Raw genomic sequence first — 136,553 nt, 5'->3', positions numbered from 1 at the left:
AATCAATTACACCACGGGTCTTGAAAATTTCAGTTAGTATTAACATAACCTTCTGACATATGAATGTAGTATATTTTAAGATTTGTCTCATGTTTTTGGAATTTATTGTCACACACTAGACCTCTTTTTCTGTCTTTCAAGACTTTTCTTGGCACATTCGCTATCTGGAGGGCTTGTATTAAAGCAATCTTTCCCCATTTTTCATTTCAGCAAGAGTTCATCTGTGCAACACAGTTGAAGCCGCAAGGCCTTGGGCAGGTTAATCTGGAGTTTTGGGTTTCGCTGAGCTCCATTTTGGCTCTGAATGCGCTCCTCTTGCAATGAACACAAAGCAAGACTGTGTTCAACACTGTACTTTCAAGGACCTTAATGAGCCACTTATGAAAAGGACAGAGGCATATTCTTATGGCCTATCATTTTTCACCCATTGTCACGTAATTTTATTATTTTGGCATCAAAAACGGTGATTTATCTGAATCATGCTTTAAACATATTTGGACCTTTTTCAGGCTTGAACAGGACAAGAAAATATGCCTTGCAGCAAAATACCCTACCATTATATGACTGTTTCTGTAGCACTGAGCCCTTCCATAGGAATAAGCCTGAAAGAAAGTTGATACGGAAAGACAAAGACAGGTGTGGTGGGGGTCGAGGAGAATGGGGGTTTCTGAAGGCATACATATGGTGTTTTTTCCTAAATGGATAAGAAAAGTTTTGTTTGTTAAAGTATGTATGAATACAAAGCGTATTAAATTTCTGTAAACAACAGCATTTGGAGCTGTGAAGAAAAAGGTTATGTAAAAAGAGCATAGAAAGAAGACAATGGGACTGAAGTGGGGATCACTATTTAACGTAAGCAGAATTTGCATATTTCTTTAATAAAATTGTCAAATTGAGATGATACCACGATATCTGGGTACAGTTCTCTGGTGAAGGTGCCCTTTTAGTACATCGCAGACGTGCATGGGTTAGCAGAGTCATTTGCACCAGCATGGTAACAGGAAATTAAGTACAAGAGAATACCAAGCACCTTACTTTAGGGGACAGCTGGTAGAGTAGTGGTTAGAACAGCTGCTTTTGGACCCAAAAGTTGCAGGTTTGAGTCTCACCCACAGCTATAGTACCCTTGAGCAAGGTGCTTACCCTAAAAATTGCTCTAGTAAAAATTACCCAACTGAATGAATGGGTAAATAATTGTAAGTAGCTTGACACTGTCGTAACCCTAAGTCTCTTTGGAGAAAAACTTTAGCTAAATGAAGAAATGTAACATAAATGTAAATTCTGAGATATGAAAGAATGTTACGATCTGATATGTAAGAGCGCAGGCAGCAACAAGCGCTTGTCGGCTGTGCGAATCTTTGAGTCCTGCTCACTTTTTGGGTGTCTGTCAATATACTGTAACATGCAAAATACATTTTGTCTATGTATAAAGTTACAGATTTTATGTTTTAAGCACAACATTTAGTTAAGCACTCTTGATAAGTAATACAGTAGGACCCTTCATGGAAATACAGCTTCCAGTCCAGTTCTTTGGGGCAATATACTGCTTTCAGGCCTCAGCAAAACAAAAAAAAATTGTGAATATATGACAGTAGGTGTGCTGCAGTAAGACAGCGTCTCACTGATGAGATCCAGTCAACAAGGCTATCTTCCTGGTAGCCAACAGTGCTTTTTAGGGTCTAGCAGATCCATGGGTGCATCGGTTAGTCCGAAAGGGATTCTAGGAGACAAAGATATTCTATATGTTTTGATCTGAAAAAAACTGTCTTTTTATCCACATATTCAAAACACACATTGCTTACAATAAGGTGCTCCCCAAAAAGGATTCAGCATTTTTTGATGATGCCATGTTCCCCCACCTGGCCTCTTCTGAAGTTTGGTGCATATGCTGTTTCACAAATCCATACCACAGAGACTAAGATAAGCAATCGGTGGGTTGATGTTTCAGAATTCTTTTGTTTATTTGTCTTGTTGCCGTAGTTTTTTCAGACGTGTAGTCTGTGGAAAGAGATGTCTTTCTATAGTTCTTCACAAATGGAGAGATTAGATCAGTAACTCAAAAAACACCCTCCTCACAATCCCTGCTGTCCCAGTACATTGGTATTCCCTACCTGCACTTGGAATCAGACATATGTTTTAACATGTTGGATATATATCTATGGCCTGAGTTATCACCTCCTGAAAAAGAAGGATCTCTGCATACAGGTACTGTAGTGATAGTGCGGGTCAGGGTAAGTAGTAAGGAGAGGAAGTGAAAAAAGATAATCAGTGTGTGTTTTTTTTTTGCTTAAAAATGAGTGAAGGGATCAAGATGTCTTTACATAAATAAAGCAAGGCAATACACATGTACTCCACAACATGTGCTTCAGTTGTTCCTAGTAAGATCAGCAGGGTGAAATGGATTCACTGGCAGCAGAAGACCAGTGGGGTGGGGGCAGTGGGGGAGCTCTTGACATGATTCAGAGCACAAGCCTCCATCCTTCCAGGGGCCTCATCCTGGGAACAGTGGCTCACTAATTAGCGGACTTAGAGGTCGGGACAAAGCCTGTAGGTGAGGCAGAGAGAGGACCGAGCTAGGGTCTCATTTCTTTATGCATATGCAGGGCACCCGGACAGAAGAAGCTGGTTGAACCTCCGGGGCAGTTGAGGATGAGGGGGTGACGGGAGGAAAGGGGGATTCGTGCTTCACAAGGGAGTGGGTTTCTAGGCAGCCAGGAAAGTTTCAAAGTGGAGCGATGGGGCCCCGTCATGTTTGCTGAGGTCCGAAGCCTGTCCCAGAAGTCCTGTATGCCTTTCACTCACTGCGGCTCCCCAAAGGTACACAGACAGTTTTGTTCTCCTTCTCTCCTCCCCTTTCTTCTCTTTTCCCTCTATGACCTTGTTTTTCTTTTCTTTACTTTTTTCCCTTTCTCCCCTGGCATTTGTTTGAGGAATGTGCAGCGAAGGAAATTATCTGCCTAATTGGATTATTAGCCGTTCTGTCAAGTTTGGCTCCGGTTCTGCGTACGGGTGCCGAGTTACCCTGAGGTTACACTATCTGCTTTCCACAGTTGATGGGCAAAGATTTGCCCCCGTGAGTGTTCCTGCTGATGGTGCTCGCTTGTTGGAGAAACAGCTTCTCAGGGTAGATGTCCATTTGCTTGGATTTTGTTTCTGAGATAGCACGTGACCAAACCATTTCCAGTGGCTTCAAACAGAAGCACTGAATGTGTCTACCATGCACCCTGAAAGACCTTCAGTTATGATTCCTACATTTGATTCTGCACGTTTATTCACAAAATGGTTTTAAAGCTTAATTATTACATTCTTGTTTTGCCATTTAAAGCTTACCCAAAGGTATCTTTTGAGCTGCTGTGTATGGTGCTGTTAGGCTTTGTATTCCTCTTTACTTCACTTGATGTCATTCAAAGTTAACTGTCCGTCGGAGCAGACATTGCAATGGTGTTCATGTTGGCATTTCAGGTACACTGGTGCCTCACAGCACCTAAGCTCTGCATTCAGACATGTGTTTCAATACAGCTGTCAGTGAGGAGTTTACACACACACACACATTTTCAGAACCGCTTCTCCCATACGGGGTCGCGGGGAACTGGAGCCTACCCGGCAACACAGGGCATAAGGCCAGAGGGGGAGGGGACACACCCAGGACTGGACGCCAGTCCGTCGCAAGGCACCCCGAGCGGGGCTCAAACCCCAGACCCATTGGAGAGTAGGACCCGGTCCATGAGGAGTTTACATATTACATTTATTTATTTAGCAGACACTTTTCTCCAAAACAGCTTCTAACAAACTCTGTGTAGTGTCATCAGCCCACACACCTTATTCACCAAGGTGACTTACACTGCTAGATACACTACTTACACTGGGTCACTCATCCATACATCAGTGGACACACACTCTCTCTGTGTCACTCACACACTGTGGGGAAACCTGAACAGCATGTCTTTGGACTGTGGGAGGAAACCAGAACACCCAGAGGAAACCCATGCAGACAACATGCAAACTCCACACAGACTGAGCGGCATCAAACCCATGTCCTCTCACACCACCCAGGCACTGTGAGACAGCAGCGTTACTCGCTCTGCCACCGTACCACACATACAACTCTTTGTCTCAACTACATTCTCCTTGCATTCATGTGGGTTTCCTCCCATGGTCCAAAAACATGTTTTTCAGGCAAACTGGAGGATCTGAACTGCCCATAATGTGTGTATGTCTGTGACTGAGTGCGTGTGAGTGTGTTACAGTACTTTGCTGTATAAATGGAACAACTGGTAGCGCAGTGATTGCAGGGAGGTTAGCTTAGTCTATCTAGCATTGTAAGCAGCCTTAGAAAAGGCATCAGCTAAAATGCTAGTTGATAATTATTTTACATCACTTTGAAGAGAAGCATGTACTAAGTTATCAGACAGAAAGGTATTCAGTAGCTATTGCTTGAGAAGAGTTTACTTGCCACATGAGTCAATACTGTTCTGTAGCATTAATGATTTTTTAATGTCACCTCTAGAGACATGGGAATGATTTCCTAGTATCCTCCTTACTGGCTCTTGGGGTCCTCTTGTCCAAAATATCTTACTGGGCCAGAAGAGAACTGATGGGTCAAGGACTGGCTGGTTTCAGCTTTGCACCCTAAGATGGGTGGGTTGTCTGTGGGTCATGTAGTCCCTGGTATTCCCACACACTCATCATACTGGTGAGGGGGCTCTCCTGCTGTCTTACTATTATACTCTTCCAAGGCTATAGGCATAATTACTTTGAATATGATGGGTTAGAACATGTCTAGTTTCTTCAGTGGAAAAAAAGGCTGAGAGACAATCAAAATGGATTTGGATCGTATGAAAAATAAAGTCATAGCATCTCCATCCAGCATTTAAACGGTGGGTTTGCCTGCCATCAAGGCACTGCCAGACCACGTTCCCAGTGCAAAAGTATTACTGGAATTTGCACCTGCTAAAATCCATGCAGTGTGTGATCTGCCCTCCCTCAGAACTCTCTGCTACGCTCAATATCAGTGCAATTTGCATTCCTTAATAAATCTGCCTCGAGGAAGCCAAACGTAGAGGCACATCTTAGTCAGCTGAAACATGAGAGCTCTCTATATTAATAGCATTCATCTTTACGTCTTTATTATTGTTTAATCACAATAATTAATGTGGTTAAATATTGTATGCACTTTGACAGGGATTATACAATAATCATTAAAAATTCTTAATAATGTCATATACATACTGTGTGTTACTCTTATGCTTAAAGGTTTTTAATCATTCTACAGTTACACTAAAATTCTCCCAAGGAAATCAGTGCAGATCACATTCTCCCACCTTTCAATAATAAACTTGCATCGTCAATTTTCTATTTGCACCGGACACAACAGTTAAGGGGCACCTTACTAAATTTGCTCATGCCAGAAAGTATTTGTTGACATCTAGTGGTTTCAGTCTAATCTGTTTGTTCACATGAGGACAAAATATGACTTAAAAACACCATGTGGTGTCATACACCATGTGTGCGAAAGTCTCTATATGCCCAAATGTGGCAAAGTCTAACCCTTTTGGCTAAATATGAGTGTAGCATGATTGTGTAGTAAGAAAATTTGAACAAAGCCTGGCCCACAGTTGCTTAATTGTTCAGCATATGTGAGCAGAATGTGACAGCAGTTGCAGGGTACAACAGCTGCACCTTTCCTATACTTGACCTGCAATACTTCAGTAAATACCACTCAGTGTATGTAGAATTCATGATAGGCCGGTGTCCAGTCCAGAGAGTACCCTGTCTTACACCCTATGTTATTTGGATTGTCTCCAGGCCACTGTGGTTCTACACTGGACAAAAGGTCACTAACATGATCTCCAGGTGACTTTAAGTGAATTTTGTGAGATAATTTATGTTATCTTAAGGGTTTTGTGATTTATGGCTGTTTGCCCCTTCATGTTCTCAACTGTACAGATGACTACTGTTTGAACTGAAGACTAGCTATCATAGGCAGCACTTTAATACCACCCAAACATCCCTATTTGTGTGGGATAATAAAATGTTTGCAAGATGTGTGAGGTGGCATTATTCAGACTTTGTACGTTTACTTGGTAGCCATTGATGCTGATCTTGTAACCTCACCTGAACTCACTTAAACACTGAAAAAAAATTACCACTGAAGTAGAGAATAGTTACTCAAAAGTTGAAATGAGCCAAAGCCAAATTAGCTTGATACTATTACTGACACTGCACTTTTACTGTACCACAAAGCCACACAATTATCTTTAGTGTTTTATATACAGTACATTAAGTTTAGCTCCCTTAAAATGCTGAACATCCTATGATACCTCACATCTGTACAGAACTACCAATACCTAAGCAATATTTAAATAGAAATAATTAAAACAAGAGTTCTCAAATATTTTTTTCACTGATCAAGGTGCTTCAATGAAACTTCAGTGGAGATAACCTTTGTATAAATGTTTAAGGCTACACACTTTGTAGTGTGTACAGTCACATGATGGATGGATGGATGGATGGATGGATGGATGGATGGATATTTTGTAAGCCACTTTGTTCAATATCAACAAAATTACTCAGCAAAATTATGAGATCACCTCCTGTTACCATGAGGGTGTGTGTCAAGGGGTGCAGCCCGGGTCATGCCCTGTTCTGCAGCTAAGTTAACGGTCACTGTTCACTGTGTGGTTGCTGGAGGCCAAGAGGAAACTTCTGCCAAGTCAGAGCCATAATGTGCTGTTTCAGCTGCTCCCCCCTCATCCCCCACCACCCTAATACACACATACTCATGCTCCCTCTTTGGCTCAGAATAAATGAGCAGTAATGCAGATTCCTGCACCTAGAGCAACAGTTTTTTAACTGTTTCACTGCAGGCCAGTATAAATCTGAGCCTTTCACAAATAAATTTCTTTAAAATACTGTAGAATCATGTCCTCCAGTGCTTCCAGCTTAAGATACAGTTTGTTAATGTACATTATGATGTAATGCTTCACGATAATGATCATTTTGTTCTGTGTTTTTATTATGTATTTTATGTTTCTACAATGTGATGTAAAAAAATATATATTTGCAATTCACCAACCCCATGTTGTCATCACCATAGTAGAGCAGTACTCCGAGTCAACAATGTCTAGAAGTTACATTACTACTGAGGGCAGCATGGAGGCGCAGTGATGTTCTCTCTCAGTTTGTGAGGGTTTCCTCCACAGTACAAGGTGCCAGTGCTCTATGCTACCTGCTATACCTAAGTCTCCCAGCTCTTTTCAATGCAAATGGAAAGCACCTTGTTGCATTTTGGATTCATGGTTGTGTCTTGCAGATCATTTGGACTCTGCAACATTGGGTGGTTTGTGATATGTTCCACTTTCATATGATGCTATCTCGAGAAACATCCCACCTGGTTTCAATACCTATGTTTAACAGTAACTGAATAAGGTAGAAATGCAACGCACCTCATATTTATCGTATCCACCCAGGTGCATACAATGCCTTTCAGGTTTACCCAGTGGGCAGCCTTACCCCACAACATCCTAATTGTTCCTGTCCTGAATGACTGGCAATGGCCCACCTTTGGAGATTATAATTCAACAAGACACTTTAGAAGGGATCCTTAAGATGACCCCCCAACCTGCTCTTGCCAACTGGCTTTCTGTCCAGCCCTTTTCTTACTCTTCTTCCGTGTGAATTATAATCCATTTCCCAACTGCAAAACGTTTTTCTCGTTGAGGACAGATGACGAGCCTCAGAGGCAGGAGGAATGCCGGGCGTTGCGCAGGCACGGTCAGCAAGACGCTGTTTACATTTCCCAAGCACCTTGAAAAAAACACACACACACTCACTGACAACCTGCATAAACTTCTTGGGTATGGTTCACCTCGCTACCTGAGCAGGCTTCCTAAAAGCCATGACGGAAAAAGTAAAATATTCTCTATTCCCAAAGCACCCTTGTCTGCAGATACGTGCGGACTGCATAAACCCTGTGTTCGGAGCTTCTAGGTAAGCTGGCAGCCACAGACTTTAAACTGTCACACGGTTCAGATTTATTACACCTTCAATAATGGCCCTTTTCATCCACACTTGAGGCAGTGTATTTTTTTGATATGGCTCAGAAATGTCCTCCTAAATTGGGTGGCCCTGAAATGAGTGGCTTGATGTTGCACTGAGTGGTCTGGCTGCTGTTTGAAGCCTCTCTAATTCCTAATGATGGAGGTTTTCTCTCGGAAAGCTGAAGCTTAAGTTATTTATGGCCCGTGATTGCCTTTCTAAACCGGGTACGGACCATTTACTGTCCTGATTTACATAACAATAGCAACAATGAAGAGGTCTGAGGTTATGAGCGTGATTGCAAGCACTGTAGCAGATTTTTAATACCTGGCCCAGGTCCCATTGTTTGGCTCCTTTTTCTGCATACGCTTTGGCCCATGGGTTGAATCCCGCTCTGTATGTCGAGGGAGGTAAGGCCACACAGTAATGAAGATGTTGACATGGAGATCCACAGTAGAAGCAGGGATTAATATGAGGCATAGCTCCCCTGCCTTCAGGGCCCCAGTGCTCCTGTCCAGGGGGCCGGTTCAAAGGGGCCATAGAGCTGGGGGGATCCAGAAAGGGACAGAGGTGAGCTATTGTACGGCTCTTCCTCTTCCGCCCGGGGGATTAAAGAGAGTTATACTGCTTTGGCCTTCTACAAGTTTGAAGGGCACGAAGAGAAAGGACGGGCGGGGGAGCATTTGGGGGGCACGAGTGTCAACTCCTCCCCTGCACCACCGCAAATCACAATTAATGGGACCAGACAGAAGGGGAGGAAAGAAGGGAAATACTGGCAAATTTTTTCCATAGTCCCTTGTCCAAGACATGCCGTAAATTATCGACAATGCCAAGTCAGGCTATAGAGACAATAAATTTGCTGTTGAGACAATAAAAACAGTAACTTTATATTGGGTTTGTAAGTTCATATGGCCTTCTTGCTTGTGTCCTTTGTTTTTGTGCCTTTAAGATCAGCAATGATTTACGCAACGATGCCCTAGATTAGCGCCTTGACAGTGCCCTTATTCTGACAAGATGTACTCTGTGCTGCATTGTGTGTGGGGGCCAGGAGTGAGATAATGACCCGCGGGGCGGCCTTGTCATCTACATTTGTTTTCCATGGGCTGCAATTCACGCTGCACTAAAACCTGAGGCCAGAGGTCACAGAGTCCAGTGCTGCGCGGACATGACAGCGTGGAGGGGCTTGACAATAAAGAGGAAGTCTGTGTCTCTCAAGTCCAAAATGACTTAATGAAATGTTTAACGAAGATGACGGAAAACGCTGGAAGTTCGATGGAGCCACACCAAATGTTTGCCCTGTACATCTGCTGTGCGATTCTACCTCTGCATTTGAATTAGTTTGGCGTCCTGCTAATGGAGTCCTCTTGCTCCCACATTTTAATTTTAGCCTTTGAGAAGAACCAGAGCTCCCCAGGAAGACCAGGAGGGGTAAGAAAGGGGGTGCAAAGGATATAATGTAACTTTAAACTTGTCATTATTGATTTGTCTTTTTCTGCATGTGTGTTTATTTCCGCACAAAAAGAAACGTTCCTATTTCGCTCTGTGGTTTCCATGCTGTACTCAACTGCCACATGCATAAATCATTCTAAAAAACAATTTACAATCTATCAGCCATCAAGTGCCGTATTTTCTTCAAAAAAAATGCAACATCATTTTGCATTCAGGTTTCAAATGTTTGCAAATGCACATACACGCTGTTGCTGGGCTGATCCGTTGTTGCCAAGTTGGCCATTTACTGAGTATGTGAAAAAGGCTGCGTGTGCCAGGTTTCTGAATGTCTTTCATTATATTGCTTTGGGCCGCCACTACAGATGTATTTTAATGAGTCTGCATGCTGTGCTGAGGTGTTGCGTTCCTGGAGATCTCGGCTTCGTGCCATCCTCGAAGGGAAACCTCTCTTCAGACAAGTTGCCCTATTTCCACCTCTGGGCCACAGTGAGCATCCCTTTGTAACCTGGGGCCGCCCTCTTTGCTGGCATTTACCTGGTGTCACACAGTCCTCTGGCACAGCGATACCAAAGGCCATGTTTTTCGAACTGTAGAGAGTGTGTAGAAGTAATAGCTTATCAATAACACCCATCAGGCTACCCAGAATAGGAAAACTTTACACATGGGGGGTATTTCTTGGTGTTTATAGACAAGTTTAGCAGCATTGATGACAATATCACAGGACAATATAGATTTTAATAAAGGTGCAGTGCAGCAATATATATAGTCTGCCATTTTCCCTTTGCACAAGAAGAGCCACCTTGATCCCACCTTTGCATCTGTTCCCCCCAATGGTCCCTTTGCTTGGCATTGACAAAAAAAGAAGGACTTCCAATAACCTTAGATATGCATTCCTCATTTGAATCTTACATGTCACATCTGCTAAAGGAAAAAATGTAAATGTATGATGAATCCCTCCAGAGGTGCTGATTCGGGAACTTCCTTGAATGCTGTGCAATACTTCCACTGGACTGTCCAGCTAAAACTGGAAGCAAATTATCAAGACAGCAGTTATGCTGTTCAACTGATGTTTTTATCCAAAGTGGCTTCTGGCACTTGTACTTGAGTGGATAATGGAGTAGTGGTTAGTAGCTATGTACTCTGATGGTCCCTGGTTCAAATACTGCTCCTGCATTAGTGGCCTTGAGCAAGTGCTCTGGTAAAAATATCCGGCCGTATAAATGGGTACATAAATATAAAAAGTTTGGCATTTTAAGGCATACTGGAAAATGGCGACAGCTAAACAAAGAAAAACATTAATTATTGCATTTGAATCTACTCAGTGTGCTGCAGCAAAGAATGAAACTGTTTAAGTCACTGGAAATGTATTGCCTTTTATCTGAATTTCTTGCAGTGCAATTTCATAAGATTGGGGTGAAAATATGGAAAGTCTAAAAAAATGTGCAAAGTTTGTATAATGCACTATTAATTTATTATTCAACAGCACAGGAGTTTATTTCATATCTACTTCAGCAGCATAGAGCACCTCTCTTTCGTGTCCTGCAAGAATAAAGTTTCGCTTAAGTATCATTTGACTGATCTACACCCCAGTATTATTTAACACAACTTTTAAAAGGTGAATTTGAAAGCGCTGCATTTAAAAATCCAGATAATCATCTCATATAAACAGTGTAAATGAAAAGATTAATATGCAACAGACGGATAGTGTATACGCGCTGTTAATTCCTTTAAAGCTTCGAAACCTTTTAATAAGTTTTTTTTTTTTTTTAAATTAGCCATCAACATATCTTTTATCAGTTTTTGCATCAATACAGAAGCAATTCAAGTGCCTCTACCAGAGCTGCTGCTACAAAGCCCTTTCTGGGAGTTGAGCCAGCAAACTCCAGAACTCCAGGTTAAATGAGTGCGTCCTTCACCGCTACTCAACCTGCTGTGCCTGCTGCAGCTTATTTGAGGTTGATTCAAGGGACGAGTTTTCGTGACCCAGAGAGCCTGGGGTGCCCAACTCTGATGGATCTCGAACGCCGATCCCATACAGCTGCAGAGATGATGACCGTGATAAACGCACCCTGCAGCTCAGATGGTGTCAGGCACTGAGGAAATAAATCCCAGCCTGTTCCACGTCATGCTCTCTGTCCACCGCTTGAAGGCCTTGTCCATCAGCGGACAGGCACCTACCCCGAGTGACAGCCAGACTCTGCGCTCGTTTGCGCGGCAACGGCAGCCGTAGCTGAGGTGGAAAACAACAGTTTGGAAATCTGGATGCATTTATGGACACATTTATGCGTGCGAATGCTCGACAAATACACACATTGTTCCGGGCCCAGTGGGTCTCTCCGTGACTGGCTTCCCTTTCGTCATGTGTCTACAATTAAGCTACATCAACTGTGTTATGAAATGAAATGTGTAATGTTTTTATGGTTAATAGAAATATTGCCTTTACAAATATAAGCAGTTTACTGACAATTGGATGCAACTATGAATCAAAAATGTTGCTATGCATTTTATAACTAATATACACACTTGCATCATCTGGTCATTTGAAGTACAGTACATCTTTGTCCTTTGCAAATCACGAATGTAGTGGTGAGGTTTCTAGTTTTAATTCTTGTATGGTCATGGAGTATGTAGCGCTCTGCAGACATATGCTTTGGTATGGGGCTACCATGGGTTTTCCCACAGTCACTGCAGCCTTTCAGTCAGAAAATACAGCTGTGCTTTAATTTTCACTATACTGATTATACCTGTGCTTCTGTTATAGTCAAAACCAGGTAACAGAAACATTCAAGCGTTTTCTTGATATTTAAGACAACATGTAAAAATATCTTTCCATCAAGCATTCAGGATAGTTTTTATATGTATGCAGTTGTAAGCAAAGTAAGGAATTAATTAAATGCATTTTATATCATTCAGTTTTATGATATTAAATGACAAAAAAATTACTTGGCACTGGACCTGTTGAACACAGGCTTCCATGTATTATTCATGTGGATGGAGCTTGGTCATTTCTCCTATACTGAGATAAACACAATCTGGACTGGTGTTTTTTACCACACAGCAAACAGACAGTTCATTTACATTTACATTTATTCATTCAGCAGACGCTTTTGTCCAAAGCGACGTACATCTCAGAAAAAGTACAATTTATGCATTACATTGAGAGAAGGAGACATAGCTGCTGGCATGAAAGTCTCAAGCAAACCTAGTTTGTTCCCCACCACTTGCTGCAACGAGGTTCATCGTTCGAGCAGGTGCATAAGACACAGACAAATCCCGATACCCACACCAATTTTTTTTTAATTCTTTTTTATTAAATATTATAAGATACACAAATGAGCAGTACAATACCAGAGTAATGGCTGAATAAAGGTTGTATCTGGGGGATGCTTCTGGACTTATGATGCGTGAACAGTTACACCATAGATGATCTGAAGAGATCTTGGGCGAAGTGGATCTGGAAAAGGTGGGTTTTCAGACCCTTCTTGAAAATAGACAGTTTCCGCAGTTCTGAGTGACAGGGGAAGGTCATTGCACTACAACGGAGCCAGAACCGAGAACCTCCGAGCTTTGCCTTTCGTGCGCGGGACCACCAAGCTAGCAGAAGTAGATGAGCGAAGGGGGCTGGCTGGGGTGTACCGGTTGATCAAGTCCTGTAAATAGCCGGGAGCAGTTCTATTGATGCGTTTGTACACAGTAACCAGGGTTTTGAATTTGATACGGGCAGCTATAGGAAGCCAGTACAGAGAGATGAGTAGAGGAGATACATGGGAGCACTTTGGCAAATCAAACACAACTCGTGCAGCAGCATTCTGTAGAAGCTGCAGAGGTTTGATGGCATTAGCAGCAAGGCCACATTTAAGAGAGTTGCAGTAGTCCAGAGGGGAAGTCACCATGGCCTGGACAAGTAGTTGGGCGGAGTCGGTAGTGAGGTAGGGACGGATCCTATGAATATTATGCAGGATGTATCTGCGGGATCGGGTTGTGGCTTCAATATGTTGAGAGAATGACGGACTCGCATCGATTGTTACTCCCAGACTCTTAGCGAAGGAGTTAGGTGAAAGGAGTGAGTTGTCCAGTTTGATCGATAGAGCATGACAGGAAGGCAGGCCAGCTGGGAGGTGAAGAATTTCTGTTTTGGAGAGGTTGAGTTGGAGGTGGTGATCATACATCCATGAAGAGATGTCCAACAGGCAGGCAGCAATGTATACGGAGACGTCTGACGCACCAGGTGGAAAGGAGAGGAAGAGCTGGGCATCATCAGCATAGCAGTGGTATTTGAATCCATGGGAGGCTATGACCAAACCGAGGGAGGAGGTGTAGATGGAGAAAAGAAGAGGACCCAATACCAAGCCCTGCGGAACACCAGTTGAGAGAGGCAGAGGAGAAGAATGAGAGCTCCACCAGACCACTTGATAGGATCTGTCAGAGAGGTAGGATTCAAGCCACCTGAGTGCCATACCTTTCAAGCTTTAGATTTTGACATTTTTGAAGTTCAAACACGTCATAAAATATGCTGTTGTACTTATTTATTTTGTAATTTAACAGCAATCACAAGAAACTGAGAAAGCTCTCTTCACAACACAGGAATGTTAAGGCAACCCGATCCAATACACTGCTTCTCTGTAGATAATGTATTTAAATTGCTTTGCATTTTTTTGGGCATTGGTTTACAGGGTAGAATACTAGGTGTACAGCATGGAATCACAGCAGCAAACACTCTGACCCACATGATTAGAGGAGCAGGGTAAGAGGAACACACACACACACACACACACACACACACACACACACTATCCCAAGCAGGGCCACGGTGAACCGGAGCCCAACCCAGCAACACAGGGCGCAGGGCCGGAGGGGGAGGGGACACACCCAGGACGGGACAGCAGTCCGCCACAAGGCACCCCAAGCAGGGCTTGAACCCCAGACCCACCAGAGAGCAGGACCCAGCCAAACCCACCATGCCACCGCACCCCACTTAAGAGGAACACAGCGATACTAATTATAAATTAGGTGGCACGGTAGCACAGCGAGTAGCGCTGCTGTCTCACAGCACCTGGGTGGTGCGAGAGAATATGGGTTTGATCCCCACTCAGTCTGTGTGGAGTTTGCATGTTCTCCCTGTGTCTGTGTGGGTTTCCTCTGGGTGCTCTTGTTTCCTCCCACAGTCCAAAGACATGCTGTTCAGGTTCCCCCATAGTGTGTGAGTGTGTTTCACTGATGCATGGATGAGTAACCCCTTGTAAGTAGTGTATCTAGCAGTGTAGTCACCTTGGTGAATAAGTTGTGTGGGCTAGTACCACTACATAGTATTCATTGTAAGTTGCTTTGGACAAAAGCATCTGCTAAGTGAATAAATGTAAATAAATATTGAGATTAACAGGTTATGGGTATTGTTTACATCTCTGACAAGGCAACTCCTGAGGGGCAGGTAGCTGAGCTGTCATTAGTGCTGTGATCGCAGCTGTTGCCTTGAACTCCAAGGACCTTAGCTCAAATCCCAGTTCTGCTCTTGATAAAGGTAGTGGCCCTGAATTGCTATGGTAAAAAGTGCCCAGCTTTACAAAGGGTTAAATCACCGTAAGCAGTGAAAAAATGTAACGGTCTAAGTTACTTTGGAAAAAAAAGTGTAAGATATCTAAGAATATGTAATCAGTATAAATGTCCTGCTGCTGAAACCATTCTTACTCCCAATGTATGGATCCTTTTGTGCTAATGAAACTGTTCTTATATACAACATTCCTAAAGGTTTTTTTTTGTATTTTCTCTGAGATGTACATTGCTTTGAATAAAAGCATCTGCTAAATGAATAAATGTAAATGTAAATGTCGGTACCATGGTGAACGTGATTTCAGTGAACTTTATAAATTATGTGCCCCTTTCAAATAGCAATTTAAAGAGAAAGACATCCAAGACTCTCAAAGGAAAATGTTAACATAATAATTCACACACTCAGTTTCAAAAATCACTTGTCCTTGTCAAGGATGCAGTGGTGCAGAGCATATCCTGGGACCACTGCATGGTAGGCTAGAAGGGGTACACCCTGGATGGGATGCCAATCCATTGCAGGGAAATCACACACACATTCAGTCAAACAATCCCTCTGTATTGGCTATTTAGAGTCACTAATTCATCTGAACTAATTCATTTGCACTGCATGTCTTTGGACTGTGTAAGGAAACCAGAGCACCCAGACGAAATCCACACAGACATGGGGAAAACGTGCAAACTCCACACAGACTGAGCTGGACTCAAGCCTACACCCAAACAGCCTAGGCGCTGTGGGACGACAGCACTACATAGTGACACTACCAATTAAATAGATTATACGGGGTTTACCAAGAAAAAAATGAGGAGAAACTGTCCTTGTCATGTGCTATCATTTAGACAGGATATATTTTACATGTCATGAACAAGAGATTTAAAGTTTGTTTTAGGTGCAGGTATTCACACTGAAGATGGAGAAAAGCTAAAAGTCCTAGCAGTCACCGTAATGCACAAAAGGGCAGAAACCATTGTTTGCCTCCGGCCTTCCTCAAAGGCCTATAGAAATTCTTTGCCAGGAGAGCAGGGTGGGGGTTGTTATTGGAGGTGTGGGTCGAGTGGGTGTGGAATAGGAATGGGGGTGGGGTACCTCGCTGTGAATTCAGCCAGTGTGATTGGATGCCTTTTTTACCCCGCAAGCCATCCACTTCCTTACAATGCACATTAACTGAGTTAATGCTAAAACTAAGTTTTATTTCTAGCAAAATGTTTAATGTGAAGACAAAAATAGGAAGGAAGTCTAATGAATGGGTCGCGGGTTTGTCCGTTTTAGCTTTTGGGATTCTGTAGAAAGCGTTCATAAAAGCGAATTCCCGCTCTTAGGCTAAAGTGAAAACATGCAGGAATTTTGTTTCCATGGGGTTTATGTTCTGATTTTTTGCTTAAACTTTAGTTGTGTACATTTAAGTTTTTAAAGTATTTTGGAGCTTTAGTCAACGTGTATGCCTTCTATTAAACTAATCCAATAGTAAAAACACTTTGATTACGATTGTATACAAAAATTGACATTATACACATACTTTTATTGATTATTTCAGGCCTTGAAATCCTGTACCAACCAGTCTGGTGGGCCATCCATTTCCTTTTTATGTAGGCTACTGATAATTGCGTTTTTGCCATTTTGCCAAGTGGCCAGAAATAAATTATGATTTTCAAAATGTTTCCAAATTATTGATTATAAATGAATACTTATTCATGTTGCTGGTGGAAAACAGTTCAGTTCTGCAAGTATTATCTTGCTGAGCCCTCCAAAAGTGCTTTAAAGAGTACTTCAGACATGCTCAAATCTTTCTGTTAAATATTCTTAATAGATATTAGTTGCCTTTATGATACAATCAAATTTGTAATTTTTGATTTGAGAAATGCATACAGCTGTAGATGAAATAGCTAAAACTGGTTGTTGCTCAGTCTACATTCAGCAGCGTGATGTGCTGAGAAACATGCTTATCCCTGCAGAACAGGACCCAGCATAAAAAAAATCTGTTATAGCCGTATATGAGCCGTAAATATTTGTCCCACATAACAGCCCTTTGGCTTGACATAGTTTGATTTTTATCCTATGTATGGGCAAGTTTTACCCTTGGGTTAGAATCGATACTCTTTGGGATTAACATCTCGGTAAAATGTAGTCCATTTAAAACTCATTTCACACTGTTTGTCTCCCAAACACCACGTACATGGAGTAACTCCCCAACTAACAGGGTAATTTCACAGAATGAATTATTCCCATTAAGCGGAGAAACCTGTGCACGTTGTCCGAGCCACTGCCAGCATTCATTTACATGAGTTTCTGCTGAAAAGTTAAAAAAAAAAAAAAAAAAAAAAACAACAACAAAGTAGGTAACTAATATATTCAATATATTCTCTTCATTTTCATTTTAAGATCAGCCAATAAGGACCAGGTCAAATGCATTTTGGTACTTTAGCCAAAACCCTGACGTCATGGCGAAACACTCCTTGGCAGACCCTGTTTGCCCAACAGGGTAAAAGATGTTGTTGATGGAAGTTTAACAGACGAGACGCACGTTGATAAAGATCACAGCTATCTTTGTTGTTGTTGAGTGCAAGAATTCTGGAAGAAGGAAGACTGGCTAAAAGGAAAAGGACACTGTCAAAATGATGAATATAATAACACTGTTATTATTAATTATTATTATTATTATTATTATTATTGCTAATTTACACTTAACTGCAATAACACTGCAGTGATCTGAAAAAATATCAATATACAATACTTAGCACAAGGGAAACCCTACTTCAGGATTCTCAAAGCAGACCATAGTAGTGTAACTGAATACTATTAAATGTGCCCACCAAGTATCGTCATCATGCAAAAATCCTACATGAAATACTGCGGATAGAGAATATTATATTTCAGTTTTTATAGATATGGGATACTATATTTCAGTTCATATACACACTGTCTGAACCGCTTATCCCCTCCGGGGTCGCGGGGAGCCGGAGCCTAACCCGGCAACATAGAGCGTGGGGCCGGAGGGGGAGGGGACACACCCAGGACAGGACGCCAGTCTGCCGCAGGGCATCTCAAGCGGGACTCGAACCCCAGACCTACTGGAGAGCAGGACCCGGTCCAACCCACTGCGCCCCCCATTTCAGGTTATATATGCAGTGTGTTCGTTTTCTGAGCTGTGGTGAGCACCTAAGACACCACGCGCCAAAGTGTTGAGACCGGCGCGAGCTGCCCGGGAGCGGGAAACAGCAGCCCGCGCGGTGGCACGCGCGCGTTAACAGGCAAATTCGATCGACGCCTCAGTTTGCTCTCTCCATCAGCAAATGCTTGCTTCATTATTGTTTTAATTCATTTCTTAAGGACGTAGTAGTTATTCTTTTACATGTATTCGCTAAGTTGACCCCTTTTGACCGAAGCGGCTCGCACTGTTGAGGTTCTCTGCTGATTTACTTATTTTATCCACAGTAATTTTAGTGATTAACTCGTTACTGTTGGCTGTTTTATAGGGAAAAGGCACCATTACGTTAAATTGTGTGTTAACATGCCACTAATTATGTTATCTGCTGAAACGATCGTTATCTATTGATACCATTACCTAGCTATTATTGTGTTAATTGATAATTAACGTAACACAAAGTCGTACATTTAGTCAGGTCGCCCATTTTCTCCGAAGCGACTCACGGTGTTAAGATACATACAATGATTTATCCATTTATTCAGCTGGGTAATTCTGACTGTATCAGTTCAGGGTTAGTACCTTCATCAAGGGTACTGCAGTACAAGGTCAGATTTGAACCTGAGTCCTTGCAGTTGGGGGGTGAGGGGCTTTAGCCACCACACCACCTGCTGCCCCTCTAATAATAATAATAATAATAATAATAATAATAATAATCATCATCGCTGTAGTTTCATTCAGTTTCCTTCTGCATGCCCTGCATGGCGGTTTATGATAATGATAAGTATAATAATAGTGATTCTTGAAGGGTTTTTTTTTTTTTTTTTTTTCCTTCAGGCGTTTCTCACTTCCACCGCACCTTTTTCTGCGTGTTTCGGGTGTGTTTGCAGGCCTCCGCCGATGATGCGGTGGTTTTGTTTGCGGGGGGGAGGAGCTAACTGTGTGAGCAGGTGTGACATCTGCCAAGGGATCGCAAATGGCTCACTTAATGCCGGCTTTTTTTCTTTTGTTTTCTTACCGATGATAAACTCTGACCTTGGCCGATATGTGAGAAACCTGGGCGGAACCCCGGGTGTTTTCAGCCGAACTCACACCTAAGCAGACGACAGCGCATAATGTAGGAAAAAAAGCTCGAGTCCAACTTTAGTTCTGTAACTGTTATCAAAAACTCGGTACAGCGGCTCGGTTTTCTTTTTTTTTTTGAAAAAAATCTATTTCACGTAAGAGGCGCATAGTGGTTTCTGGTCCCGATCCGTTGATCGATAGCGAAACCATTTTCCCGTCCCATAGGCTATGGGGTGTAAATGGTAAATGTGGAAGGAATGCCGGGAGGGGGGATCCGCGGTCTGTAACTCCGAGATCCGAGTGGGTCACTCCACAGACACGAACACGTGAGACTTTGCGATCGCGCAGGGCTCTGCCTGCCGCGCACTTCCCAGCATTCGGTAGATCAGTGGGGCGGGTGGGCTCGAGCATGCGTGCGTGTGCGTGCGTGTCGTCCGGCTGGGCCGGGGTCTGCGGGTTCATGCGGGGTTCGAGGTTGTTGGTCAGCGGGTCTAATCCGGCCCATCTCTGCTCCACACGGACATCCCTCCCCCAAAGTTTTCACCCCTCCTTCTTCTTCTGACTCTCTCTCCAAATCTCAGGTTACCACCACGGCCGGTCTTCTCAAACGTCTGGTAGCCCTTATCCCTCGCGTGCTCTTCTCTGCCTCCAGCCTCCGCGATCGGATTGGGCGGCGCGGTCTGAGCGCTCGGGGACGTGTTTCAACAGATGGTTGCGCTTCACGCGTGTGTCATCACACTAGAGAAAGGACCGGAGCGGGAAGGTTGTTCTGCAGGAGCTCGGCGCTGCTGTGTGGTCCAAAAAGGCTGGTGGAGAAGGTCAGCAAGCCCACTCTGGAGCCTGAAACGAGCTCCCACTCTTCAGGTACGACTTAAAATCTTACTGATCGCCCTCTTCCCCGTTGTTTTCACCTCTTTTCTTAGTGTTTTCCCTGCTTTTCTGAACTTTTTCTTGGCTGACCAGTGGTAGTGAGGGTTTCCTGCAGGCATCATCAGCTGCAAGACAAGACTCAAGAGAAAATTAAATTAATCAAGAGCAGCAGATAAACTACTAGATTTATGTGTAACTATTATGATAATAGTTAATAATCATAGCTGTTATAAAGACGTTAAGAGTGAAAGTTGTGGAGTTAGGTGATGAGATTGGAAATCTACTAACTCATTTGAATACTCATTACATGTTTAGTCTTACATATAGTGTTTTAATTGGATTTTATTTTAAAATAATTTCCAGAAATTATTGAATATTTTGAAATTTTTCAGACACATATAGATTTTCCCCACAGTCATCTCCTTTTCAAGTGATATGTAATTAGGACAGGTAAGCAAAACAGAAATTTATCAAGAGCATCTCAGTGGCATTCTGTCAAAATCAGTAATTTCTAAAACTGTTGTATAACTGTCTTTTAAATAATTGGGTGCTTATTCTGCATTGGTGCAGCAAAAATATCCTGCTGTTTAAGTGGGCAAATCATTGTACAGTGAGATTATCCATATTATATAAAGTTTATTATGTAACATTGCTTACCTCATGAACATGGCTGTCTGCTAAATAAAGGTTATTAATAACAAGCTGTATATTTTTTATCAACATCATAAATGTTCATTATGTTTGCAGTCACCAGCATTATTGGTGTTTCATATAAAAAGCAGCCTTACACTAACTGACTACTGACTAATTTTGTACTGAGTAGTCTGTATTGCAAGGCTGCTGTATTATTTTCAGTTAACTTTTTTCAGGTATATAGATGCTTGTATAATTTCTTATTTTAAGTAGGAGCTGGTCAAAATATTCTGCTCTCTAAATAAATGTTCTGTTCAAAAATGTATAGTGGATAAGCTATCAGGCAGACATACCATTGGGGAAAGCAAGAGTTAATGTCTCATTCTAACTTTTTCAGTTCAGAACATGGATCATTGTTGGGTATCTGCAAAGTAGTCTCTGCTGTTATAGTGGAAGAAATTACAATTTCATAAGAAAGTTGCATAAAAGTTGCATAATGTATTTTTCACAACCTATAATGCAATGTTTCCTCACCTATATGCCAACATGTAAGTTTCTATAGGTATAATTTTTAAGTTACATGTGATGGCTTTTCATGTAAACAATGAGGAAGAGACACCTCACATTGAGGGGGCTTGGTGTACTGTCTACCCCGAAGGACCAGCTATAGTTTTTATGATGGAGCAATGATAATGTCTCACCTCCAGTCTTCATGGATGAAGGGGCTGCCTAGTTACTCTGTGCCAGGTGAGCTTTCTGTAGGTTTAGGAGACTAGGAACATATTAAATTCCTCAGAAAGCAAGGCTGTTATCCAGCAGAACAATGGAATTTCCACCTCTCCACTTTTATTTTCCATATTCATGAAGAGCACATCCTGGAAAATGTACAGTAGTCTGAAGTAGGCTTATGTTAAGGGAATTCTTCTGTCAAGCCACATTTTTTTGTTGTAGAATAAAGGTAATGTTTCTAAATGTAAGGCCTTCCTACAGATCTCTTTGGAGTCCAGAAATTTAAGTGGAAAATACTAATTTTAAAAATCTTGTCCGTTAAAGGCACCATTCACTTAATTTGATTAATGCAACCTTACTCCGGGCTGTTAAGTTTATAGCTGACTCTGCCCAAGGTATTCCTGCATCCACTCTGGCGGACCGCTTTTTCCTCAATGGTAAGTCTTAGCTGCTGTCCTTCTCAAAGTCAGTCACACTGGGGCAAATTCAGTGGGCAGCTGTAACCATAGATAAACACACTCCCACATGTGTAGCTCCACGACCCCGTAAACTAGTACATACCACAGCAAGGAAAACGGCAGAATCAAGGCTGCACTTGCCAGCCGCACAGGGTAAACCAAACACTAAACAGTTTGGCATCACTGTACATAAACAATAACAACAGCTGCCAAAAAAATGGAATTCCAGTCCAGTCTGTGCCAACACAAATGTTATTCCAGTAGTTCTTTTGTCGTCATTAGATGTGGAGTTGAGACTCGATGGGCTGGGAGAGTGTCCGAAATCACTGGAGCTTGTAATAATAAAGCGAAAATATTATTCATGTGAGAAAAGGCCTGTGAGTCGTTGCAGGGATGTGAGTACGCATCGCTGAAGCTTTGCTCGACAGCTGTGGGACAGAGCAGAACCAGGGCAGCATGGGAAGGTGTTTGGGATATCCACAGTCTATTTTTTTATCTGTTTTCTTTTGTCTGGCTTTTAATAGTTCTAATGCGGAGGACTAAGAATGTGTGTAGCACTTCTTTAGTCTATGCCAATTATGTCTCATAAACTAGTAAAAATGTGTTTTCCATTTATCTAGATAGTGAGGAAGGGCTACCTATGATCTTGGGTTTTTTTTTTTTTTTTTTTTTTTTTTTTTCTTTTGTATCCATGCAGAAACACCAAGGACAGTATTCAGAGGTGTTTATGAAATTCTCCTTTCCTTCAAACCAACCCTGAGTTACTGAAGCCAGTATGTCAAACAAATCTCTTCTTTCCATGTCAGACATTTGGCAGTAAACATGGAGACATGGGCATTGTCACATGTTGTTGAAAGGCTACTGTGCTGACTTGTGTCTCTGTCTTCGGCAGTCAACCAAGTTTGTATACGTTACTTATGGTATGGTAAGATATGGTACAATTTTTCAGGGTTTGGGGGAAGCTTCATGCTTTTGTTGGTGCCTCAGTAATGGGGAGTTCAACAAAGGTCACTTCTTGCTCCTTCTGAACAAGTTGTCAAATTGGTTGAAATTTGATACAGTCTTTACCAGCTTAAACGTATTAGTTATGGTGAGACTTAATTTTTTATCATTTGTGTTTTGTCATTGCATGCCAAGACACAGATGGTTTTAAAAAAAAAAAAAAAAAAAAAAAAAAAAACAGGAGCCAGAGCTATTCCTTTGTGTTTTAGAGGAAGTTTCTGGGATGACAGTTATCCACTGCTCCCAGTTTTTCTTTCTCCAAAGCCCATGCAGAAGCACACCCCAGTGCTTCTACACTTACTCAAAAAAAAGTGTTGAAGAGAAAGCCTGTTGACCTTGACATATGCGAGGTGAAATCTGCATTTGTCATGAGTTTCATAAATACGGGACACCTCGGTTTTGGGACCAAGTTCTACAGCAAAACCTTTCTCCTCCTCTTCCTGCTTTTAACACGTCCACAGTTCATGTGAAACGTGCCCCCCTGGTGCTTCTATGTAAAGTGTTTCCAGATCAGCAAGTTCACTTTCCCTGATTTGATTTTTTTTTTTTTTGCTTCCATTGTTATATTTCAAAGTTGCAAGGAATAAAGTAAAATGATATGAATAGGTAATACGATACAAACAGAGCATGATTGCTTGTGGAGTGGCACGAACTGGTGAATAAGCCTTTGGAGAAACATCTGTCATCAGCCCTGCAGGAGGACATAAGGTGTCTCCTCCCTGAGAGACACACTGCACAGGGCCACAGGGAGCAGATCAGGATACACTCAGGAAGCAAGCTACTCTGAAGCTCCCTTCGTTGTGTCATTGTGGTCTGTGAATGAGGCTCCCCCTGCAACATCCCCCCACACTCTAAGAACTGCACTGTCTTTGCCTCGCCAACTCTCTCATACAATAATGCACTCCCTGGAGAGAGCCAATCTGTTTTTGATTTGAAAAGTGAAAGGGCCTCCCCCGTATCACGTACAATTAAACCCGTGTTGGAACGTGCGTATAGGGTGGTGGTGGTGGTTCCATCGAATGTAAGGGGCTGCTACTTTCATCTCCAGCACTATAGAAAGGAGATAATAGAGAGGGGTCTTGGGGAGATCACCAGCTTGCCGCGCGACCTGACAACTCACCTGATGAAAGCCAACAGATGGGGGGCTTCATGTAACCTCTCTACCTACTCTGGTTTTACCTTTATCAGTGGCTTCTCTCAGTCATCAACAAGAATACGGGGGCCACACGCAAGGATCACCACCTCAGCTGGGCTTGACTCCACAGCACTGGAACTCACATCACCACTATGATACAGACCTTTGACCTCGGTCATGGTCTGCAGGGTAGCAGAATGCTCTTTGAGAAATCATTTCCTGACCCTGCCAGCATTCCCCACATGTTTTGCCTCACACATGTAATTTTTTAACTCTGTAACGTGTTATTTTCCAATTATGCTGCTGTGGCATGATCAGCATGCAAAATGATGTGAGCTATTCATCGTACAGATTGTTTCATACATCCATCACTTGTCAGGGGTTGATTTTGAGGAGTGAGTGCAGAAGGAGTTCACTGCAAAGCCTGAAAGGGGCTCCATGCACTGGCTTCTGCAGGGGCCTTTATGAATGGGTTGCTTGTATGTCACAAATTACATGCTGGCAGGTGAAAACAACAGTCAGTTCTCAGCTCCTTAATTGTCTAAGCTTAGTCCTTAGCACTGTACTGCAAATATTATCTTCTGATGATGGTTTGGGCTAAGAAATACAGTGTGTTTAGTACAGCAGTTGTCTTTGTTGACTGTATCACTATGTGGCTGGATTTTTTTCCCCTCCAAATTGAGTTATTATCTGTATCGTTTGTGCTTGTGTTCGGAATGCAGGGAACCCCACAAGATGAGTCCAGAATACTGTTGTATGTTTTGCTATTGAAAAGACATCATTCTTTCCTGAGGCGTTGCCCATAAAAGTGGCTCCCTTTGAGCAGGTGTTGAAACACAGGCGTGATGAGAGGTGAAGCTCAGTAAGGTGTGACGTCACGTCTTTCCCAGGAGCAGCCAACGCACAGTTCTGCTGGAGGCACCACAAGCGGAGGCAGAGGATGCACTGGGTTTCAATTAGAGTCTGCGCTGAGATTCAGGCAACGGCTGAGAACTAGGCGCCAGTGAGCGTCAGCTGTCAGTGCATTTTATGAGCGATGTTGCCCAAGCTCGTTTGTAACGTGTCGTCAGTAGGCTCCTGTCACCGGTTGGCTGATGTTTGTTCATTACTGCTGTTGTTCTCAGTGTCACTTCTGAATGTAGCTCCAAAGTACTAAAGTTTTGGATGATGTATGTTGGGAGGTATGTTGCTGCAGTATTTGCCCTCTTTGGTTCCATGCCATGTGTCTTCATTTCTCCTCTCCAGCAGAGGGGAGGTGCATTTACTCAATTTTGCGTCGAAACACCTCTGTTCTCAGGGTGATCAAGGAAGGCCAAACAATATCACCAATGAGTCAAGGATGCTGGCCTCTGTGCGGTCTATGGGACCAGATATTCTAGTGGTTCTGCTGTGGGGTTTTCCTCCTACAGTAAATGCAGCTGTTGTTTGTATTCCAGGTCAGTAACTCGGTCCAGTTTGGCCAGGTCTGATACTGTTGCCTGAGAGCTTGATAGAATCAGCCATGCCACAGCTTTTTAATCCGTAAGTAAAAGTTGATGAATGAATGGACTTATATGAATTGGGCTTATGTGCTCCTTTCATAGTTTTTATGAATTTTAAAGTAACGATTTTGTGTCATATTTCAGTTTCATAGCAAAGCTGCCATCCACACCAGTACATTACTCAGGATGTAGTAATGCAACCTGCCACTCTAGACATTGTACTGAGCCACCTACCGAAGTCCTTACAAATTGTCATATTGTGTCAAAACAGATTTTGAAGCAAATCTGATCAACAAGTGGCCTTTCAAAAGCACACATTAATCATTTCTGAATCTGCACGGGTCATTAATTCTCCTTGCCTGTGTCCATGAATATGCCGCTTTAGAAAAAAGCTGAAAGCTTTGTCCGATGGCGGCGGGGGCATGACTAAACTTTGGTTTCGCCTCAGCCCAACAAGACGGCTTTTCTTCAGACGAAAGCTGGTGTACATAAAGGGGATTTATGTCTTAAGACGCACCACTGTGCCACACTTCTCACATCGCTGCCCTTCGAATGCTAGGTTTGCTGAAGTAGCTCAAATGCAGAGCAGGAACGCAAATCCACTTGGCACCCACTGTGCAACGTGTTGGACCGGCTCGCTGATTTCATGGAAACCAGGGCAATTTATTTATTCTGAACAATTACCTCAGTGGAAACTTACTGAAGCAATTTAAATATTTTTTTTCTTTCTTTTGTGGTACTGTATCATTTAAATGTTTTTCCTTTGGATGAATGAAGGTGAAATACTGGCTTAGCACACATTCTTGCTCTTATTTAAATCCTTTTCACCTTTACAACTGAGAAAAAGGTAAAATGTTCTTTGAGATAAAGTAATGTTTTAGCACAGAAAGAAATTTAATCAGTTTTACATTCAACCCAAATATGCGGTGTATTAGATAATTACATAGCTATTAAATTTTGGTTATTATGCAATATACAGGTTCTTGATATAGACAAGGGGCAATCGTGAGGTAATTTTTACCGGAACTCAAGAGACAGTGGGAATAGCATGCTACTTTCAGAGGTATATACTAGTGCAAAGAAGATAAATTGCACCTCTTTGTTTCGGTTAAAAAGTTCATTGTTTTTCATTCCGTTGTGAATTTTCCATTGTTTTCCTTTTCCTGTAAATGTATTTTTAGGGTTACCATTCTCTTATTCTTTATCATCTGTTGTTGGGAGGGGAACCCAGGGCTTTCTGCATTTATTAGTTTCTCGCTCCCTCTTCCCTCAGATCTGCTTTTCTGCTTCCCTCATTAATCGAGCACTTACGCAGGGAACCAACCTCCTGAAAGACCTCCCAGCTGCTTCGACCTACAAGTGGGGATGGTGGTGGGGGTCAGTTGTCTTCAGCAGTGAATGGATGGTGGTGAAAAGGGGTAGGTGGTGAAGGGGGGTTGCTGTACCTGCCATCGCTTCTTACTCCTCCAAGACCTTACCACTCGTCTGGATGTGTTGGCCAAGCTAGTGGTGTCACCTCTTTGTATGATGGTCTCATAAATAAAACAAATACAGTGGTAGATGAAGAGTGGGCAAGGCCTGATGACAGCTGGATAGTAAAATTAACTGCCACGAACTTAAATTAACATAAATTTGGGATCATGAGCTATATCTGCCATCTCTAGAGCCAGGAGTGAGGAGAAGATTTATGAAGAGGCTGGGAGCCAAATTCCCAGCTCCATGTGCTGCAGGATGCTTCTGGTGGTGAGATGCTTTGTACGGGCTCCCAGATCTACAACTTCCTGAACCTCCTGAGCGGTCAAAAGCCAGCGAATGAGCGCCAGTATGCTCATCCATTTTCTCCTGTATTAAAAATCAACCCACTGAATGCAATTCAGCTTTAGAACTTGTTGTTCTTCCACTTCTGCACATCTGAAATATGAATACAGTTCTAGTGATATCAGAAAGTGGTTGGGGAACTCTGAAGTGCTTCTTACCTACATAACATTGGTGTGGCCATGCTTTTTATTGGCATAGTTCACATTAAAGTGGGAATGCACGAACAGCACTAATTGTGAGCCAATTCATACGAGAAAAGTGCCCTAGAGATGTCTGTCTAGAGGGGAAGAAAGTGGGGGCTACCTGAGGACCCCCACACCTGCCTTAGGGCACCTGGCAAAATGGACTAGTCTGGCAGGAACCTCCCCAAAAAGTGCCTGTGCCTCTCCAGTACGCAATCTTGCTGTCCCTGCTCTCGCTACGACTTCCCTTCTGTCGCCTGCATGCAAAGAATGGATGACCCCCCCCAAACCCCTACTCCACCACCACATCTCTCAGGCAGCCCACCTCTCCCCTCGATTTTAATCATTTCCCTCTTAGTGCTCCAGGAGCACTGCCTGTGCGTTTTCAGTGGACCACCTGGTGGCTACTTTGAAGTCACCCGAGCAGGATTAATTTAATTACATATTCACATGTATTCATAATTAACGGCTGCACTCCGGCAGGATAGACACTACAAAGGCAACCTTTCCATTTCAAGGGCTTTGAGATTAATTCAATGGTGGTTATAATTGTATGTATGAAGCCTTTGCCATTCTTCTTAAATTACAGAATGGATGTATTAAAATTGTTAGCTGTAATCAAACTCTCCTTCCTTGTCATCACTCCCCAGTTGGAACATCTAAATACTTGCAGCTTTTTGGAGGGAAGGAAAAAGTCCATTGCATGTATGTAATTTTAAAATAGTTTATTGTACTTTTACTGGCAGCGCTTGTCCTGATTTAGAGTGTGACATACTATGTATATATAGTTGTATTCCATTAGGTAAGCGCAGTATCAATAACTGTTTATCCAAGTGAGGGTTGTGGTGGTCTGGAGCCTATTCTGGAAGCTTGGGTCACAAGGCTGAGGAGGGTGTACCCTGGACAGCATACCAGTCAGACACACGAACATCTATAAATCTTGATATTGGACGTACATTTTACAAGCTGTTGAGAGTACAGAAAAGTCAACACCTTTTAAATTCTGTTTATGTGATTAATGGTTAATATCCTCAGAAATTATTTATTATATAAGTGGTCCACACAGGCAGAGCAAGAACTGAACCCACGTTCAAGCTCATAGTCTAGGCAATAGCACTTCTGTTGGCTTTCAGTGCTCTATTACTTTAATCCAAAAGTTGAATGATTATCATAAACTTTGACTAAAGGGAAGGTATTTTTGAGATTAAAACACCCTCTGAATGCGTTGTATGTTTTGAAATTATGATTTCTGAATAGTATATTGTTTTTTAACTGTCAGGAAGTACTATTTCCAATTTGTAGTCCAAGGAAGATCATGTTGGTCTTTGGAGCAATTTTCCAAACGGTTCTGAAATCCTTAAAAGTTGATTACTCCCTACCCTTCTTTTTGAAAATCACATAGTAGTCAGTGACAAGCCCTTAAGAAATTGTTCTGTTTTAAAACCAAAGCTATGCAACTGAATTTAATTTTCATGGGCCTTCTCTTGGAGTTAGGTGCATTTGGAAGTGTATGGTGTCCAGGCTAGGGCCTTTATGGGGTCCTTTTTGCTGGTAGAGGTTCAGCATGTATGCCAGCTCAGCATGCTCGGCATGAGGGCCTTGACTTCCATTCAAAGGCTTTGCAGCTGTACAGGCATGGATGTCCCACAGTCTGCTATCCCTCCAGGAGTCCAGCCAGGAAGCTGAAAACCAGAGATCGGGACAAGGGGGAGCTGAAAATGTTTCATGCTGTGAACAGTTTCCTGACAGTCTTCTGTGGCTGTGCTTTGAATCCTGACAGTTGTTGTTGATGAATATGTTTTCATAAAATTTTGAGAATGAGAGACACTTGGTCCTCAATTACTCACATTGCTAAATTAACCGCACAGCTTTTTTTCTTAAACAGGCCATACATTTATTTCCTTCTCATTGATTAGAAAGCATCTGCATATTCTTGACCACACAAAGACCATTCTGACTATCCCAAGTGAATTAGAGCAGAAAGTGATGCCACGACTAAGGGCATTTCACCTCAGTTACTGTTAACTCAACAGCTTTGCAGCGTTTCAGAAGGTGGAAGACACCAAGTGAAATAAATGGATGGAAATCCCATGGTTGGCTTTGAAGTTATTGACCCTGCGATTCGTTTTACGATAAATGCCTGAGTGTTATCGAACATGTTATTAACTGCGCAAGGGAAAATTCTGGTTTTCTCAATGAGAAGACTCGTTTTGGCAAAGAAAGCCGCTGGAATAATTTCCACGGTGATTAAGTTAAATAGCTTGGAGGGGCAACAACAGATGGAAACCACTTCAGTGAGTGCCACATTCCTCGCTCTCGCTGTGTAATCAGCTGCCCGCCTGGCATTTTTTGGGGGATAACAAGAAAACCGCAACACTTTGAGAGATAAGAGTGCCTGTTTCGGTGGAGTTCGCTATTTGTTGAGATCTGTGAAGTAAATGGAGCTCATCGCTGGCAGGGTGAAGGTAATGCTGTGACCCATTCACTTGAGTTGCTTTATTTCCAATTTAACAATTACAGTGGTTTGTACGCATCATATCTAAGTGTAGAGAAATCTTGATTGCGGGAACTTCTTTGACTTTTTCTTTGCTGTTTTGGGCACGCTCTAGATATCTCCTCCACTATTACATATCAGCTATAGAATTCATATCTGTGATATGAGGCTCTAGTAATGCTGCCAACTGTAGTTCTCTTGACATTTGGCTGTCAGAGCAATGAATTCAGGAGCAGCTTTGAAGTGACCATTGTCTCCTGTCACTCACCTTTATGTGAATAGCTGATTTCCTTTTGGGCCATGTCATATGGCATAATTAAGCCAGCTCCCATGTTTCACAACAAGTGCCTCTCTCTTGCTATAAAAGAAAACTGGGGAAACAAATTGTTTTTCATGGCCAGAGGGCCCATAATGAATAAGGCAGTTTCGTTAGAAGGAATCATTTGTGTACCCTGATTTCTTATCTGTGCCACAGTCCTTGTTTTCAGTTTTTTGATGGCAACTTATATCCATCAATCTATCCATCCATTTTCATGACTTCTTGTCCAGCTAGGGTCTCGGTGGCACTAGGGAGAGCAGAGAACCCCAGACATCCCTGTCCCTCGCAACTTCCTCCAGCTCAACCCGGGGGATCCCCAGCCACTCCCAGGCCAACCGGGAGAGATAACCTCTCCAGCAGGTCCTGGGCCGACCTCGGGGCCTCTTCCCAGTTGGCCGTGCCTGGTATACCTCCAAAGGGAGGCACCCAGGTGGCATCCTTACCAGATGCCCAAACCACCTCAACTGGCTCCTCTCAATGAGGAGGAGTAGCGGCTCTACTCTGAGTTCCTCCCGGATGGCAGAATTCCTCACCCTGTCACGGAGAGTGAGTCCCACCACCCTGGGGAGAAAACTCATTTCCGCCTCTTGTATCCACAGTCTTATTCTTTTGGTTATTACCCACAGTTCGTGACCATAGTTGAGGATAGGGACGTAGACCGACCGGTAAATAGAGAGCTTTGCGTTATGGCTCAGCTCCCTCTTCACCACTAGAGTACGGTACAGCGACCACATTAGTGCTGCTGCATTCATGAACAAGACCCCAAGATACTTAAATTCCTCCACCTGATGGAGGCAACTTATAGTTTATTGTAAATAACGGGCATAGCCCTGGAGCCATATAAACCTACATGTAGCATCTCGAAAGGATATTGTGGGCGTTTTTTACTTTATTGCTGAGTATTTCAACAGAAAAAATAATGACCAGATGAAGACAAAACTTTATGAAGTCTGCCCACTTGGAGTAGGTAAAAGAATGCAAATAAGTTTGATAATAAGTCTGAGTCCTTCATCTGTATCTGCAGTTAGGCAGGCATAATAAACCGTTGCCCTTTTGACCTTGCCTTGCATCAATGTCAAAATGGGTGAAATCTCATGACCTTTGTTCCCAAGTGGAAAAATACGACTGAAAACATTGAAATGGATAAATATTTTGATACTGGTGTTAGATGAGTTGTCAAGTACTATTTTGTCAACTTGGTGACCACAAATATTGTATCTCTAAAATGTCTTGTCCTTCATATGTGGGTGTGTCCAAAGATGCAGTGAGTCAGTCAGCCTATATGGTTGCTGGTCATCCTCTTTCTTTTTCCTCCAACTTTCTCCAGCATTAGTCTTCTTTGGAAAATCCAGTCTTTTCCTGAAGTGTATGTATGAAAACCTCTATCGCTTCACTTGTGCTACAAGTGAAATTTCTAGTTTGATTTGGTCTACGATTCATCCATTTGTTCAAAAGTCTTCAGTAACACCATTACGTGGTGAATTAATGTTGACCATATCCGTATTATTTTGTTAGCATCCATTACCAGTGCTCTGAATCACTGACCATCCCAAAGTATCACATGGATAACTTTTTCCCTGGATAAACTATTCTGGATGAAACGAGTCGCTCTGATTGTCAGTTGCAGGATATCATAAGTAGCAGGCGGTCTTTACAGTGGGGCATGGAGAGGGCTTTGAAACAGCTGTATTTCATCTACTATCAAGATAGTTCTTTACAGGAGGCCTTGGGGTTAATGCAGTAAAACATTTATCTAGAGCGATTTTACTGTAGATAGATTGCACTTTTGTGATTAGACAGGATTTGGGAAGGTTGGAGTAGAGGACCAATGAAAATTAAAAACTTAGTAACCCACTGAACTTTTCTGAAGCTCCATTGTTTAAAAAGCCATTAATCTGAAAGCTGTGACTTTCAATTTTGGCTGGCGCTATAGGCATTTGCTTAGGTGTTCCGTAGGTATTCTGCTCCATTGAGCTTTCAACATCATTCCTTTTCTTCTTTTTTCATGATTCCTATATAACATGATGAATAACATGGACGAAAGAGGTGTCTAGTCTTGTGCTCACTCTTTCCACTCTTGGTTTACTCCTGATTATTTTCTCTATTTGTTAGTTTATTCATTCTGAGTTGCCACTTCTTCAGGACAGGGTTTCAGTGGTCCATGGCCCGTCCTGAAAGCACAGGGTACAAGGCTGGTCACAAGCAAACACCCTGATTCACCTATATAGTCACACACTACAGACAATTTAGAGTCACCAATTAATCTGAAACTAGAAGGAAACCCATGTGAACCCAGGGAGAATATGCTTTAAATCTTCATTCTGTGAGAGAAGTTAATGGAATTGTGAACAGATTCTTTTATTTTTGTCTTTATTGATAAACTGTTGGAGTTTTAAATTAAATTGGCAGAACAAGGTTTAGACTTACTGTTTATCTCATGTATCTGAAGGCCTGTAGATGGAGAACTCAAGGTAAATATGGAGGTGCGTAATTAGAAGCTGAACTGGCTTCCCTGGCATTGCTCCACCTTTGTGTCTGGAATGTTCAACAGACGGGTGACATTCTGGACCTACCACTCACTTTCAAATAACCAGAGCATCTGTACAACACAGCCTGGATTGACTTTGGTAATAGGTCTGGTAGGTAACATTTGAAAAGGCCTTCTTGCAGAGGAAGACCTCCAGTTGAGATATACCAATTTTCCAACAGTATCTTTCCAAACAAGGCACACGATACCGTTATTTCTTGTTTTTTTTTTTTCTCCCTGTTGTTGTTTGCACACTAGTAATGCATATATTGCAGCGATGTTTTTGTACAGGTTGAAACGGATTACTTTGAAAAGCTCTAGCAGAAGGCTTTATAGGTTATTTTCCATCTTATAATTTCGAGTTCAGTGTGATTACGATAAAGATTATGGTGGGCTGCCTTTGAAAGATCCTGCTCTTTTTTTCATCAGACAGCATTCAGCCAAAAAGATGCTTGACCCTTTAGCAGAGAACTCAGGCCAGTTTTGAGTTGGCTCTTATGTGCCCTTTTAGTTCAACTTTCAGTAGAGTCTCAACCCTTTGGTCATCTTTCAGTCATGGTGATTGGAGACTGGTTGCCTGTGGCAGCAGTAATAGAACAAAGCCTCCTTTGTTATAATATTTCCCAGCACAATCAGCCACTAACACCCTTGTGAGTCATTCTCCGCTTGAATATTCTGTAGTGCATCTTATATATTTTTATCTTTGTTGTGTGGTCATTACGATGACTTATTTCATTGAAACATAATGAATATATAGTGTCCCTCAAAAAACTGCAGCCTTTTCTCAGTGCTGCTCCCTTTGTCTTCCTTGCAGGTCCTGACTTCACATGAGTGCTCCTTCCCTGCCCCCACAAGCACTGCTCCCACTTCACGGCCAACCACAATGAAGCTGATGTTCCTAGCCTGGCTGGTGGCATTGCTGCTGGGAGAGATAACCATCTGCAACTGCTTTGTCACGCGGGCTCATGGGTCACGTGGTCGTGTTCCACGGGACCGCCGCAACATCCGGCCCAACATCATCCTCATCATGACGGATGACCAGGACGTGGAGCTTGGTGAGACAATTTAGGGACAGTCTGTGGTTAATGGCTCATGGCTAAACTCTCTCTCCCAAAGCAGTCTACAGTTAGTATTATTAACTGGGTGGCATGGTGGCGAAGTGGATTGCTTGGGTGCCTGACAGTAACTCAGCTGTGGGTTTGGATGCAAGTTTGAATCCAGCTCATACTGTAAAGTTTCTGTGTTTTCCCTGTGACTCTAAATTGCCACAGGTCTCTATATGTGTAAATAAAGGGTTTGTGTGATTGCCCTGCAATGGATAGCTGTCCTGTCCAGGGCGCTCCAGAATGCCGTGACCCTTCATCGGATAAAAGGTTATTGATGGATGGACTACTAATAATCTTTCATTAACCTGACACCCTTGTCCAAGGCAACTTAAAATTTAGCAAATTTACAATTTTTTATCAGTTCATACAGTACACCATTCTTACAGGAGTTGTTCAGCGTACATTCCTTACTTAGGGGTACTGTAGCAGGTGCAAGAATTCAAACCAGTAACCTTCAGAATGCAAGGTGACAGTCCTAACCACTACACAACCAGCCAGCTAAACTTTCCTGAGACAGCATTTCTGGCTCGTGCAAATTTTAGCTTTAGTGTTTCCATGATCCATAGATATGAAAATTTCTCTTCCTTTCATTGTGGCTATGTGCTCCTGGATGTTTTGTATTACAGATTTAGGCAGTTAATAGCAATATAAATGGTCTAAAACATACCAGGATGTTTGGCATGAGGACATTTTGCCTGTAATGAATCACAAGACATATTTTGCCCAGCTTGGTTCACCACCGTGGGACTAATGGTGATGTGTCCAGTGAGGCACCACTGAACACATTTCTGACGAATCTCACTACCATCACAGCATGGTGACTCTCGCTGTTCTCACAGTAGTCACTGTCTTTTGACGTCTGCTTTTGCACTGTGGTGCTGGTCAGTGATTCATATGTTATTCATGGAAACTAACTCTCAAATTGCTGGCAAAATTAAGTCTTTAGTCACTTGACTGCAGCTGGTTTCCTCTTCTCAGAAAGCATGAAGGATGCAGACTCTCAAGTAGATCCGGCAGCCCAGCTCCTCAGGTTCTACAGCGAATACTGGTCTTCGCATTATCTTAGCTGTTAATTGCTTTATTGAAGTAATAATTTCAAAAGTAAATCACCTCTGGCCATGACCTATATATATGTACAGCACCAGAAAAGGTCTGAGTACATGTAGGCAACCTGGGCAATACTTATATGGAATGCAATGGACAGACAAGTCCAAGCAATCTTTCAGTCCTTGGGAATTGCTGCAGAAGAGCTCAGCAGACATATCAGCTGGTTTGCTGCAGAAACTTGTTAGCTGAATGCCTTCTAGCGAGGAAAAAGACTTGTTTCCAGCAATGTGTACTCACATTTTTAACTGGTACTGTATGTTGGGTTCTAGTTCTCTGAGATCTTCAAGGTTGTCATCAGCCAGCTCTGGTTTCACCAACCCTGACTATACAGCATTTTCGAAATCCAAAAAGTTTTGTAATAGCTGCAGTTAGGAAATCGGCGCATTAATCTTGACTGGCACATGCCAGACAGCCCATAATTATATCAGCAGCAGTTCGCACATTTGCTGACTTTCATGTATGTGTACATACTGTATGTATATCTAGCAGAGAAGCATATTTGTGTGTTTTACTAGGATGAAATTCAGGTCACATAAGTAGTGATTAAGTGGGACTAATTAATGTAAATAAGTAAACTTTTTGGGGTATGAGGTAATACTCAAGTGACATTAAAAATGTCCACATTTGTAGGAACCTCTTGGATACTGAGTGTTTTTTAAGGCAGAGGGCCAGAGCTAATTAGAACAATTAAGGGCCTTATTAACAAAGAACTTTTCTATATTATCCAATAACTGCAAACTAATATTACATACTATGGTCGTAATGATTGGTGATCAGTTTTGTGTAATAAAGTTTATTTGCAGAGAGATTAAAGTTGAGCATTGTTGAAGGCTGGCATTAGGTAATTTTGTGATTCGAGCCATTTCCTTGCAATCAAAGGACCCATGTTCAAATTCTCACTCTTGCTGTGTACCCTCCATTAAGGTACTTACCCTGCAGTTCTACAGTAAAAATTACTTAGCTGTATCAATGGGTAAACTACTTTAAGTATATTAGTGTAAAAACCTGATCACTTTAAGTCAAAGGTGTCCCATAAAAAATAATATGCAATAATAAAATGAGGGAAAATAGAGATGGGCTAATGATCGAAGGAAATTCAAGGCAGTTCTGTTTTTAGTGCCTCTTTATTCAAAGTAGAATGTACATGAGGATTACCACATGGAATCTAAAGAGGACTGAATGGAAACACGAGCATCAATCAAACCGCAGTGTTAAACCACAAAGCAACGTTTGACTTACTCTTCTCACCCTCAGTCAGGGCAAAGCGGTGGAATCAAGAAAAAAATCAGTTATTCGTTATGTTTTCTTATGAAATGCATTGCTGCTGCTCCTTTGATATTTACTGCTTTTGTAATTCTGTTCATTTGACTGCATTCAGACAATTTTTTTTTACATTTCATCTGAAACATGGTAACTGCTTGACACTCCTTGGACGTTGCTGTATGTGTTTAATGTACTTGGTGTGTCACTTCAGCATCTCCATTGTCATTGCATAAATAGATTGGCTATGTTGTGAGTCCTGTTACTATTAATATGTCCATGTTTACTTTGATTCTACCACCAAACTGTGAATTGTCAAACAGATGGCTAAGAAACGCTTGTCATCACAGCAGGCAATGGGGCATTGTTTTTCTCCCCAGGATTTACAGTAGAAGGTCCTGTGCCTTCTGTAGAAGTAGGCAGTGGTGTTGTAGACTTCTGTTTCTTGACCTAAAACAAGGTCATATGTTGGTGGCGGTGGTGGTTCATGTCTGATAGTGCTTGCTCACTTACAGCAAGCCGTCTGAGACCAGCTATTTCAGGACACCTCAGGTGTGTGCCTGGACAGAGAATCGGCTTTACCAAGGACCAGAGGCAACCAGAAATTTCCGGAATGTCTTATGAAGCTATAGTCAAAAAAGTAGTGCAAGTGTGAGTGGATTTTGAGAATGTGTGGGTAGTGCCTAAGAGGGTATAACTGACCAACATCTACCATACCCAGGGTCCCTGCAAGTGATGAACAAAACTCGCAGGATCATGGAGGATGGAGGCACATCTTTCACCAATGCCTTTGTGACCACACCAATGTGTTGCCCTTCCCGCTCCTCCATGCTCACGGGGAAGTACGTGCACAACCACAACACGTACACCAACAACGAGAACTGCTCGTCGCCCTCATGGCAAGTCCAGCACGAGCCACGCTCCTTTGCTGTCTACCTCAACAACACAGGCTACAGGACAGGTGGGACCTGCTGCAGTACGTTAGAGGGGCTCCTCTGGGTCTCAAAGAGCCATCGGCCACTTCTGAAATGTCATACAGTTTGCAGTGTCTGAAAAGTCCCGTACTAGAAAATTAAAAAAAAAAAAAAAAAGCCCCAAAAAGAATGATAATGGTGGTAAAATCATTAATAGGTTTAAAAACCAGATTTGATCCTTTATGGGGAAAATCGTGAGTATTTCATGTTCACATTGTTGATGCTCATATTCAGATTCAATATTTAGGAGCACGTTGTTCCTAATCAGGTGTCTTTCCTCAAAATATCAAGAATTTAGAAGGCAATGGATCTCTTCAGGAGGGGTGAAATCAGCTGTTCATAAGCTGCTGAAGGACAGCCAAAAGCTCTAGCTGGCTTGCTCTCCAGCAGGTCCAAGCTAATCAAGAGAAACCTTTTGCATGGATACAGCAATTCTGCCTTGTGCTCTCTACCAGCAGGTCAGCCTCTGCGTGCCCTGCCTGACATTCTCTCCCCTAGTTCTCAATGGAGGCTTGTGGGCTCCGACGCCGGCTGCGGTTTTTAGCTGATATGTTAGTCTACAATTATCTCTCTGGGGCAGACTGGCAGTTTTCCCAGATCCCGGGGAGGCACTTGGTGTGAGCCAGAGAGGGAATCGCTGGAGAATGTAAATGCGCATTTGCAGGTACATTAGAAAGGGGCTCTCATTGCTGGATCCGTTTCTCTTGGCTGGAGAGAGGAAAGATGTACACCTATTTATGAAAGGGACAAAAGCTTCTCTTGGCTGTAGCAGCTGTGCTTCTCTCTTAAACGATGACAAAAAAAAGCTAAATTAGCAGGGTTTAACTCTTCCTCCGGTGAAGTGGTTTTTGGGGTTCTTCCTTTTTGTGTGTTTTTTTTTCTTCTTCTTCAAACCCTTCCTCTCACTTTTCCTTGTTTTTTGCAGGTTTCTTTGGGAAATACCTGAACGAGTACAATGGCAGCTATATTCCACCAGGTTGGCGAGAGTGGGTTGGTCTCATTAAAAACTCTCGCTTCTATAATTACACCATCTGTCGCAATGGCTACAAGGAGAAGCATGGGGCTGATTATGCCAAGGTAAACATCCACTGGTCCTTGTGTCCCCAGCCTGCCAACTAAAACCTTGTGCAAATGACCTCTTTCAGAATTCAGCATTTCTCATATTCTCAGCATATTTGAAATTACCTGCAATACCCTGAATTCTGAGCAGAAGTAGCACTTTGAAATCCTACTTTCTTGGAGCAGGGTTTCCTTCCATGACAGGAGCTTAATGAGTTTATCATTTGTAGTCAGTTTAAACCTCTGTATTTATCCAAGCATCTGAGTATGTTGCTGTATCTTGCACAAGGACAATGAACCTTGTGGTTCTTGGTCTAAAATTCTGGTTACAAATCTACCACAAAACCACAGTTATGTCTGAAGTCCAGCAGTACTGATGTGGGGAGGTGTTTAATGGACTGAAGTTGTTTGCAGAATGGGGTTTGCAGGAGTTTCCAGCTGTCTTAATAGGAAATTTGAATTAAGTTGCTTACTAAGTGTCTAAATAAATTAACCTACATCGTAGATCATGTTGCTGGAATTGTTACGCTCACGATACGGGCAGAAATGATAAATCAGCGTTGAAGACGTACTGGTTTGCGTTGCATCAAATTCCCCCATCTCAGTGACCTTTTTTTTTTTTTTTTAAGTGGCAGTCAGACTGAATTTGCTTTCCTAGAACTCATACCCCCTGCGGTTTTTCCAGGTAGCACAGTTCTCAGGCTCTGCAGATTCGGAGTAGGGGTTTTACAGTTTGGCTCCTTGAGGACTGTCTGAAGGATGAGTAAACAAACGTCTGGAATGGCACATAGATGTCAAATGACCTCCTTGTTGAGACAGGCAGGGGTGTAAAGTTACCCACTTGTTGAGAAACCAGCTGAGGTTGTGTATTTATTAGATGAGATTTGGCATATTGTGTGCTTGTGGCATTTCTATGAATGATTTGTGTACAAGGTAACAGTTTTGTTGGCAGTCTCATGGGGTCATTTGTATTCGTATGTGGTTCTTCTTGTGGACCTCAGCAGTTAGCGTTACTCCAGGCAAGATGGTGTTTAAGGGGTCCCCCAAGGGGTTGCAAGAGCTGTTTCTCATTTTGTGTGTGATGACTAACTGAAAACATCAAAACCACGTCCCTGTTCACCTTACTGTATGAGTTCCTGACTCCAAGGGAAAAGCCATTTTTTTTGCTTTTGAACTAACAAGTCATCCCCATTCAAAGTGTCCTGTCTGATTAATTTAGAAAACCTGAGCTGAAGAGGTCACCCACATTTCTCCCTAACTTTTCTCCATACAATGTCCTCATCTCTCGACGTAGGACTATTTCACAGATCTGATCACAAACGACAGCATCAACTTTTTCCGGATATCCAAGCGGATGTACCCGCATCGGCCTGTCTTGATGGTGATCAGCCACGCCGCTCCGCATGGCCCCGAGGACTCTGCCCCACAGTACTCCCAGCTCTTCCCCAACGCTTCCCAGCACATGTAAGCACTTTCTCTCCTTCTCACTTACTGCTGAATTCCAAAGCGCTCAAACTCCTTTAAACATGTTGGCTGAAGAGCTGTAATTCAACTCTGTGTGTTATAAATCATTTATGTACATTTTAACTCCTCTCTGTGAGCTTGTAACACCACAGAAACACATAGTTTTAAAGATAAACTGTTAAATGATACTTCTGGTAACTGTTTTCGATGGAACAGACACAACTTTACCGTTGTGCGACTTTCCCGTCGTCTTCATGCATATTTAGCCCTTTGTTCGGTTTTATTTGGAGGGTATTTGCATTCTGGGCAGGCAATATTTATGAAAAGATTTATTGTTTCAGCCAAGTATTTTCAAAAGGCACACATTTAATTCCAATGTGTGCTTGATTACTTTGTTTTGCAGGTAAATATAGTCTTTGTCTGTTCAAAATTACAGGGGATGGTTCCCTACGTATAAATTAAACTTGGGAGCCCTTTCAGAGCTTAGTTATGAGGACTGCATGCTATCAAACAAAGTATGCGTGTCTAGAGCTGACGGCATACTAAAAGGGTTCTCTTGCCTCCGCCAGGCCAAGTCTGAAGTGATTACTCCTGAAACTGCCTTGTTCAGATGGAAGACTGTAGGTAGAGCACTATAGAAAGCTGTTATTGTGGAGCATTTTTGGAATATTATCCTTTAGTCCCTCAGAAAGAGCTTACAATTATGATGCGGAGGTTTGATTGCTTGACACCGGCACCATCGTTTCACCCCTCAGTCAAAAGTGAAGTACGTGTGTTTCAAGCTTTCCAGACGAACCGGTCGCCGCATCTGCTGGAACAAGCAGCAGTCCTTTGGGACAGAACCAGGTCATTCTCAGAATGCGGTTCCTCCCATTGTCCTGCTTGCTTTCACTTCTCCTTTTGGTGGATTTCTTCTCATCCTTCTGTCTTTCAGCACCTCTTTGTCCACCTAACAGCCTCTGCGATCGGCAGACTAGCCTTTGTATTATTATTATTTTTTGGGCTGATGCCTTGCGCCAAGGGGACTTACGGGAAAGCTTAACACAAGACAAAAAAGGGAATGCAAGATTATAATCATCTGATGACATTCCGGTATGACAGTCAGTGTTGTACACAAAATCAACTTAGTACAAATATGAGCAATGGTAAAAATGAATAAATTCTTCGTATAGTGCAGTCTTCAACAAAATAGCACAGCTATTAAAACAACTTGATAAATTAAACAAAGACAAAATGAACAAGGCAGCTGCTAATGAATTGCACTAAGATAAACGACCTGGCAAATGAGGAAAGGCAAACATAAAAACTCCGAGGGCAAGGAAGTGGGGAACCGCGTCAGGTTCGCCTCAGTGCAGAAGCAGGCGGAATATTACATGGACGTTGCCCTGTAGTGTCAAGCAGCTGACGGCTTATTAACTTATCACGGAATAGTACGCGTGAAAATCTGGAGGGAAAACTGCAATCCGTGCAAGGTCATGATATGAGATGAGGAGAAATTTTTGTGTGCGTGTTGGTGTGTGCACGTACATAAACAGCATGTATGTGCATGCGGCCGGGAGCTGTCGTTCGGCCTCGTAAACCGATACCGCTAATCTGAAATGCACATGCAGGCCCAGTACTGCGGTAAAATCATCCCCGTAAATCAGATGAATGCCTATACGCTTTGAAAGGCTAGAGCAGGAAGGGGTGACATTAATGTTTTTAACATTCCTCTCAGAGAAGCGTTTCCTGACCACTGCTCCCCTCCAAAAGTGTACCAGCGATGTCCTCCTGTCAGGGGGACCACAAAGAATAGAGATAAAAACATAACAAATTTTGAGGAATTAAGCTCCCTGCCAGCCTTAAAATTGCTGTGACTATCACACATTCCTACCGAAATGTTTGGCAAGGCCAACGAAACGATTAGGTTCCGCTAGCGGTTTGGGGCCAGCGTTGACGACGTCAGGTACCAGCTCCCCCAAATATTGATTGATTTTAGCTGTCTGACCCTGCATTCCACACAGCTTTGTGCCCTCAGGCCGCACCTCCATTGTGAGGCGTATTAGACAGTCTGACCACCCGGGTGGAAAGTTCGGTGTGTCAAACAATAGGGTCCCAGCGAGGAGAGGGCAGAGGCCGTCCCCTACGTCATTGCAGAAGACTTCCATGGCAGAAATTCATTAGTGGCATGGCAGGGCTGGCCCCCGAAAAGGTGCGGCGCCTGGCATCCAGACAGTCTTGTCAGGCAAGCATGGTCAGGTCATGGAAAGGTGGACGGCAGCTTCTATGTCGTTTCCCAGTTTCAAAGACCAAAAATTTAATTTAACTACCCACTCCTCATGCAGTGAGTTAATTTCAGAGCTTGTTCCAGTTTTTTTTTTTTTTAAAAAGAAAGAAAAACGCAACTATTTTTAGGTTTTGTGGTCAAGGCACTATTTTCGTCTGCGTGTGCCAACCCTCAAATGATTTTTCAGCGCAAAGGTCCTTTAACCTCCACTCTCCTATGAAGAGAGATTAAACACAGAAAAGCATTGTAAGGAATGCCCACCAGAGAAAATGAGTACATTGCCGTGTGCAAACAAGAAGTCAATCACTTTCTTTAGGATCACATCAAGCATGTCAGATGGCAGGTAAATACCAAGCGGGGGGTGCTATTGTGTTGAGAAGCGCTCAGCAAGATGTTTGTTTGCCTCCCCAGTACTCCCAGTTATAACTACGCTCCCAATATGGACAAGCACTGGATCATGCAGTACACGGGCCCCATGAAACCCATCCACATGGAGTTCACCAACTTCCTCCACAGAAAGAGGCTTCAGACCCTCATGTCAGTGGACGATTCTGTGGAGAAGGTAAGAGAACAAATCTTTCCAAAAGCAGCTGTTTGTTCCTGTTTAACTTCCTCCTCCTTAAAAAAGCTCAGTGTAAGGAAATGCTTATATTCTCCAGCAAACTATGGCAAATTTGAACTTGGTTTGCACTGTTGGACTTGGTTGAATGTGTAATAATCCCACCGCCATCTCCATGGGCACAGATACATGAGATGCTGGTGGACACCGGGGAGCTGGACAACACCTACATCATCTACACAGCCGACCACGGGTATCATATCGGCCAGTTCGGCCTGGTGAAGGGCAAGTCGATGCCCTACGACTTTGACATCCGAGTGCCCTTCTTCGTTCGAGGGCCTAACGTGGAGCCAGGAGCTGTGTAAGAAGTGTCAATGATCTCATTTCCCAAGCGCACATGACCTCATTGTTCACTTGGGGAGAGTAGTAAAAGGTTGTTTTAAAGTTGGCCGTGTCATTCTGTGGTCACTCTAAGTGACCCTGAATTTCAACTGACCTTGGCTTTTCTGGCAGGGACTGGAGGCTCTTTACAATAAGCATCCTTCCACTGCCATGTTTTCGCCACTTAAAAATCCCAATGTTCTTGTTTCTGCAGTAATCTCCAGTTGGTGCTCAATATTGACCTTGCACCCACTATCCTGGACATCGCAGGCCTCGACACACCCCCTGACATGGATGGCAAGTCCATCCTGAAGTTGCTGGAGTCTGAGAGGACAGGGAACAGGTGGGCTTATGCTCTTTATTCCAAAGGTATTTCCATTCTCTGTGTCACTATGGTGTTTTGCCAAAGATCAAGACCTCATTCCTAACAGAGATTGGGGTACCCTTCAGGGACAACTGTGCCATTTAAAGAAATAGCAGTTAGAGACTTTTGGGGGGCAAAAACTCAGGAACTTGGGAAGGCTGCATAAATATTTTGTGTAAGAGATTTGCTTGAAAGCGTGGGGGGGCGCGGTGGCGCAGTGGCGCAGTGGGTTGGACCGGGTCCTGCTCTCCGGTGGGTCTGGGGTTCGAGTCCTGCTTGGGGGGCCTTATGATGGACTGGCGTCCCATCCTGGTTGCATCCCCTCCCCATCCAGCCTTTCGCCCTGTGTTGCCGGGTTAGGCTCCAGTTCACCGTGACCCCGTATGGGACAAGCGGTTCAGACAATGTGTGTGCGTGTGTGTGTGTGAGATTTGCTTGAAAGCATTATTTTTGAAACTCAGATATTCTGTCAAGTCATAATATTGGCATGAATTTTCTTTAATGACAGCATCATAAGGAATTTGTTCTTTGGAACCGACCACTCTGTCGTAATTAGATGTTCTGATTGAAAATCACCAGGAAAAACTTAAATGGAACCCAAAATTAAATTTTAAACTAATTATGATTACCCCAAAAACCTTGGAAGAGCGTCAGGCAGCATAATGCAAAGGAGACGTTTAACCGAAAATCCGTGGCAATTTCGTGTTGTCACTATTCCACAGAATTTTTGTGTTTTATTGTGTTTCAGATTCAAACCAAACCGGAAACCCAAAGTCTGGAGAGACACATTCCTGGTGGAGAGAGGGTAATGCAGGCGTTTATTTAATTTCTCTGTTTTGTTCTGATACCATGGGGTCCTTTTAGTCCAGTGGAAACCCTTGACACCCCCCTTTCGACGTACCGTCTTACTGACGCTCTAGTACGTGCAGCGCTACAGCATCACCTGTTGTTTAGGGTCTTTTGCAGGGGTTTTATGAAAGTGCAGACGGGCGAGGCAAGCCGGGCAGAGGGTTTGGAGGTGGAACACGGAGACGAGTGCGGTTGGTGTTTAGTTGCAACATCTCACACAAGAGGACACGGGCGCATCAGCTTAACAGTGAAGTTGTTTTCCTTTACCGGCGCAGGAATGAACCTTCACCTTCAGCCCATGGCATGATGCACATGACCAACATGCCCATGAAATGTGACATGACTCTTCCAACACCCCATTCTCAGCCCTGATCCAGGGGATACATTTCTCTGCCACAATGGGATTTAGACACACACTATACAAACAAGCTGTCATGGCTCGGGGTATGATGTTGCCTGGAGAATGACAGGAAGCCTCACTTGATACACACGCAGGACGTTTCACGGGACTGTTGGCAAAGGAATGCAGTCTCCACCTCTGGGGGACCGACATATTTCTCAGGAACCTTAGCCGACCTTCCCATGAGCCCTGGCAGCTCCCAGCGACGTGGATGTAGCCCGCCCCTAAAAATGTACTGCGGGGTGGGTTGAGGTCAAGGGGGCAGGAGAAAATACTATCCAGGGGTCCTTTTACACCGCTTTTTCTGTATCACTTATCAGCCTAAGCTGTGCTAATGCCGTGGGCGCTTTGTACAGAGTACAAGAGCTCAGAGTCCCATAATCCCATCAATATCCCAGCGTGGCAGCGGGGGCTGGGAGAGCAGGGCCGACATTCCGACTGTCACCGGCACTGTCAGCGTGCGTGAAACCGCAGATCATGTAACGGGAAGCCCCCCCCCCCCCCCCCAGATTTCAGATTCCACATGAGCAAGGTGCTCTGGACTCTGGATGAATCTCCATGAGAGTAATGCTTACCTCCTGCACCCCCATACAGGAGAACATATAGCAAGCAGCCTGGCAGAGAGGAGATTACCTCCTCCTGCTGTTGCGTGGGACGACCCGCAGTGCACCGCTTGGACAAAATGAAACTGCGCGACCTGGGCTCGCGGCGCCATTAATCGCATGTGGTTATGAATGCTCTTCAGGGTGTTTCCACTTTGTGAGCGACAGGGTTAGGAATTCCCGCCAGTTCTGTTATTTTGTGCAATGGAATGAGATGGAATTGACTGGCACCCAGTCCAGCCTTTGGCCTCAGTTTGACTCATCCAGATGTGTCAGTGGCATAAATACAGCAAACAGAATCGCTAAAATGGAAAGTTAGACCTCGTGAACAGTATGAATACCTTCCCTGGCTATTCACTCCGGTAACTTGCGTCCAATTCCGTCGCGCTCAAGTGGCCAAATGGTAGCCGTCGCAATAAACCGTCACGCAACAGATTAATCTGAGTAGGAGTGAGCTTTCCTTCCTGTCATTTAATGTGTTACGGGAATGTAGCGGGTGCTGGTGGGACTTGAGAGTGGAAGCTGTGGAAGGGGGTCCATGCCAAAGAAGAGGTTAGGTGGTTCACCCAGACACGACCTCAGGTTGATATGAGTGCACTGCCCAGTCTTTCCTGGCACCTAAATCCACAGCAGCTTAACCGCTGGGCCTCCCAGCCACGGCGCTCGGCTAAAACCCCGACCATCCCGACACCCAGACCGCTTCCCCGCCAGCTGAATGCCAGGAGCCCTCATGTGAACCCCCCGTGTATTACAGCAAAATCCTCCGCAAGAAGGAGGAGGGCGCTGGGAGCCTCAGCATGCAGCAGACCAACAGCCTGCCCAAGTACAGGAAGGTGAAGGAGCTGTGTCAGCAGGCAGAGTTCCAGACCCCATGTGAACAACCTGGACAGGTAAACACAGCCCCCAGCCAACAGGGAGCACACTGCACCAAGGAGAGCTATAATGGCCAGAAGTGCATTAAAACATCTTTATAAGCCCCCCGTTTCTGCGTCCAACTCGTTTGACCTGTCGCTGAATGGGCCTAAAAACGTATTACATGTTGTTCCACCTTGGATTTTTGCTGTTGCTACAGGGTGACAGTCCTGAGTGGCCTGACTTTAATCTCACCCTCTCATTAGATTAAATGCATTTAAAAGGGTGTAAAATCCTTCCACCTGTGTCCCCCTCCCTTCCCGACATGTGCTGAAGGTTAGTCTCTGTGGCAGCGATCCCAGAGCGTTTTAAAACTCCAGGAGCATGGAGGTGTTAATTGCCTGTTTCTGCTGCCTGGAGAAAAGCGCTCAGACAACGACTGCAGCGTAATTTAGGAGCTCATCTGAGCTGCGGCTACGAGAGGTTCCCTTTCATCTGGGGTCGTTGGCAGAGCTCGACAGACCCTAATTGGGGTGGAAGGGAATGAAATAGTCCTCAGAAATGCTAATTCTTACAACTTCGGGTATCATGAATAAGGATGTGCGATTTTGATTAAAGCTTGTTAGAACAAAATACTTTCTAATATTTTTTTTTTTAAATAGCTAAGCTTATGCGAATGAAGCTTTTAACAAAGAGCTTTTAATAATTCCTGCTGAGGACCTCCTTTTGCAATGCGTGTGTGTTTCCACCCTGGCCGAGACATTGCTAACGTCCATCCGCGATACTAAGCCCTGAAAAATAAACGGTAGGGGCAGCAGGCTGTGTAGTAGTTAGAGCCATTGACTTCCAATTAAAGAACCAGAATCACATCGCAACTCCTGCAATCATGACCCTCCAGCAAAGTAATTACCCTGAAGAAATATCCAGCTGTATAAATGACTAAATAATTAGGATAATATGCAAACCTAACAGTATTTGTCTGTGATGTGAGTTGAACAGTCCAGCATGCTGGGTTCTAGGAGAGATACGTAACACCGGAGAAATTAATTGATAATAAAAATCCATGTGTGTTTCAGTAGATAGGGGGCCCAGTGGCGCAGCGGGCTTGACCAGGTCCTGTTCTCCGGTGGGCCTGGGGTTCGAGTCCCGCTTGGGGTGCCTTGCGATGGACTGGCGTCCCGTCCTGGGTGTGTCCCCTCCCGCTCCGGCCTTGCGCCCTGTGTTGCCGGGTCAGGCTCCGGTTCGCCGCGACCCCACTTGGGACAATTGGCTTCGGCCAGCGTGCGTGTGCTTTTCAGTAGTACAGTGTGTAAGTCTAGTAACTTGCAGGCCTTATTTGTTAGCAGACAACAGGGATGAGTGGAGTGAAAACTGTCCCAAAGTGCAGCAACCTGAAGACACACACCAAAGGATGTCATTTACATGATTCTAGGAAGTTCAACTGCGAAAGTGGAAAAGGTTCCACAGCCTTTACTGCGAAGTCCATCTTTGCGCAGTGTGTGTACAGTTCAGACCTCTGTTTGTGTGTCTAGAAGTATGGTGAGAAATTCACAGAATGCCACACAGTGTTTTGGAGTCACCCTGCCCAGGGAAGTGATTCATAGAGGAGAAGGTCTGCACTCTTCACAGTTCAGCATAATTGTGTGATTGGTTGGTGATTCGTTCTGCTTCGTCTACTGAAACGGAACAGGGAGCTTGGATTCCTGTTTCTGCAGCCGACATATTTCTTGAGTTTGTTTGATTTATGCGTGTATGCAGGGTATGTAGGAGCTTGTGGAGACGTAGAGTTAGATGCTTCTGTCCCCCCCCCACCGTCTTGCTCTAGCCATCCCCATCTCTCCAATTCTCATGGATACTTCTCTTGCCGGTAAATTAAAATATGGGTTAAAAAGACTACCTGACTGACAGCCTGGTGATCAAAAGGTACTCTGGCTCACGCAAACTGCAATCCTGTGCTGAGCTCTGGAACAACGAACATGGGAGGGCACCACAGGAAATGACATCTGCGTGGTATGGCCATTGTTTAGATTTGGTTTTCCACACTGTGAGCGGACGTCTGAGCTGCGGTCAGGAGCATCGCAGGCCTGTCGCGTCACAGGAAGAACGTAGAGATCAAGGCAATGTTGATTCCTGCGTTGTGGCTCATTGTGGGGGTGCAGGTACATGCTGACAGGATGGCTGGTGAAGGGACTGCTGCATCGCTGCTCTCTGTTTTCATTAAAAGACGTTCTCCTGTTTCTTCTTCTTGATCCTCATCTTATTCCATGTGGATTGTTTTTCCTCTTTTGTGGTTCTTAAATCAGACCCTCATGGGTGTCTCTCTGGACCCCTGTTATTAGGAGACTATGGTGAACTCAGGGAGGTTCAAGTTTTCACACTTTTCTCTGGAGACACATGGAAAGTCAGGTTCTTCATCCTAGAAGGAGGTGGCACATCAGTTGGGGGTGGCAGGGTGTTGTGCCTGATTAGTTGAGCAGTTGATGGCAGATTAAAAATATTGTTTCGCTTGGACAGAAGTGGCACTGTGTGGAAGACATCGCGGGCAAGTGGCACATCCAGAAGTGCAAGGCAGGAACGCTGAAGGAGGGATCGAGGAAGAGGACCAGAAGCCTGCGCGGTCGTAGTTATGACGGCCTCGAGAAGCACTGTGACTGCGGAGAGTCCTTCCGGGGAAGTCGCGGGGTTCGCCGCGGGCACCGCCCATTCCACCAGCCCACTGGCTCACGTAAGTGGCCGTCCTTTTCAAGGAGGCACGGTGGAAGACCACGTTCATCAGAGCGTGTCTCGTCTGCCCTGAAGCTTACTCCTGCTCGAGCTGCGGTGCTATGCAGCCTTTATACTGTGTCTAACCGACAAAGAGAAGCGTGTGTCTACAAAGAGAAGACTAGGCTAAAGCTGAATGAATCACAACAGCATCTGAACACCTCTGGTTAAGTTCGTACTTGTTCACATGTTGTCTCTCAGTAAAGACTGCAAGCGGTCTCACCGAAAAAGAGCTGTTATTCCAGATAAAAACGTTCTAATGGAATTATCTTTGTGAAGAATAACAAAATATTTTAGTGCAAAACTTGTGCCTCTCTTTTTTTTTTTTTTTGACAAGCTTTGGAAGGTGATGTAACATGGTAAAGTGGCATGTGCTTTCACAGGTGTTGTAGAACATAGTTAATGCCCATAAGGCATAATGCACACTGAAGCTGAATGTTGGGACACCACCTAGTGGTGAGATTTTCACCTGCAATGTTGACGCAACCCATCGCCTGACGTGATGCAAGTTGAAGAGTCCAGCATGTTGGGTTCTAGGAGAGATACGTAACAGCACATCCGGTCTGTGCCTCTTTCAGGGTACCGGCCCCGTTTTGTCCACACTCGGGCAACCCGCTCTCTTGCAGTGGAGTTTGAGGGCCGTGTCTACGATATTGACCTGCAGGCCGAGGACGTTGGCACCCTCTGGCCGCAGAACATCAGCAAGCAATACCATGAGCAGGACGCGGAGGGGGACGACATCGACTTTGACCTAGAATCCGACGACACTTCGGAGGAAATGCTGGCAGACGACACCAATGCCGTGGGCTACCCCAACTCTGTCAAAGTCACGCACAAGTGAGTCCGTGCCGCAAGCCTCTGCACGCAAGTCAGCCTCAGGATTTACTACTTCTGCTTTACAGGGTTTCTTCTGCTTCATCATTAATAAACCATGCTTCAACCAGCAGCTTCCCACTGGGACAATGCTCCACCCACTTTCTTTATCGTGTCTTCACAGGTGAACACCTGACACGCATGCATACATATACACATGCACACTATGGGAAATTAAGTCACCAGTTCACCCGAGACACACGTTTTTGGACTGCGGGAGATAAGCAGAGAACCTGGAGGGTACGAACACAAAAACGTCCCACACTGAGCGAGAATTTGAACCCACGTGAAATCGCACGGCCCAGGTGCTGTGAGATGCCAGCATCGCTCTCCTGCCCAGATATGTTCTTATCCCAGCTGGATACTGTTTTGGCTGTCAGTAATTACTTGGTCTTTTTCTCAACAGCATACATGAGTAAAATTGTTCTGGGTTTAAAAAAAAAAAAAAAAGAATCTTAAAATCAAAAATCTACATTTATAAATGGGATAGCAGGTAGCATAGAGGCTGTGGAGAGATTTCTCTGCAACGCAAGGACCAGGCTTCAAATAACCACAGAGAAATGAGTACTTTAATAATGGGGAAAAGCCTTGTCAACCCCTCTCCTGACCCTGGCCAGATGCTACATCCTGATGAATGACACCGTGCACTGCGAGAGAGAGATCTACCAGTCCTCTAGAGCCTGGAAGGACCACAAGAGCTACGTGGACCAAGAGGTGAGCGACATCTGCGGTGTCCCATCCGTCTTGCTTCGCATGGCCGTGCTGAATTTCCACCTCAACCCCTAAACCCCATCAATGAATCTTGCTGTGCTTCCCAATGCAGATCGAAGCACTCCAGGACAAAATCAAAAACTTGCGGGAAGTAAGAGGTCACCTGAAACGGAGACGGCCGGACGAGTGTGACTGCGGCAAGAAGAGGTTTGTCCCATCAGCCCTTCTCCTCCTCTTACTTCTTGTCCTCTTCCACTGGGAAAGGCACGACTGTCTCTACTCAAAGAGCAGCTGCGTGGTGGCTTGGCTCTTGCTCGCCGTCATCATCAGCATCATCGTCATTCCCTGAACACAAAACCAAAAGCATGCCACGAGACAAAATGCATCCCGAGAATAGCCTTCCCACAAATGCGTCATCTGGCTGAGATTAAGCTGCGTCTTCACCTCTACTGCATCTCATTCCTTGCTTGACCGGTGTAACATTTTAGACTCATGATAAAATGTTTTGCGGACTGCCAGCAGCCCAGAGAACAGCCTGGAGCTCTCGTATCCACCTAGAGACGCTTCAGCTTCCCCACAGCTGCAACCTGCTCCTTGCGTGACTGATAGATCCGGGATGGTGTTTGTTCTCCAGAAAGCCCTTGATTGTTGCGTGACTTCGCGGCCCCAGCCAGGCCAGCCAAGGGCTTCTGTCCAGACCTTCTCGTGGGTGCCTATCCAGGCTCAGTTGCTTGACAAGCAGAACACCCTGATGGAGAACGAAGCGCGTCACAGCGCCTCGATCTGGAAGCCATTGTTATTTTCCATACCAATTTATCTGCCGATGTGTTTGGGGGAACAATAGTGAGTCGGGTCGGCTCAGGTCAGACGACCGGAACATGTGCTTGGTTTTCAAAGCAGCTTTATCGAAGGACTGCAGCCTCAGTGTGGAATCAGAGAGGTTATTTGGACCAAATGGTGCCCGCAGTGTAATTATTCCTGGTGAGAGACAGAGACGAGCTGAACGGATCCGTTTCTGTGAAAACCAAACTGCTCTTAAAATGAAACCACCCCAACAGTTACGTCACTTTTCTCCTTTAACTCTGAATCGCTTAATTATTGTTTAAGCAGCCGTTGCAGTTTAGATGTGCGCGTTTTAAGGAAGGAGGGAAAGGCCCCCTTGTTAGATTTAAGTTTAAAATGAATGAAATGGACTGCTGATCTAACGGGCTCTCTCTAATTTGGAGAATAACATCAGGTCAAATGATTACGCGTCATTCCCAGTGGTCGCGGTGGGTGGGACGGCTGTCGTCTCATTGGCTGTCCGTCCGTCCGTCCGTCCGTCAGGGAAGCAGCGCAGGAGGTGGATGGGAAGGCGCAGCTCTTCAACGAGATCCGCAGGAGGAAGAAGGAGAGGAAGATGAAGAAGAGGCAGCGGAAGGGTGACGATTGCAGCCTACCGGGCCTCACCTGCTTCACGCACAACAACGACCACTGGCAGACGGCGCCCTTCTGGAACCGTACGGCAGGCTCCTCGTGCACATGGAAATACACGCTGGCACATGCGCGCACGTACGCATGCGCAATTGCTCTTCGGGCAGACATTCCAACCGTTTTCTGTATTTGTTGCTATGGACATGCTTTGTCTTTCGCACCGAAGCATGGTAAGACACAATTCACCCTGAGCTCCGTTGACCTTTGCTGCTCTCATCTTTCATGGCTGCTCATATGTCCCCCGTAACATTGTGTGTCTCCTACACTGATGTCTTGGCCATCTGGTCTTTCCAAGTCAACACACTTATAACAAGAGGCAAACAAAGTGTACGGATGAATGTCCAGCAGTACACTGACTGCTTCCGCAACCCCCGCCCCTGCCCTGATTGCAGTGGGAGCATTCTGTGCCTGTACCAGTTCCAACAACAACACCTACTGGTGCCTGCGGACCATCAACGAGACACACAACACCCTTTTCTGCGAGTTCGCCACAGGTTTCCTGGAATACTTTGACCTGAACAGCGACCCCTACCAGGTGAGCAGTAGCAGCCTGCTTTCATAGATGTCATGACTGTTGAGTTGTCCAGGCAACAGCAGTTTGAGTGAACACAACAAATGGAAGTTCTAGCAGCATCCTTCCAGAGCACAGATTTAAATCCTCAAAGGTGTTTGTACAGGACCCTAAGAATTTACGTTAATTGTTGCGATGAACTACCAATCTCTATAACTGTGCAAAAACAGGGGAAACGTCAGATCAGCACCAGCACTACTACTACTAATAATAATTATAAAAATCATAATGATAATAATAAAAAATTACATTTATTTATTTAGTTGAAGCCTTTGTCCGAGGCAATTTATAATGTTAAGAGTTCTGTGTTAAGCCATTTACCGTGATATTCCAGTTCAGATAGCTGGCCATTTTACTACAGAAATTGAGGGGAAGTACTTTACTGAAAGGTATTGCAGCCTAAGATGGGATTTGAATTCAGAATTCCGATTGCAAGGCAACTGTACCACCTGCTGTCCCGATGATGCTGATGATGAAGATTATAATAAATGGGGTTTAATGTGGCCAAGGTGATGCCATTCACCCATCTCTGTTAAGCCAGTGCCCCATAACAGACATTTTGCATCCCCGTTCAGCTGACCAACGTGGTATACACTGTGGAGAGGGATGTCCTCAACCAGCTCCATGCCCAGCTGATGGAGATGCGCAGCTGTCAGGGACACAAGCAGTGCAACCCAAGACCTAAGGCCCAGGAAGCAGGTAATGTTTGAAGCATTGTCTGCCGTTCGCCTGCTAGCCTTCAGTGGGACTGAAGTTTATCCAAAAATCCTGCCTTTAAGTTAGAGACGGTCAGGGAGGGTTAAAGAGTGACCAAGCCTGAAGCAATGAAAATGTTTCACCGTTCTGTCAGTAGATTTTTTTTTTTTTTTTTTTTTTTTATGTAAAATTGTAGAAGATTAGGACAAGTCAATTTGGCAATATTTACACCCAAATCGATACTACTCATCAGTGTGAACCGTAAATAACTTGAACCTTCTGTGAATAGTAGTCGTAAATTTCAGTCCCAACTGATGCTGCATGCTGCATGTGAGATATTTGACCTTCCACCTCAGCCTAAATCCATCCCAAGTATCACTGTGGTCTCTCTGAGCCCCACCATCAACTCTGAGGATCAGGGAAAGCCACGCTGGTCTGTTACAGTTAGTGTAAATGTACGCTGTCTTGAGTCACTGGGCTACAGAGTGCTCATCCATCCCACCTTTGACATTCCACCACCCTGTTCTGCATCCTACTTGGGAAATATTTCTAGATTTGTTGTGCTTTTTCTATATAGTTGTACTTTTGTGAGTTTAATTCAGATTTCTGATTACCAAGCTTTTCAAGAACGTGCTGAGCAGTACAATTGTTTAACGTGATGTACCAAGGGGTTTGCCAGTACCACCTCTAACCAGCAACATCATAGTGATAGTTAGCAAACTGAGAAAATACATGGAGATGCATGTAAATAAAGCTCAATGGCAGAATGTTACAATATTTAGGAGTGGTGGTCACGAAGAACTGTCTCACTTCCAGATAATAAACTATGACTGAATCTTCCTGAATTCATTGCAATTGGAACTATGATGTAGGTCGAATGTGACCATTTCCGGTGAAGGAAAGTGAGATACTTGAGCAGACCACATATTTTGGAAGGAGCTCCTGGCGTGGACCACAGCCATAAGACATACTTTCATGACGAAAATGTAAGAAAAATCAACTTACGTTCCTTATTTTGATCACAGACAGAATTTGTGTAGACAGATATGTTTGGTAAGAGATGGTCAAAGGAGCCATGCTGAATATTGCACTAGCTAATCTCGTGAAAAGCTATTACCGTGAATTGGGTATAACTCACCTGCTCTGCCTCATGTCACTTCTCATATTACTGATGCCCTAGTCCTGTGATTAGTCCCACACTCAGGGATTGAGGGTTGATTTCCCATGATGCCTTGAGCAATAAGGAGTCAGCGGACAGTGTTCACAGGCATCACGTCAATGTCGCCGTGCGTGTTGTGACTGCACGTTGGACCTGACGTTCAGTCCATGCTCTGGATAGCTCAACCACCGAACAGCGTTTTAATAAAACTTTTCACATTGGCACCAACCGTTCTGCAGGAGCTGTGAACAAAGCAAGACTTTAATGTAAAGACACTGTCTTCAAAAAGTACACTAAGACTGAAACATTCAAGGATACTTTGAAATGAAACTGTATGCTTCCTGCACCGGTGTTGGATAAAATGGAGCGTGTAACACAAAACAGGTTAACTGGCGAGCAGCGTTTCGGTAACCTTGGAAGATGCGCTGTGAATTTACAGTGATTTTGACTCATTGGTGAACAGTCATTGAATGATCTTCAAAGGGGAAGTCGCCACGGAACTTGCATCCCACGACTCAACAACGTAACCTCCCAACCTTCGTCTCCCTTTCCTCTGTCCTCCTCCACATCTTTTCATCTAACGCCATGCATTTCTTTCTAGGAACTAGAAGCAGTGCATGAGGAATTGCAATGTGTATGTGATTTTTAAACGTTTTATTTCCCCTTTTTTTCCCTTTTACCAATTTTTGAGCATTAACGTAAAATTGCTCTTATTTTCCTAATCAGGAAGTAAAGATGGAGGAAGCTATGATCCGCACAGGTATTCGCCCTTTTTGTCTTCTCTTCAGTGGCTTTCCCATAACTGCATGAGCCGGCCTCGTGTTCACACTAATCCATCACAGCGCGGTCTGCGGCTACGGCTTTGGTTGCATGCCGGTGTGTGTCTCTAACCACGGCTTACCTGTCTTGTAACTAAGGGCCGTAGGGCCCCTGGCGCTGAAGGGGCAGCACCTTTACTGCAGGACTGACACGGCCAGGAACCGGCTCATCCATGACATCTGTTCTGTGCTGCATCTCATGCGTCTTGTTTCAGTGGGAAATACAGCTCAAAAATAGCCTTGTTCATGACCTACCTCACTACACCAGGGAAGCGACTGAAACAATTTCGAAAGCAAACTTTTTTTCATATTCGCACGAACGAGCCGTAAACTGTTGAATTCCCGATTTTTCTCCATCGAGTAACAGAAGAATTCTTGCATCCTAGGTGAACAAAAGCATTTGGTAGCTGTAATTATAATATGCGTAAAAATTGTGCGTGCATGTGTGTACAAAGTAAACTGCATATAAATTGCACTATAATCTTTTGTCATTCTGTATTTTTTTCATCCTTTGTACAATGTGCTTGGTCGTTTTCACTGGGAACATTTTTCCGTTAAATGGGGAGAAGTATATTCTAATAGGAAAAATCCTGCTCTTTTAAAATCTTCTGATCATACCGTCACAAACACATGCATGTCTGAGCTGAGCCTCCAGCGTACGTTCATTGCCGTACCCTACTGATGACTAACAGTTCATTTCGCCTGCTGCGCTCAGCCTTCGAAGCTGCTTCGGGAAACGCGTACGTTGAAACTAACGCCAGGCTTTAGCGCACTTTATAGAGCAAGGTGAGCTTCACGTTAAATGTTTTGGTCTGATAACTTCACATTTTGTCACTGCACATGTTCATATTTCACAAAGTGTGTGTGTGTGTGTGTCTGATTTGACTGTTGGGAGTCATCCTCAGCTTAGCGTGTCCTTCTGTTAGCGGTAAACTGTCTGTAGCGCTCTTGGCAGTGGCACATCCGCCCACCCCAACTTCCCCCTTTGTGACCCTATGTCTCTGGTACCTGCTTACCAGGCTACAGCGGCACCGAAAGTGGTCAAAGTTGAGGAGACCGAGCCTTGTGTACCCGTGAGTCTCTCAGCCAATCAAAACTAACCTCCGAACCCCTGTCTTTGCCCTCTCTCTGTGCTCTTCTTACTTTGCCTCTCGCACCCTGACACCACTGAGTTCATCCACCGCCTGAACAAGTGGGCATGATGCACCTGGAAGCCGCCACAAGTGTTGGTAGACATGGCTAGATGGCACCTTGTTCCCTTTCGTGTTACTTTGCAACGTAAGAAAAAGCAACAAACGCAAAATTATTGTAGCTTCCGTGCGTTACGGTGATTCTTTCTTTGAAAATTTTAGTTGAGTCCAGTTTTGAATAATTTACTTTTTAGTTCCTTTGTCCTTTTAAGGGATCTTTCAAATGAACTGTATTTTCCTCTCCATGTGTTTAAGATCTTGGTGTAAGCGCGGCCAGACGGTTCGGGTTGTGAGTTTCGAGGCAGTTTTGTCATATCAAACTGCAAAAGTCCTGCCAATCACTCGTGGCTGAAAAAAGAGACACGGTAGCTAGGCAGCTCACTCGGTTATTACAATATATTTGTGACTCAAATCCCAGGAAGCGCTACAGTGCATATCTAGCTGTGTCAGAATAGCCGGTAGCGTAGGGGTTAGAGCTGCTGCCTTTGGATCCAAAGGTCAAGAGTTTGATCTCCAGCTCTAGTACCCTTGAGCAAGGTACTTACCCTAAATTGCTCCAGTAAAATTACCCAGCTGTATAAATGGGTAAGTAATTGTAAACTTAACGTTGTGAGTGGCTTTGGAGAAAAGTGCCAGCTAAGTGTGGACAAATTGCTTGTCTTTGTAACCTGCTCTTCTCGCAGTCAAGATGAGGACAAGATCGTTCTTTTCGTGACCTCGTTTTCTTCGAGATTTCGGTTACAGTCGCATAACCCATCCATGAGAAATGCAGGTCCTCAACGACTGGAGAACCCAGAGTCATTTCCCCACAGTTAGTTCTAATTTGTGTAGTTTTGTGCCACTTATTCAACTGAAACCTTTGCCCAGAGTCACTCCCAATGTTAATCTACTTACCATATTTTACCCGTTTATACAGCAGACTATTCTTGCCCTACCAGTTCAAGCATCCAGAAGTTTGCATTCACAGAGCAGTGTCTCACTTCACTAGGATGTTCAGGGAGGAGGAGTTGGTTTCTCCTGCTTTTCTATGGAGTTGTTGCCAAGATCTCCATGGCAGGGAGTCGGCGCTTCACCCTGATGTCTGTCACGTGGTGCTTCAGCAGATCTTACCTCTTGCGTGAATGTTCACCTGTTCAGTTCTCTCTCATGCAACATTCCACGCATAAATACACGCTCCTTTCAGCCCTCTACGAGTTTAATTTCATTTTTCCACACAGGAACATGTGTCTTCCCCATTTCCATTTCCTGCATCGCATCTCTCCAGTCTCTGTCTGGTTCCAGGTTTCCCTGGATATTCGCTTCATTCAGAACAAGGTTTTCGCATTAACACCCTTTGTTGGCTCGCAGTGTCTTTTTAGCTCAATGGGGACAAACGGATAAAAATGGTTTCATGGACACCTGTTTGTAAAACGCGAAACAGAAACGCCGACAGCGCAGGCTCAGCTGTGCTCCCGGAGTCTTGCTGGAAACCTCTGCTGCTCATCGCTTGAGAGAGTAGAAGCTTGCGTGGAGTTTGCTGCCTAACGCGGAGCTGCACAGCGGCGTGCGCGGGGCTCTAATCATCGGGCCTTGACCCTCGCGGCGGCCGCATGACTGCATGACTGGGCATTTGCGTGTGCTGCGCTCGTCCCCTTTGGCCGCGGGACACGCATCCACCCATACCTCCTCTTCTGTCTCCCTCCCCAGCGGACAGCCAGCATGGAACGGACGAAAGGGTTAAGTTGCCCAACTTCACGGAGGACGTCGACTGGCAAGGGCTGGAGGATTTGTACAGCGTGAACGAGAGCCTGTACGAGAGGCGCTACAACTACAGCCCCGGCCTCGACGACTGGACTAACTTCTGGAAGGATGTAGATAGTATGTTTGCACTGCTGAGCAACTTTCACAAACTAAACCCAACAAAGGACAAGCCTGAGCCCACATCGGAGGTGGGATCGGGGGCGGCTGAGCTGGAGGAGGCCAGCGGGGCCGGGGTTGGGGTCCCAGCTCAGGAGGCGCGGACTGTCGTCGCCGCCGCCGCCGCCGCCACCGTTACGCCTGACCCCACAACCTCGGAGACCCGGAGCACACTCCCACCGGCCGGGGGTAAACCGGAGTCTCGGAACGACATCCCCGAGGAGCGGCCCGACGAGCGGAGGACCGCCGCCGGGGACACGTGGACGCGGCAGCTGGAGGAGGGCCTGGACGCGGACGGGCTGGTTTTCAGCGGGAACGGCCTAACCGAGCTGGAGACCCGGCACGACTTCCTGCTGCGCTCGGGCCCCGGACCCCGCTCGGACCTGCCGCCGCAGCCCGACAACGGCGAGCGGGAGATGGAGGAGGACGACCTCTTTCTGGCACAGGGCTACCCCCACCGCGTCCCGCAGACCGCGAGGCCCACAGCGCGGGCCGCGGGGAGCGGCGCCCCACGGAGCACAGCAACAGTACTGTTGCAACCAAATACGGCCCCCTCCAGCGCCACACGCTGACGCCGACGCCGACCCAAGAGGACTAGGGACGCGGCAGCGTGCGCAAGGCCCTGACGTCCTGCTACGACATTCACGACAGATTCAGTAACGACTCATGACGTTATGTCTATTTTTCTACGTGTGCTTCCGGTTTTTAAGAATCAGTGTTATATTAAGATCTTTAAGGGGCTTTTATAAATAAATATAAATAAAATGTCTAAATACCCGAATGCAGTTGCAGTTTAATGCTGGATTTATTTTTTGTAAACCCAAGTGAAAGGGGTCAGACATTAAAGTATGTTTTTAATGTAATATAAATGTTTGTATAAAAGACAGGTTATATATAAAAGTAAACCATAAGAGTGTACGCCACAATGATGGTAACCACTGGTACATCTGAGCAGACCGGTTACGTACTGAAAAAAGCACTTTTGCCGTCTTGCCGTTCTCACCAACCTGACTGCTGTCGTATTTACAGACCCGCCGTTTCGAATACGCTCCCGACTTGAAACGCAGCCGAAAGGTGAGGTTTTCAAACGTGCTCTTGGCTGCGCCCAGTAAGAACAGCTCCGTGACGAATGAGGAGTGGCGTTCTGAGCTTAACGGTCACCCGGCGCGCAGAGCAGTCCGCCTACCTGGCGGTACTGGCGATCTGGGTCCGAGGAAATGGTACCGCTGGGATGCCGTGAGCATCACTGCTGCTCGCTTTTGCAACCTGGTACAGAGGGGCATTATTATGTCAAAACGGGGGGCCTTTAATAAAAGAAAATACTAAAAGCATTAGAACATATTCTGTGGAATACTTTACTTCGATATGAAGCTGTTGTATTCCTTGTATACGTGATGGTCCTAAGCGGCTGGTACGAAACCCATCATCTCAGTATCAGTGTGTTTGTTTATAATGTAGAAAATAAACTGTATAATTAATAACCTACTGACTGCTGGACTCCCCACAAAGCTACATGCGTTTTGGTTTATGGCTGTCGTGCAAATTTAGAGGAATTTTACTCCAATTGCTGTAAATATTTAATCTGTTTTCTAGGAGTGTTGGAACAATTCAGGCTTCAGGAAAGCCAGGGAATTCTTTATAGCTCAAAAGCAGATTAAGATTTATTTCTGAAGGTGCTGTGACTGACATGAGCTCGGAGGTGTGGTTTAAGCGTGTGACTTGTTTGTTTGTTAGGGTTGTGTTTTCTCACTCTCTCTGTCCATTTCCGTTGTTGCCATTGCAGTTTACGTACAGTCTTGATCCCGGTTATTCCGACGCTCATTTTCCTCACGTTTTGAGGTCGGGTAAATCGGGGGAAAAAATTTCGGGAGAGGTTTCGTGTTGACGGGATTGTTCGTACGCACCCCGTGAATTAAACACGTGAAGCCATGCATTTATTTCCATTTTTATTGACAAATAATCAAGTATTCAAGGTTATTTGTAAACAAAGCGTTCACAAATATGTTGTATCCACTTCGGTTCCTGATGAACAACTTTTTTGTGTTGTTTTTGTAACCATTTAAAGTATGGGATTCTTGAAATAAATACAATATTGATATAAATGAAAGGAAAAAAAAAATCTACAGTCTACCTGAATAACCCACGAGCTTCCCCACAAGCCCTATCCGCTCACCCCCCACCCCGCGCCTCACACGAACGCCTCGTACGCCGGCGGATCTGCCGAGAGGAGGTATATGGTTGAGAAATGCCCAGGTATTCTCGCCACGCATCCCGCGGGGGGTTAGTGCGAAGCGCACCGACCCAAATCCGAAAGTCCCGTTCGCTTCCTCAACTCGCCAGAATCGCGACCGCCAAACGTGACGTTTTGCGTGCGGAGACCGGACCGGGGCTCGCGACGGTGTCGCCGAACACAGCGCGGGCGTTTTGGTAATACTGACGGGGGAACAAAGCCAGCTCGCCCACATAGGGCCACAACCACCGGAGTCGGCCTCCGCGGCTCCACTGAACACCGTACTCCTCAAATATAGGCTATATACTGTAGATCAAGCAGGCACTGAAACGTTTTTAGGGTTAGTTCATAAATAGACTATCTAGCTGTGAGTTGTAAGCCGTACGTTAGTCGGTGCTCGATTTTCACTTGCATATTTACATTAATTTCATCAGGGGAGGATGAACCGTGAGGTCTCGACGCGAACGCCAATCGCAGGAAAGCGCTTTTGGAGGGAACTCCAAGCGACTGCAGCCAGCTTCGTAATACCGTCCACAAGATACTCGTGAAAGAAGAGGTTCCCATTTCATTCTTAGGCAAACCTATAGCTGAAAAGGAAGAGACACGCGGACAACTAGCCTATTAGGAAATGCAAATTAGTAATGACACGCATCGACTGCCCTTTCTCGGGGGCATTCTTTTATTTTTTGGACTGGAGAACAATCATCACATTAACTGGCGTTTGTTAGTTTAAAACGATCAACTGCGCTCCGCACGCCTGAATACGTCAGCGGAGGAGTTGCGCTCATTTCCGTACTGACCGCTCGCTCGCGGACGACTGCATAGCTTTGGACGTTCGCAGGCCAGCTCGCTCGTGCAGGCGAGCTCCTTTCCTTTCGCCACATCCCGGGGCGCCAGCCAGCTTATCGAAAAGCAATTTTCCCTGAAGCCGCACTCAGGAAGCGAATAGCGTCAAACCCTTATCGCAGGCAATGAAATGCATTTCAGCGTTGCGCCTTTTTTGGGTTTAATTCACAAACTTGTAGCTCCGCTCCATACTCCGAGCAACAAGGCGATCCGTTTGTACAAACGCGACACGAATACTTTTCGTGATAAAGAGGGCCATTTCATTTCATAATCATTTCAAGGGATGCGAGCGCTGCCGTTAATAAGCCGGACGCGACGACGGTCAAGTCGCGGACCGCGAGCCTTTGACGCGACGTATCGGTCCATGGATGATGATCACAAACCTTTGGGTGACCTCTGTGCGAAACAGCCATTCTGACCAGCAGGGGGCGTCGTTATCCTCACACTCCAAGTCCGTACCGGGGTTCCGCCGTACCGCTAACTCGGACATTACTACATCCGTGCTTACTGCACTAGTCGTCGAACTCCCAACCGAGTACCGAGCTGACTTTACACCCGATGACCAGAACAGCAGCGATAACGTGCGACGCGTACGCGGTGCCGTTTCAACTGACCTGCGATGAATCGGCAAGTTCGGCGTGAATCGTTTGGGTCCTTCGTTTTCCCTGATGGTTTGGTGATGTTGGCTATTGGACTACAGCAGCCATTCATATACGTCCAAAAATGCACAGCATTATTTGGAAAGTTTATAAAAAAAAAAATAGAACCGGTTCCAACGGGCCTCGTTTGCCGTTTACTGCAAGTGTATTTCTAAAGTGAAAGAGAGCGAGATCTCTTTGGTAGCAGCCCTTCTAGAAAGGCCAGTGGCTCAGCAGTCGACCGCACATGCTCACCGTGCCCTACTGGTCCTGCATTTGTTTCTCTCGATCCTGCGGCAGAAGTGAGTTCCGGAAAAATCGAAAACAGCCGTTTACATGCAGGCGGACGTGGCGGCCTCTGACCGAGGGCGGCGTCCGGCGTATCCTCGAGCTCCCCAACTTCGGTCTGGTTTCCAAACCGGTAATGCTTTACGCTATGATTCTGTCCTGTAGGTGGCGCCGTAGGCCGATGCAGGACCTGCACGCCTCCGCGATGTAGTTGCCCTGCGTGACGCACCGCATCTGAGCCTCCGCTCCCGACCCCCGAACCCCGCCCCCCACCCCACAGGTAGAGATCACAGCACCGAGACACAGAACATGCGAGGGCCGCTTGTGCCCCCCCCCACCCTTTAGCTACACCCACTGGAGGGGTGATTGTAGCTTGCCAGGGTTCCTCCCAGGGGGGTAGGGCAGGCCACAAACACAGGAAGTAAGTATGTCCATTTCGGTGTCCTGACTCGGAGAGTCCACCACCCCCAGGTGCAGCGGGACTCGGATGCCCTGGAGGTACAGAAAAGGTCCAGAAACAAAAGGAGGTTTTTATTAAAATCCAGATGGACATCTAAGAGGAGGCGTACCAGAACCGCGCGGCCCGCCGGAGTGGGACGGCGGCACGGCGACGCCCGCAGGCAGCGTCCGATGCAGACAATGCACGCGCGCCCATCTCTGAAGCAAACCGGCAAGGTGGGTGGACCGGAGAGAAGGTACTGTTACGGGGGGGGGGTGCGGCAGAAGACAGGTGTTGCATAGTACAGGTTTTCATTGTGCTTGCTAAGCAGCTTATTCCAGCCATCGGAACCTGTCATCTATGTCTGAGCAACACACACACACACACACACACACATACACATACACATATATATATATATATATATATATATATATGTATATATATAAATATATATAACATACACATATCTGTACATATATAAAATGTACATCTACACTGTATATAATACATATTTATATATGTGTGTGTGGCTGTGTGTATGTATGTATGTATACGGCAGGTACGTACAGGTACAAGTATATTTGCCTCACATAGCACCATGTTGGTTTGAAATACATTTTTCTATTATTTAAAATGTATTCTGAGCATCTGTACTTGCTTTCTGGATATGCGACTCGATGATATGCACGGAAAAGACGGCGACTAACCCGCGGAGGGTCGCGCGCTCCCCAGTTTTGACGCGAAACGAGGACAAAGTAAGGATCCCAAGTAGCACGTTTAGGGTGAGCCGTACGGCGGGGCGAGTGGGAGAGGAGGCGCCCGACGCACGATGGAGGGTACATCCGCGTGTCTGAGGGTCGGGGGGGGGGTGGACGCAGAGCGGGAAGGCACGTGACGGTTCGGGGCCTCAGATGCGGGCGGCGGCCTGCGGCGAGCACGCGGCCGGGCTTATTGCTTTGAGGGCGTTGCCGGGGCAGCTCTGGCTGCTGGGGCCCCGGTTGAGGGCGGGCAGAGCGGGTGGCTCGGCTCGGGGGTTGAAGGCCGGGCAGGAGCGAGTCCGGGCGTGGCTCTTCTGTCCGCCGGCGTGGCACACGAGCTCGCTGACTGTGCCCAGCGGGGCGGCGCGTTGCTGCCAGCGCTCCAGGCGGTCCTCCTTGCACTTAATCGAGTACCACGTGAGGAAGATGAAGATGAAGCCCACGAACTTGAGACTGGCAGCCAGGCCGAAGTAGACGAAGCGAAAGGAAGTGACGTCGTACTCCCAGCAGGAGCCGTGGACGCCGCAGTCCTGCTGCCACAGCATGCAGGTGGTGTCGATGACCGCGCCGAAGTAGATGGGCGTGGGAATGTAGGCTGCGAGGAGGAGGAGGAGGAGGAGGAGGAGCGGGCCAGGGTTCAGAGGTCATTCATTCATTCATTCAAAACAAATGTACTTTAAAACCACCTATACATTCTGGAATACAGTAAACCCTCTTTGTCCGGTTCTTTATGCAATGACTCACACGGTCACACGGGGTCTAAAGTTTAGGAGGGCATCGGAGGCGTCGCCATCGCCGACCACCATGAACACCGATAACGGCTCAGTTCCGCAGACGTGGCTGAACTGGAGACTTTGCGTTCGCTCGTATTTTGAGTCCTACTTCTGCAGTCGTGGCTACGGCGGCTCCTCTTGCACAACCCGCGTCGCTCGCGTTACTGAGGTTACTGACTATTACTAATGTACGTTACTACGGTGAGCAGCCAAACCCCACACAGCACAGGCACAGTACACGACAGAGCGTCCGATGGAGATGTTATCCAGCCTGGTCTCAGCAACCAGCGATGGACCGGTAGAGAGGATTTACCATACGCTCCTTTTTGATTTGTTCAGTAACCATTAAGAAGTCGTTTCCTATTTTTCGGCTCACCAGACTTGGAAATTCATTTACGATCTGATGCTTATTCTGAACAGCGACGCATTTCGACAAGTCCCACGTTCACGGCGCGAGGCCGCCGGAGATCAGTTCGCGGCACGAGCACTAGGTGGCCCCATTTCATTACAACCTACAGGGTACATAGTTTCTCCAACTTACCAAGAGTTCTGAGGAGAACAAACTGCATTCCGAGTGCAAAAGGCCGTTCCTGCTCCTCCACCGACCTGCGTGAGGCGATGAGCAGAGGGAGAGAGCCGGCTGTCATTTTGGTTCCGAATCCCTCCCGCGGTGCCCAGCTGACGTTCGACGGCGATTCTTACCTGAGGGTTACGATGATGGCGGAGGGCTGGGCGCAGGCCGTGATGAGCGTGACGATGAAAAGGAAGACGAGGAACGGGATGAGCGTGCTGCAGGTACGGTCGCACTTGCCCGACACGGCGTAGCCGTTTTCGTTCAAGTAGGTCTTGACGATGACCAGCTGGAGCTGGTTGCCCTGCCCCCCGGCGGGAGGGGTGATGACCTGCCGGCTCTGGACGCAGGCGCAGTCCGTGTAGTTGCGGATCTGGGGGGCGAACACGTGGAGGGGGTGCGGCGTGAGCTTTTTTTTTTTTTCCAAAGAACTCCATTTGCAGTCAACGACGGGCACTTAAAGCTGCCCCTACATCCTGTTAAGGGAGAATATGCAAACTCCACAGGGTCTGAGCCGGGTTTGAACACAGCAAGGCATTCAATCCATTTCTCTGACATTTTTACTCAAAGCAGTGTATAGTTCTACTCATTTATACAGTGGAATATTTTATAGATGTAATCCACGTGGCTCCCCTGCAGGACTAGAACCAGCAACCACCAGTTACAAGTACCTCTCAGTTAATGTGACGTTATTTATAGGAAGACGACACTTTTCAGCCTATAAAAGTTCTAAGGCGGTGTGTTGTACACCACAGAGGTGGGCACACTGACCCCTGCGCTGTCGTTGCCCACGCCGCTGCATCCCGCCAGGCAGGGGTTGAAGTACGTGATGCCGTCTGACCCGCAGACGGGGGCGTATTCGTGGATCCTGCACCCGCAGTTCACATTGCAGCCACCCGTTAGGTTCCTGTGGGTCATGGTGAGAGTTGGCCTGGCGGGGGACAAAAAGAAACAGTAGATAAATAAAGCGGTGCTCTCCGTGGGAACCAAAGTACATCCCAGCATGGGGCTTCTCTTGTATCGACAAGCAGTGAAATCCACCACCTCTCTTGTGTACTTTGGATCACAATGTGTTTCCTTTAAGCGAATGGGACCAAAAGCAGCGTTATAATACGATGTGTATAGAGGACACGCACTTTAAAGATTGGGTATTTCCGCCGATCCGAAGGCCCGCCGAAGAATGGCATGCTGGACCCGGATCACGCGACCGGATTTCTGCAAAACTTCTCAAACGCTGTTCATTTGTGAATCCTTTGGAATCACCTTGATTTCCACACGAATGGTTTCTAAAATATGATCTGGTCTTCCTGTAGGTCATAATGATAAATACACACTGTCTTATCTAAGAAATGCACACAACATTTTACACTGCCATATTGCTACTACCAAAACAATCAAGGTCATTGACAGAAAAACTATGTGAACCCTTATACTTAGTAACTGGTGGAACTTCCTATATTGGCGATAACTTCAACTAGATGTTTCTTGTGACTACTGATGAGACAGACCTGCACAGCATTTAAGAGGTCTTTTGGCCCATTCCTCTATATAAAACTATTTCACTTCATGAATATTTTTGGGATGTATTGTGAGAACAGTTTCTTCGGTCATGCCATGACATTTCAGTTATATTGAGGTCGAGACTCTGACTTGGTCATTCTGAAATATGAAATTTCTTCTGTTTGAGCCACTCCGGGGAGATTTTCTCTATTGTTTCAGATCAATGTTATGTTGAAAGACACAACTCCTTTTCAGTGTTAGATCACAGACCAACACCAATTGTGCTGTAGAAGTTCCTGTTACAGCTTGGAACAACACTGGCCCCTCATTGATTGTAAGTTTTCCAGGCCCTCAGACAGCAGAACAGCCCCGCAACATTACACTCCCTCCACCATGCTTTACAGTTGGAATGAGGGTTCGGTGTTAGTATGTAGAGTTTTGTTTTCTATAAGCATAAAGCTTTGTACAATATACCAAAAGGTTCAACTTTTGTCTCGTGTCCACACAACATTGTACCGTGGAACATTCAGGTGGTCTTTAACAAAACTGATACAGACAGCATTGTTTATGAGCTTCAAAAACTCTTCTTCTGAGGTCCACTGAATTCTCTTTTGAGGGGGCCATGCTGCATACCAATAGAATTAACCAGGACTGAGCCGTTTTTTGTATGTAGTAAGGCAGATCAAACTCACACCTGAACTGAGTAGAACACTGGACTCATTACTTTTTCAATTAATGTCCTTGACTCTTTAAACCATTTATTCGAATAAGATGCGGAACTATTAAATCTTGTTTGTGTTATTCATTAAAATTCCTAAACTTCTTCACAAACAATAATCGCAACATCACTTTCACACAGTTTCCTTCTCTGAAATCACACAAGAAAAACATTAAGACCACTGAGCTAGTGAGTCTTGGTGAACAACCATGACCATACATTTATTATTAGACCCAAGGAATCGTGTTATGTTTGTACACTAAGCTAGTTTACATTTATTTAGTTGATGTTTTTCTCCAGGGGGGTGCGGTGGCGCAGTGGGTTGGGCCACAGTCCTGCTGTCCGGTGGGTCTGGGGTTCGAGTCCCGCTTGGGGTACCTTGCGACGGACTAGCGTCCCGTCCTGGGTGTGTCCCCTCCCCCTCCGGCCTTACGCCCTGTGTTGCCGGGTAGGCTCCGGTTCCCCGTGACCCCGTACGGGACAAGCGGTTCTGAAAATGTGTGTGTGTGTGTGTTTTTCTCCAAAGCAACTGACAGCATTAAGCTACTTAACATTGAAATTAATTTTACTTCTAACAATTTGATTCATAATTTAGAAAATAATTATTAATTATATGCAACAGGGTAATTTTGACTGTCTCAATTAAGGATAAGTACCTTGATCAAGCATAGTTTAGCAGGATTCAAACCCATGATCTTCGGAATGCAAAGTGACAGCTCTAATCACTGCGCTACACAGTCAAGATGACTACAGATGTTTTCACATCTACCAAAAATAAGAGGAAAGTCCAAAGAAAAAAATAATGGTCTAAACAGAAATATCTCTATAAAGCTTCTACTCGAAAGGTCCGGGTTCAAATCCCACCATCGGCTGTAGTTTCCCTGAGTAAGGTACTGGCCTGACATTGCTCCAGTAAAAACTACTGTACAAATGGGTAAATCACTGTAAGTAGCTTAAAGTCGTTTCGGAAAAAAGCTTCAGATAAACGTATTAATTAAATTAACACATTGCGAACCCCTCCCCCGCCCCCAAGAAACGAACCCTCCGCTAGAGCGCACTACATACTCAGTCCACAAGGGGCTCTGGAAGTAAAGGATCCTATTTTCGAGCAGCAATACTCAGCCGCTGTAATCACACAAAGCACAAAGATATATGAATACTTAAACATTGTTCTCTCAAGTCTTCTGCCTGAACGTACTGCCTATTGCCACTCAATCCATTTACCTTTCGCGACAGACAACTAAAGGCCCCGCTAACCCGGAAATCCAAATTGCAACTTCTGACACCGTGTGCCGGAGCCTTAGCACGATGAGAACAGGCCACGAGCCTTCGGGATGATTATTTCAGAGCACTCACCTTTCATACAGCACGCCAGCTGAGCAAAGTAATAGAAATAATACTGAACTGTTGTGTTGGCGAGAGGGGGGCATGGTGGCACAGCGGGCTTGGCTGGGTTCTGCTCTCTGGTGGGTCTGGGGTTCGAGTCCCGCTTGGGGTGCCTTGCAACGGACTGGCGTCCCGTCCTGGGTGTGTCCCCTCCCCTTCACGCCTTACGCCCTATGTTCTGGGTTAGGCTCCGGCTCACCGTGACCCCGCTTGGGACAAGCGGTTTCAGACAGTGTATGTGTGTTGTGTTGGCTTATTAAAGCCTTCCCCGTCATTGCAGTACGTAATACCTTACTCAAAGAAGCTCGAAAACCTCGACACTGAGGAACGGTGTGGTTGCAAACCAAACCAAAACCTTAACCCAACTGGCTCGTCTGGGCTGCACTGAATCTCGCCATTTCTGTAATGACACAGGTTGTGCTCACTTTCACCCGCGTACTCTAATTTAAGAAGATGTTAAAGTGCTAAACAGCAATGGCAATTTCATGCACATTTAAACACATAATACAGAGCGAAACAAACATTTTGAATAATTAACGCAGGAAGCAGCAAAGCCTGTACTGTACAGTGAAGTAGACCGCCCTGGAAAGCTGTACTGTAGTAAAGCGTGGTGGGGACATGAGGGTGAACAGCTGACCGGCTGCGACGTGGCCCTCAAGTACGGCCATTTAGGACCTTTCCTACGCATCACGTTGTCAAAATGCTTCGATGCATCTGCATGTGTACAAACACCCCTCTGAAATAGTCTCCATGGCGACAGTGCTTTCTGTGCATATACACACGCATGTATGTTTGTATGAATACATATTGTCTACATGTATGTACGCATTCATGTATGTGTACATATGGTACGTATATGTAAGTGTGTATGGTGCTGCTTTGAAGTGTGTCGACCCTATAGGAGTGGTCATTTTTTCGCTAGAAAATATTAAACTTAGAAAATCGAAATAATAAATGTTAAAATAAACGTGTAAAATTAATAAATGGCTATGATTTACACATCTGATTCTACTTACCTACTTGATTTAGCCAGTGCCGTTTTTCTACTGCACACGTAAAGCCACATATTGTGCTGGTCATTGCACACCTATTATGGCACATGAGAAAGACCCGTTTCTCATTAAATAATGTTTTAGTGGTAAAAGCAAGGGACGCGAGGGCTCCGCATACTTTCGAGCAGCACGGTATGTGCACGGATGACTGTGGGGATGTGGCTGTGGCCTTAAGGGACTCTGCACATGGTGTCATGCGGGATGCCAGTTTCCTGCCCTCGGCCTCCATGCTCTCTAAACCAAAGCGATTAGATAATGACGCGAGCTCCAGACAGAGCGCCCGTTGTGGTCGCCTCCAGATGTCCATCACGTCCTCTTATGTCGAGCAGGAGCCCTGAACCAGTCCCAGTGAAGAGGAAAAAGGATCTTGTTATGTCTTGGCAGTGTTGTTTCTCTCGTGACAAGAGTGGGGGTGGGTCAAGGCTTTGCTCTGTCAGGGGTTGGTGCGGTCCTCATACGGTCGCTGTCTGTGGGGTAAAGGAGCTCTATGCTGCTTCGGATCCTCAGCTTACAAACACAAATGCCTGTAACTTGTTTTACATTTACTCATTTTGATGAAGCTTTTCATGAAAGTGACTTACGGTTATTCACCCATTTATACAGCTGGGTCATTTTTACCGGAGCAATTTAGAGTAAGCACCCTACTCAAGGGTACTACAGCAGCAGGGAGGATTTGAACCTGCAACCTTTGGGTACAAAGGCAGTAGCTCTGACCACTTTTTGAATTTGTGAATTGGAACTCACTCTTACCACTAAATGATAGTCATCGAATAAACAGACTTCCCTTGACTTATTCTAGAGTGTAGGTTCTGTAAAAACCTCACCATATAACGACAGTAAATAAAAATACTTTGTAAGAATTCAATGTTTATTAACTTTGAGCCACATTAAAATTAAAATCGATTAAAATGACTAAAAGCAAACGCCGCCTCCAAAAACTCCTATTCGGTGCTGACCGCGGACTGATTCGATCCATAAATGTGCGAATTCCTCATTCTGTCGCTGATCACCGAGTTTCGGGAACGGCACACGCAAGCTGCGAACGCTGCGAAAGTGAGCCGACTGAAAGCGCACCCGCAGCGCTGCTCTGCTCGGCAGTTCTCGACTTCCACCTCTCAGCACGGTGGGTGAACACAGATCGTGTTTGCTCCTCTACAGGCTGAAATTTTAGAGAACAGATAAGTGAAAAATTAGTAGAGTAAATAAATAAATAAATGGGGGGGGGGGGGGGGTGTCCAAGTAAATCCGCTGACTCGACAAAACTGGGTTTATCAGTTCCGACAGTCAGAGCACTGACCGAAGGAGCAGCCGCCAGCGGAAAGCCAGCCGGCAGAGGCGGCCGCTCTTACCCTGTGGTGTAGGGGATGTTGATGCCGCCCAGGTTGATGCTCTCGCAGCCCACGATGAAGAGAGTGGAGAAGCAGAGCAGCGAGACCCCGCTGCAGATCATGGCCAGCTTGGCTGACTCGCGGGCCCCCAGCTTCAGCTTCTTGATAATGTATCCGCCCAGCACGATGCCCACCCCTGCGCTGGGCACTATGATCACCCCTGCATGGATAGGGGAGGAGAGGATGAGGAGGAGCAATTACATCAGCTCAGCGGTGTCCGAACGCTGCGGAAAACATAAACTTTTCAACGGCAGCTGGGGAACTCTCAAGGAGAGCAACTCAAATCCCGATCGCTTAAATCCGCCAGTTTAAATTCTGCACGAGAAAATTATGATATGTCTATTATGAGTGTGATATGTGTTAATGGACTTAAATCTGTTGTTTAGACGTTTAGCTGCATAGTGTTTTCCTCAAGCAGCGTCCGTTTTCAACCTCTGACGAGCGAATCGTAATCCAAACCATTATTAAATGGACATTAGCAGACATTGACATTACATCGGTTGGTCCAGATCAAAAACTCATTATAGTCAAGGATGCGCTCAGAACATAGTATCGATATCATAAATTAATATATGAATTAAAGTGTCCCTAATTCTCACACACACTCACTGAAACCACCTGTCCTGAGCGGGGTCGCACAGGGTGTAAGGCGGGAGGGGGAGGGGACACACCCAGGATGGGACGCCAGTTTGTCACAAGGCACCCCAAGCGGGACTCGAACCCCAGACCAACCAGTGAGCAGGCGCAGGCCAAACCCGCTGCGGCACCGCGCCCCCTTGTGTCACTAATTATACCTATTTATTTGTACTTCTTCTGCCGTTTCCACTTCTGTGCTTTTTTATCAGTTACATATACTCCAACACATTATCCCTATCAATAACTGAACCATCTGTAGTACTATAGTATCTTCTTCAAACTGTCACTTTATACCAGCTCTGTTACAGTTGTTCTGTAATGCTGAGTGTGTCTGGATGAGCATCAGCATCAAATTCCTTGTATGTGTGCATGTATTCTTTGGCTTATAAAGTGTTATAAATTTAATTCAGAGTGACTTGCACAGATTACAGTTCTACACTGGACATAATTTCATGTTTGACATTTGAGCTGAGAGAAGAAAACAACATCACTGGCCCCTGCTTTGGACTTAAGCCCACACCCTTAATGGACGCACGTCCAGGTCCTTAGCTCCGATACTAAGCCGTTGGGGCCGGGGGGGGGTTGACGGGGGACGCATCAGGCTGTCACACGTGCCCGCCGCGAAGCTCCGCTAATTAACAGGATTTGAAAGTCAAAGCTGACTCCCGGCAGCACAGCATAAATCCACTGCCCGCACATGCAGGACAGGCAAGCACATGCCTCCACGAACCCCCCACCACCCCATCAACAAAGATAGCAAAACAACAACAACAACAACAACAACAACAACCCTGGAGGGGGCGGAGCCAGGGGAACAGGGAGCAGAGAGTGTCCCCTGCTGATTCCTGTCTAACCCCGGCAGCATCAGTAGCGTGTGAGCGACGCATGTCGTGCACACCTGGTCCGCCTAGAATTAAGAGCACGGAACATGTTTCTACACATACTGCATGCATGTGATTGCATGTAAAATTCTGCACCTATATTTATACCTCATGCATTCCAATATAAAGACACACAGACATGCAGAGAGACAACAAGCAAGGTCTCATTGCAGATCAAATCTAAACAATGGTTTTGCAAACTGGTGTATTTGTGTGCGAGTGTGTGTGTGTGTGTGTGTTTACAGTGTATAATACATGAAATCACGAGTGACCGATCTCTCCACATGACAGCATGCGATACGAACTGATGTCCCCAGCTACAGATCAGTGAGGAGGAGCGTCGCTCATGAGCCACGGATCCATTACGGCTCTGCCGTTTCCCCTCTGGCCATGGCTAAAAAGGAAACTGGGGAAGCACCAGCTCTACCTGAGCCTCTGCTCAAGACAGGTGGGGCCAGTGGCAGTAGCACGTGACCCCAAGGGCTGTATACGGGAAGTAACTGTACTGCCGTCACACCTTGTGGCCCAAAAGGATAGAAAGGCACGAGATGCAGCCAGCTCACGCCAGTACAGACATAATCCTGGACCTAATGGGGAAGCTGAGGTCCCTCAGTCAGGAGAAAGAGCTCTCGATCTCTCAGTGTCACGCCGACTGATGACGATCCCCCCGGCGCTTCATCCTCCTCGCTCTCCTGCCAACCCGACCCTTTCGTGAGGACAACTGGGAGTCACACAGACCTGACTGGGTTCCCAGACCACGCTGCCCCGATCCAGGACAATCGGATGTTACCTGGACTTACTGTCCAGCCATACAGGCCATGTGGGGCAGTCTGGAGGAAGGTGTCGTCTCTCTCTCTCTCTCTCTCACACACACACACACACACACACACACACACACACACACACACACACACACACACACACAAACGCTTTATGTTTGATCGTTTAAAAATTCCCAATTCTACCTGTGGACAGAGCAGGAGAATAAGATTAACAACCTTCCTCAAAGGCTCAGCAACAGGGCTCCTTCCTCAGACTTCAACCAGCAGCTTTCAGGTTACGAGTTCGTCTTTGCCTGTCGATTCCCGTCTTGCCTCCTGAACCCTGGTGCGGTGTAGTTTTACCGCCCTGACGGCGTCCGCGCGTGCTCGGCGGGCCTCGGAATTCCGCAGCGCCCCGGACAACGTGAAACGCGCTCGTTTCTACACGAAGGAATCTACATCTCTGCATCGCCTTCAAATGCGTGACGTGCCGAAAGAGAATAATGCTGGAAGGGATACCCCTGTACAGGTGATTAAACGAGGAATCGCAGCGTAGCCATAGTAACCACACTACTACGGTGAATTTCGTGCTGTTTCCTGGCAACAAACTCAAGTAGCACAGTAATTACCCGTGAAACCCTCTGTGCGATAGACGGTCGGTAATTCCCCAAAGACATCATTTTTACAGAGGTGGTGCTGCGAAACTACACATTCGCGCCGGAGGTTTAAGGACAATTAACTGTTTATGAAACCCCCATATGAGCTGATAAACAGTGAATAATATGCATTTAGTTTTACACTTTTTATACCATTATTCATCTATTCTTAACTATTATTTAGGGGCGGTGGGCTTAGCCGGGTCCTGCTCTCTGGTGGGTCTGGGGTTCGAGTGCTGCTTGGGATCCCTTGCGACAGGCTGGCATCCCGTCCTGGGTGTGTCCCCTCCCCCTCCGGCCTTACGCCCTGAGTTGCCGGGTTAGGCTCCGGTTCGCCGCGACCCCACTCGGGACAAGCGGTTTCAGACTGCGTGCGTGAGAGGTGGGGCAGTGGTTAGAGCTGCCACCTTCGGACTTTGAAGGACATACTGCAGTACCCTTGATCAAGGTACTTACTCTGGATCGATACGGTAAAATTTATCCAGCATCATAAATAGGTAAATAATTATAAAAAGCTTGAGCTATTAATAAACATATGTAAGTATATTGGAGGTGTGGGGGCGCCACGGGTTTGGCCTGCGCCAGCTGTCTGCTAGATCTGGGGTTGAAGTCCTGCTTGCGGTGCCTTGTGATGGACTGGTGTCCCGTCCTGGGTGTCCCCTCCCCCTCCAGCCTTTCAGTCAGAGTGTGTGTGTGTGTGTGTGTGTGTGTGTGTGTGTGTAAGTATATCTGATGCCATCCTCTGAGACAACTTAGAGTGAACTTTGCACACCAGCCTGCTTACAGTGATTTACCCATTTAAACAGCTGGGTCATTTTACCGCATCAATTCAGACTAAGTTCTTTGCTCCAAAGGTTCTACATTAGAAATTGGAACCCGGGTCCTTTGCATAAAAGCTGATAGCCGCAATCAATCTTTGCCACCTACGGCCATTTCTAATGAAATAAATGAACGTGAACGCGTTTTTTGCGGAAGGTCTGATGAATTTTTCCATTGAACCTCAGTAACGTCACCATGCGCAAACCGCCCAGTCCGGCAGTGAACCGCTGGACCGGGGGAGCTGCGCCGCGCGATCCAGCACATGTCTGGGGCAGGTTGCCCACCACCGCTCCCCCCCTGCTGCGGACGAGTCTGTCCGCCTGAACCCCGTCCAAAACCGGCCTCAAACCGCTCTGGTGTCGGCTTGGCCGCGGTTCCGGGTCCGCCGTTCTCACAGACCAATTTAACCACGAAGTCGGCCATTTACACTGGTTTACTCCTGCGAGATGTTTCACCGAGGTACTTCTTCCCATGACACCGCCACCATCCCGCTACAGAGGATTCCCTCACCACGAGCAACGCTGCAGTGCGAAGCAGTTATACCATCGGGTCTCAAAATGCGTGTGTCTGCGTGTGTGAAATGCGTGTCGTTGCGGTGCGTTTCAGCTCAGCGTGGGAATATAAATTCTAATGCGAGTGTGAGAATATTCCGCAAGCGTGCGTGTCCGCGTGTGCGCGCCAATCCCTTACCGGTGTAGATGCTGGCGTTGGATGCCGGGATGCCGAACTGGGACTCGATGAACTTGGGGATGAAGGTGATGAAGGCGGTGACGATGGCGCTCTCGGCCGTGTAGGAGAGGCTCACGAACAGGAACGTCACGTTGCTCAGGATCCTGACGGCAGCCTTCGGGAGGTCTGCAGGCACACGGAAGGGAGGGGGGTGAGAGGGGGGCTGCAGACCACCGCCTGTACTGTGTCAAAGTCACAAGGGCGTACACGTCTCCTCCGGCCCGCTGGCCCGCTCACGCGCCATCGCTAGCTGCATACGGAACTAGTGAGGAGAAGCTTCTTCAGACATGTATTCCCTCTATTCCTGGGCAGTTGTCCAGCCCCATCTCCAAACACGAGATCTAGGGCGGCATGGTGGCACAAGGAGTAGCGCTGCCGTCTCACAGCACCCGGGAGGTGCGACAGGACGTGAGTTCGATCGCTGCTCAGCGTGTGTGGAGTTTGCATGTTCACCCTGTGTCTGTGGGGGTTTCTTCTGGGTGCTCTGGTTTCCTCCCACATTCCAAAGACATGCTGTTCGGGTTCACCTACAGTGTGTGAGTGACAGAGAGAGTGTGTTCCACTGATGTATGGATGAGTGACCCAGTGTAAGTAGTGTATCTAGCAGTATAAGTCTTCGGGTGCTCTGGTTTCCTCCCACAGTCCAACGACATGCTGTTCAGGTTCCCCCATAGTGTGTGAGTGACAGAAAGAGTGTGTTCCACTGATGGATGGATGAGTGACCCATTCTAAGTAGTGTATCTAGCAGTGTAAGTCACCGCGGTGAATAAGGTGTGTGGGCTGATAACACTACAGAGTTCATTGGAAGTCATTTTTGAGAAAAGCGTCTGCTAAATAAATGTAAATGTAATTGTTTACAAGCACAGAATGTCTTTTTAAGGTGCATTAGGATGCAGGGTTGTAGCACGTACAGTTCGTAGGTGCGCTTAAGACATGTGTCCTCTAGAGCGGACAGAAACGATTGACCGAGTCCAAGGAAGTTTTCACTCGTTTTGTAGCTCTAAACCAGGACCCGAAGTGCTCTGTCTGAATTGTCACACTACAGGCAAACCAATTATCAGCTTAAGTGTTCATTTATTGATCGATTACTTTATTGAGGACTGTCCCCTCCCAGGAAATGGGATGTCGATCATGGATGCGAAGCGCACAACCTAATGCTGGTCCAAAATACTGCAGACACTGCAGTCTAAGAATAGTGAGAGTATGTGTATGTGACAGAGAGAGAGAGAGAGAGAGAGAGAGAGAGAGAGAGAGAGAGAGAGAGAGAGAGAGAGAGAGAGAGAGAGAGAGAGAGAGAGAGAGAGAGGCCTGCAAAGGGCAAATGTAATGAGCTCAGGTCAAATCTCATTTCAAGAGAATCCTTTGTTTTACTCTTGTGTCCCTTTCCGGGAATCTAATAAATGGCTGCTTTTCACTGCAGCCAATAAATGCGATGGCTTAATACCTCTAATAAAGTGGTTCCTCAAAAGAGCATCGCTGTACAGCATTGCTCAGGCCAATAATAACTTCTTCCTAACATTTTGCTGCTATTATATAAATTCCGAAAGTGTTTTCATAACAATACATCTTACAGCATAAAGCAGCTTAATCTAAAAGCAAAGCTGTATGTCATCTTTCACCGCCGCTCTATAATAGAAAAATGTTCTTTGACTGGCAATCAAGTCAGTTCCTTTTCTGTGAATAGTGTATAATGATACGAAATAACATGTTCTACTACTCACATCAGCAGAGCAGCAGGTGGCGCAGCGGTTAGAGCTGTCACCTTGCATTTAAAGGCCCCAGGTTTTAGTCGTCGCTCCTGCTGTAGTACTCGTGATAGATATGGTGAAAAATACATACACACATCACACATACACGCACATCATCTGAAACCGCTTGTCCCATACGGGGTCGCGGGGAGCCGGAGCCTAACCCAGCAGCACAGGGCGGAAGGTTGGAGGGGGAGGGGACACACCCAGGACGGGATGCCAGTCCATCACAAGGCCCCCTAAGCAGGACTCGAACCCCAAACCCATCGGAGAGCAGGACCCGGTCCAACCCACCGCGCCACTGCGCCCCCCCACGGTGAAAAATAGCCAGCTGTATATACAGGCAAATCGCCGTAAGTCTCCGAGTGCACGAGCCTTTGGAGAAAGGCATCAGCAAAATAAATACACACCGAGAAATCATTTAGATTACGTTATAAAAGCAGTCCCGTTCCCATTTCGGTGAAAAAATCTGATCTGCAAGCAGAAACGTCTGAAGCCATGGCAGATCCCTCAGCTGGGCAGTCAGGGACAAATTAAACATTTTCCCAACATGTTCAAGTACCAGACCTAAGCAATGCGCAGCTCCAGTACTGAGGTGCGAGAGCAGGTATTTATTACAACAGAGGAACCCCGTCCCTGAATTACACCTATTATTCAACGTGACAAAGTGCTAGGGGTGCATTTCACCCAGGCCCCACCCAACAGGACACAAACTAATTCAGGTCACATCGTTTTTTAGCTCAAGAGTGCCCCACCTGAGATTCAAACCAATAACCTTCTGGTGACAAGCGGAGAATTAATGGCCGACGGTCACTGTGTTTTATTTCCCAAGGGAGCGATTTAAGCTCCCTGATGCAGCCAAGGAGAACTGTTCACTCAGGTATCTTACCACACGCTCCCATCACACCTTGGATGTGCTACGTTCACATGCAAACGCAGTCACGTTCATCGCTCCAGCAAGTTTCTCAAGGGACGTCCTAACTCGCATGATGTGACGCGCAAAAGGGAAACTTGAGTTCACTCATAAAAACTCATCAACAGGGACCTCTCTTACTCTACCGCTGATCCAAGAGTCCCCTCGCTCTGAGCACAAGTAGGACACCTGAACTAGGGGGTCTAGTCAACCTTTGGACAAGTAAGCAAGGTGAGTGAGGGACACTGATTCCCCCTAAATCTTCTGACGCCTCCTTAAAAGTAACAAGTGATATTAAATTAGGGAAACCTGACTAAGGACACATTTGTTAAAAGTAATATAGCGGTTAGAGTCATGAAATGGAAGGACCTGAGTTCCGATCCCACTCCTACTGCAGCACCCTTGAGCAAGGCACTTACCTTGAAATGATACCGTAAGAACACCGTTGTATAAATGGGAAAATCATTGTACAGTTCAGTAACATTTCAAGTCACCTTGTTGTCAGATGATAATAATAATAATAATGTGCTTGTGTGACACATGATTATTCCTTACCACTCATAGAACTCTTTGTTAATCTGTTTATCATCAGTTGTTCCTGCTGACAGGAGACCGCTGCGGTTTCGTGCGACAAAGTCCGCAAGTTCCGTTTTCGCGGTGTGACATCATGCCCTCCTAATCCTGGGTAATCAGACTTTAATTTCCTCCTGAACCGGCAACCCGTGCAGCTGCAGGGCCTGGGCTGCAAGGCGCGAGAAGCTTCCTCAGTTCCGAGACAAAAGAACGGGATTGGCGGACCACTTCGGACCCTAATTAGGTGGGCTGGGATCTGATTAGGACAAAGAGCAGCAAACAGTGCAGCTCTGTGCTGTACTGTAACCTAACGGTGTGTCACAGGGTCTGGGTACCAACTCCTCGCTGCATGGATAACAGCGTTGAGTAAGGGGGACGCCTGTTGATGTCATGGATGTGGAAGAATAATAAGATCATGATTATACCATTGCTGGAAAAGGTTTAGTTTGGGCAAGATTTCTTTAACATTATTATTATTATTATTATAATTATTATTATTAACAACCACTATTTATCTGTTGCCTCTGTCCAAGGTGACTTACAATGTTAGGTTTGTCCATTGGACTACTTAGAACTGGGTACCCATTCACACAGCGTGGTAGTTTTTGCTGTATCAGTTCAGGGTAAGTACCTTGTTCAAGGGTACTGCAGCAGGTGTGGGGATTCGAACCCAGGTTCTGCGACTGGAAGGTGATGGCGCTGATTGGGATGCTCCAAGCCGCTCCGTGTATGTCCATTATGTGGTCCCATCAAGTCAATTCTGCTTGTGCGTGTTATGCAAGCCACGCACGCGCACGCACACACACACAGCACTGTAATGTCCTTTCATTCCTGTGTGAAATATTCAGGGTGCCCTAAGGTGAGTCTCTTCTTAATCTGCTGTTCTTTCTTATAATTCCATAATGGACAGCTATTGTAATGCTCTTTAATTAACGGGGCACATATTTCTATGCGCTATTCTAATAGCTGAGGTTTTAATTTTGCATTTCACATCTGGGTATAGAGAGCTATATTTTAATCATACGACTGAAAAATCTATTTAAATAAATTTGTAGCTACTATTAATAAAACATGGTGCCGTTCACAGCGTACCCTACATTACACCCTGTTTTTCTGGGATTGGCTCTGGACCACAGTGGTGTACGGGTTATATCTGCTGCCTTGCGATCACAGGAGCCAGGCTGGAATCCCAGAACCTGCTACAATACCGCTGATCAAGATACTTACCCCGAATCGATAGAGTAAAATTACCGAACTGGGGAAGTCATCAGCTAAATGAATAAACAACAATAAACAAGCAGTTACTAATAACAGAAGGAGGGAAGCAGTTGCTGATGACAGATGTATGGAATAAATAAGCCACTCAAGTAATATGTGGTGAAACTGCAAGCATTGGGTACGTTTTACTGCATCAGCAGATCATCTGGGATTTGAAGCCGCAAACTGCCGACCATTAAATCCAGTTCATTAACCAGAACACCACCCACTGCCCTGCTGATGACTGCAGAACAGAGTCGCTCTCATCTCGTGCTGTCGGGATGGTGTCCACTGCAGGGCTGTAGTCTGGGGCCACCTTCAATGCAGAACACACACACACACACACACACACACACACACACACACACACACACACACACACAAAGCCCTCCCTAACACACAGGTGAAAAGAACTGTCCCGGATCTCCCCATCGTCACGGCTACGCTTCGTTTGGGTCGACAGTTGATTGACCAGCGGCGCGTTCATGGGTTTACGTTCTTCCCCAGATTCTTTTCCCACGGATTCCTTAATTTACCTAATATAAATTGCTATTCCGGTACTTTGGCCGCCAGGTGTTAGAAAACACAGGCGCGCGCAAACTCGGACACACACCAGTGCGCATGGCGAAGGTCAGAGGAGCTCGAGTGCAGACGCCGATCTGCTGCCTCACCTCACCATCAAGGGGGCAATATGAGCGCATCGGATTTACTGCCTGTACGTGATCGGTGTTCAAAAAGTCTGTCCATTTCTTGTGGGACGGTTCACTCAAGAGAATGGAGCAAATGACCACTAATACGTACAGTCTAAGGATCAATACGCTGGATGTCCCTGATGATTTCAGTTCACTCTATTGGGTAAAATGGATCACTGGGCATGTGCTCCAAATAAGCCATTATTTATTTTAAAGTTAATTTGTTTTGATGTTGACAATGCTTTTTCTGGACTCAGCATGTCTCCATGTGCAAGTGCCTCTGCTCCCCAGGGTCACCCTCCCCTTCCCGCTGGCTCAAGTTCAAGCCCATGAGCCAGGGCTGTGAACACTGGTCCATCAAGGGCAGAAGGCTCTGCTGGTTTCTTTATGAAATCATCATCTAGCCTGGAACTAATCTCCAGATGTCACCCATGATGGACCAGGCTTCCGTGTCCTTTTCGCAGTAGGATGGCAGAAGTGGGCTGCAGACTGTGGGAAACAGGGTACCTTTGATGTCCTTCCCGAAGCCCATGGAGGAAGTGACCGTCTGGTCCTTGCTGCCAGACTTCTCCTTCATGAGGTCGTCGTCACTGGAGACGTCGTCAGAGCTCATCTTTTTCTTCTTCTTCTTCTTCTTCCTCTTGTGTCGAGGAGGGAGCTTCTTGGGGAAGGTGAACATGGGGAAGATGACCAGGAGCATGGCAATGGCGCACAGCAGGAAGCCGCTCCACCTGCAGAGAGCAGGATCCAGCATCAGCTACCCATTTCCTGTGCCCCGTCTTCCCGATCTACACCCGAGCGCCAAGGGACCTCACGCGCAACACACACCTTGTAAATAAACTGCTGTGAAGACATTTCTAGAAATTTTCCATCCGTAAAGAGAAGTACGTCTTACCAGTTGCCGACGAAACGAGGATCGCTCTGGTCGATGCTGACGATGGTCTTTGGATCGACGTAGAACCCGATCAGAACGCCGCCCAGCAGGTACCCAGCAGCAGGACCCAGAGCCCCCATCACATACATGATTGCTGGAAAAGACAGAACCAACCAATAAGGACCAGCCATTTCTGCCTTGGACACGCCCCCTCCCCACAGCGAACCAATCACTTCATGCTCTTCAGACCTTTTACTGTGAGCACCATACAATAAAAGTTACTGTGTTTAATATGGTTGAGGAACAGGTAGATCTGAGAAAAGGAGTAAACTCAAAATCACTCTAACTACTACTTTGGTCACAGTCAATAAAAGCTTAATAACGCCGATGTTCCATGGTTAATTTATGGGTGAAGCTCTGTAAAAATCTTACATATGACTATAATGAATATAGTCTGTTGTATGTAAAAGTTTTTTTGTTAAACGTTTTAACTTCAAACCTACATAAAGAGTACTTAAAGGCTTTTTTAAAAAAAAAAATTGGTAGGAGGTTATCAGGATTCATATATCCTGCGTTTTATGCACCTGCTCGAGCGGTGAACATCGGCGCATAAAGTGGAAAGTTACAAACCAGGTTTACTTAAGAATCACGTGTCTGCAACTATGTCTCTTTCTCTTAACGTAATACACAAATTGTTTTTTCTCCGAGATGTACGTCGCTTTGGAGAAAAGCGTCTGCTAAATGAAAAAACGTAAAGAAAATGTAAAAACGAGAAATTTTCTTCGCAAACTTTGATAAACTTTGTGGAAGAGAGCTGAATTACGGCAGTCCGGCACGCTTCTTCCGTCCCAGTCGTTTTACTGCTACCTGCTGGGTGGGAGCGCGAAAACAGGTGGCGTTTCCTCCTCAACAGAAATTTCTGAAAACAGACTAGTGACGAATACGTAATTGGGGGGGGGGGGGGGACTCTAAAATGTCTGCGTGTTCAAAAATTTACATCTCGACCGCTCGTAACACGAGGAGCTAGGGAGCAGAGCTCCCGGTCAAGTTGTAACACAGCAGATCTTGCACTTAAATTAGACACAGATGACAGTGGCTGAAAGGCCATCTGTTAAAACGCATCTCTATCAAAGCTCTTTCCTCAAGCCAGAGCATCTAATGAAGTGAGGCTCAACGGCGTGACAAAGGAAGCGGCGCCCGCGGGCTCCTCCGCCCCTCGCCACCATCTGCCGGGGCCTCCGCTCGGGATGAACTCCGGGCGTCCGAATGCGGCCCCGTAATCCCCCCTCGCAGAGGACTGAGCCCTAAGCGGCAGGTGCAGGAGGATGAGCCTCTCCTTGCCCTCGAACCGTGGAGAAACGCAAAAAAAAAAAAAAAAAAAAAAAACTCAGTCCTCCTTGCCAGTTACGCAACGCGTGATCCCTCAGGACATGGCAGATTTTTCTTCTTTTTTCTCTTTAATCTGCCACTTTTACCGCACACGCCACAGAACTACGGAAACACACGGAACGAGAGCAGCCTTCCATTCGTGTACGAACAATGCCCCTCAGGAGCATGTCCCCCCCCTCCCCGCTTTCGCTTCGCGGCGCCTCCGTTTCGCTGATCGGACCTCCACGTTTACGGTTCAGCGACGCTCGCTGACGGCGCTCCTCATGAGACGGGAGCGACCGCATCACGAGCGGCGTCCCTACACACACACAGCTGGCGAGGGCCTGGCGACGGAAGGAGGAAGGAAGAGGGGGAGCGAAACATGGAACGCGGAGTGGCGGGATGCATCTCCGCGGCAACGCCACCCTTGCGCGAGACGCGCTCTTTTCACGCGAGCGGTAACGTGGCTGAACGCTGATGCGGCACGCAACGCCAGATGTTCCTCTCTGAGGAGGGATCCCCGGTGGCCTGCGAAGCGCTTCGTCGGAGCAGGCGCTCGAGCCCCGTCTAAGTTCCCCGTTTGTAGTCCCCGGTGGAGAAAGGCTGTGCGCCGCATCGCCGCACACGCATCGACATCTGCTTTAAACGCCTACAACTCTTAGAGCTCGCTGCCGTCGGGAGGTGAGGGTAAAGGGTGCCGTCCCGCTCCGGCCGGATCTCTGCATTTGGGTCCTCCGGTGACCCAACGTGCGCTGCGGGGGACGAGTCCTTGACGGACAAGGACAAGTGAGGAGTTAGCAAGGGACCCATGAACAGCTCCAAGAGGAGTCGTTAAATTTGACGATCGATGCACGATTTCACCCGACGACGTCCTTGAAATTCCACACGTGGCTCCATATTCCGTACAAATGGTGCGGTTAAGGGAGTCTGCCGGTAAAGCTCAAAAGCATCAACGCGTGATTTTACATTTATTCATTCAGCAGAGACACACACACACTTTCTGAACCGCTTGTCCCATCTGGGGTCGCGGGGAACCGGAGCCTAACCCGGCAACACAGGGCGTAATGCTGGAGGGGGAGGGGACACACCCAGGACGGGACGCCAGGCCGTCGCAAGGCACCCCAAGCGGGATTCGAACCCCAAACCCACTAGAGAGCAGGACCCGGTCCAACCCGCTGCGTCCCCTCCATTCAGCAGACACTTTCCTCCAAAACGAATTGCAGTGCAAACTCTGCAATGTTTCACTGACACCTTTTCACCCAAGGTGATACACAATCCTGCATACACTACAGTCAAATCCCTCACACGCTAAGGCCAACTGGTATCGTAGCAATTAGAGCCGCTGCCTTTGAACCCAAAGGTTGTAGGTTCAATTCCCACCTCCGGCTGTACTACCTTTAAGCAAGGTACTTACCCCAAATTGCTCCAGTGAAATTATCCAGCTATATAAATGAGTAAATAATTCTCAGTTGCTTTGGAGAAAAGTGTCAGCTAAATAAAGAGATACAAAATGTCTTTTGTATCTTATTAATGATGTAAATGCCTTAACCTGCCTGAATCTGTAAACTGTCTTATCATCCAAAAAGAAAACTTAGAAAACATCGAATTGTGTGACTTTCTGAAATGCAGCTGCCGACAAGCAAACGGGAGATATCTGTGACCTGCCCTGACAGCAAGCGCCTTGGTTCATTTTCACCGCATATCGAGCCGTTGCTATGGTACAAGCGCCGTCCTTTGTACGGGCCTGGAGACGGGCAGCGTGCAGTGGAATGGGCGTGAGGGTCCTCGTGAAACAGCTGCCCGCTCAGCTCTCGCCCTAAACCCGACCCCCCACGAACACACATCTTTAACCAGAAAATAAACGCTGTCAGGTGAACCTGAATGAACAAATATTTTCTTTCGGGGGGGCGGTCCATTTTTAACCCTTCTGCCATCATCCTTCCTGCTCTTAAACACACCCGTGCTTTTAAATAGACTGATACGCAATAAATGTAACTGCCACCTTGCACTCAAATGGACCCGGGTTTGAATCCCAGCGCCTACTCTAACAGCCTTGATCAAGGTATTTACCCTGAATTGCTCCGGTAAAAATTACCGAGTTGTACAAATGGCTAAATAAATGTAAGTGGTGCAACATACAAACCTAACTGTACAGGCTGCCTTGGAAAAAGCCAACTTAATTAATGGAAATGTGAACATAACCAGATGGTAGTTCCAAAAAAAAAAACTTTCACAAGCACAGAAGACAAGGTCTATTACTAGCATAATTTATTTTGCAAACATTTTCAGGCGTGGGCTGAGTCCCGGCCAGGGTGTTCCCTGATAACCCTAGCACCTTGTGTTTCCGGGATGGGCTCTGGACCACCGTGAACCAGCACTGTGGTTATTTCTAGCGATTAGTAAACTTGAACACTTTCAGCTCTGACTCATCTTTCAGATCGCACTGCGGGTGAAGATGTACCCATGCCATGACCCTTCCCCCTCCCAGATGTGCCCTTGAGTTAGAGCGTCTGCTGCTTTGCTGTGGATATCAGTGAAATGTCTTATTTAAGGTCATTTTTGAAAATTCTGGTCTCCAAACAGTGTTCAGTGAGGTGAAGCGATTCATGAAAGAAGGTGCGAAGGTAAAGGTGTTCACGATACAACGTCTGCATGGTGAAGGACAGTGGTGGTCCTAGCAGGGAGGTCGTAGTGCTTACACAACACTCCCCATCACCCTGCCCACATTATTCACATGACATCACTGATCATGTCCCCTGGAGACCAGCGGCTGTCAAACAGCCATGAAGAATGTATAATAGTGCTGGGGGAGGGGTGTCTTTTTGCTGCCCATTCTGTTCCAACACAAAAACCGAATGGTGTTCCTGTGCTCACCATAGGAAGCTATGAACACAACGGAACAGCGCAGACACATGCATCACCCCTGGCAGGGACGCTACCCTATAGCTGTAGCGAAAATGCAGCCTTGTTTCTGCCGCTTTCACGCCGAATTAGGCAGATTATATCAGTCGAGGGAACAGACACCGGACATTTCCTGAACCGCAGTGATCCAGAGGCCACTAATAAAATCATCATCCTTCATTTCCCAAAAATCTTCTGCGCTTTTCATCTTCATACTCTGCTTTCGTAGCCCAGATTTATCTGAACGTGGCTGGAAATTAAACCGCAGATCCCCTCCCCGTTTAAGAATATACGGTGAGGGGAAAAAGCATTTGCCCCCTTTCAAATTTCCTTGATATTGCAGCTTATTGACATTAAATTTGAGCAGATCTCTTTGTCAGATGAAGTAGTATACAAAAGGAGCCTGAGAGAGAAAAGTGACACAAGTATTGTTTTCAAGTAATTTCCTTGGCGTGGCAGACAATAAAACGCACCATCGTTGGTGTGAAAAACTCTACGTCTTCACCATCAATAACCGGCTGCACCACCTCCAGCTGCAATGACTGCAGCAAGATGATTTCTGTCATTGTTCACCAGGGTCTCACTTTGCTGTGGAGGAATTTCTGCCTACGTGCCCGTGCCGAGCTGCTTTAGCTGACCCGCAAAAAAGGACAGGGACCAGGCAGAAGAAGAGGGGTGTCCAAACACGGGAAGAGGTGGCTCCACCGCCCCGCATTCCTCCTATACCGCTGGCGCTGGCGGGTGAGTACAAGGACACAGGGCAGAACAGTGACGTCAGGGGCTGATTTATGAGGCACGGGGTGAGGCAGGTGGCGCTTGATTCATCAGCGACTCCTCCACCCCCTTGTGGGGTGCTCCGAGGACGTCCTTTCCAAGCTGTAGGGGTATTAGCGCTGATCAGCGCAATGCTGATGAACACAACCAGTCACCAGTGACTGGCAAAATGACTCAAAGGCAAACACGAAGGTCCGTAAGATCCTCCACCCGGAGCACGCTGGTACCGGAGAAGCCAAATCAATGAGGACGAACACAAACTGGTTCACAGGTGTGTGTTTAACGAACCCGGCTTAGGACGGACACCATGGTTGGTCCAATCCTGGAAGTGGAAACAGAACCGTCCCCTGGGTATCCTGGCCAAACAAGTGCATGAATGCAGAAAAAAAGGTACTAAAGAACGAAAAAAGCAATATAGTTTTTTGTTTTTTTTTTTTTTATATTTCTAGCAGCATCACTGGCCAGCCAGCTACAAATATGCTATTAATATATGTTAAATTGCACACGGCACCACTGTGTTCATGGGATCGCCTGCAAAAGGTAAAGAACAACAGTTATAAAGTAATTTGTGATAGAAGAAAAAAAAAAAAAAAAAAGACAGAAAATCAATGCAAACAAAAATATGGCTTGACAAAGACCAGAGACATAAAAAGGGAGAGGCAGGGAGCCATGCATTAAGCCTTAATTTGCCCCCCCGTTGTATGCGTAAAACTCCACTGAGTAATACTGTTTTCCTCAATAACCGTTATAGACCTTGCTGGAGTGTACCTATGTTTCTTACATAATCATCATTATTCCTGTGATATTATTATTTACTTTTGACTTATATAATGATTATGATGCATACAGAAAAGCGTAAATAACATAATCAAAGTATCACTGCTGAATATTCAAATTAGCATTAAACTGGACCACATTTCCACAACTTCCAGCAAACCTAAAGATATATTTTACACAAAGTGAGAATCATAGTACAGATTTCTTTATGCCAGGGAGATATGAAATGCCCGACTGCCAGGAGACAGGTGGTGCCCTACTGATATGCTTCACTCCATCAGTCAAAATCAAGGCTGTCTGAAAAGCACACACTGGGTCTTTGGTGACTACAATGAGGATGGAAAACCTTATCTATTTCAATATATTCCACGCTTTTTTTTTTTTTTTTTTAAGAAATAAAATTGTTCGCTTTAATACTGCAGTAGCTGTTTTGTCATCCTTCTTTAACAACCTCCAGTAGAAACGCCTGTTCACTTCCATCCCATGGCCAGTCCTGTCTCGCCATACCATCGCAGGGAAGTTACCACATTGCCTTACGCCCTGAGGAAACTTACAGTATCCAACGAGACGATGAACCTGAGCTGTTTCCACAGAGACCCAGTCGCCAACTTCATGTAACGGAAAACTGGAGCCAAAAATATAAAATGCACACAAAATATGTGCTGTGGCCTGTACTATACTGGAAGTATTACATTTACATGCATGCATTTGGCAGATGTCTCTCTCCAAAGCAACATACAGCTCAGAGCAAAGAAAAGTTCATTTCACACGAGACACACATCACTAGTGAAGCACAGCTTATTTGTCTGACACTATTATTGTTATAGCACGCATATTCCTTTAAATACCTGTAGAAGTGGCATACAAAGAGGAAAACACAGACAAAAAGTATCAGCAAGAGAGGGACTAACTTACAAAGGTTTCAGAAGCTCAGGAGATAAACGGGTCCAAAAAAGATCAGTTTTCACACCCTTATTGAATATTGGAAAGGACTCAGCAGCTCTGAGGGACACAGGGTGCTCATTACACGGCACTGAGGTCAACATTGAGAACTGACGGGATTTTGATTTTCGGCCCCTTGTCAATGAGAGCACCAAGCGGCCTAGAGGTGGACCATGACATTGTTGCTGGAGTCTGGAGGTGGTGGATCAGGATCCGTACGTATTAAGGTATTACAACATTATGTACTGTATGTTTGGCTGTAAGGATGTCAAAGGGGGAAAAGCCCTCTCCTTCAGCCAGGCTCTGTACTGTACTCGTCGATGGACTTCAGTCTTCCTGCCTCCCCTCTGGCACGTGGTGCGTTAATAACCACCGGAATCCAGTAATCCTGCCCCGGTCCTTGACCTGGCCTAGAAATTTCTCAAAACGTGTCTCGTACCATCACAGCGCCGCATAAAACAACACAGAGAACACATCTAAGTGGATCGTGGTCTCCACAGCCGCCGCTAAATCCCACAATGCCCTTCAGAATGAGACAAGGGGGCGTTGGCAAATTCTGTGAAAAATCATATTGTTGACTTAACAAAAACCTTTTATATAAAGAAATTAGGATGTGTATGCAATGGCGGGTAGCACTGCATTTCAAGAACTGGACTTGAGAGCCACTGCCAGAACAGATGGTGGTGTAGCAGTTAGAGCTACTGCCTTTTGACCCAAAGGTCATAGGTTCAATCCCCACCTCTGGCTGTAGAGCCCTTGATTAAAGTACTTACCCTAAAACTGTTCCAGTTAAATAAATAAATAAATAAATATCCCAGCTGTATAAATGGGTAAATAATTGCAAGACTGTAAGAAATGTAACCCTAACATTGCGAGTGGCGCTAAGGGAACGAATGAAAGTGCCTCCTTCACCTCACTGTGTCCTGAGCTCAGAGGATAAATGTGGCCTATAAACAGGTCCGCGCCACGGCGGTCTTCCAAACGCACAGCTGTGACAAACGATACAGTATGCAACCGTGAGTGACGAGGACCTGACAGCCAGATCAATCCGGCCCTGTGACCTTGCGGGGGGTGGGGTGGGGCACACAATGTATTGCACTGCGACCACATTGTCCTGGCAATGTGCTGACACTGCAGTGTCTTCTTACAAGGGCCAAATGCCTCGTGTCCCCACACACCATGAGCGCAGACCTGACTTCACGAGCTCATCCAGCCGCAATGCCGTGGTGACCTCAGCACGGTCACAAGAACAACGAAGGGTACGAGTACATGCTGGCCATACCGGTAGAAGGCAAAATGGACAGAAAAGTGAAAGCAAAGTAAGGCCCAAGTCGCCTTAAAACTACGGGAGCTGCTGCAGAAGAACCGGGAAGCGAAGTTGGCTCATTTTCGGCTCAAACTTGTCCACCAAATACCTCGTGGAAACACACTGGTTTCCAGCAAGTTGACCCAGACTTCTGACTGGTACTGATGGTACTGGGATGTTAAAGATGACCTCGGTACCATCTCTGCCAATAAGCTTGGTTCTCAGACCAAAATCACGTTTCCAAATCCAGCGACGCCCTCGGCCCACCTTCACTCACTCAAACCTCGACTGCTCATTGACACAGCGCAGCACAGGTGAGCCAATTATATAATTTTGAGGGTACACAACAGGAGCGTGGTAAACACGGTAAAGTGCTTAATAAAGCTCAGTCTTCATAGTACAAGCGGGGCAATGCAGTGAAAGTGACGCCAGAAGCGACACGGCACGGTGAAGTGGACGGTGACTCTTGCCCTACAAGTTCCTCATCCTGAAGGTTCACAGCAAACCAAAGTTAGAAGACAAGCACACCCCGAATAAAAGCAATTAAAACAAAACAGAATAATAAACCCGAAGTTACGGTTCTATAAACCTTCCAACTTTAGTGTGAGAAAAAAGTGCTCATGTTTTAGAATTGAACATATCACGAGAGGTGAGTACAAACACATGAAATGAGCCGAGCGTGGTTGGACAATGAACCGGAGACGTTCGGGAGCATTTTCTGAATTAGTCTGGTGATGAGTAAGAATCAAAGTTGCCATGAATATAAGTCAACTGGCTCCGCATTTCAGTCATAGGGATCTGAGATGGAACTTGGAGGATTTCAAACCAGAAAAATGCTTAGAAAAAATGGTTAATGAAGAACCACGGTGAACAAGAAAATTTATAGAGATAATGTTAATCGCTGCGTACTGTGTCTGCATAACTGAAAGAAGCCATTCAAAGTGGTTTGATGTGAGGTAAAACATCCAAAGTACACTGGGTTGAGACACTAGGGGTTCCTTCATTTCCAAATCAGACGAGTTTACATTCAGTACCAGTGAAAATTCAGAGAACGAGTACTTGAAACCAGACTTGCCCGGGTGAAAAAAACCACACGAAGCGGATACTTGAAGAGTGGAAGTCAGTATAATGGATCAATGAGCCATAATGTGAAATGTGTGTCCAACCACCAGTACTTGCAAGATGCAGAGAGGGTAAACACGAGTGCATGTATGTTCCCCCCACTTCCAGCATAGGAGGCGGCAGTGTGATGGCATGGGGCTGCTTTGCTAGGTACTCGGCTGGAGATCTTTACCAAGCACATGGTGATCTCAACCATCTTGCCAAACATAGCATACTTCAGAATCGTGCCATGCCGTCGGGATTATGTTTATTTGGTCAGTAAGATCAAACCCAAATACACCTAAAACATGTGCAAGAATGATCTGACAAGGAAGGACAATGAAGGGTGACAAACTAATACCACGAACATGAAACATCAACTATGAAAAAACTATTATACTCAAACTTTTGATCGGTACTATGAAAACAAGAGCAGGACCATACTTTCTTCTGAGCTTTACAAAGAAGCAGCGCAGTGATGCGGCTGACACCGAGTGCGTGCAGGCCTAATTTGGCAAAGCATCAGCAGAACGCAATTATGTAGCTGGGGCTTAGAAAAAGTTTTTGCCTCTGCAGACAACACAGATCATTAATAAACCTGCTAATATGTTGTCCTGCATTTTAAAAAAGAAAGACAAAATAGCATAATTCCACAGAACAACTGGCAAAGCCTCCTTTCAAGGTTTCATCTGAAGACACCGTGAATGGCACGGATCTACAACTGGCATCTGCCCCAGAAATGCTCAGTGACCCGAGTCTGGTATTTCTGACACAGACACACACACACACACACTTGCTGGATGAGAGAAGAAGGAAGGAGAGGCTGCGTGTGGCCGACAGCCCAGAGAGCAAATGCTGAGATGCGCACGTGTTGGAGGAATGGACTCAGCAACTTTCCTGCCAGCCAGCTGCCTTCCTCAGATCCTGGCAGCTCCAAACAAGCAGTGCCATATTGCCTCATCAGCACATCACATGGCATTCTGTCCAACGCTGATCTTTCACTCGCTCCATCTTGCCTTCCTTTCTTTCTTCAACGGGCTGCGGAGGGGGCTACTCGCACCTTAGCACTGATCCTTGGTACCTTAGGAATACCCCTGAGTGCTTTGACTATCGGTGTAGTTTCCGCTCTGTCATCTACTGAATCGATGAGCCGCCCTTTGACCCCATGTGACTCAGAAGATGCTCCATCAACTGATCAAAGAACCAGCCAAGTGGCTTTCTCCACGTTTATTGATCTCGAGGCAGCTCTTTATCCTTGTTTCGGCTGAGCTGGCAGCACTCTGGTACTGTCAACAAACAACGTTTACCTCCGTAGTTCCACAAAACATAACCTGTCTACCATCACTTAAGCAGATACCTGGTTTAAGGTCAACGTGAAAGATGAAGGGACTCGGGACACTTTGTGAAACATGCACCGAGACAGTTAGGAACAAGGCAAACCTTAAAGCAAAGGCATGCAGGGGACATTGTAAGGGTTGTGGAACCTTATGGTGCCTTCATTGCCTCCCTCCACTCTCAGACAACCAATCTCTGCTTGAGGTTCCATTGTGAGGCCTCAGGAAACAAATATAAAAAAAAAAAAGAAAAATCAGAAATGCAAGGCTGCTGCTTCCAGCCCACGTGACAACTCCTGGACATACAACACGTGGCAGAGCCTCTGGGACTCAATTCATGCACATGGATCCTTGTATTGCACATCATTCTGATTCCGTCACCCAGAGGGGAGTACAGTCCATCCACATTTTCAGCATTCGTGCCATGGCACGACTGTCCAGTCAGCACCAGTTTCAGTCTCACCCTTTTGTTGGCCTTCAAAGACTGACCGACTCCGCTGCAAATAAACTGGCCGGACAGGAGAATGAGTGCGAAATGTGGTTATGCTTGGATACATTAAGATGCAGAGGTGCAAGCGTACAACAGACGGCTCATTATTTAAACTGCACAAAGAGTCCCTGTAACCTGATGTTTATGGAATAAAGACAGTAACATAAACATTAATAATATCAACTCAGTACTACAATTAAGCGTCCGCCTCCTCCTGTTTTCCTAAGTGCCTGCGGAAGACATCGACCTTGCGCCGCGTCCTCCTTTCCTCCTCCTCACCAAGGGACGACCTTCCACAGTGCGGCAGTGACGTCACGCAGGGGTGTGGGGGAGGGACGTAACCGGGTATTCATGCAGCTCCAAGGCTTAGGAAATGTCAGCCGACGTTTGCGCTACGGCGCGACCAGCCGGGCCGGGCCAGGCAGACTCCTTCCACCGGCGGGTGAAGGACTAGCACCAATAGCCGTGCCTGCCAGTCAAAGTGGAGACTCCCACAGGCCACAACACCCACCCTCTGACTTTCTGAAGGACACCACCACCCAGAACCAGATGGCCTTTTCAAGGACCTTCCTGTTAAACCAGAAATGCTGCAAAATGGGCAACGCAACAAAAGCGGTGCGTTTCAATTGATGCGCCTGCCATTCGGAACCAGAACGCACCACAGACAGCGTTTTACCACAAACTGGCCACAAGTGAACACAAGAGTGACGTTTTTGCCTTATTCCTAGAATCTGCTGAAAATATAGACGAATGTAAGAAATGTTCCACATTCTCTGCCACATTTTACAACATATAACAAACTCAGCCAATTCATGATCTGGTTCTTACAAATCCAAAGCAGTTAGTCTGTGTTATTTTTCCCAAATTATAGCACAGCATCATATCTGTAAGGTATTCAAAAACAGACATAGCAATGTACATAAAATAATAATACCCACTCCCCTGAGTTATTGTGATACTACAAGACAAAAAAGAATATGCATGAATATCAAATTCAACATTTCACAGTGGACAAATAAATGACGCTGAGATGGAAAAGCGAACTACAAGCTGGAAATAGTAACGCATTACATAAACATAACTGTAAACATACATATAAGATTTAAAAGGACTAATTTAAGTCATCTGTGACAAATATGAAACTCCAACAGTCCAATGCCATGAAACATTCACGAATGCTGTTTTTATTCACATCACTGAATCCCAAAAGCACAAGAGTGGGGAAAGAAAAAAAAAGAGGAACTGAGGTTTGATCTCTATTTATAGGGCTTTTACGCACATACATCTAGAAATAGGGAACCTGCGGAAGCACCAGTTCTGACATCTTAAGCCATAACCTGATGTGGGACAACACGTGCACAATGTTACCATTATAATTTTTTGCTGACTGTGACTGCATTACAATGTAAAAAGCCATGATATACTAAGATGTGTGCTCTGACTCCTAATTTACACAAGCACAGGTGGGACCGGAAGTCTATTCATGATGCAATTTAAGTCACTTTAAACCTCTATCAATAAAAGTTTATTAACACAGGCGTTCGGTGATTTATTGAGGTATTTGGTTCTGTAAAAATGTTGGCTATAGCTATAATAAATAATCATTCATTTTTGCCTTGAAACTAAAATGAAATGACCGAAAATAAAAATTCATTGTTCAAAAAAATGCTAATCCGTGTTAGATGATGACTGACTAACACTTAAGAACACCAGACACAATCTGTGAACAACGTGGCAGCGAGTTGAATTAGGATGTCCCTACTCTACGATTTTTACCCAAGTGTTTTACTGACATCTTAGTTGCTGGGCTTGTAAACACACATAGTCTCGACTGTGCAACAAACAGAAATGTGGGGAAATAGGTAAGTGAAGAAAACGTCATTAAAAATAAATTGGAAAAAGTCTGCACCTTCGAAAAATTTCAACTTGACCGTTCAGAATACAAGTCAGTGTCTTGAGATTGATCTTCAAAGAGCCAAGAGTTTGATACGCTTCTACGTGAAACGTTCCTGATATTTCTCATTCTGATCTGCAAGAACTGATTCTGATGAGTCTAATTCATCCTCACTATACATAAACTGTATAATCCCTTGCAAGCCATCAATAACAAGACCTGAATAGCATCACACAGGTACCAGTCTTAGGACTTATCAACTGTACCATATAGTACCACCATGCAGAACCACCTTTGGCACCACAATGTACCCATGTGTATGAACATTGGCACCCTATATATGTAAATACTGTATGTATGTTGGGGGGGCGCGGTGGCACAGCAGCTTTGACCTGTGCCTGCTCTCTGGTGGGTCTGGGTGACTTATTCGAGTTCCCATTTGGGGTGCCTTGCAATGGACTGGTGTCCCGTCCTGGGTGCGTCCCCTCCCCGTCCATCCCTATGCCCTGTGTTGCCGGGTCAGGCTCCGGTTCGCCGCGACCCCGCTTGGGACAAGCGGTTTCAGTCAATGTGTGTGTGTGTCTGTATGAAGTGTATGTTCTTGAAATAAAAAGCTTGAAGGGCAGACAAATTAACAAGCACATGGAATGGGAATAAACATAAGAAGATTTATTTCCTTTGGCAACATAACCGAGATCAATAGCTCCGCACACAGTACTTGGCTTTCTGTCAGTGGAATTTATCACCAGCTTAAAGTGCTGCTGGTATGCATCTCTAACATAAGCTTAATATCTTCAGTCTATCAAAAGCAAGGAGAGGTGTTGAAGCGGAAAGATCCTAAAGCGACGAATGCCAGGAGAAGATGTTGCACGAAAACTGCACTGCGTGTCCTGATGATCCTGGCAAGTGACAGATGAAGGCAAGACTTACCTAACGGTTCAGACGTTTGTCACCGGTTGGCAAAATCAGAAAATGCAAAGTGAGAAGACGAGACTAACGAAGGCTCCGCGTGGCCATCCGCCGGCCTTTGCCTGAGGTCACAAGTCCAGAAGGTCAGCGAAGGTCAATTCTCTCACCACCCACTCTTATCAGCCAAGGAAACCTGTCCCCTCAAGTCCAAGCTCAGGCCTGTTGCTCGCAGTCAGATCAGCCCTCCTCGACTCCGTGTTAAAACCAGCATTTGCAGTAGAAGTAGGTGACGGACCTCTCCGGCGCGCGGAAAAACTCAAAAGCTGCCTGCCGACTTTGTTCTTCAGCAGACCGAAGCCAAACATTACATAAGCTCCGAGACGGCCTCTTTCCCCTCTGAAATCATGAGGCAGCTCAAAATCTGCTGATCCTTCTCCCCGGCCCCCCCATCCCGCCATTTTTCCTTTATCTCATGACTACTGGCAACTCCAGCAACGATTGCTCTCCTCGCCACTGCGCATCGGGCGAAGTCCGGGGTTCTGCCGATTCCCTGCGGACGAGCTGCTGCGGCAAACGGAGCGGAAACGTACCCGTTCGAGGCTACGTGGCATTAATTCGAAGCGCCTGCCGAGAAATTAATGATATTTTCATTTTAAACAACGAGCCCCGTTACACCATATTGCATCACCGTCTCCGCCCACGTAACGGGAAGTTATTGCGATTACAGTGGAAGACCTGCAACATATGTTCCTACGCTGAAGCTGAAATCCATAGAGGGGATCACTGCTTCGAAGACCTTTGGCCCCAGTTTCTCATCAAGTCCCCAAAAGAACCAGAGGACAATAGTAAGCCCGTGTGATCTGTCCCCGTACACGCTCCAAGAAGTCCACCCCAGGGGACGCCCATAACAGCGCCACGTGACCGCTCGATCAAAGCATTACGCCGCTTGTTAACAGGCTTAGAGCAGGAACGCCATTAAAAATAGGTCCTGTGAAAATGCTCTAATCCCCCCTCTCCCCCAGCGCACCACCTTCCACACTTAGCCCTCCAGGGTCAGCCAGTTCGCGTCGTACAATCAATAACCACTTTCAGCCCAGTAATGAGAACTGCTCTCAAGCAGACGGAACTGTTGTCACTACACATTGTCCAGCCAGGCAGTTCTTATCCTCAGTTGCACATCCGAAGGCAGAACCAGGAAAAGGAGCCACAGAGCAGGACCCCCAGCGCTTCGGGAGGTAAATTCAGAAGATGAGCATCGGACCAAGAATGACTTCTATGGCATCCGACACGCAGCTCCCAGTGACCCCGGGGACATCGACCCGCGATCGACGTCACGTTAATTTTTGGTAATCTACACTGGATTTGCTATTGGAAGGTAAAATACACATACAGTACATACAAAACGCAACAAATACATTTATAAATTAATAAAGCACCCAAATGTTTCAACATTAAGGACATTGGAAACGTGATCTCTTACTCTCCCCCGTAATACAATAATACATTAAAACAATAAACTTGCCAAGAGCCCGTCCACAAATCCCGCACATAAACATTTTGATGCGATATGAGAAATATCCCATGGGATGGTATTTACTCAGAATAATGAAAACCGCTAAAGAGGTGATTAATCTGGATTCCCTCAGTGACTGAAAGAGTCTAGTCTCTCTGTACGCACTGAGCCCTTTTCAATCGTTCATCGATTCATCCCTCCATTGCCAACATTCTATGAAACGAGAAGAAATAAAAGATTGTCATGTCAAGCACATGTCTATATATAGATATATACACTGTATATATACACTTTACTTTTACTCATTTAGCAGACACTTTTCTCCAAAGTGACTTCCGGTGAACTCTACGTAGCGTAATCAGCCCACCCACCTTATTCACCGCAGTGACTTACACTGGGTCACTCATCCATACATCAGTGGAACACTTTCTCTGTCACTCACACACTGTGTGGGGAACCTGAACAGCATGTCCTTGGACTGTGGGAGGAAACCAGAGCACCCAGAGGAAACCCACAGACGCACGAGAACATGCCAACTCCACACAGACTGAGCGGGGATCGAACCCACATCCTCTCACACCACCCAGGCGCTGCCTTATATATACATATGTATATATATGTACATAAAGGAAACTTGCTCATCCCCAACACAAAGGCTCATGGGAAATTCACATTGGGACCCAGGTGCACCTCAGAGGCATTTTCACCCAGCTAACCCTGAAACATACGTTTTTTTTTTTTTTGTAGTTAATGCACAGTTTGATATCTCCTTGGTAGCCAAAAAAACCTGACTGTCATCCTTTCGCTCGTCCCCCACCCTGGGTGCATTCATAGCCACGGCTTTACTTAGCAGGTCTATTTATTTACTGGCTCTGGTGCAACGATTAGCCAGCAAAGCAAGCAAGCACGCGGCCCGCAAATCTGTACACGCGCTATACAAACCACAGAAAGGACACAACGCAGCTCCTCCACTTATTTAATATTCAGCTTTGTGCCCAGCTGTATTTAAACACAGATGACATTTGAAGCCCAATCCTTTCTGTATATTGAATGTATAAGTAATCGGGCTCAGATTGCAGCCGGTTTGAAATGAAAACTCAGGATGCGGAAAAGGGAGGAGCGCTGTATTACTATGCGCTCGCGAGGCCACGCTGGTGCCTCGCACGAGCTGGAGAAATGCCTTCGCCATGACCCAGTATTCAGGGCAGATGACAGATGATCCCTGGACCAGGGCAGAAGCAGGCGCTCACATGGGGCCATCTGGTCTGGCACCACTGTGCGTGTGTGTGTGTGCGCGTGTGTGTGAGAGAGAGCGGGACCGGAGGGGTTGGTGGGGGCTGGGGGGGCTTTTGTCGTTCAAGGGTCTCAAAACTCACCTCTTTGGGACTCACTTCTCCCCCGACCTCGCAGGTGCATCATAAACGTCTACATTTTTGTTCTGTGTAATAATTTTTCATGATTTCTTTAATAAAGGAAAAGGCTGTATGCACCTACTTGTGTAACGTATACCGGTTTACACCGCGGTACAAGACAAACCAAGTGCGCTCAAGAATCACGCGTCTGAATCCAAATCTCTCCTTCTGTTGACATAATGCACTTTGTTCTCGGAGAGGTGCGTCGCTTTGCAGTAAAGCGCCCGTCAAATGAATAAATGTAGATGAACATCAGGGCGGCTCCCACCCCCGACAGCTCGGACCGATGCTCGTTGCAGACAGCGTTCTCGATGTCCACGACAGCACAGCAGAGCATTTTCAGTTACACCGCGGCCCTTTTTACCATTAAAAGCCCAGCACTGTGCGATGTTTCACCGCAAGCTTTTTATGTGGTGTTTTTAAAAAAAAAAGTGACAAAGCACATGCAACCCAAAGCGTGAAGTGGAACCTCCCAGCGAACGGCAGGCTGACACAAAGGCCCGACAGCGCAGCTCTCGGACGGCTCTCCAAGCAGAAGAGCGGCGGAGGACGCTCGGGACAGCTGCCGCGCCACGTCCCAGAAGTGCGCCGAGCTTCGAGTCGAGAGCGGGGATGGGGGTGGCTTTCGCTCCGCGGCCAGCCCGTCGGACGCAAAAAGCGGGGACGACGAGGGGAAATCACCTCCCGTTTTCTGCCGATTTGCTTCCCTCTTCGGCGCCAGTCTGGCGTGAGACCTCTCTCCTCGTCAGTGACAAACAGCACAAGTTCTGCCAGCCTGAGCCACAGCAGGAACAATTTGCCAGGAGACTCGTCCGTTTCTTATAATGTCAAAATACAGAACTGGAAAACAAGCCAGTCAGACACACACGAGAAACAATAATGTAAACAGTAGAGTACAAAAATCTTCATCATTGAGCTACCTGACTGCATTATTGCGTGGAATTTAAAACACTTACTGTGAAAACGAAGTGCGTGCATTGATAGAAGCGGCTTTTCTGCAGATATTGCGTGGCCTGCGAATGTGACTTAGACGTTAATAAATAGATCCCACAATTTTACACTTACTCCGGGTGGAGCAAATACTTCAGTTTTTTCAGAACTTTCTTCTTCTTTCTGTGACTTTTTCTGTAAAATAGATTTTGACCGTTACGTACGTTACAGATGTGTTCCGCTTTACTCGGAGCATTTGGTGCTCCGAAATAAATATTTGCTCCCTTTCTGATTTTCTCAGTTTTTGCAAGTGATATTAAATTTAATCGGACCTTTTCAACAGTTACAGTATTACACGAATGGAGAAAAAACTACATCAGTATTGTTTTTATGACATTTTCTTGGTGTGGAAGACCAGTGAGTTGTTTCAAGAGAGCCCCAGTACAGATGGTGAAAACCAAAAATAGAAGATTCTTGCACTGAAATTTTATCAACAGTCAAGCGTGGTGGTGGCAGTGTGATGCACTGGGGATATTTTTCTGCCACAGGACTTAAAAGTGAAGGGCAGTTACGCTCTTAGAACTGAGAAGAGCTACACCCATACACATGACTATGAAGAATAAAGAACTCCCCCTGGTTGTTTGTTACATTTATGAAAATTAAAAAAAATTTACAAAAAAAAAAAAAATAGATGGTCTGCTTCGGGGTTATATACGACATCAGACGCACGATGGGACGCCGTCGAAAGCTCAACCTACACACAGGACATCCCAACCAATAGATGAAAATCCAGCTGTCAGCGAGACCTAAACCCTTGTAGTCAATGACAAGTTTGTTAAACCCTTGAATAAGCCAGCGTGACTCGTTCAACCTGACATCCACTGTTGTTCAGCCATGTGAATGCCAGCTAATTAGGATTAATTTAATTCTTTCATCGCAATTAACTGTCTCACAGGGAAGGATAAAGCCACCGTGCAATAAAACTGTCTTTTCACACTTACAAATGGCACAAAGAAAGACGGATAAGTGGGACAAACAGAAAGCATTCATTACCTAGTCTACATCACACGTACACTTCACTCGGGTTATGATTTTAACGTAAAGGAAAACCGGGATATTTCAAGAGAGACTCTAGAAATTTTCAAAAACAAATATTACACTTTAGTACCGTATAGCCGTCAGACCTATTCATTTTCCCCATGGAATGAAGGTTACTTTAACATCCCCCCCAGAAAGAGACTTCAAAAAGGGCCGTCTCAGGAATACAAACAGCGGGTACGGGTGGGAAAACAAGGGAATGGACGGAGCGTGGCAGGTTGGAGCAGCCTGAGACACGCCCCCTTTGCAGCATTTCCCCCTCGGCACAGCTAAAAATGACTGCGTCACCCAGAGCGGACCCTCGCACACGCACACACACACACACACACACGAGGAGCGGGAAGGTGAACCTGGAGCAGCTGTTCTCTTTCTAAAATTAACGGAGGAGAGCACCGAGCACCCTGGGTTTAGGCTGGCTATGTGGTGCAGGATCGGCTCGGGCTGAAGAGAGGAGTCGGGCCATCGTGTTGAGACACACACACACACACACACACACACACACACACGAAAATGTACACCATTCCATGAAATCACCGTTGAGATATTCCCGTTGTGAGGGCAGTGAATTAGTTATTTAACAAAGAAAAAAAAAAATTATCAGCTCCCAGACTATAAACATGATCTTTAAATTTATTCCCCCCCCCCCCCGATACCTTTTGCGCTTCATTTGTAGCCTTTTAAGACACACTGATACCAAAAGGGGGGAGGGGGACTCTTCCCATCATTCCTTACCATGTTATCTAATTATCCTTAATAAGCATTTGATGCATTATGTTAATGATTTTGGACAGGAGCTGGTCATTGTGTTTGTGTATTTGCAGATTTTAGTTGCCCACCACCGGCGTACCTTCTGATACATCTCATATTCACCTTTAGTTTTAGTCTTTTTTTGAAGGGGGGGGTTCTGCTTGCTTCACACTTTACAGAACATGAACTGAGAGCAAAACCAGAGACATCCGTTGAAGAAATAAAGTTTACAGGATCTCCGGCTACACTTTTCACTCCGCAAGGCACACAGACGCTGCCGCGAGAGGTGCTTCGTACGGCTCCCAACGCTAGACGAGCTTCATTCGAGCACCACATTAAGGCTCTATTTACGGTACCGCTTGTTGTTTCCTGGGAAATGCAGAGGTTCATACACTAGAATTAGCCAGAAAATCATGAGATTGCCACACCTGAGAGTAGAAACCTTTTAGGTTTGAAACACAAAGCGCTTATTCCTGTCCCCATGACGCATGAAAAGAATACCAAATACATCATATTTGCAGATGCACAGCATGAAATGCCAATTGCGGAAGTAAAATGACCATAAAACAGCTGCAAATGCCATTAACCGAAATAAAAAGGCTGTGTTAACAAAAAGGTTATATATTTTTAATATCCACATAAGTCGTTGCTGCAGTTTTTAGCGTACAGGCCCCAATTATATGAGGGCTGAATGTACTAAGAAAGCCAAGAATTAACGTAACAGAAACTTGCACAAACAAAAAGGGGGGGGGGGGGGGGGGGGGGGTGACTGCTCGAGTTCTCCACTGTTGGAGCAGAACCACTGTACGGATAGCGTGAAGCCCCCACCCCAACAAATCACCAACCGATGAGCAGAAGTTGAGAAATAAAATTAGTTTGCACCTGCCCCCCCATCCCTATAGCCCCGCCCACCATCACCTCACCGCGAAAGCCAGCATGCCTGAGCAAGCTGCTGCGCGCCAACATTTTACATTTCACAGCGTGGTTCAACGACAGAGGTGTTTTTGAGCAGGAGGAAACTGTGGGCCTGTGGTTCACTGCGATCACGTCCAGCGGTGACTCATTCAGCAACCGGTACCCACTGGGGACGGGAGGCGGGAACGCATCGGACGTGACCGTCGGCGAGCATTGTCCGCAGCTGCAAATTCGTTGCGGTGTCGAGAGGCCGGGTTACCTGGGGAGCCGGGAGAGCGGACTCCAAGGTCAGAGCCGCGAAGGGACGCCGCGTTTTGCACCGTCTGTCACCCTGCCTCACCACTGCCACCGTTACGTCGACACGTGCTGGAAAGGTGTAACATAGGAGTAAAAGCTGCGCTTCTCACCTTAAACCACCCAAAACGAGATCTGCAGCTCCAAACCCCTGAAGAAACTGAATTTAATTGGGCCAAGCAAAATTTATTTCACATATGGTCAGAACGCATTTCTCGAACCCAAGCGCGATGACAGCTCGCTGTGTCACCGGAGAGGTGAACGGTCGCCGCGAGCGATTCCGCTTGGCGCATCGCATCCTGAAACACGCTGGCCCCGTCCACGCCTGCGAAATACCGACATACCCAACACGTGCGGGACCACCCGGCAAGAAAGAGGTTAGCAGGATGTGTCCGGCACAATCCCAACATTGGCCACCCGTCCTCCACCGCCTTTTCTCACTAGAAGCTGCGCGGCGCTTAAGGAAGTGCACTCGTGGCCAGAAGGTCGCTGGTGCAAGTCCCAAGTTGCAGCCTTTTTGTATCATCCTTGAGGAAACTTGCCAGAACTGGAAAGATAGTGATACAAACTGCAGAAAATAAGGACTGCTTTGGATGCCCACCCCCTGCACCATGCAAAGTCTATCAAGCAGCGGAGTTTCTGCGGTGCTGCAAATGCCAAGCACAAGGACGAGGGGTCACGAGAGGTCACGGGGTGCGATGAGAGGTTGGTGGACAGGCCTGAGAGAGCAGTGGGTCCCAACCTGTCCCGACCAACGTAAAGCGTTCAGCCCAGAGCAGACAGACCCCACCCTGCTGCCGGTGCCGCTGAGCCTTTCGCGCAGCATGGAGGCTGTCGCAGCACCAGCTAGGGTCTCGCGGGGGGGCCTTGCAGAAGGGTGCCGCCCCTGACAGCGTGAAAGCATCAGTAAACGCAGCAGAGACTCTGCTCTCCCTGCCCCCACGGGTCAAGCCCACCGGTCCTACGTCCGCTACCTTTTAATTAGCCGAGCGGTGGCCACTTTCCCGCCGATCGAGGAGAAACAGGGAACCTAATAAACAAGTGTGAGTGATGATCATAGTAATCTGTCAAATTCCGACTGAGCTCGGAGCAAAAACCGCAACATCTCCAAATGAAAATGAGGACAAAATGAAAACAGATACGATGCAAATCCACGCATAATTTTTGGCCGTAACCTTTTCGGGCCCACTTGAGCCAAAATATTAAATGAGCTGGAGAAGCAAAGAAAAGTCACGGTAACAGCGAACCAATCTAAACAGCAGACCTTTTACGAATCTTCAGATGTCGAGTAGTTCATTATCAGTAACCGGTAGTCCGGTGCAGGGTCACGGTGGTCCAGAACCTATCGCGGAGACAAGGGGCACGAGGCAGGGTACGCTCCGGACGGGACAACAGTCCATCGCGGTGCAATCGAACACAAAGTGCGACTCGGAGACACCGGTTCACCTGAAACGCATCGTTGGACTGTGGGAGGAAACCAGAGCACGTGGAGGAAAGCCACTCGAAGGCCACGCAGATCGAGCCGGATTCGAACGCATGTAATGCCTGCTCTGAATGCTCCAGAGCAAAGAATAGAAAAATAAATCAAATAAAAACAATAAAATCCAAGGCTGTTATCGTTTGTAAGATCACTGCGCACAAGGCAGCGCCATTTCTCTCCGACACCCCTCACCAACCGTCCACCCACCACGTGGGATTCTTTGTTCGGACTGACTTTACTACTTAGCTGCAGAAAAAGGCCCGGCGTCCCCTGCAGCCGTCGCCGGAGCTCGGGTTCACGTCGACTCAAAGAGCGAAAACACCGTGCAACTCGCTTGTTGGGCAAACTGCCACACGCAACCCAACAACCAACACGGCGACAGCTCCCTCGACACCCGCCGGGTCGGAGCTCACAGCACATCAAGGAAACACTTCATCTTCGGTTCCGCACGGAACCCAGTCCGCCGAAAACAAAAAGTAAAGCCAAGCAAAAAAAAAAAAAGAAAAAAACAAAAACAAATTAAAACCTCATTCCCTCACCCAAGTAAAGAGAGGCGTTCTCTTTCTTGACGTTGTCATCCAGGTACGTTGGTCCCAGGGTGTAGATGGGGGTCGAGCCCATGCCCACCAGGATCTGGGCACAGATGAAGAGGGCCACGTACACGGAGTGGTCGTTGCCCTCCTGGTCCCGGGGGCAGGAGGAGCCCTCGGCCGGGTCCCGGGAGCTGGCGTTGCCGTTGAGGCACAGGCCCTCGTTGGCCGTGGACGAGTTCACCTCCTGGATCTGGTAGGGTGGGGAGATGAAGTGGGGCAGCGAGAAGAGGGCGGCTCCCGCGGCGATGAAGACGCCGCCCGCCGCCAGCCAGCGCGGCCTCTGCCCGCGACCGCCGAAGTAGCTGATGAAGACGACCACGAGCAGGCTGCCGATGTCGAAGCAGCTGACGAGCAGCCCCGACTCGGAGCTGCGCAGGCTGTAGCGCTTCTCGATGGTGGTGATGACGCTGCTCAGGTATCCAGACACCATGAGGGACTGGATGAACGTCAGGTAGCACATGCAGAACAGGAAGCAACGCGAGTCGGCCAGGATCACGCCGATGTACTTCCTGGCGGGAAAGCGAACGAACCTCGACAGGGAGAACCTCGGCTTTTTGCTCTTGGCGCCGTCGGCGTCGGTTTTCGCCGAGCTGCTCAAGGCCAACATGCTGGAGACGGAGGGCGAGAGGTCAGTCTGGCTCGGAGAGTCCGGCCGGCTCGGATCGGCCTTCCGCGGGGCGTCGCCGAACCCGGAGCTCCGGCCGACGTCGACGGACGTCTGCGTCGCGTTGACGAGGCTCAGCTCCATCTTGTCGCCCGCTGTCGGACACGAGCCGTTGAGGATGGGTAAACTTTTGGATTTGAAGCAGGCGCCGGCGTCCGCGCGCTCGGACACGTCGCTCCCGGACCCGTCGTTATCGGACGAGGCCATGGCGGTCCCGGAGGAGGGCTGGCGGCGGCTAAACGCGGACCACGCGCAGGTGCCGCAGAGAAGCGCCGAAGGCAGGAAGGAGCGTGATGAGGTGCAGATGACAGGAAGCAGCGTGGGCCCCTTCAGCTCCCAACATGATGCATCTGCATTGCTGTTTGCAGGGCAGCCCTGTGTCCCTCTCTCTAACGGGCGCTCGCACTCTCTCTCTCTCTCTCTCTCTCTCTCTCTCTCTCTCTCTCTCTCTCTCACTCACTCACTCACTCACTCACTCACTCACTCACTCACACACACCCTCTGCTCACTCTTCTCTTCACACAAAACCACCTTTCAAATATCCATTCATTTTTTTCTTCTTATTGCCGATATCACGGACACTGCGGAATCCCCGTCTCATCGTGTCTCTCGGAATCCGACCACGCGTGGGAAAATAACGACGGTGATGATGATGATGATGATGATGAAAATTACGCAGCTCCCGCAAGAGCAGCGGCAGCCGCCGCCGCTGCCGCCGCTGCCCGGGCTCCGCGAGACGATGCTCCGTGTGGCAGGGCGCGCGCCGTCCGCGTCGCGCGCATCGCCGCTCGCGGCGCCCTCGCGCCAATGGGATCCGTTCCGTTTCGCCGCCTCTTTTGTTTACCGGTCAGCGCGCGCTCCGTCCGCCGAGCCGCAGCCCCTTGCCTCGCTCGTCCAGCTCGATCCCGATCATGCGGGTCTCCGGCGGCAGCCGAGCGCTGTCCTGCACCACAGGGAGGGACAGACACAGACGGAGCAACTCATTCAGAAAAATAATAACGCGGCAACGCAGAAAAAAGATAAAACGGTTATCGCAGGCTGCCGCGTGCGTGCTACCAAAGAAAGAAAGAAAGAAAAAAAAAACGACGCGTTCATTCAAAGCGGCGGCTCGTGCCCGTTACACCAAATTTTCAAGCGTGTGCTGTACATATTTATTATTAAGTGTAAAATCTGGCGACGTATTTAACACAATGCAATCCCCGCCAATAATAACATCAAATACATGCAAAACGCGTTTGTTACAGGTTCTAAACAATAGCCCAGCCGCAACAACGAGCAAATCACTGTGCTTCTTTTTCTTGTAAATCATAGCGACCTGCCCGGCGTGAACTGGCAGCAGGTAGGTACACCGCATTCACATTTGTGGTGCAAAATGAGAATGCGGCTGCGAAACCTACGCCTCGCGGGATGATGCCGCACACGAGGGGACAGAACGTGTCCTCGGCAGCGGAGAGGGGTGTACTCACGCTGGGAGAGGAGGTTGGCTGCTGTCACCCCCTAACCGGACCGGCCGCTCAGTGCGATGGAGAGCGGCTTACGGAGGACAGGGACTCTGCGCCCTAGGGTGTTCTGGGATTTGTAGTCTTTTCCCGTCGAATTTCGGGCTCTTATCTTTTTCTGAGAAATACACTCACTTTCTCCCTTCGCACGAAACGCAGACGGCGCTGCGGAGACGCTTCGTTAGGATTAAACAAATATTCGGTTTAACCTCCTGAGAGACGGCGTGTTTCTCCTCCCAATTAAAGGCGACGGCGTTTGCGTTTCGGACTACACGTCCCAGCGTGCTCTTGTCACGTGTGAGCGAGCGGCTGAGCCTCGCGCTGACCCTAGCGTTGACCCTAGCGCTGACCCACTACTGGGAGAACTGGCTCCATTCAGTGTCGCCAGTGGGACCGAAGGGTGCCAATGCTGCACTTTCTTTGTGCGAGAATCGCCTGGGAGCTGCAGCCATGTGGGAAAACATCGATGCCCCGCAGCCAGGGGATCTGAAAGTCTTTGGGTGCAGACAGAGTTCATGTTTCAAAGTTGATCATGTACTGATGATTTAAACTTTTCAATGCATCGAAACACACTGTTTTACCCATAGGCCACATGAGCAGAGTCACAAGTTCCCCAGTGATTGAGCAAAACTAATGCGTCCCTCCAATACCGTACTGTCGCCGCGGTTTTTTGTCGACCTCAGTACCTGGCAAGCTGTTACTCCGCTGCATTAATGTGACCTTTCACCTGAAGTGGAACCGTTTTTACAAGTGGGTTTACCAAAGCAGCTGAGTGCACCTGTTACCTGCAAGTCAGGTGTGAGATGTTTCAGCAAAAAGGCCACCCACAGCACCCCTTTTCTCCTGCACAGAGTCAGATTGAGTTGTTACCACCGGCTGTTAGTAAAACGGACTGCTCTCCTCTGGGTTATTCCTCTATTGCCTCCAAAGGATGGGCGAGGGGTGGGTGTGGGGGTGGCGCATCATCCACATATTGGTTTCTTATTCATTAACTCCACTGATGACCGACGGAGCCCAGTAGCGGGGGAGGGGGGAGGAATCCCAGAACTCTGAGCTAGACACTGAAATATTGAATGTAATCATCTTAAAGGATGCGGGGGTCAGTCACCATGAGAAATCAATGCACCACATTATTGTCAACTGCCTCCTGCTCTTGTTGCACATTTGTCATTTTTCCATTTAAGCTTGGAAGGAGAAAAATCAATAATGGGGAAAGATTTTAATGTTTTTTTTTTTTTTTTTTTTTTTAAAGAAAAAGCGTAACTGGTTTGGTTTGCATATACCATAATACAAATTGCACATAAACACTGGGGTTTGGCTTAGAAACACTACTGGGACTGGAAGTCTGTTTGTAACTCAATTTGTCTGTAAATTGGAACTCAGCTGTACGGTTATGTCACAATCAATGAATGTTTAATAATAGAGATGTGCCTCAATTTATTCGTGAGATAGGTTCTGGAAAAATCTCAGATAAAGCTATAATGAATTTAATATTTTCTGTAAGAGCTTATTTATTCAATGTACTATGTAAGATCACTGTGTTCTAGAGCCATTCCTGGAAACATACTATGTGAGGAAGGACAGGCTGTCTAAGTCTCTCACAAGACAGTTATTTCATTGTCTATCATTAACTTAAAACAACATCAAAATAAAGACTTATGTAAAATTACAGAAAGAAAATGTCACCTCCGCAATCTATTCAGCACAGCCTGTCAATTGATTCACCGCATGAACATGAGCCACATTTTTTTTGTCTGGCTGTTTTCAATCTACTTCATTATCTATACTATACAGCCACACACACACATTTTCAGAACCGCTTGTCCCATATGGGGTCACGGGGAACCGGAGCCAACCCGGTAACACAGGGCGTAAGGCCGGAGGGGGAGGGGACACACCCAGGACGGGACGCCAGTCCGTCACAAGGCACCCCAAGGGGGACTCGAACCCCAGACCCATCGGAGAGCAGGACTGTGGTCCAACCCACTGCGCCACCATACCCCCCCACTATACAGCCAATTAAAGAATAATAATACTGAGCTTCCCTTATATATTCAGTGAGTAGGTTCTGTAAAGGTCTTTCATATACCCATAATAATTTAAAAAATCTCTAAGACGTTTAATAAAATTCGACCTACAATAGACAAATTTAAAATTACTGAAGGGGGGCAGTAAGGGGGCAGTAGGGGGGTGCGGTGGCGCAGCAGGTTTGGCCGGGTCGGGGGTTAGAGTCCTGCTTGGGGTGCCTTGCAACGGACTGACATCCCATCCTGAGTGTGTGTGTGTGTGTGTATGTGTCCAGCCCTACACCCTGCGCTGCTGGTCTAGGCTCCAGTTCGCCACAACCCCACTGGAGACAAGCAGCTTCAGCCAATGTGTGTGTGTGTGTGTGTGTGTGTGTGTGTGTAAAATGACTGAACTTAGAAACATGTCTCCACAAGTTACTATTCAAAGCCATTGACTGATGTATTACATTAACTATTGGAATGTTTTACTTTTTACTGATTTTTCTGTCTACTCTTTTTTTAAATCTTATTTCATGTTTATTCCACCTGTATTGTTATTATAGAAGCATTCACATGTTATTCATTTAGCTGACTCTTTTCTCCAAAGCAGATTACAATTATTCATCTATTTATACAGCTGGGAAATTTTACTGGAGCAACTTAGGGTAAATTCCTTGATCAAGGGTACTGCAGTTGGAGGTGGGATTCAAACCTATAACATTCAGGGCCAAAGAAAGCAGCTCTAACTGCTACGCTACCAGCTACCCCTAAGCACAGGGGAATTCATTTTCTACAATCATAGTTATGCACCGTCGTCAAAGATTCTGTTATACCATACTTTGCATATGACTGATGTCATCAGAAACTTGAGAACAGGTAGTTAATACGTAATACATATCCCACAGTTTTGGACTTAAATTATTCAGTCATTCATTTTGGAGATGAAAAGACCAGGACACATAATTTCGGGCCCCAGGGGGTGAGACAGAACACATTACACTTCCATCTAGTCAAAGATATGCATCTGTTTTATTTGCTCTTTCATAACTAAACAAATCAAGTCTTTCTGCTAATGTTTGTTGAAACTGGTGTTACTATTATTTATTTTCTCGGCTCAAACCTGTTCAAAGATCCTGTAACTATTCACTGTAGCTGTTACATCAATCATATTGTGCCACATCATTGATTGATGCTTGTAATTACATTCAGTATATACTGTATCTGTCATACATATGTATTACAGATATTTCTGTTCCATAATGCCACATAATCTACCTTGCTGTAACACCCATAATCAAAGTGGAGAACCCATATCCCCTGAAATTTATCCCAGTGATTTAAAGTAAAAGCATTGCAAAGCCTTGAAGCTGCATTACATTCATTCATATAGCATTTTCTCCTAAGTGACCTGCAATGTCAAGCGACTTACATTTATTTACCTTTTATTCAGCTGGGTAATATTTTTTTGTGGAGTAGTTCAGGACAAGCACCTTTTTCCAATGTGTCACATCAGAGGGTGGGGTTCAAACCTGCAACCACCGAGCCCAAAGGCAACATTGCCAACTACTGTATTACCTGATGTCCCGCAGAAGTTCCACCGAAGTTACACAAAAGCCAGAAATAACATAGATCCTCTAAATCTAAATAGTCTTGCTTCTAAGTCTCAATCACAAATAGGCGTCTCTGCTGTTTCTCATGCTGAAACACCAATTTATTTACCCTACTGCTGCCTGAAAGCAGCGCATTGTTCATTTGAAATATTCCCCGTTTGCGACTGTCTGCGTTTGAGAAGTTCCTTCCCTGTTCCAGGGTATGTCAGCTCTGTTTGCTAGTGTGTGTTGTGAGTGTGAAGCAGCACAAAGAGATACACTCAAGGTCAGATGCAGCTGAAATGTCTGGCAAAGCAGCGGGGCCCCCAGGAGCTGAGGAATGGTGCTGCCAAAGTGACACGTTGCTCCGAATTCCACAGCGTTTCCCCTGCGGAATACTGCACACGGGCGACTGGAGAGTCTTGAGTTGAGTTCAGGGGAAGGGGTTTACTGCAGTGTGAGGGATTGGCAGCACAGTGGCGCAGCGGGGTGCACCAGCGACTCACAGCTCCCGGGCTGTGGGTTCCAGTGTGGGTTTGAAAGGAGCTCAGTGTGTGTGGCATCCGTGTGTTCTCCTTGTGTTTGTGTCAGCATCCTCTGGGTGCTCTGGTTTCCTACCACAGTCCAATGTGTTTCACGAATAGGTGACTCTAAATGAACTGTACTGTGTGTTTGAGTCAATGAGGGTGTGTGATTGCCCTGCAATGGACCAGTGTCCCTTCCACGGTCTATTCTGCCTCACACCCTGTACTTCCAGGACAGACGCCGGACCACAGTGTCCTTCACTGGACAAGAGGTTATTGAGAATAGATTGATGGATGCTATGTGGGGGGCACTCAGGGGTCCACATTCCTCAGCAAATACCACATTCTTTAATTCCTATTCAAGGAAAAGGAAAAACAGTGTAAAAACACTCTCCGCACCCTTGGCCCCTGCTGCTGACCTGCACGGACATCTCACAGATGTGTTTCTTGTTGAGCGTGTGCCTGCAGCGCGAGGACGCGTTGTACGCTGTTAAGTAGATGCCCTCCCTGCCGTAACTTGTGACCTCTGACCTCTGAGCGGCGTGGAGGGGTTTAGCCCTGGAAAGAGCACTGGGCCATTTTTCTAGCAGAGGTCAATAAACAATCAGACAGAAAACAGAACATAATCACATTGTGGAAAGGCTTTTTTCTTAAGTACTGGGTGCTTTTTAAAAACTTTGTGGTGTGCATTTTGTGCCCCCTGCTCAAGTGTTTCCCGTGCACCGGAATCATATCTCTGGGCTTAAACTTTGAATATTTTTTATGGAGAACTTTGCAACTAACCGAATCAGTTTGTAGAGAATAAACCCAGATACCATCAAATATATCCTGTCCCAGAACTGTGTGTGGTTCCGTCCCCCCGGTCTCGACTCGGCCCAGGAAACCTGCACGTTCTTGCACTTTGTGAATGATTTGCACCACTGGGCTCAGCTGAGGGCTGATGGGAATCGGGCACAATTCCCGATGAGCACAATGACACACTCAATATGTTCATTTCTACCTGTCAAGGTCTGCTGTTGCCTGTACTAAGCACTGTGCTGCCATTGCCATACAGAAACATTGCCTTCGGTGAAATTCATTCCTTACAGAAGTGCATCTTTCTTCTTGCGAACATTGCGGAAAAACACATTTATTTATAAAAATTAAATATAATGTAATGTTCACACGAATTTATGCAATTTTAATATTACATTTATATTACATTTAATATTACAATACTACACTTGAATAGCTCACTGATCCGATACTATCAAAAAGGAAATGTAAAATGTAAACGTCCAGTAGTCACTTCTTCAAGGGAACGTTGCGCCCCCTGGTGGTGAGATCTGATATGGTTGCAGGTCAAGCAGGGTCACATCTGTCTCTGACAGGTGAAAAGTTACAAATTTGGCGTCATATTCCTGCAAGATTCAGTGTTACCTCTCAAAGAACCTAATGTGCAGCTGAAAAAGCTGGTAAGACACCAAATTTTCCAAATCATTTTATTTTTCTTATTATTATTACTATTATTATTATTATTATTATTATTATCATCATCATCATCATCATCATCATCCACATGAACCCAAAGTTATGTCAAGCTGTGAGTGTTCTGCATCACTGACAAGCTACAAAATTAAGAGGTACCGTTCAGAGACATGCCAGAGGGATCATGCCCCCCCCCAATTTGTGTACTACTCCTATGAGTGCTGCTACTAATATTATGGTTAATTCGAATACACCCCGGTTCAGAAAACACTAGTATGTATTCAGGAGACCAAAATAGATCTCTGGGGAAGATGAATCCTGCCTCAAATGCTCTGTTACTGTTACTATGTATTCTTTTATATGATGCCTTTCGTCAAAGCAACAAATATTGCGAAACGCCTAATTACAGTTATTGAGCCACTAATTTCTCAGTAATTTCTGCTGTATCAGTTCAGGGTTAGTACCTTGATCAAGGATGGTACAGCAAGAAGTAGGACTCAAACCTGGGTCCTTTGAGTGGAAGGCAATACTGTAAATACCATGGTACCTGCTGTCGCGGATGCATCCACTCGTTCAAGTCGGATTTGACCTGGTGACCTAAGAATGACAGCAACAGGATCACTACAGTCCCTCCACTCTTCCAACTGACCTATCAAAGGGCATTAAAATCTTAAGATATTTGTTAAATTATTACATCTGGACATCACTGTATTTCGGATTATTTTAGCATGGTACCTTTCAGTCTTACCAGTGTTGCCATGTTTCAACTGAGCAGTAAAATTCACATTTTTTCACCTTATAAATCCAAGTCCCAGTTCAGTCCTTAATTACTATAAAATCTTCTTTTAAAGTAAAACACCAGCCCCACGGGGACCTGAACCTAACCCTAACCCCACCCCATAAGATTTCCTTGGCGAGAAGCTAAACAGGGCAATGAGGATACTGAAAACAAGGTAAAAACAGATTTTTTCCTCAAGAACAGGGGAATAGTCAGAACCTTTTTTTCAGGGGTGGCCAGGTAAAATCCAGTGATTTCACTGGGGTGACCAAAAAAAATCATAACTGACAGTAACATGCTGTACCAAAAGCAAACTCTACAGACAGAAATTCTATAAATTCTGCAGAATTCATTTATTACAAATGTACACAAGAAATTACAGTGACAGTACCTAGAAATGCTCCTCCTCCTCCTGAGGAGGAGCAATGCGGTTTTCGCCCTGGCCGTGGAACACTGGACCAGCTCTATACCCTCACTAGGGTGCTGGAGGGTTCGTGGGAGTTTGCCCAACCAGTCCACATGTGTTTGTGGACCTGGAGAAGGCATTGGACCGTGTCCCTCGTGGGATCCTATGGGGGGTACTTCAGGATTATGGGGTTCGGGGCTCGCTCCTACGAGCTGTTCGTTTCCTGTATGACTGGAGCAGGAGCTTGGTTCGCATTGCCAGCAGTAAGTCAGACCTGTTCCCGGTGCATGTTGGTCTCCGCCAGGGCTGCCCTTTGTCACCGATTCTGTTCATTATCTTTATGGACAGGATTTCTAGGCGCAGTCAGGGAACGGAGGATGTCTGTTTTGGTGGCCGCGAGATCTCGTCTCTGCTTTTTGCGGACGATGTGGTCCTGTTGGCTTCATCGAATCAAGACTTACGGCGTGCACTGGAGAGGTTTGCAGCCGAGTGCGAAGCGGCGGGGATGAGAATCAGCACCTCCAAATCCGAGGCCATGGTTCTCAGTCGGAAAAAGGTGGATTGCCCCCTCCGGGTTAGGGAGGAGTTGCTCCCTCAAGTGGAGGAGTTTAAGTATCTCGGGGTCTTGTTCACGAGTGAGGGAAAAATGGAGCGGCAGGTTGACAGATGGATTGGTGCGGCGTCCGCAGTAATGCGGTCATTGTACCGGTCTGTTGTGGTGAAGAGGAAGCTGAGTTGTAAGGCGAAGCTCTCAATTTACCGGTCGATCTACGTTCCTACCCTCACCTATGGTCATGAACTCTGGATCATGACCGAAAGAATGAGATCGCGGATACAAGCGGCAGAAATGAGTTTCCTCCGCAGAGTGGCTGGGCGCACCCTTAGGCATAGGGTGAGGAGCTCGGAGTAGAGCCGCTGCTCCTCCGCATCGAGAGGAGCCAGTTGAGGTGGCTCGGGCATCTGTTCCAGATGCCTCCTGGACGCCTCCCTGGGGAGGTGTTCCGGGCTTGTCCCACTGGGAGGAGGCCTCGGGGCAGACCCAGGACACGTTGGAGAGACTATGTCTCCCGGCTGGCCTGGGAACGCCTTGGGGTTCCCCCAGAGGAGCTGGAGGAGGTGTGCGGGGAGAGGGAAGTCTGGGGGGCTCTGCTCGGACTACTGCCCCCGCGACCCGGTCTCGGATAGGGGAGGAAGATGGATGGATAGACAGTACCTAGAAATGTCTGTAAAAACATTATAATATCATTTAATATGATCCTTATTCTACATCATTTATATCTACCGTGTTGTGAAAATTTGAGGTACTGTGATGTTTCCTCATAAGATACAAATGTTAGCTTAATATCGCGTAACTTAGGCTAAGCTAATGTTAGCTAAAGTTACTGCAGCAGTGCAACTGCTAGCTAATTTAAAATAATCATGTTACCTCATAAACGTTACCACATGAGTCTCTCGCTGTTTTTTTGTAAGTAGCTATTCAATTTACTAATAATAAAAGTGTTTCTTGATAGGTGTGTTTGTCTAGAGCATGATGAAAAGGAAAGCAGGGGAAGATATAGGAAGGAAGATACCTTTCCTTTTGTTTTATTATAAAGTCAGGACTAGTAGTAGCAGTAAAACTGAAAATGGCAAAGAAGCAGGGAAATGAATGGTACAGAAAGGGAAGAAGCAGGGGAAATGTGTGCTGCTAAGAGAGACAAGGAGAAAGCAGAGATGCAATCGAAGAAGGAGCTTGTGGAGAAGCTCGACAGAGACATCACACATCAGAGCAGAATCAGAGACGAGCAAAAGCGCTCATTATGGTTTTTATACTTAAATATGCGCACGCAGATCTCTGTAAAATAATTGCGCTATTTGCATGGTACTTACGGTATTTTCTTTGCCCTTTGTTACTTCATGCTTTAGTACTTTGATGTTGTTCTTTTATGGTACCTTGTACTTTGAGCAAGGTATTTACTCTAATTTGCCTGAGTAAAACTGTCCAGCTGTATAAATAGGTAAATAACTGAAAGTGTAGCTTGCTTTGGAGAAAAGTGTCAGTTAAAGGAATAAATGTAAATGTAAGTGAATGTGAAGAGCAAAAGCCACTCAAATTCCTTGTACAGTATATGCAAATATACTACATATTTTCATAATAAATAAATATATTAGAGGCTTAAAGTTTAGTACTCTGCCAGCTAAACCAAAGGAACTTCATGCTTGTCCTCTGCAATAACAGTAATTATATTATCCCAAAAAATGATGGAAAATTTGACCACGGTTGGCTGCACTGAACAAATGCATTTGGAGGGATTGTTTATTTACTCAGAGAAAGGACCACCCCCCCCTGCTTTGGAACAGTGACACACCTTTCTGGACACAGAGAGCCTAAATCCCAATGAGAGCCTGTTCACTGTGCCCAGCCCGTCAGGCAACGAGTTTGTGGAATCAGTGTGTGCTACAAGTAGTGCATAAATATACGTGGATTGTCTGCTAAAATCACACCCGTCAGAGTCAAGTACCTATGGTACGATTTCTGCAATAACCAGAGCATACAGTCCTTCAGCACTACCTGTGTGATCTTTCATTTATCTGACACTTTCCTCCAAAACACCTTATAGTGTTATTTACCTGTTTATATACCTGGGAAACTTCACTAGAGCAATTTAGGGTAAATACCTTACTCAAGGGTACCGTACCTGGAAGTGGGATTTAAACCTACGACCTTAGGCTCCGAAGGCAGCACCTCTAACTGCTACATTACCAGCTGCCCCATTCACTCCACCTTCACTCCCTTCTTGTCAATCACAGCAGGAGAAACACAAACTGGTCCCTGGTATTTATAGACCATCTTCAATTTCTCAGCTTCCTCTGCTTTTCTTCAAGGGTGTCTGACTGCTTACACCTCTAGGTGGCGCTGTGGCCCCAAAAATGTCCAGCTCAGATGATTCCTCTAAGTAGTAACTGTGCATAGTGCAGGTTGGGGCTTTTTTAACAATCTAACATTTAATTTAGCATTAGGGTATGAGCTCAATCTCATCTCAATTTAAGAGCACTTGTTCAATACCTATGCAGTGTGGATATGGATGGTTAGGACGCATGTCTTCCAAATTTAAGGTCCTGGGTTCGAATCCCTGTTTTCACTGCAGCACCTGCGGTAAGGACATGTGTTCTGAGCCTCTTGAGTAGGCATTGCACAAAAGGGTAAATCATTATATTTAGCTTTCTGTACAATCCTACCACCTCAGGTAAATTGTGGTTAATAACAACAATGATTTTATTATTTCGAATAAGTGCATCTTTGCTGTGGAAAAGGGATTTTTTTTTTTTTTTTTTACAAAATGGGCAAGATCAGTAGACAAGCTAAGAGAATATAACACTCTCCTTTCGAACATCACACACCCTGAATAGTCTGCATGTATCCTGAGCGCAGCGTAGGTTATGATGTTGAATTTCGATGTTTTACACCTTGAAACGCTACTCTAGAGTGTAACCGAGTCACACATGGAGTCACTGGCAGTAGATATGATCAGGGTGAAACTGGAAATAGCACAGGGTGGCAGCTGAATTGGTGGCTCTACATTGCTATTTGTGTGTGTGTGTGTGTGTGTGTGTGTGCGCGCGCGCGCGCGTGCCTTTCAAACCCTTCCACAGTCTGCCTGGCCGTCAAAGTGGTTAGACATGTGTTTGAGATCATGTCTGCTGGGTGAGATGTGAGTAATGGGCCCCCCCCACACCCCCCCCCCATTCTGACTGGCAGGGTGGGGGGTCCGTGGCCTTGGCCCGCCGCCGACGAAGCGGGAGATGCCGCGCCGCTGCCCCAGTCCAGACACGTCTTTCCTGCTATCAGCACAGAACATTATTGGCATTACAGGAATTTGTAATGAAGGCCCGTCTGGTCGTGAATGCGACTCGTCTGCCCGTCGAGCTGTGAAAGAAAATCGCAAAGCACCGGCTTGGAGCTTTCCGGAAGCGGCACCTGGGTCCGTACTGTAATTGTAACTGCAATACGGACCTGTCGTGTTCTCGCTCGTGACGGACCGCTCCGCGTCTCTCCGAGATTGGAGGGCGAAGGCGGCTCTCTCCCGCTGTCTTTACCACGCTCGTCTTCATTAGCAAATGGATTTACCCCGTCGGTCACAACACGAGCCCCTTCGGTTGCAGAATCGGGTTTGGAAAAAAAGGGAACTTTCCTCATTCAACCGCCTCGGGCTCTTTGTGCAGGAAAGTCCTTTTTCCACCGTATGTGACCTCACGGGTGTCCTGCATTGTGGGGGGACCAGCCCACTCTCATTTCTGGGGAAGCGAGGGTTCGAATTGAGCCCTATGGAGACCTTCAAGGCCTACTCCTCCTGCTCTTACCTCGGAAATAAAGACCCCCAGAGGCCCTCACACCCACCGACGCCCCCCTCTTGTGAGACCCAGGTGAGGACTTCCCTCCGTGGGATGCAGAGTCCCTGACAGCAATACATCCCTGGGGGTTGCTTACAAATGTCCATCTGCTCGACAGAGGTGCGTGGGCACCCTGCCTGCATCCTTCTACAACAGCAGGCAACGTCAAGTAACAAAGATGTATCCAGCCGCGATACGTTCAGATTTGTTACAGCGCATCGACAGCAGTCCTAAGCACATACGGCACATACTGCACCCATCACGTCTTGTACAAACCTAACATTGTTGCCTTGGACAAAAGGGTCACCTGAATAGATAGAGAAGAATAACAATAATCCTACACTTGAATCACTCCCGCTGATGGTAATGACTGCATGATGAATGCACTTTACACCATGTATGAATGTCAAGCAGAATAGAAACAGTTATATTCAGTAGTGGCCCCGAAATGCAGTGATACGTCATGGCTTTCAGCTGGATTCCCCTCATTCTGACAGCTGCGATGGGTAGAACTTTACGTGGTCAGCACATGGTACAGTACTTAGAGCTCTCATTTTGTTATTGAAGGACCGACTGTAGCGCCCTCGATCATGGTACCTACAATGAATTGATAGAGTAAGGAATTACCCAACTGTATCAATGTGTAAATCACTATAAATTGCTGTGGGAACCTAAATTAATAACTCAGACTCTTCTGAAATTCAGCACCATTTTGACATCAAAATAAGATTAAATTCATGTACTTTATATTTATCAGTATCTGAAGGAAAAATAAATGGGGCAGAAGACATGAGCAGGGGGCATTTTGGCTCCATCCCCTCTAATGCCCAGCCAGGTATGACAGAGTTTACAGTAAACACAGTCTCAGTGAGGGACTTTAAAGAGATGGATACGGGCCACCCCCCCAAGTATTGTCCCCTTAAAAAAAAACACGACACTCTTTACATTTTCAAAGAAGCCACCAAACATTTGTTATTTATAAAGACAACTATCTCCATATGAATGGTGCTAATTACCCTAATAGGTTAGCTACACTCATCTGAAACAGAGATACCCTGAAGCCAGGGACACATTTTTTCTCCATCGAGAAAAGACCAGACTGAGATGTACCCCGGGATTGCTCGCCACAATCCAGGGAGATTGCTCAGGAGGGTGTGCTCCTGTGTGTTATTCATGAGATACCCATGGGCTCTAAATTGCTCACCGGTGGTTAAAGGCTCCAAAGTCAATGAGCACAACTAAAAGCTCCAAGCAGCCTATTTATGAAATGGAAAGCTATAGCTAACAGCTGGAGATTGTTTTTTTGGATGTGAAAGGTGGTCTCTGGGACCATGATGATAGTAACATTGGTGGAAAAAAAGAGGGAGGTAGAAAGAAGTACACTGGCAGCTCATGTTTTTGGTCAGAGACGGGGATGGACCACCACATGACCACTATGGTTTATGAGCCGGAGTAAAACGACTGCTCAGATGACATCCTCTCACCACAACAAGGACGGCTTTTTCAGGTTTTGCACTTTTTGGGTTTGTTTGTCTTTGGTCGGACTTTGGTACGTTGAGTTTGTTATGCTTCCCTATGAACTCTCCGATGCCCCGGGAAGCAGCACTGTGCTTTCATGGTCACTCTCCCTCTAGCGCTTCTTGCTTGGACAACCACGGCTCCATGAGTAATTAATGAGGCCAGTGGAGTCTTGTCGTGGCCAGCACCCTTATTGCTCTTACACTGACATGATCAGAGTGGGTGGGGCCAATTCAAATTGCAGGGAAATGCTGAGAGACCCTACCAAACACTCATGGTTGTGAACAGCAGCATCACTTAAGATGCAATCTTTGCTTATTTAAGTGCATTTGCTTAAGAAAGGCATTTATCCAAAAGCTAGTAAACATCACTTAGATCTCTTACTTAGATGTTTACTGGAGAAACTTGGAGTAAGTGCACCATCCATTGATTTACAGAGGTAATTTGCTGTCAGAAATCAAAAGCTTGTAAAGTGAGAAACCCATTGTCATTATTATGAAGAAAATTCAGACTTGTTACCACCCCCCCTCCATTGACATCATCCCATTTTCATTCTACTCACCAAAACAGCAAAAAATATAAAATTTCAACAACATTATATGAGTTGTGTGTCTGTTTTGTAATAAATGCAAAATCACTGACCTTTTTGTATTTGATGTGATCATTCAGGTGGTTCACATTATCTAGCTGAAGACTGCGGAGATGTTGGAGGAGGTGAACCAAGTAAGTCATTCTGGAGTTGCCCAGATTGGTGGCTGGGAAAGACCTGGTAAAATGTGAAAAAAAAAAAAACTGTGCAGCCGCATTACGGAGTGAAAAGCTGTACCACACACACTCCACCAAAGCTTCACCATAGACTCTCAACCACATCTCACGATGATAGGCTTTTGGATACATCCCTAGGAATGGGACACTTACCTCAGATGCAACTAACAGCGACAGGTTTGCAAGTGTTTTATTTTATACAGTGGGGTAATTTTTACTGTATCAATTTGGGGTAAATACCTTAGTCAACGGTATTGTAGCAGGAGGTGAGAGTCAAACCCGGGTCCTTGAGTTCAAAGTGGCAGCCCTAACCATTGCATCACCTACAGCCTTTGCACCTTGAAAAACGGGAATAAATCAGTTTTATTTCGAAAACTGAAAATTGTTTTAACAAATCTTTCCGCAGTAAGAAACAGTTTTACCTCGGTTTGGGGTTACTTCCCTTTCTATAATTCGAGCCTGACTTATGGATCTAGATTCTTAAACACAACATGCCTCCTTCAGCCAGTTTGACCCCAGGTCTGAGCATGAGAAAAGAAATCTCCAGATGGTTCTCTGAAAGCTGAGCTTGCATGGGACGCCCAAGATACTTTTGGAGACGTCACGCATGGGTTCAGGCAGGGGTACACAGCAGCGGCGAATGCCTGCTCCTTTAACATTCACTTTTCACCTGTATTTTCAAAGGATGTGCAGAGAAGTTATATACTGGTAAAAGCAATGATATATTTAGGTTTCTTACTGATTTGTTGAAAGATTGGCGGCAACAGGATATGAGCAGTGGTCAAAGCTGTCACCTTGCAGCGAAGGACCTGGGTGTGAACATCCACCCCAACTGTAGTACTCCTGAGCAAAGTACCTTTACCCTGATTTGTTACAGTAAAAATTACCCTGCAGTATAACTCAGTCAGTAACTGTAAGTAGCTTGGTTAACATCTCCAACATTGAAAGCCACCTTAGTTGTCAACAGAATAACTCACTGACTGTTACTTCATGCATAACTTTGGAAACACACAGATGGGTAAACTGTTCATGTTTGGTTTGGTACCAAGACTTTGAAATAGCACTTTCCTACAGTATGTCGTCTGCGGAGATGCTAGGACCACCTTCTAGAAAGCTCAACATACATTGACTCTTTCAGCTCATGTTTTCTCCAAAGGGTCTTACTCATGGTGCGACAGCAGGAGGTGGGATTTGAACCTGCAACCTCCCAGTCCGAAGACACTACCTGCTACCCCATGGGGTTGGCCCATACACTTTTCCCAGCTGGTTGGAGACATGGATCCAAAGACACGTTGAAACTCTGGTGTTTGAGGCCATGCTGAGCTGAGATCCCCTGTTCAAGCTCACAATCTGAGAGAGAAGAAAGGAAAGAAATGATTTGAATCCTTTTCCCTGATTGACACAGGCATCCCGTGGGGCGGATGTGTAGCACTTTTGCATTCTTTAACCAAATGGATCTGGCTGGAACCTGAGAGGCTTACAGTAAATAAGGCCTTATAGCCCCCCTCCATGGCCCAATGACAAAGTCACCCTGTAATTGGTGCATCTTCCCTAATGAGCCTGAGTCCATCTGGATACATCTGAATAGTGGTCACTCTGTGTGGCCCGCTCCCCCACTTTCCCATCCTAGCACCCCACCTTGCTCCGTGTCTGTAACCCTCTTACAGCTCTCACCTCTTTTACGCCACTCGTTAAACTGCCCTCATTACCCACCCTCCCTAAAGTGTAGAGAGCGGCCCGCACACTTTACACACTTTACACGTGGTCAGAACAAAAGCAAACAGTCTGCAATTAGTCCGAAGCTCTTACCGAATGCTGCCCTCAATATAAAACAGAAATATTTCATTACAATAACGAAATGCTGTACGGAAGGCATCTCCAAAGGGATTCTCCTCATCGATGTCACTGGCTTTCAGGCAGTCGTGGGCCCAGAATACACCTCCACCCCTGTGCACCTCCAGCAGTGTGAGCCCCTCTCAATTCCGAATGCTCTTGAGGGAGAACTTCTCCAGAACAATGGCCTCCGCATTTCTCTCCATGTTTGCACAGAGGGAGTTGAGACATATGGAGTGGCAGATCTTAACTGGGGGGGGTTGTCCACCGCACCCCCCTCCCCAGCTCTGCATACAATGATCCCACAGTGGAAGAGCAGCTGTAAAGAGAGCAGGGCCGCCCCTCTTCGGAGACAGGGGTGTTTGTGGCGTAATTACTATGCTGTATTTTCTTTGGCTTGAGCTGGGGGTGTTGGGGGGGGTGCGCTCCTTTGTGCAGCGCACGTGTCCGTGTTTGGAAGGCCCCGTGCCTCCACGTGGCGCCCCCATTCAGCCCCAGTCCATGAGCGCGCTGTGGCACAAAGGCCGAAAGGAACACAATTAGCACTTCGGCACCCGGTGTTGCTGCAGTGCGTGTGTGTGTCTCGTTGGGGGGGATAACTTTTATACGGCCGTGTAAAGATGCTCAGGTGTCTGCCTCTCAGCAGCACTTTCAGTGAGCTCACATTACCGGTGATGTGTTCTACCACAGGCTGTGGCATAGATGTTGTCATTGACTGTGGAGTAGATTTGCAAAACCATGATGGGAGGAAAGGGGAGCCGTTTTGGAAATTCAACAAACGAAAACAGAGACAAGCGCTCTGACAATCGTTGCGTCGAAGAGCAGTCCTGGGCACAACGGAGAGTGTTACCCCAGTCAAGTAAATGTGGATCGCTGATAAATCTGATCACAGCTCACGTAGCGTTTTAATAGAGGTTACATGTGACAGGAGGTGATGAAATGGTTATAGCTCGTTGCTTTGCAGCTGAAGAACCTGGGTTCGAATCCCTGCTCTCATTACAGTACCCTTGATCAAGGATACGTACCTGAATGAATAGAGTAAAAATTATCCAGCTGTGTGAACAGGTACATCAGTATACAAAGCTTTGTGTGTGAAACCGAACATTATGAGCTGTGAAGGATAAAGGTATCAGCTGAATAACGGGTGACAATGGCAACAACAGGTGGCTTAGAGGACAGAACACTGTAGCTCATTTTACTGACAAGAGACGGTAAGTTTCCTCAAAGGAAAGGTGAGCAAAGTACATTTACATCACGTGACATGTGAGCTACAAGGGGCATGAGGAAAGAGATGGGGTTAACAGGGTCGAGGACTGTCGGGGAGAGAAGTGCGCTGCTTACAGACACATTACCGCTTCCTCTGTGCCCAACCACGAGACTCAGTGTCCGGAAAGCGATGCTCGGTTTGCAAGAAAGTCGTCATTTTAGCATCTTCACGGCCGTGGCTGAACTACAGCCTCATCTAAACGAAGACAAAACAAACAACTGGGTTTCTTCCAGATGAGAACTGCTCTTGCATCAACGCTGGCGCCGTGCCTCGCTTAGGCAGGGAACGGATGCCAGGAATTTCACGGACTAAAGAAAGAGCAACGGCTTTTCGCAACACTCTCAAATTGGCGGGAATGACCCATGGTAACGGGGGGCCGTCCTTACGCTGATTAGAGGGCGGGGCTCTGCCAGCCCTTCCAAGGATACTGCCTGCTGCGCTGATCCAGAAGGGCTGAATACTGGGCTTCTGAAGCGTGCCGGTGGGATTTGATCCCCGCCCCCGTACCCATTCAATGGTACAATTATGTGATCTCTGTGCGTGGGCCTCAGCGGTAAGACACACCAACAAGTTTCCGCTGCACTGTATTTATGCATCTCAGGCAAGATTAATGATCAGCCTGTTTAAGTAGATGCTTTGTGGTTTGCCTCTATTGATCGTGAGCTCCAGCGATCAAATAAGTCAACAGATCTATGAGTCTTCAGTGTGGGGTCTTGGCACTGCTGGCTAGGAGGGGGTATCTGAGGCCTCGGACTACGCGAACATGTTACCTTTGACAAGCCCCGGATAGATCAACAAGCCTGAGTAGTTCTGACCCTCGCGGAGCTGTCTTCAAGTCGGCAGAATGTCTGTTCTCAGATGGCTTGCAGTAAGCTGAATCTGCATAATTCATAATATGTGTCCTGGGGTTGCTGGGAGGCCAAAGCTGGGACTTAGAAGGCCAAGGTCCATAGCAGGTCGACAGGTGTTCTCCAACAGGTGGGTCAAGCAAAGGTACGCCTTATACATGCACTGCTGAAATCTCCCAACTAACCAACATCAACAACTGCTTGTCCTGAGCCTACCCCAACAACACAGGCACAAGGTCAAAGGGGAAGGGGACACACCCAAGACAGGACACCAGTTCATCACAAGGTACCTCAAGCAGGGCTCGAACCCCAGAGCCACCACACAGCGGGCACCGGCCAAACCTGCCGCCCCACCACACCGAAATCTAACACTGTCTTTTTTACCTTTCTCTCCTTCTAATGTGACCACGACTCTACAGTGCCAAGGAAACCTTCAGACATCCACCAGGCAAAGAGAGGGCTTCAGGCCTCTGGGTTGGTGTGACATGGGCGTTCTGCATGCCTCGCGATCGCAGGTGACAGTAATGTCTTTTGTCAGGTGCCTACCACACCTGCAGGGATAAATGGTTACGCTAACTAGCAAACAGCCGAAGATCCACCGATTCATTGGAGGGGGGACGGCAGGGACAAGGTGCATGTAAAGAAAACAGTCACCGCAATTACCGCATGTTCAGTCACTCAAGCAAAAGTCAAAACCTTCATTAGGGGCACGCTGCACAGATTGCGAGACGTGGCCTAGTGGACAGGACTCCAGCTAATGGGTCACAGGGGTATAGCACCTGAGCGCGGTGGCCACGCGCCCCATTGGATGGGAACGACAGGCCGCTAAGAGGAATGGGCGGGTCCATCAGTTAACCGCTGGCTGCACCCCCCGCCCCCCCCCCCCAACGACAAGGGAACCTAATAGCTCTCTCAAAATCATACAGTGGAAGTGTGTCTTGCGCTCTTTACCCAGGGACCTCATTAATACAGTTTCAGTCCAGAATCCGAGAGGAGGGACAACCGTAATTGTTCCTCTGGACTCCGTCACGGTCACCTTGGGCTGGATGTGGACACAATTCCAATTTGCAGACATATTCATCACAACATGTTTAAAAGAGAATTACCCAACCCCTTACCGTCACGGTGAACAGCATATGGAGCGCGGTAATGGAAACGGATTTTTCGGTAAAATCAGGCGAAAGAAATAGCGTATGTCCTTTTGATCGCAGTCCCTGATCACACTTCATATCAGCACATATCACTCGCTGCGCTCATTAATCTCTCTGTGTGTAGGTTCCACTTCATCGCCAATGAAAACAAATCCAGAACTTTGAACGTTTTAACGAGTTTCCCACTCCCGTTCACGAGAGACAGAAGTTGTTGTCTTGGGTGGGCAGCCAATATTCACCTCCCCGCTTCGGGGGGGCAGCAGCTGTAAATCCACCCAGTGTGACGCTTCCACGTCAGCCTCAAATAAGGCCATCCTTCTCCGAGCAGCGTGCCTTTCAATAGCGGATCTGTCGAATCGGTGAAATACTGAGGAAGATGATGAGGGTAATTATTGGTGTTGTATCTGTCATTGTGTGGCGGCGAGGGGGGGGCTGGGGAGGCGGCAGCTTTTTAACGAAGGGTGAATGTATCACCGGCCAGCGGTCCTGCGTTTGGATCAGTGACCGTCGGAGGGCTGACGCATTGCCTTCGGTTGTGCAGGACCTCTGATTCATCTTACCGTGGTTTATTTACTTGGTTTTATTCCAGATTACTGACAGCACAACTCTTACCCTAGTAATTCTTTATACTTTCTGCTTTTAACTGAAGTGATTCAGCTCTATAGTCAGGGGCACAGTGATTTGATCCAACAGCCTTTCGGTCACCATTGGTAATCTTTTAGCACAATCAAACCTGTTGCCCAGTGGAAAATGAAAGTTTGCAGAATCCTTTTTGAGAAAATTTTGATTTGATTTTTATTATTTCTCAATGGTTTGGCCGACGGGGGGCGTGGTGGCGCAGTGGGTTTGACCGGGTCCTGCTCCCCAGTGGGTCTGGGATTCGAGTCCCGCTTGGGGTGCCTTGCGACGGACTGGCGTCCCGTCCTGGGTGTGTCCCCTCCCCCTCCGGCCTTACGCCCTGAGTTGCTGGGCTAGGCTCTGGTTCCCCGCGACCCCGTATGGGACAAACAGTTAAGAGAGAGAGAGTGTGTGTGTGTGTTTTGGCCGATGTTGTAACTGAAAGAGGATCGCAAGTTTACCTTTCGGCAGTCTGAGCAGCTGGGTATTTTAGTGAAACAATTCAGATTAACCACAGGTTTACAGGTGCAGTAGCACAACTCTTGTGGGATTTGAACCCATAACCCTCAGGTCACAGTTCCAGTTCCGAAACTACAGAAATATCCAAGCAACAGCTGTGGGATTGAATCCTCCGTTTCAGCCAATCAGGGTTGATAAAACAGCATTAAGACGCTGCGATCGACTGTGATTTCTTCTAATTCTCATCATTTCTTTTACGATTTGAAGCGAAGGAAAGCGACAAAGACAAGCAAATCCGCAAAAACTGGGAAAAAAAAACGAAGGCAAAAAAATGTCCTTTATAAACTCGTTACACCACAGGGTTCATCGTTCCAAACTTGGAGAACAGCGACTGCTTGTGGTGTAAATAAGGTCTCCCCCCAATCCAATCTCACACTGTGGACGGGCTTTTTATCGCGTTCCAAGCGAGAAACCCGCTCAGCTCTGCGCGAAACACAAACATACGTCTTGGCCACCAATCCAAATCACCCGTGTTGACGAAGCCTCGCCTTCTCGTGCTCCTCATCCATCAGGAGCTGCTTGGCCAGCTCTCCTCTCCCCTCCCTCCCTCCCGCACGCTGATTTACACCACGGGAGAGGCGACGGGAAAATGGAAGTTCTCTATCTCTGTCCAGCGGGCCCAGCCTAGGCTCCTGTTACTATCTAACACGCAGCCTTTTCCTTTAATTACATCCTTCATGCTTCGGGAGCCCTGATGACTTGATTAAGCCTCGCTCTGCAGTTCCAGTCTCTAGCCCGCTGATGAATTAGCCCCAACCTTATTAACTTACTAATTCCAATCAATGGGGCGCCGATGCAGAGAGATGCAAGGATGAACAAAAGAGAGCGAGACAGAGAAAAGCACGGCCTGTCATTTGTAGGAGGACGATCCGGGGGACGCCGCTAGCAAGATGACCAAATGTCTTCTCCACCCCCCTAGGAAAACAGTACAGACCATTTTCATGCCACATACCTCAACTATTACAAGGAAATAATAGAGCAGCTCATAACAGAGCAAATTTTTACACTGATGATCTCTATACTTATTTATGTAGGTGTCTGCAGAGCAGCGAGATTTTCACAGTTATTACTTATTCATCTGGAATTATTCTTTTACGCACCGAAGCGAAGCACGGTGTGGGTTTCTGCAATAAGCCACTTACCACGATTTGCTCATTTATGCAGCAGGGTAATTTTTACTAGAGCGATTCAAGTACCTTGAGCAAGGACACTGCAGCAGGAGTATGTCATTCAAATCGGGGATGTTGATGGCTGTAACGAACACACTAACTACTGGTCCCAGTGTGATGACCTTATGGCCTTCAGTCTTTGCGAACCAGAGAGAAGTGATTTCATTTCTGAGATTAATGGGAATTGCTTGCATATACAAGTGTGAATAATGCATACAAATCCAAAGATGCTACACTCTGATCATTGACCAGTCAGCTAATACACTGTGATCCCAATCCCTCTCTTCCTCCACCTTGAAGGGCCCATCTGAAGACACCCTGGAACACAACCGAGGCAGCATGGACTCGGGAAGTCAAGGAGTCCCCTTGAGCAGGTCCGCATCCCCGCACGTACAGCACACCTGTTCTTTTCAAAGACTAATACCCACCAGTTATTGTTATCGTTGCTGTTGCCCAGTTGATTAAGCATCAGGCTTCTGCGGAAGAGACACAGTTATTCCAAAGATGAATATATCATGGGTGATACTGGGGACATGTACTTTGCTCAAGGGGACTACAGCAGCTGTGTTCTTGGGCCTCGAACTTATAACTTTGAGATCATGATTATGACACCGTGAGCCTCCCTGGTGCACGAATTGAAACGTCAAATTGTGAATTTTTGAACGACGCGAGGAAAACGGGTAAATGTCACTTCAGCGGAATAAAGCTGGATTACTGCAGAGGTGTTTCTGTATGCAGACCCATTGCGCGCACACACCGAAACCGCTTTTCCCAAGCGGGGTCGCAGCAAACCGGAGCCTAACCCGGCAACACAGGGCGCGAGGCCGGAGTTGAAGGGGACACACCCAGGACGGGACGCCAGGCCGTCGCAGAGCACCCCAAGCCGGACTCGACCCCGCCACCCCCCAGAGAGCAGGAGCTGGCCAATCCCACTGCGCCGCTGTGGCATCGCACCCCCCATTAGACCCCTTGCGCACTCTAGAAAAAATTTCTGGCACGTGCAGCTTTCTCACTCAAGATGACGGCACCGTGGACTTCGGGCTTTTATTGTGGTCCTGCACGGGTGACGCGGGAAGCATTGTTTTATCAGCCTTTTCGTAAAAAGGTGCTTTCGAACCAAGGACATGACTATTACATTAACCCGACCTCCCATCTCGGATGCTTGACGTGCTGCTAATGAAGAGTGTACGGCTGGGTGGTGTGTGTGTGGGGGCATGTAGGCCCCCCTTCCCCTTCATTCGGTTTGTTTTGACTGAGTCGGATGCTGCGACCCCATCCGGCGCTTATGGGAAGCCAGCTTTAAAATGATGTTCTGGCCCATTAGCGTGACTGGCTCTCGTGAGTGGGGGGGCATTCTCCATTTCAGTGCCATTGATCCGCTATCCAGGCGATGACCACTCAGCCACCCAACCCCCACGCTACCTGGGAAAGCGCACTCTGCTCCACGTTTTCAAATAGACAAAGCCAACCCCCTCTTTATGAAAGGGTCTGGACCCCTTTTTCATCACCCCCAGTTTGAACGTGCCCAATAAAAACAACCTTTCGGAAATAAAATTCCTTTCCGGTGTGAACACCTTAATTAGAAATTCCGGTTTGACTTTGATTGTTTAGCGCTTTCGAATACGGGAAACAGAAGAAATAGGACTGTCATTTAAATGACATGTTAATTAGAGTTAACAAATGACAATTACCTTGTGAGAATATACTGCTGATACATACAATTCCTCTTCAGACTGAACATGACAAATAGTGTTTTGAAGGATGCAGAAATATACACAGCTGTAGCATCACTGTGCAGTTACAAGTTGAAAAAAAAAATGTTTGCATTTGTCAGCGTGAAGCCCTTCTTTTCTGTGATTCTGGCTTTTTGTCTCAATGATTTGAAAATAGGTTTTGTGCAAAACGTATCGAAATCTACACTGTAACACAGACCCCAGTAGCATCTGGCATTTTTAACAACGGTGTAAACAGGAGAGTCGGCCGGGGGGAGCTGTAAAACACGCTCCCTAGGGGTGGCGAGGAGATGGGGGTGGCATTTTTTTGGGAGATGGTGTCCCAGGAGGGAGCTGGTTTTAACATTAATTCAAGGACTTTAATGGAGCCCCCCCCCCCCCCCCATGCCCAGCTAGTCTTCTCCACGATGCAATGACAGTCCGAGGTCACGCAACTTAGTGCGGGGGGTTCGGCGGTGGGCTGTCCCTCCACTCCTGCCCATCCATTTGAGCGCAGCAGTCTTGTTCATATCAGCTGTCCAATCTTAAACATTAACGGGGCCTTTTTCACAAGTGAGAAAAACATTAAGAAGCCAATTTTCTTTGAAGAATTGGGTTACAAAAAGTGGTGCGTAGGTTTATGGGACTGAGCACAGTGTGCTGAACATGGGAGTTTCACTAGGGAAACAGTTTCAGAAATTATATATATATATTTTTTTAAACTATTTTTTCTTGACTTTTGAATTTAAATTGCAGTGAAAAATGGCCAGGACTGAAAAGATTAAGTTATACTCAAGCTATTAGGATAAGTATTTCTAAACATCTATGTTTTTGCACTTATATGTTGTCAAATGTATAGTTTACGTCTTTATTCCAGCCCAAGCTACGTGAGTAAAATAACACAGTACATAAAGTGCCAAAAGGGCATAAAAGGCAGTAGGAGAAGGGTGTTAAGGAGTTAGATGCCGGGAACAAGAGGTGTAACTAGGGTAGAGAGGCCATTCAGCCTGTTAGGGTACATTAGATGGGAGTAAAGCTTCATGAATGTTTCATTGCGCCTGGAACATTTGTCTTGCAGGTCCCCATAAAAAATCCTTGAGGGGAAGAGCGGAGGGGATGGGCCACGCGGCCTTTTCCATCGGACACCGCCAGCTTCCTGCACGTGGGCCTCGATCATCGCTCGCCGTCATGTGTCATTAACAGGGTGCACATTCAGTGACGGCGCCCCGGCGTAAATGGACTTGTCTAGTCATGAAGGAGCGCCGTTTTCCAGCTACTCTCCTTTCCAGCCATTCCGTCCTCAACGCAGCGCAAAAAAGATCAGCGTTTGGAAGCGAAGTCTGGATGGCGATGAGTTCTTGGGGTGCACAAAGTTACCATGAAGGGGGAAAAGGAGTGGGGCAGAGGGGCAGAGCTCGCACTGAGGACAGTGAGTGGTCAGCTTCTCACAGCTGGCAGCAGGGAGCTTCCCAGGCCTTGAGTCCATCAGTCAGTGAGCCCCTCAGGGGAGACCAAGCCCACTGTCATTACCGCGCTGTCCTGCCCACTCCAGCGATTACCAATGGATGGGTGTGTCTCTCACGCCTCCTGCCTCTGCCCATCACCTTACTCCTGCGTTCGAACCCCAAGGACTATTGGCGGAAGGACAATGTGGCACAGTAGTAGGAGAAGGCACACGTGTGCCAAAGGGCAGATGAAGTCGTGTCGGTAGCCTGATAGACAGGAGTGAGCGCGATCCCTCCATCCATCATTGAACTGGGCTGGGGGGGGTGGTGGGTGTGGGCCTTGCAGGGTAACCCTGTACCAGAGCTCACTGGAGCTCATCACACCAGATCAGCCACAGGGGAATTGATTATTATCCCTTTCCGCCCACGCTGGTAATGGTGGTGTTGAAGGACCGAAACCCAGCGCTTATTAGCTAATCCAGTCCAAACCACAGCGAAGCTGGCCCCCTGTCCAATTTCCAGCAGCTGCACACAGAGCAAACAAGGCTGTGTTTGGCCAGAGACGGAGCACGATAACTGCCGGCGGTGTTCCCCTCCCTGCGTCCACTGGACACGTTTAACTGCTGGATTAAATGTAAAAATGAAGGGATTATGTTGGATAATTCAGGCCCGGACGGTCCAGGAGGCCTGACACTTTGTGTCCTTCCCCCAGATGGGAAACACAGACTGATGTGGGATATTCCCTTCCCTCTGTCCAGCCTCATACTGAAAGGAAACACATCAGAATGACAAACCTAAACCAGCTAAACCAGCTAAACCAATCACGTGGACTGAGGTCCCGTCACGAATATACCTTCGGTAACACTCATTATTTGACTACTCATCATTGTTTATTACATCTTTTGCTCTATTTTATTAATTTATATGGCATCCTTGTTTTAATTTCCTTTCCAAAGTGTGCACCATCATACGCCACTGGCTATGACAAGCATTTAACACAGCAATCTGCATTGAGATTAGTTTATCATCAGCATAATACTTTATTTATCTGATGCTTTGCCCGGGTTGATGTACAATGTTAGGTTTGTTCAACACCGAGGTACTTACCATTATTTACACAAATAGAAAGCTTGGTACTTTCGCTGCAGGAATTTGGGATAACGACCTTTACTTATGTTACTACAGCATGGGGTGGGATTCAAACCCAAGACCATCAGTTTGCAAGGTGGCAGCATCCCCGGCATACTGACTACTGTCCACTGTTCTTCCTCCCTACACAATATAGAGTAAGTTTACAAGAAAATAAAATAAATGCATGCCACATTATACATTACACACCGCACGATGCAGTGAAATTCCGTGGCTGGAGAGATACATGGCATCATGTTGATGCTAACATGTTTGTGTGGGCTGCCATCCACCAATGGTAAACGGGTCCAGAAAGGTAAGACAAGGAAGCCTTACTGCAGTAGTACAGAAATGTTACAGCTGAGCTGGTGGCAGGGAGTGACGGAGCCCACTCTTCCAGCATCACCATGCAGTGCTGCACCCACTCTGCTGTCTTCATCTTCTACTTCTATTCCTTCATCATTATTACTAACTCATACTTAGTTGACGCCTTTGTCCAAGGTATCTTACAACGCTTGATGCGCTATACAAAGTTACTTACAGTTATCTTCCCATCCGCACAACAGAGCCGTGTAACACACACTCTTACAGCGTCACACACTAAGGGCCATTCAGAGTCGAAATTAGGGTCTTGTCACAGCCCAGCATCGTATCCACCACCAGCGATTTGTCAGAACCCTAACTCAGACCAACTCCCACGTCACCAAAACGTCAGCAGTCCTTTTCCACGTCTGATATGAACATCAGCGATCGCAGGGGAGGCGTGCACATGTGTGGCTGTGTGCCATCAGGGCATCAGGTGAAGTGAGGGTCTTGGCTTTAATGGTTGAGGAAGGGAGGGGGATTCTTCCAGCTCCCATTACACAGGTCATAACCACAGGAAGAGCTGCAAATCATTCTGTCTCTAACCCTCCACTGGGCACCGTATGGCTCCAACACAAGCTGGGATCATGGTGGCGACAGAACAAAGGCGCTGTGCATAAAACACTGAAGACACAACTGTGCCTTCACTCTCAAATGCCAGGATGATGCGCAACAGCATATAGAGTGCTTTTACAGCAAAGGTAATAGGTGTGCATTTTTAAAAGTACAATATGTTAGCTCAAATTTTGACCAGTTCTGATAAAACTCCAGACAGGAAAAAAAAAAAAAAAATGCACAAAAACATAAAAAGTCTTCATTCAGACAGTTGCACAGTGACTCATACATTACTTGCCAAGTACAATCAACTAAACCAAAACAATTAACTGTTGGGATTTATTTTAGAAATTAGTAGTAAAGCGTAAAACAGTTAATAGTACAGAGAAGAAGTAACTGCAAGATTGTTCTGCATTCTTGTTTTTGCAATAAATTTATGAAGCACTTATATACATGCGTCGTTGAAAGGTCAAATGTTCCTTCTTTAAAAATACAATGAACAGGTAAGTTGGAATGCTGCAACCCTGACAAGGACAAGCAGCGAGGGAGTGAGGTAAACCGTAAGTACTTGTATTGAAGAATCAAAACAATTGCCACTTTTCTGCAGTGTGCATTTACTTTTATGTATTTTATAATACAGCATATTTTATAATATAGCAATGCATTATTTATTTTCACACAAATATATCTTTTAAATATTACTGAAATTAAATCGGTAGTCCATCACACAGACATACGATATCAGCAATATTTTAATTTCATGAGCAGGTTTTGCAACATACTTCTTCATAATAAGTCTTTTGTAGTTAAGGGTCTAACGTATATGGGTAGCGTAATGGTTAAAGCTTCTGCCTTTCCACATTTAAAAAGGGTCTTAAAACTCACCTACTCCGGACTCATTTCGACCATAATCTGCTAAATTCATGCGATGTGTAAATCTTCATGTACTATGACTCTGAGATCATGCCTGTTAAACAACGGATAAACCTTCGTGCAACTACTCCTGTAATGTAACGTAATGTAAATATATATATTAATTACTAGGAAGGAATTGTCGATATTCGGATAAAGTTTTATACAGCTATTCATGTGATGAACATTGGTTCATATGGTGGAAAGTAACAAACCAACTGCACTTAAGAATCACGCATCTGCATCTAAATCTCTCTTTCTGCTAATGTAATGCACACATTGTATCTTCTATGAGATGTATGTCGCTTTGGAGAAAAGCGTCCTCTAAATGAATAACTGTAAACGTAAACAGCGTGGTTCTGTGGTTTCATTCAGCACTTCAGGGCAGGAGATAGGAGTCCAGCTTGGGGTATGGAGAGCGTGTTAGAGGGGTGGAGTTAAAGAATACTCTCCTTGGGGAGGGGGGTGCTGCGTTGGCCCACCCCAGCAGCAACCAGGGCCATCTGCCCCCTGGTCCCCCCATCATCTGGGCCATCTTCCTACCACCAATATAGAGGAGCTTCACTTTGTTTGATCTGGCCCTCTAGCCAGTAATCCACACTCAAAACATTTGTCTTTGCTTTCTGGAGATTATCCAGCCTGGAGCACCATCCCTGTGGAAACCACTGACAAATAAATGCAAGGAGTTTCTCCTGCTCTGTCCCAAGCTGTTGTGAGAAAGTGCTATTTTGTTAAATTAATCTACACAACATGCCTTTTGTTTTCAGTAATTTAGCTAAAAACTCTAAGGTCGTATTTTAAAAGTCAGGCTGACACAATGTTTATCAATAGCAATCATCATAATCATCAATGATTACCCCCCATCGAATGCCTAGGACTTTTTACTCTTCTAGTGACAACAACCACTACAGAGGAAGAGCCCCTTAATGCTGAGTTTATGATCCCACTCAGCTAAGAGCCTAGAGGCCATCTTAGAATAGTCTCCTGCAGAGCACTGACAGCTATTAGGGAATCAATACAGGTAATAGATCAGGCCGTGGTCAGCACTCCTGTTGGCGGTGGGGAGAAGCTGAAATAGGAACTGACAGGTAGCCACTTAGAGAGAGTCTGTGAGTCAAACACACTGAGAAGTAAGGCCTCTCTCGGGAAGGTCTTTGAGTTTCAGCAAGGATGGGCTAGACGAGCTTCGGGCTTGTACGAGTTTGTTGCGGTTCCCTTCGGTTTTCACAGCTCTCCTGGAGTCACTGGAGGGGGGCAGCTGGGCCTGTATCTATGCAGTCTTTTCCATTTAAATCTTTTTTCCTACTGTGGCCAATTTTTACAAAACCTTGCCGCAGCAAAGGACCCATATATGACTACTTTCACCACAGAACCTGGAATCTGGGTTCATGGGTTCCTGGGTTCTGGATCTGGGTTTGTTTTTCCACCTGAAAGAAATGGGCTGCAATCTAGTCCTTATCCTCTGTGGTTAATCACCACAGTAAGGGAGGTGCTTTGATACACTTCAGGAAGTCTGATGAATTAATTAAATTTAATTAATTAAAATACACACACACACACACACACACACACACACACAGTTTCAGAACCGCTTGTCCCATACGGGGTCACGGGGGAACCGGAGCCTACCCGGTAGCACAGGGCGTAAGGCCGGAAGGGGAGGGGACACACCCAGGACGGGACGCCAGTCCGTCGCAAGGCACCCCAAGCAGGACTCGAACCCCAGACCCACCGGAGAGCAGGACTGTGGTCCAACCCACTGCGCCACCGCGCCCCCTCTTAATTAAAATATCCTTAGTAATATACAGAAATGTAGTTAACGGTATAAACTTGCAAACTAAGATGAGTTTTACTAAAGTAAATTAATTTAAATTATATCATATATAGATTTGAGAAACAGGTAATAGCTCAAATCAGTGATCATTTTACTGAAGGTCCAGAAAAAGTAACGCTGCGGTGACACAAACTGAAGGATGGGGCTTTTATGTGTATTACAAACCAGTGTTTAACAAATTCATAAGACACAGTGTAGACTGCTGATATGCACAGCCCTTCTTTGCCGTCACCTTGATGAAAATGTACACTAAATGAACATACATCATGTCTGCACTAGCTCTTTGATATGTGCACCACATCAAATATACATCTACTTCCATTTGCTTAATGACTCTTAGGTGCTATGACAACACAAGACATCCCTTTCATATAAGCCTTCTTGATGCGTGCAAACCAGTTTGGTACAATTCCTTTTTCATCCCCGTTCACCTCGCCTTGTGGGTTCCTCAGTTTTTTTTTTTCAGGTTTCTCTTGCACTAAGGACTCCACTGCATGGTTACTCCAGGAAGCTACCCTCAAGGAGACATAAGGCCAGCCAGTTTAAACTTGGACCTTCCTCTTCAGGCCATCAAAAGGGATAGGAACTCTGCTTTAGCTTGCGCCATTCAATTCAGAAACTCTCTGAATGAGCGTGAATGTTGACACCAACCAATCTCCCAATCACTCCGGGCCATATTGGAAGGGTTGTAGGAAATTCTTTTTGTGTTTACGGACTGTAGTGATTTCCATTTGTTCCAGTTCCATTTCTACACGTGTTCAGTTCAGAAGAGGGGATTGAAATCAACAAATGTTTCCCTACAGGTATCTGCTTTTCCACCTGAAAGAAATGGGCTACAGTCTAGTCTTTATCCTCTGTGATTAATCACCACAGTAAGGGAGGTTAACCTCGGATAACCTGAACAGTAAAACAATGGAGAAATATAGCTTTTATTGGACACCGTTAATATCCCATATTTAAAATAAGAAAATAAATTACAGATCTCTGAAGCACGTAGAAACAGGTCTAACATCACACCGGGAGTAGAGCTGAGGAATGGAGGGATAAGTGTGAAATCAATGCCTATAAAGGGCTGTATAAAAGTTCAAAGTGCTGCTGTCGAACTGGCCCCTAAATCAACCCATCACACTAGGGTGATAGTAAAATCCCGCTTTTAGCACTGCAAGGCATTTGGAGTATATATTTCATACGAGCAGCTGTCTGTATCAACGTATTGCCAAAGGTCTGCGACGCGTTGCTGTATTCCCTGCCGCATCACTCCACCAGGCTGTGTCCCAGAAGGCCAGAATGTAGGGCGGATCAGGCATGCCATTGAGGTGTTGATCTGAGCCCTTCCTTGTTTAAAGATCACATAGTTCCACCATTTGGAGTGTGCCGAGGTAATTAAATTGTCCACTGGATCCTGACCCCTGACCTCTATGCCCCC

General features: G+C 46.2%; 3 protein-coding genes across 4 annotated transcripts; 2 read left to right on the top strand and 1 right to left on the bottom strand.

Moving 5' to 3' along the window:
* The first annotated feature begins 19,918 nt into the window (after nucleotides 1-19,918).
* On the top strand, nucleotides 19,919-58,146 carry sulf1 (sulfatase 1). 2 transcript variants are annotated; one of them, XM_018754310.2, is made up of 20 exons: nucleotides 19,919-20,102; nucleotides 33,701-33,941; nucleotides 37,081-37,320; nucleotides 38,259-38,410; nucleotides 39,687-39,856; nucleotides 42,534-42,684; nucleotides 42,867-43,042; nucleotides 43,277-43,405; nucleotides 44,175-44,231; nucleotides 46,032-46,167; nucleotides 48,644-48,854; nucleotides 49,471-49,729; nucleotides 50,383-50,479; nucleotides 50,589-50,683; nucleotides 51,803-51,975; nucleotides 52,342-52,484; nucleotides 53,096-53,219; nucleotides 55,102-55,135; nucleotides 56,213-56,266; nucleotides 58,070-58,146. In XM_018754310.2, exons 1-20 carry the CDS (start codon nucleotides 19,947-19,949, stop codon nucleotides 58,101-58,103), a joined length of 2,832 nt encoding a protein of 943 aa, XP_018609826.1. In that variant the 5' UTR covers nucleotides 19,919-19,946; the 3' UTR covers nucleotides 58,104-58,146. The 2 variants fall into 2 exon arrangements, with proteins under 2 accessions (XP_018609826.1, XP_018609827.1); XM_018754311.2 differs by lacking the exon at nucleotides 56,213-56,266 and having other exon boundaries at nucleotides 58,070-58,145.
* Nucleotides 57,988-59,576, top strand: LOC114911303 (uncharacterized). Its single transcript, XM_029254994.1, has one exon. The coding sequence runs from the start codon at nucleotides 58,243-58,245 to the stop codon at nucleotides 58,849-58,851; it is 609 nt and encodes a 202-aa protein (XP_029110827.1). The 5' UTR covers nucleotides 57,988-58,242; the 3' UTR covers nucleotides 58,852-59,576.
* A 4,007-nt stretch (nucleotides 59,577-63,583) lies between these two features.
* slco5a1 (solute carrier organic anion transporter family member 5A1) lies at nucleotides 63,584-105,274 on the bottom strand. Its single transcript, XM_029254560.1, has 9 exons — nucleotides 104,133-105,274; nucleotides 81,430-81,562; nucleotides 81,042-81,265; nucleotides 75,313-75,477; nucleotides 70,831-71,029; nucleotides 65,597-65,756; nucleotides 64,957-65,198; nucleotides 64,796-64,860; nucleotides 63,584-64,076 (listed from the first exon to the last, which is right to left on the bottom strand). The coding sequence occupies exons 1-9, from the start codon at nucleotides 105,055-105,057 to the stop codon at nucleotides 63,631-63,633; spliced, it is 2,559 nt and encodes an 852-aa protein (XP_029110393.1). The 5' UTR covers nucleotides 105,058-105,274; the 3' UTR covers nucleotides 63,584-63,630.
* Between the last annotated feature and the right edge of the window lie 31,279 nt (nucleotides 105,275-136,553).

Source organism: Scleropages formosus, chromosome 9 (genome assembly GCF_900964775.1).
Source record: "Scleropages formosus chromosome 9, fSclFor1.1, whole genome shotgun sequence".
NCBI lineage: Eukaryota > Metazoa > Chordata > Actinopteri > Osteoglossiformes > Osteoglossidae > Scleropages > Scleropages formosus.
This window is presented reverse-complemented; position numbering and strand designations above follow the sequence as displayed.

What these genes read in the sequence shown, in the direction of transcription:
- sulf1 (XM_018754310.2), top strand. Translation starts at nt 19,947, where the DNA reads ATGGTTGCGCTTCACGCGTGTGTCATCACACTAGAGAAAGGACCGGAG. An exon ending in CAACACAGGCTACAGGACAG is followed by an intron (nt 37,321 to 38,258) that starts GTGGGACCTGCT and finishes TGTTTTTTGCAG; the next exon opens with GTTTCTTTGGGAAATACCTG. An exon ending in CCCAACGCTTCCCAGCACAT is followed by an intron (nt 39,857 to 42,533) that starts GTAAGCACTTTC and finishes TTGCCTCCCCAG; the next exon opens with TACTCCCAGTTATAACTACG.
- LOC114911303 (XM_029254994.1), top strand. Translation starts at nt 58,243, where the DNA reads ATGTTTGCACTGCTGAGCAACTTTCACAAACTAAACCCAACAAAGGAC.
- slco5a1 (XM_029254560.1), bottom strand. Translation starts at nt 105,057, where the DNA reads ATGGCCTCGTCCGATAACGACGGGTCCGGGAGCGACGTGTCCGAGCGC. An exon ending in GAACGCCTCTCTTTACTTGG is followed by an intron (nt 81,563 to 104,132) that starts GTGAGGGAATGA and finishes TGTCTTTTCCAG; the next exon opens with CAATCATGTATGTGATGGGG. An exon ending in CTTCGGGAAGGACATCAAAG is followed by an intron (nt 75,478 to 81,041) that starts GTACCCTGTTTC and finishes GTGTGCCTGCAG; the next exon opens with ACCTCCCGAAGGCTGCCGTC.